Raw genomic sequence first — 141,249 nt, 5'->3', positions numbered from 1 at the left:
TCGTAAGAACGGACTTTGCAAAGCACGATCCCGCGCCCCCCCCCCGAGTCAGCAGATCCACGCGCAAAATGTGTGCACGCACTCGCGCTCACTCCTACAGGTGGCGTTGCACACGAAAGAGGCGACCTTTGCAAAAGGCTGGATTTTGCAGCCGCTTTTGCACGGATTTGCAGGGAGGAAGCTGCAAAGTACGTAGAAGCGCCAGAGATCAGAGGAAGGAAGGCGCTTTAAAGTCAAAGGTGCGCGCGCGCTTTGCACCCCGCCCCGCTTGTTCTGCTGGAAAGACCAAGAGAGAAAGATAAACACGTTACCTTTTAAGTCCTGGTGCAAAAGGCTGCTGTTAAGATTTACGAAAGTGGCGCGAAGACAATGTCATGTGACCACCACCCGAGGCGTCCCCTTTTGCCAGACAGCCAAATGAAGAAGAGGGGGAGGAGCACATCCGCTCCCCACGCAATTAGCATAATTAATTGTGTCCTGCAGTTGAGCCCACTTGACCAATAGGAGCCCAAGGAAATCAAGCACGTCCGCGCATCTTGGAGGAAGAACAACTTTTTTTTATTTGGCGGCACATCGTTCTGTGCAAAGAATGACACCAGCATCCTGCAAAGTTTTCAGCAGTTTTATTCACAACCTTGTGGTCGAAGAGATTTGAAACCACGTCTCCCTCGTGTACTATTGTTGTTGTTGTTGTTGTTGTTGTTGTTGTTGTTGTTGTTATTACATTTTAAAAACTTAGTTTTTGATGCTACTTCCCACGGTAAAAATGTAAAGCCATCTTCATTTAGAATTCTCTAACTGGATATTTTAATAAGGCTGTACAGTACTCTAATCATAAGCTTATTACAGGTAGGTAGCCGTGTTGGTCTGACTTAGTCGAAACAAAGGATAAAAAATTCCTTCCAGTAGCACCTTAGAGACCAACTAAGTTTGCCAGGGTCTGGTGACTTCTATTTCAGTGTATCTGAAGAAGTGTGCATGCACTCGAAAGCTCATACCTATGACAAATTTAGTTGGTCTCTTAAGGTGGTACTGGAAGGAATTTTGTATTTTTTGTTTCGATCATAAGCTTACTAAGCTGTGCTGAACATGTCGTCATCGATATTTAAATACTGCTTAATATGTAAATGAAAAAAAATGAATATAAAGCATTTAAATATTAGTTCTGTCGTGTGGTATATCACTACTTAGAATGTGTGGTATATCACTACTTAGCTTTTTTAGAGAAAGATGTTTTTATTAACTTTTGAATTTCAGTATGTATCATGTCCCAGTATTTTTGCACCTCTGGGCATGTCCACCACATATGGAACAGGGAACCGACCACACTTTGACACCTCCAACATTTGTTGTTCATGTTTTTATTCATTTTTGCTAACCTATCCGGTCCTAGGTACCATCTATGATGGAGTTTCATAAAGTTCTCTCTTAGGGAGTAACAAGCTGTAAACTTTATACTATTCATCCAAAATTTCTTCCAGTCAGCTAGTTCTATTTCGTATCCTATATCCTGTTCCCATTTACACATAGTTTTATTTTTCTCTTCATATTTTATTTCTGATTCTTCTAAGAGCTGATACATTTTGGAAAGTAATTTTTCATTACTATTCAAAATTTCTTTTTCAAATTGTGACGTTTTATTTTCAAATCCCCTTGTTTTTTTATCTTTCTCAAATGTTGCCTTAATTTGGAAATATTCCAACCAGGATACACATTTATCTTTCAATTCCTCATAATTTTTCAATACAGTATAATATTTTCATTTTCATTTTCGGTTATCTCTCTATATGTCGGCCAAATTTCTTTTTTATAACAATTTAGGGTCGCATTCGCTTCCAGCGGCGACAGCCACCAGGGTGTTCTCCCTATTATTTTTTCTCTTGTTGTCTCCCAAACTTCTAGTAGTGCTCTCCTAATCGTGTGGTTTTTAAATCCTTTATGGATTTTGCTCTTATCATACATCATATAACCATGCCAACTGTAAATTTTATTATACCCTTCAAACTCCAGAACGTCAGATGTTTTTAGAATACACCACTCTCTCAGCCAAGTCCAACAAGCCGCTTCAAAATACCTTTTCGGGTCCGGTAGTGCAAAACCTCCATTTTCTTCCGGGCTAGTTAGTGTCTCCATTTTCATCCTCGCCTTCTTGCCCTGCCATATAAAGTCCGCCAAGTCTTTCTGCCAATCCTTTAAATATTTAACTCCAATTACTATAGGTATATTTTGGAACAAAAATAAGATCTTTGGTAGAGCTATTATTTTTATCATGGTAGCTATATATTTTATCATATTCCTATATGCGACGACAGCCACCAGAATGCTAATTGCCAAATATTGGAAAGGAACCCTTATACCAACAAAAGGAGAATGGGTAAACAAATTATGTGAATACCTGGAGCTGGCGAAACTTATAGACATAATACGACAAAAACCAAAAGACAGGATTAAAAAACAATGGGAATGTTTAAATGATTATCTAAAGAAAACAGACAAGGGGACAAAAACATGGCTATGTTTGGAAGAACCTTGTAAGGATGAGAAGTTTATATAGATTACAATTGTCAGATAGGTTTAAAGGTTGGATACATATTAAAATATACCTGACAGGAGGATGAAAATGTAATATGACTACTGTGCTGAAAGCGGTGGAAGCTTTATGTTCTTGAGATAACTCTTTTTTGAGTGGATCTTTATATAATTTTTCTTTCTTTTCTTTCTTTTTTCTTCTTCTTTTACTCCTTTTCTCCTACATTTTCTTTTCTTTTATATGCTTTACTCTTTTTTCTTTCTCCTTTTTTTCCCTTTTCCGTTCTCTTTTTCTTTTTGATGTTTCATAATTTTGATTTTTGATTTTCCAAAGTCAAGCAATGAAATATGTAAAAAATGTATACGAATGTACCTGGACTGACTTGAAGATGCTTTGTATTGTTTTAACGAATTTTCAAATAAAAACTTTAAAAAAATAAAAATAAAACCAAGAATACAAAGAAATACGTCAGAAAGAACAGAACCCATCAACGGAACATTCAGTTTAATATCAATAGACAATAAAACAGATGCGTATAGTGAACCTTGTAACCCCAGGAATGCCTGTTTAAATAGATGGGTCTGAAGAAGTTCTTTAAAGCTTTTCAGTTTCTGCCTGTGAACAGAGTGTAGGAAGGAGGGTGTCCCAGACTGGATGAGACCCCAGCAAAAGCTAGTGCTTTTCGTTCCTTAGGCTCCCCCCCCCTCCAATTTTATGCCAATATAATTTTAAAGTAGGGATGATGATTATTATTATTATTATTATTATTATTATTTTACAAACACCTCTCCTTGTCAGAAGGAATTGATACATATAGTGGTCTGATCCACTCTGCAGCCCCGTCAGTCTGCATTTATTTTCTATTTCTATGTATTTATTTGGGAATCTTTGCATACCAGATAATCTAACAGCTCTCGTAAGTGGTGCACATGATAAAACTGTAGATAAGGCACAGCTAAAATCCACAGAATCAATTGGTAAAAAACAAATATACATTAAATATACAAATATACATTAAATATACAAATATACATTAAAGAATGGTCATTTAAATAGAGATAAAATCAGTAAAACTTCTAAAGTTAATAATAATAATAATAATAATAATAATAATAATAATAATAATAATAATAATAAATACTGGGGGTCACTGGTACGTGATCTCCTGGGTGGGGGTGGGTCCCTGGGGAGCGGCCTGGTCTCTGAGCGGTTTGCTCTCTGTTGGAGGCGTGGTCTCCGGGGAGTGAGGGATTGTGGGAGTGTGTTTGTCCATTGTTCATTGAGTGTCCACTGGAGGGCGCAATTTTTTGGACCACAAATCCATGTGTGTCAGCTGGTCAGTGTAAGCGCATGATGACCTGCTCACATGTGAGTTTGAGGTTGTGGCCAAATTTCAGGACGATCGGGTAAGTGTTTGTGGGAGAAAAGTGGGGAATAACACACGTGCACCTTCACCATTTTTATATATGTGTCATTTTTCCCAACAGGAGAGGAGCCTCAAACACCCGCTCTCCTTCCTAGTGCCCAGTCCTCCCTACCAGGCTGGGACCCCCTTTTGGGGAGCAATTAATTCCTATTTCACTAGCAAGGAGCAGCTCCCATTTTATTCTGAAATAAAATTAAGTGCCTCGTCTAACCCCAACCAATAGCAACTTACATTCAAACAACAGCAGGGGGGGTCAGTCCCCATGGAAACCAGCAAGCGGAAGAAATCTCCTTCTCAATGGCATTGCGTTCAACCGGAAGTCCTCAAATATGTTATGATTAGGAAACTGCTCTAAAGATGATGTATAATGAAAATCAGAAAGGATGGACTCGAGGAAGTCACCCTAAAATGTTTAGGAAAATAGATTTGAAAATGAGAATTTATATGTTTTTATGTTTATGTGGTTTTGTTGGATTTGTTTTTGTATTGTATTATAGTGTTTGTATGTGTTTGTTTTGTGAAGCCCTCTTTCCAGGGCTTCATTAGCTGAGGCTAATGATAGGTCTGGGAACTTGATATGTTTGTTTTTTAAATGTTTTTATTCATTTTATAAAATGAATAAAAACATTTAAAAAACAAACATATCAAGTTCCCAGACCTATCATTAGCCTCAGCTAATGAAGCCCTGGAAAGAGGAACGTTTCACAAATCTGCCATTTAAAAAATGTGGCTTAGAATCATAGAATCATAGAGTTGGAAGAGACCACAAGGGCCATCCAGTCCAACCCCCTGCCAAGCAGGAAACACCATCAAAGCATTCTTGACATATGCCTCTGCTTAAAGACCTCCAAAGAAGGAGACTCCACCACACGCCTTGGTAGCAAATTCCACTGCCGAACAGCTCTTACTGTCAGGAAGTTCTTCCTAATGTTTAGGTGGAATCTTCTTTCTTGAAGTTTGAATCCATTGCTCCGTGTCTGCTTCTCTGGAGCAGCAGAAAACAATCTTTCTCCCTCCTCCATATGACATCCTTTCATATATTTGAACATGGCTATCATATCACCCCTTAACCTTCTCTTCTCCAGGCTAAACATACCCAGCTCCCTAAGCCGTTCCTCATAAGGCATCGTTTCCAGGCCTTGGACCATTTTGGTTGCCCTCTTCTGGACACGTTCCAGCTTGTCAGTATCCTTCTTGAACTGTGGTGCCCAGAACTGGACACAGTACTCCAGGTGAGGTCTGACCAGAGCAGAATACAGTGGTACTATTACTTCCCTAGATCTAGACGCTATACTCCTCTTGATGCAGCCCAGAATTGCATTGGCTTTTTTAGCTGCTGCATCACACTGCTGACTCATGTTAAGTTTGTGGTCTACCAAGACTCCTAGATCCTTTTCACATGTACTGCTCTCAAGCCAGGTGTCACCCATCCTGTATTTGTGCCTTTCATTTTTTTTGCCCAAGTGTAGTACTTTACATTTCTCCCTGTTAAAATTCATCTTGTTTGCTTTGGCCCAGTTGTCTAATCTGTTAAGGTCATTTTGAAGTGTGATCCTGTCCTCTGGGGTATTAGCCACCGCTCCCAATTTGGTGTCGTCTGCAAACTTGCTCAGGATGCCCTCAAGCCCATCATCCTTCAAATCTGCAAGTTTGCATAGAGGCCTAGGAGGCCTGAAGGACCAATTTGCGGGTGAGAGGACCTCTGTAACGTGCTGCAGGATGCAACATAGCATAAACAGTTGTGAACTGCTTAAACCAGCAATTTCCCACTCCAAATGTGGTTCCATATGATGCAGAAAGTGTTCACAAAGTGCTGGTACCACTTCTGCCTCCTCAAAGACGTCCTCCTGATATTCTACTGAAAATTGTGAACTGCTCACTAAAAGAAGGAATTATGAAGGCAGCAAGAGAATGTGCATGTCCTGGCCATCCCAATAAAAAGGAGAAGGGTATGGAAACCCATTTTAAAAAGCAAAGGGACCTAGCACTCGGCTGCTGGTTTAGCAAGCTGCTCTGTCAAACCTCTGAAAGGCAGTGGGGCTGGGACGGGGAGGAAGGAGGGGTGAGGGTATAGAGGGGGCTGAGATGTAAAGGCAGGGGATGTGAAGGCTTGGTCAGGTCTGAGAGAAGGGCAGTTGGCAATGGGGTTGGGCAGGTAGAGGGGCTGGGGGGGGGCAAGCAGTGTGTTTGTTTTTATTCTTGCAGTAGACTCTGCAGCCACCACATTTTGAGCATGTTGCGCCCCTTGCTAAGCCACAATGACAGCAAACTACTTTGCAAATGGGACTCTTTAAATCCTGTGTAGAACCACAGGATCGCTCCTGAACAGCCTCGTTTAATCTCACTGTAAATAAGTGGTAAGGTAAAGGTAAAGGGACCCCTGACCATTAGGTCCAGTCGTGACCGACTCTGGGGTTGTGCGCTCATCTCGCATTATTGGCTGAGGGAGCCGGCGTATAGCTTCCAGGTCATGTGGCCAGCATGACAAAGCCGCTTCTGGCGAACCAGAGCAGTACATGGAAACGCCGTTTACCTTCCCGCTGTAGCGGTTCCTATTTATCTACTTGCATTTTGAGGTGCTTTCGAACTGCTAGGTTGGCAGGAGCTGGGACCAAGCAACGGGAGCTCACCCCGTCACGGGGATTCGAACCGCCGACCTTCTGATCAGCAAGCCCTAGACTCAGTGGTTTAACCACAGCGCCACCTGGGTGGTACAGTGACAATAAAGTATTTATTCTATTTCTTCTTCTCTTCTCACTAGATGTTCATGTACAGTACATGAAATGTTCTGCAGATTACATATGGGAAAACTGCCATATGCAAAAGGTTATTATATTTCCCTCTCTCCAGAAAAAAAAAACACCCCGAATTCCTTTCAAATCCTATTGCTGGATAGGAAAGTATGTGGAGGAGGCATGGTTCCACTATGATGTTCCTGGGGAAGCGTAGTCATCAAATCTCTCCCTGAAGTGAGCACAGGAGACCAAAGTTCCACAGAGGCTCGATCTGCCACGCATTTGTGTTTAGTTTCTGAAGATGCAATGGCGCCTGCAAACACTATACCTTCTTTACGTCTTTAACTTTTGTCATAGGAGGGTGCAGCAGCAGAATCCTGATGACACAAGTCACAGGCACAAACAGCTACACAAAGACCGCTGGGTTTCATTGTGAGCTTCTGGTGCTCTTTGAGGACACTTATTGGCCTGGAGGCTTCCTCCATGCCCCCACCCCTTGGGCCCCCCAATGGCCACAGAGTTCCAAGGTCAGGGAGAGTGCAACCTTTTGTTGCTTTCCCTTAAAGTAAAGGCAAGCTTGGAGGGACACCAAAGGTGGGTAAGAAACAGATGCCATTTTGCTCTGCAAAAGTTTACAAGGAGAAGGACTTTAAAAGCAGTTACAAGCCATTGAATAATCAGTCAATATTTGCCACAAATGCAAATTTTGGCAGAAGAGTCAGTAAATGTTTGGTGCCTTCTTTTGCTGATAAAACAAGCATTTAATATAAAACAAGTCTGAACTGCATTGAACAGTATGCTTTTGTCTTAAAAAGACCAACACTATGTTTGCTACACAGGAGAAAAACTTACAGCTAAAAACTGCCATCAGGTTTTTGCTCATTTCAGATGTAACAGCAGCAGGCAGCTAGTAGAGGGACTTCACGAGATGCAGAGTAAACACGATCATTTACATGTCCTGGCCTCCAAGTGACCACCTAACAAAAAACCAACTAACAAAAAATCAACACTAAAAAGGGACAAAAATAAGGGGCAGTGATGATGGGGTCAGGAAAGAGTACATTTAAAGCTTTCCACTTTCAAAAGTCATGGCTTCCCCTAAAGCAGGGGTCAGCAAACTTTTTCACCAGGGGGCCAGTCCACTGTCCCTCGGACCTTGTGGGGGGCTGGACTAGATTTTGAAAAATAATAATGAACGGATTCCTGTGCTCCACAAATAACCCAGAGATGCATTTTAAATTAAAAGCAAGCTGATTCCCGGACCGTCTGCGGACCAGACTTAGAAAGCAATTGGGCTGGATCTGGCCCTGGGCCTTAGGTTGCCTACCCATGCCCTAAAGAGTCATGAGAGCTTAAATTTGTTAAGGGTGCTAAGAATTGTTGGGAGACACCATTCTCCCCACCCACCCACCCTGAGCTTCCTGGGATTAGAGATTGACAGTTGGACGAGAGACTACTCTGAGAATTGCCATTCTGCGAGGGAAACAGGTCTCCTAACAATTCCTGGCACCCTGAACAGACTACAGTTCCCAGGATCCATTGAGGGGAAACCCTGACTGGTACAATAATGCTTTAAAACCATCCCTCTGGACCAGACTTTGCAAAACCCAGGGGGAGGGGCAGACTGTTTTGCAAAGGCAGGCAGGAAGAGGTGCTTCTCTTCACAGCAAGGGAAGCTCACTCCCTGAGAGATGGAGGGCCTTCATCTCTCAGCAGAGGCCTCAGTGCTGTTGCTACAGGAGCCCTAGCAACTATTTGCAGCCTCTGGGGCAAAGTGAGAATGGAAGCCATCTCCAGGGGCGGCAGGTGAGTCCTTTGAGGGGGGGCAGGGTGGCGTTGGGCATCTTTTTAAATTTACACCTTTTATTTGCCATTGCATCATGTGAACCGGGATCCTACCAAGAGGATCTGCAGTCTTGGAATCATAGAGTTGGAAGAGACCACAAGGGCCATCCAGGTGAGGTCTAACCAGAGCAGAATACAGTGGTACTATTACTTCCCTTGATCTAGATGATATACTCCTATTGTTTTATTGTCTTTTTTGCGTTCTTCTTTTGTTGAGTTCTTTGCTGTTTTTTACAGAGGTTTTATTTTGTTTTTAAGGGGAGGGGTCAGGGCTGCCCGGGAGGGGGTCCCAGCAAGCAAAATGGCTGGGGCAGATTCCACAGGGGGGTGTGCACTGGAACAACCGATCTCAGTGGTCACGGGTAGGAGGAGGAGTTACGCTAAGACCAGACCATGTCATTACCGAGGAGGCAGACTTAGTCGTTGTCTGAGGACTATCCCTGCCTCCAGGTCTGGTCCTGACCGGACGGATATTGGAATCAGCAAGGGATACCCACATGACCTGAAGGTGCTGCTGTGCAATGCCAGGTCGATGATGAATAAGACCACCGCCATTCACGACCTGATTGTGGATGGAGGATTTGACCTGGCATGTGTGACAGAGACCTGGTTGGAGGAAGCCGATGGGCCCGTTCTTGGCGCTGCTTGCCCACCAGGTTTCTCTTATGCACAGCAACCCAGGCCATCTGGGCGGGGAGGGGGGGTTGCAGTGATTTTTAGGAAGTCATTAGTTTGCACCAGGCGTCCTATTGGGAAGACCCAGTTCTCTGAGTGCATGTTCTGGAAGTTGGGCAATAGAGGCAGTACAGGATTCCTTTTGGTGTACCGACCTCCCCGCTGCACCAAGGATTCCCTGCCCGAGCTGCTTCAGGTCGTGTCGGATGTGCTCCTGGAGACACCTAGCTTGGTTGTCTTAGGGGATTTTAACATCCATGCCGACACGACCTTACAAGGAGCCGCTCGGGACTTCGTGGAAAGCATGGCCACCATGGGGCTGTCCCTGAATAAGTCTGGCCCAACTCATAGCCGCGGACATGCCTTGGACTTGGTGTTTACCTCTATGGATGTTGGTGATCTGACATTAAGTAAAAGCGAAACAAAAGAAGTGCCATGGTCAGATCACTTTCTGGTGCAACTGGACTTCTCCGCAACCCTTTCCCTCTGCAGGGAGGTGGGACCGATTCGGATGGTCCGCCCCCGCTACTTAATGGATCCAATTGGCTTCCAAAGAGTGGTAGGGGATGTTTTATCCCATGTCGATGGCCTTTCAGCTGATTCCCTGGTGGCCCGCTGGAATGCGGAGTTAACCAGCGCTATTGACTGTCTGGCTCCGAAGCGCCCTCTCAGATTGCATGGAGCCCGGACAGCCCCGTGGTTTTCCCCGGCGCTGAGGGCAATGAAACAGTCGTTGAGACGGCTAGAGCGCCGGTGGCGGAAAACTCATTTTGAATCAGACCGGACACGGGCTAGAGCTCAACTTCGAGCCTACCAAGTGGCAATGGCGACGGCGAAGAGGACCTTCTTCACCGTCTCCATCGCATCTGCAGAAAACAGCAGCAGGAGACTCTTCCAGGTGGTTCGCAATTTAGCGGAACCACCTGCTCCATCCGGGCCCAGTACGGGCCACATGATCTCCTGCAATGATTTTGCAAAGTTTTTTGCAGATAAAGTCGCTCAGATTCGGGAAGAGGTAGACTCCAACGTGGGAGCAGGGCCGGGGCGGGGGAGTGCTAGAGTCCTGTCTAGTCAAGTTTTGTGGGATCAATTTCAATCTGTTACCTCCGAGGATGTGGACAGGCTGCTTAGACGAATGAAACCAACCACCTGTCTCCTTGATCCTTGCCCATCCTGGCTTATAAAAGCTAGCCAGGAAGGGCTGGGCGATGGGCTTCGCGGGTTGGTAAATGCTTCTCTCCATGAGGGAGCCTTCCCAGACCCGCTGAAAGAGGCGGTTATTAAACCGCTTCTTAAAAAACCATCTTTAGATCCGGCCAATATGGCCAACTATCGCCCAGTCTCAAATCTTCCATTCTTGGGCAAGGTGATTGAGCGAGTGGTTGCGGAACAACTCCAGGCACGCCTGGAAGAAGCGGACCATTTGGATCCCTTCCAGTCAGGATTCAGGCCTCATCATGGGACTGAAACTGCCTTGGTCGCACTGGTCGATGATCTCCGGCGGGCTAGGGACAAAGGTAAGAGCTGTTTCCTTGTTCTGCTGGATCTCTCAGCGGCTTTTGACACCATCGACCATAACATCCTTCTGGACCGTCTAGAGGGCTTGGGAGCTGGGGGCACTGTCATGCAGTGGTTCCGCTCCTTCCTCCTGGGCCGTGTTCAGAAAGTGGTGGTGGGGGATGAGTGTTCAGACCCCTGGGCGCTCACTTGTGGGGTGCCTCAGGGTTCTGTCCTCTCCCCCATGCTTTTTAACATCTATATGCAGCCACTGGGAGAGATCATCAGGGGGTTTGGGCTGGGTGTCCATCAGTATGCTGATGATACCCAGCTCTACCTCTCTTTTAAATCAGAACCAGTGAAGGCGGTGAAGGTCCTGTGTGAGTGCTTGGAGGCGGTTGGAGGATGGATGGCGGCTAACTGATTGAGATTGAATCCTGACAAGACAGAAGTACTGTTTGTGGGGGACAGGAGGCGGGCGGGTGTGGAGGACTCCCTGGTCCTGAATGGGGTAACTGTGCCCCTGAAAGACCAGGTGCGCAGCCTGGGAGTCATTTTAGACTCACAGCTGTCCATGGAGGCACAGGTCAACTCCGTGTCCAGGGCAGCTGTTTATCAGCTCCATCTGGTACGCAGGCTGAGTCCCTACCTGCCCACTGACTGTCTCTCCAGAGTGGTGCATGCTCTAGTTATCTCTCGCTTGGACTACTGCAATGCGCTCTACGTGGGGCTACCTTTGAAGGTGACCCGGAAACTACAACTAATCCAGAATGCGGCAGCTAGACTGGTGACTGGGAGCGGCCGCCGAGATCACATAACACCGGTCCTAAAAGACCTACATTGGCTCCCAGTACGTTTCCGAGCACAATTCAAAGTGTTGGTGTTGACCTTTAAAGCCCTAAACGGCCTCGGTCCGGTATACCTGAAGGAGCGTCTCCACCCCCATCGTTCTGCCCGGACACTGAGGTCCAGCTCCGAGGGCCTTCTGGCGGTTCCCTCATTACGAGAAGCCAAGTTACAGGGAACCAGGCAGAGGGCCTTCTCGGTAGTGGCACCCACCCTGTGGAATGCCCTCCCACTAGAGGTCAAAGAGAACAATTACCAGACCTTTAGAAGGCATCTCAAGGCAGCCCTGTTTAGGGAAGCTTTTAATGTTTGATGGATTTCTGTATTTTAGAATCTCTGTTTTTTTTTGGAAGCCGCCCAGAGTGGCTGGCGGAACCCGGCCAGATGGGCGGGGTATAAATAATAAATTATTATTATTATTATTATTATTATTATTATTATTATTATTATTGATGCAGCCCAGAATTGCATTGGCTTTTTTAGCTGCTGCATCACACTGCTGACTCATGTCAAGTCTGTGGTCTACCAAGACTCCTAGGTCCTTTTCACATGTACTGCTCTCAAGCCAGGTGTCTCCCATCCTGTATTTCTGCCTTTCATTTTTTCTGCCCAAGTGTAGTACTTTACATTTCTCCCTGTTAAAATTCATATTGTTTGCTTTGGCCCAGTTGTCTAATCTGTTAAGGTCATTTTGAAGTGTGATCCTGTCCTCTGGGGTATTAGCCACCCCTCCCAATTTGGTGTCATCTGCAAACTTGATCAGGATGCCCTCAAGCCCATCATCCAAGTCATTGATAAAGATGTTGAATAAGACTGGGCCCAAGACAGAACCCTGTGGCACCCCACTAGTCACTACTCTCCAGGATGAAGAGGAGCCATTGATGAGCACCCTTTGGGTTTGGTCAGTCAGCCATTTACAAATCCATTGAATGGTAGCATTCTCTAGCCCACATTTTACCAGCTTCTTTACAAGAATATCATGGGGCACCTTGTCAAAGGCCTTGCTAAAATCAAGATAGGCTACATCCACAGTGTTCCCTTCATCTACCAGGCTTGTAATTCTGTCAAAAAATGAGATCAGATTAGTCTGACATGACCTATTTTTCAGAAACCCATGCTGACTTTTAATGATCACAGCGTTCCTTTCTAGGTGCTCACAGACCGTTTGCTTGACGATCTTTTCTAGAATCTTTCCCATTATTTATGTCAGGCTGACTGGGCGGTAATTGTTTGGGTCCTCTCTTTTCCCCTTTTTGAAAATAGGGACAACATTTGCCCTCCTCCAGTCTGCTGGGACTTTGCCTGTTCTCCAGGAATTCTGAAAGATTACTGCCAGTGGTTCTGAAAACACCTCTGCCAGTTCTTTTAATACTCTTGGGTGTAGTTCATCTGGCCCTGGAGACTTGAATACATCTAAACTAGCCAAGTATTCTTGTACTACCTCCTTACTTATTCTGGGCTGTGTTTCCCCTGCTGAATCATCTGCTCCATATTCTTCAGGTCGGGCATTGTTTCCTTTTTGGGAGAAGACTGAGGCAAAGAAGGCATTGAGGAGTTCTGCCCTTTCTCTGTCCCCTGTTTGCATTTCACCATCTCTTCTAAGTGACCCCAGTGTTTCCTTGTTCTTCCTTTTGCTATGGACATACCCATAAAAGCCCTTTTTGTTGTTTTTAACTTCTCTAGCAAGCCTGAGTTCATTTTGTGCTTTAGCTTTTCTGACTTTGTCTCTACACGTGCTGGCTATTTGTTTGAATTCTTCTCTGGTGGTTTCCCCCTTTTTCCATTTTTTGTACATATCCCTTTTAAATATTAACTCAGTTAAAAGTTCTTTAGATAGCCACCCTGGCTTCTTTAGGCACCTTCCGTGTTTCCGTCTCATTGGTATTGCCTGAAGTTGAGCTTTTAATATCTCCCTTTTAACAAACTCCCAGCCATCATGAACTCCCTTCCCTTTTAGTATTTCTGTCCATGGGATTTCACCCAGCGTTTCCCTAAGTTTTCTGAAGTCGGCTTTCTTAAAGTCTAGAATTTGAGTCTTAGTATGCTTGGTTGCTCCTTTCCGCTGTATAATAAACTCCAGAAGAGCATGGTCACTCCCACCTAATGATCCTGTCACTTCTACCCCGCTAACCAGGTCATCACTATTGGTTAGGATCAGATCTAAAATGGCTGATCCTCTTTTGCTTCTCCCACTTTCTGGGCAATGAAGTTGTCTGCAAGGCCAGTGAGGAATTTGTTCGACCTTATGCTCTTGGCTGAGTTTGACATCCAATAAATATCAGGTTCGTTGAAATTCCCCATTACTACTATCTCACTTCCTTTTGAATGCTTGTTCATCTGTTCCAGGAAGGCTTCATCTGTGTCCTCAGTTTGGCTTGGGGATCTATAGTAAACTCCCACAATGAGATCACTGCTATTTTTCTCTCCCTTAATTTTGAGCCAGATACTCTCAATATGGCTTTGAAGTTTTAAATCCTGGATCTCTTCACAGGTATACACATCCCTGACGTATAACACCACTCCTCCTCCTCCTTTCCTGTTTGGTCTATTTATCTGAAATAGATTGTATCCCTCTATTACTACCTTCCAATCATGAGACTCATCCCACCAGGTTTCAGTGATGCCTATTATGTCATATTTAGTTTGCTGTACCAAGAGCTCAAGTTCATCTTGTTTATTTCCCATGCTCTGTGCATTAGTACACAGACATTGAAGACCACTGATCGTTCCCCCATGTCTCTTATTTAAGGATTTTTTTCCTCCCACCACTAAGCCTGCATGCTGTTTGCTCCATTTGGTCCTTGACATTTGGATGATCATCTTCAGCACTTGGTAGACTCATACTTTCAGGACCACTGTCTCCCTCCCCCACATTAGTCAGTTTAAAGCCCTCCTGATGAGGTTTTTGAGTTTCATGGCAAAAACATTCCTCCCAACCCTTGTGAGGTGCAGGCTGTGAGGGATTCCCAGTTTCCCACCCCTCACTGCTTTAACAACAGAGGCTCTCCCTGTGCTTCCCTACAAACTTGCCTCTCCCTTAGGCAACTATGTGGCTCTTTTGGCTTCACTAACCAGCCCTTTGTATGACAGGAGAAAAAGCAAACAGTTTCCTCTTCCACAGGAAAGCTTTGTTCTTGCCTCTTAGTCACACCTCTGAAGGTACTGAGACACTGCCTGAGTCTACGAACGTTTAGGCACATTTAACTTTATTATTTAACTTGAAAACATGGATTTCTCTGGTTCTTAAAAGTGCATATCTTCTTTTCATGTAATACAGACTTGTTAATACATCTCCTGCATCTTGATAATAACGGTTTTAACCTTTCTTCTTCCCATCCACCCAAGCCTAACCCCCTGCTCCCTCTCTAACCCTCCACTCCCCACTGCCAACCCCCAACTGCCTTTCAAGGGTTGTTCCCCCTCCGTTTAGAATGCCTTCTAGCTCCGCCTCCCAGGGAACACCTGCCTATCATGGGAGTGATGAACCGGAATCATCATCAGGCACTATTCTGCCACATTGGCCATCACTTGCCAGAAGTCCATCTTCAAGAAACTGCAGACCGTGATCTAAGAATCCAAACCGTTCCTTCTTGCACCATTTGCAAAGCCAGTTGTTCACTTCCCCTATTTTTCCCTCTCTCCCTGGGCCACGTTGTTCAGCTGAGATAATTTCAATTCTCTTTAATTATCTGTAGCGTAGATACACGGGCCTGAAGTTGCTGGACCTTGTCTTCTAGTAGGCAATTGCTGCAGGTCTAGCTGCCTACACTGTTGCTCTGTTGCTCTTCTTCTCATTTCACCTTTTTACTACTCCTTAGCAGCTACAGCATTTTGGCTTGACACAATATCACAATATTGTCCCCTTCAGGACTCTGAACCAGCATTGTTAGCATGCCCTTTTGTTGAATATATACATATACATAAAAATTTAGGCGGGCAGTGGCGATGGCGCCCCTGGGATCACGTCATTCGGGCCGTACCACCCCCACTGCCCCTATCTTCCTACGCCCCTGGACACAGCCTTTCTCCGTAACCACTGAACCAAATTGCATCAAATTAGGACAAAGCGTACCTTGCCCATCAGTGAGGGGTCTAGGATAAAAAAAATCCAAGAAAGCACAGCTTTCATACCTTAAATAGTGATTAAATGCAAAAAAGTGGCACACAAATTAGACATCACCAGCAAAACTCTGAAGACTCCAGCAGCATCCAATAGAAAGGCAGATTGCACACTGTCACCAGCAAAAGCTCTGAAGGGCGGAGCCAAATAATGACATCATCAACCAAGCAACTGAAACCACCAAGGCGGCCATTACCAGACTCCTAGGCTCCTGCCAGGCTGCTAGGCCCAGAGGGGGAGAGGGAGAGCGCCCGGATAGCAGGCTGCAGCATGGCCTTTGTTTTATGTAGGCCCCTGCCAGGCCACCAGGCGCCACTAGGCCCGGGGGGGGGATAACCCACAGCAACGCACTTGGAGGCATGGTGTCAGAGGTTGTTGTGGCTACTCTTGAGTAATGACCCTCCACATCTGCTTGTCTTTCAGATGTTTTTATTGGTGCATATTATTTACAGTGCAAAGTGTCCATAAAACATGTCTGCCTCAGTTTGAGTCAGAATCTCACAATGTTTGCTTTCTGTTTCGCTCCCAACATAACAGCCTGGGAACTCCGAAGCGCCTCCCCCTGCTCCGACGGGGAGCCGTTCGCCTCAATTTCGGCATGGGAGGGAATGGCCTTCCTGCTGACTGTCTGCCGGTCCCTTCTTCCACTGCTCTCTCTCCCTCCCCTGGAGCAAGGGCTCTCTGATGCTGTCAGAGCCTCGGTTCTCCCTTTCTGTTTCCTGGCTCTTGTAATCTGATCCTGTGCTTGACTTACTGCTTGGCAAGGAACTTGACCTGATTTTTTTTTGGGGGGGGGTTGTTCCCTATAAGCTTTCCCTCTTACATCCACCCCCAGGCTCCCCCCTCCCTGAGGTAGCTGAGGAGCTCCCTGAGGTAGCTGAGGAGCTCCCTGAGGTAGCTGAGGAGAGGATTGGAAACCCAAAAACTCCGTGGCATCTGAGCTGGTGGGGGTGAAAACTTGCTCCCATTCAGAACCCTGGGATTGCACTTGGGGCGACGACTGAAAGCCTAGGAAATCTGTCTCGTCTGAACCTGTGGGAGTGAACACCTGTTCCCAGCCCGATATCGGGGTCTCCTCGCTGGAATGGGCTTCAAACGGGTCCTCCCCTCCCTGTTCATGAAACACTGCCTCCCAGTCCCACAGAGATCCCCTCCCTTCCCCTGGTTGTTCTTCTTCCCATGAGGTGTCTCCTCCCCCCAATGCAGGTGCCCCTGCCTCTTCCCTCCAGAAGCGCCTTGGTTTGGGCCTGTGCGGGAGCAGTGCATGGAATTCCTCTACTAGATATTCCTCCTGCACCGTGTGAGCTGGCACCCAGGCGTTATTGGCAGCTGGAGTGTCCTCCCATGCCATGAGGTACTCCAAACCCTCCCCCCCCCATCATGAGTCTATGATTTCAGTGGCTACGTTCAGTTCCTGCGCCTCCCTGTCCCTCGGGATGTCCGGTGGGGGTGCTGGACTGTCTCTGAATCTGGCGCTTTGCCTCTGTGGTTCTGTAACTGAGTCTGTGTTTCTGAAACTATATTTTATGAAGAACGATGATTTAATAAAGTCTTCATTATTTAAATGAATAACTCTGCTGAATTAATTACCGCTGTGCGTCAGGTTATGTGCCGCAGAGTTTTATGGATGGCGAATTGCTAAAGCTCGAGGATCAGGGTGCTGTCGGTGAGGACCGCGAAGGGACTGAAAGTCTAGTGGTGAGGCTGCATACCGAGGAAACAGGTGCGGTGCAGCAAAGAGCAGAAACCATGTCAGCTCAGCAAACTGCGCAGTTTATTAATCTTGGCAACACTGCCCAGATGGAACGCCTAAATGATAAAAAACTATTTGATTTGGGCTCTCAAGCTTGAATTAGTTTTAAAACTTGATAAACTTTGGCACTGTGTGGAAACCGGTTTGGGGGCACAACCCTCTGATGAAGATCGTGAAGTAGATGATAGAGCCAGAGTGCAAATTTTTTTGGCTCTAGAGGAACCACAGGTTCTACACATTGCAGATTTAGACTCAGCCAAGCAATATTGGGATCATCTGCGCCAGATACACCTGTCTGACAGTGCTGGTTCAATAATTGGACTAACTAGGAGACTGTACAGAACTGTGCTACCTGAAGGTGGATGTTTAACCACACACCTCCAGACTTTGCGCATGTTATTCCTTCAGTTGTAAAGGAGAGATAAAAGATTTTCAGACCTGGATCAAGTCTATATCCTGCTATCCAGTCTTCCACCAAATTTTAATACAGTATTGTGATAGCCTCTATTGAAAGCATGAGGCAAGAAGATTTATCGATGGCGTATGTAACAACCCATCTACAGGAGGAATCTGAAAAGCGCATGGAAAAGCTGGGTGAGAAGGCTGACCGGGGGAATTCCAGTCGTTCTGTCTACCAGAGACCTAGATCCTCAGGAGGAGATGGGTCCAAGAACGCTCCACGGATCATGCCATGTTGGCAAAGAAATGCTTCCCGTGTAACAAATTTGAACACGTGAATAAATATTGTAGTGTGAAAATCCCAGCAAGAGCGAGTGTTTCACATGAGACAGAAAAGCAGACGCATTTCGTCTCAGCCGCCGCAAGAAAAGAAAAGAATTTTTTTCCAGACAGCTACATTTTGGCCTCTGGTTCTGCCAGAAACATAATGAACAGCCCTGACTATTTTACAACACTCAGAAAATTACCAAAAGGCAAGGACAGCATTTGTCTTGCTGGTGGATGACATTACTCAATCTCAGGTATAGAGACGGTTTATCTACCATGTCTAGATGTTGAATTGAGCGATGTATTGTTTGTTGAAAAATTAGAATATTCTTTATTGTCAGTTTCATGTCTTACAAAGGTTGGTTTTGCATTTATTTTTGTGGTTGATGAGTGTTTATTAAGAAACAGGGCAAGGTTATTAATTCTACAAAAATGGTGGATGGTTAACTGATGCTATTTACAGCATTTTTCACCTAGTGACTCCGTCACGGAGAGACCTAAAACTGTAAGAAAAGAAGTGTTAGTAACTGATCTATGTCAGCAAAATTCTAATTGTCCGCATAAAACCTGCATTCATGTTCTACACATAAAAATGGGGCATGCAAGTTTTAAATATCTGGTGAACATGCAAAAAATATGTAAAGGTTTAAAATTTAACCAGTGCAGCACCTATCTTGATTGTGCTATTTGCAAACAAGCAAAATCAAAGTTACAGCCAATATCAGGTAGGAGTGATAGAATTTCTACATGTTTTGCAACTTGTTCATTCTGTTTTAATTGGTCCTTTTCCAGAGAGTGAGGGAGGATCTCGATATGCTCTAATTATTGTGGATGATAAAACAATATATTCATGACTATATTTAATGAGAAACAAATCAGAATGTGCTGATGTTTTTAAGTCCTGGAAGGTATGGGCAGAAAAATGTTTTCAAAGACCAGTCATTCAATTCCAAAGTGACCGAGGAGGTGAATATTTAAGTAATAATTTCCAGGCATGGCTTAAACGCCATGGAATAACGCGTCGCCTCACATGTGAAAATAGTCCCTGGCAAAATGGAGTTTCAGAAAGAAGAGTGGGTATTATTCAAATCGTAAAAGACAGCTTGTTAACCGATGCTGGATTGTAAAATAATGCCAAGCTTTGGGGAGAAGCTCTTCTGACTGCAAATTTTTTAGTGAACCGTACTTTCACTACTGCCACGGGTGATATTCCCTACACAGAATGCTTTTTGGGAAGGAACCAGACTATGCAGGTTTACATATTTGGGGGAGTTGGGCTTTTGTTTATATCCCCAAGTCTCTGAGACGCAAAGGTGAGCCTAAAACCAGAAAACTACATTTCACCAGCTATCAAGGCTATTCTAGCAGATGCTATCGTTTTGCTTTGGGACATGGCCGAGTAATCATTTCACAAAATGCTGAATTTGCTGAACAGGATAGGTGGGAACATGTTCATGCCAATCCTAGTATTTTAGTTGCACAGAGAATACAATCTGGGCCACCTCCCCCCCCAAAAAAAAAATTCTGAGGGCTGTGAAACTCCGAAGCGCTTCCCCTCTGCTGATCTCAACACCTGCGAGGTTCTGCACCTGTGAGGTCTTTCAGCTACGTGAGCCCTAAGTTATATTTAGGGATTAAAACACTAAAGTGAGTACTATAACGTGAGTACTATAAAATGCAGCTCTTAGAACATACCGTATATGAGGGCCTGGGGGGGGGGGTAGAGAACCGGAAAAAAATGGGAGGAAAAACAGTTTTTCCCCCATTTTCCTCCAAAGCAGTTTTTTTAGAAGTCCATGAGAAAAATGACAAAAAGGAAGAGGAAGAGAAAATGGAAAATGATAGCAGTAGTTCAGAAAATGAGATAGAATAAACTACATGTATATGTTGTGTCTTCTGTTTTTTTTTTCGTTTTTAAATCACTACCTTCTATGTAGCTCAAATATTGAGGTTTTCTTTTCCCAAGCAGAGATAATGTGTAAGCGTGGTGTCAGCTCCCTAAAAAAAAGGTCAACAACTCTGGGGAACCTTTCCTTTAAAAGTCAACAACTTTGGGGTTCCCCCCCTTAAAAAAGATGACAAGTGGTTGTTTTATCTGGCTTTCATTCCTGGTTACACAGGTAAACTTAGTGATATGTGTTGTGACGTGGGGTTTGTGATTTCAGCTCTCTTGACATAACATGCTGGAGACAGTTCTCTAGTAACAGCTCTTTATTAAAGTGAACAAGACTGACTCTGAGGGCAGGAAGGCTACATTTATAGGGACAGGGAACTAGCTAGAAAGGGATACATTTTGGAGGGAACAATATCAGGCAATCACAGTGCTGCCTTTTGGAGGAAACCAATAAGACAGAAATCAGATTGATTATATTCTCTGCAGCCAAAGATGGAGAAGCTCTATACAGTCAGCAAAAACAAGACCTGGAGCTGACTGTAACTCAGATCATCAGCTTCTTATAGCAAAATTCCAGCTTAAACTGAAGAAAGTAGGAAAAACCACTGGGCCAGTAAGATACAATCTGAATCAAATCCCTTATGAATACACAGTGGAAGTGAGGAACAGGTTTAAGGATTTAGATTTGGTGGACAGAGTGCCTGAAGAACTATGGATGGAGGCTCGTAACATTATACAGGAGGCAGCAACGAAAACCATCCCAAGGAAAAGGAAATGCAAGAAAGCAAAATGGCTGTCCAACGAGGCCTTACAAATAGCGGAGGAGAGGAGGCAAGCAAAATGCAAGGGAGAAAGGGAAAGATACAGGAAACTGAATGCAGATTTCCAAAAAACAGCAAGGAGAGACAAGAGGGTCTTCTTAAATGAGCAATGCAAAGAAATAGAGGAAAACAATAGAATGGGGAAAACCAGAGATCTGTTCAAGAAAATTGGAGACATGAAAGGAACATTTCGTACAAAGATTACCATAATCAAGGACAAAAGTGGTAAGGACCTAACAGAAGCAGAAGACATCAAGAAGAGGTGGCAAGAATACACAGAGGAATTATACCAGAAAGATATGGAGGTCTCGTACACCCCAGGTAGTGTGGTTGCTGACCTTGAGCCAGACATCTTGGAGAGTGAAGTCAAATGGGCCTTAGAAAGCACTGCTAATAACAAGGCCCGTGGAAGTGATGATATTCCAGCTGAACTATTTAAAATTTTAAAAGATGATGCTGTTAAGGTGCTACACCCAATATGCCAGCAAGTTTGGAAAACTCAGCAATGGCCAGAGGAATGGAGAAGATCAGTCTACATCCCAATTCCAAAGAAGGGCAGTGCCAAAGAATGCTCCAACTACCGCACAATTGCGCTCATTTCACACGCTAGCAAGGTTATGCTTAAAATTCTACAAGGCAGGCTTAAGCAGTATGTGGACCGAGAACTCCCAGAAGTGCAAGCTGGATTTCGAAAGGGCAGAGGAACCAGAGACCAAATAGCAAACATGCGCTGGATTATGGAGAAAGCTAGAGAGTTCCAGAAAAACGTCTACTTCTGCTTCATTGACTATGCAAAAGCCTTTGACTGTGTCGACCACAGCAAACTATGGCAAGTTCTTAAAGAAATGGGAGTGCCTGATCACCTCATCTGTCTCCTGATAAATCTCTATGTGGGACAAGAAGCTACAGTTAGAACTGGATATGGAACAACTGAGTGGTTCAAAATTGGGAAAGGAGTACGACAAGGTTGTATATTGTCTCCCTGCTTATTTAACTTATATGCAGAATTCATCATGCGAAAGGCTGGACTAGATGAATCCCTAGCCGGAATTAAGATTGCCAGAAGAAATATCAACAACCTCAGATACGCAGATGACACAACCTTGATGGCAGAAAGCGAGGAGGAATTAAAGAACCTTTTAATGAGGGTGAAAGAGGAGAGCGCAAAATATGGTCTGAAGCTCAACATCAAAAAAACCAAGATCATGGCCACTGGTCCCATCACCTCCTGGCAAATAGAAGGGGAAGAAATGGAGGCAGTGAGAGATTTCACCTTCTTGGGCTCCTTGATCACTGCAGATGGTGACAGCAGTCACGAAATTAAAAGATGCCTGCTTCTTGGGAGAAAAGCAATGACAAACCTAGACAGCATCTTAAAAAGCAGAGACATCACCTTGCCGACAAAGGTCCGTATAGTTAAAGCTATGGTTGTCCCAGTAGTGATGTATGGAAGTGAGAGCTGGACCATAAAGAAGGCTGATCGCCGAAGAATTGATGCTTTTGAATTATGGTGCTGGAGGAGACTCTTGAGAGTCCCATGGACTGCAAGAAGATCAAACCTATCCATTCTTAAGGAAATCAGCCCTGAGTGCTCCCTGGAAGGACAGATCGCGAAGCTGAGGCTCCAATACTTTGGCCACCTCATGAGAAGAGAAGACTCCCTGGAAAAGACCCTGATACTGGGAAAGATTGAGGGCACAAGGAGAAGGGGACGACAGAGGACAAGATGGTTGGACAGTGTTCTCGAAGCTACGAACATGAGTTTGACCAAACTGCGGGAGGCAGTGCAAGACAGGAGTGCCTGGCGTGCTATGGTCCATGGGGTCACGAAGAGTCAGACACGACTAAACGACTAAACAACAACAAATAAGACAGAGGATCCAAATACAGCAGCTTAAATGAACCAATAGTAGCTGTACCTTCTGGAACCAAAAGGCAGTTACTTTGCCCTAAAGCAAATACAGACAATAATAATACAGATATAAAATCCTCTGACTCAATACACAACACCATGAACCTTGAGCTACAAGGTAAAGGTAAATGCATTGGCGACATGATTAAAATAGTTTCATCCTACAAAACAAAATTTAAGCTAATGATGGCTGACCTTACAGTCAAACTTTTTTATCACTTTCTTAATAGGCAGGACCATCTGGGGGGAAAAAATCCTGCTTTTGTTTTTCAAACAGAAGTATGTGGCTGAAATTGGTTCTGTTATTCTGGAGTTAGAAAAAAGATTTGGCGACTTCCAAAAAACTGAATTGTAGAGTACATGTCATTTCCATTCAAATCTGATTTGGACATTTTAAAAATTGCTGTCACTATCAGTACAAATTACTCACTGTGGAAAATATCTTTGAAAATGAGATATTAACTCTGAAAAATGACATTTTTCTGTGGGCCCGTGCAGAAGAAGAATCGTTTTGGAAGTTTGTGCCCAGACAGAAATTTCCAAATTTGAGAAGATGCAGTGAAATTTGACACTCATGTTTTGGTTCTACTTATTTGTGTGAATCTGCATTTTCATATTTAAAAATGACAAAGAGTATGCAATGTTCAAACATGACAGATGAGCACCTTAAAGATTCCCTGAAGCTGGCCCTGACACAGTACTCGCCTGATATCAACCAGTTGGTTACCAAAATGGTGATGCAGGTGTCACACTAACAATGGATGAAGGCATGTGTTTTTTAAGAAATCTTGATAGGTAGGTTAATGGAGGGGGTAAAGTAGTTTGTGCGGCGTAGTTTTGTGAGTGCTTTTATGCAACTCTCTCCCAAGAAAGCTCTAAAAGTTTCTGTTTCCCCCCCTAAGAAAAGTATTTTAAATTGAACAAATCAAAAACTAAAGTATTAGATAAAAATTTGAATAAGGAAGAGAGAGAGAAATTGCAAGAAATAACTGGTTTATCTTTTGTTAAAAAAGTAAGATACCTTGGTGTTGATATGACAGCAAAAAACCTAAACTTGTTTAAAGATAATTATGTGAAATTATGGAATGAAGTTGAGAAGGATTTAGAAACGTGGACCAACCTGAAACTGTCCTTGTTGGGCCGTATAGCAACGATTAAGATGAATGTATTGCCAAAGATGTTGTTTTTATTTCAATCATTGCCAATAATTGAAAAGTTGAGTTGTTTTAAGGAATGGCAAAAGGTGCTTTCAAAGTTTATATGGCAAGGGAAGAAGCCAAGAATTAAATATAAGATATTGACTGATGACAAACAAAGAGGAGGCTTCTCTCTACCTGATTTAAAAATCTATTATGAAGCAGCTGCCTTTTGCTGGTTGAAAGAGTGGTTCACATTGGAAAATGCTAATATTTTGGATTTAGAAGGTTATGATAATGTTCATGGTTGGCATGCATATGTGTGGTATGATAAGGTTAAGGCCCATGGAAGCTTTAAAAGACACATTGTCAGAAATTCATTGTTCAAGGTTTGGTCCAGATATAAAGATTTATTAGAAAGAAAAACGCCAAATTGGCTTTCGCCTCTGGAGGCCAAGGTTCGAAAAAGGTTAAATATGGAGACCGGTTGGCTGAAATATAGAGATTTATTGATTCAAGATGGAGACCAATTTAAATTAAAAACATATGAGGAGTTGAAAGGTAAATTGGATGATTGGCTCCAATACCATCAGATAAATGAAGCGTTTAAAATGGATAGAGAAATTGGTTTTCAAACTGAGAGGTCAAAGGTGGAAACAGAATTGTTAGAACCTAAGATGAAAATACTTTCGAGAATGTATAAATTGCTGCTAGAATGGCATACAAAAGATGAACAAACTAAAAATGCTATGATTTTGTGGGCAAAGGATGTGGGACATAATATTATGATGGAGGATTGGGAGAAGTTGTGGAAGGAAAATATTAAGTTTACTGCGTGTAGCTTATTAAAGGAGAATATAATGAAAATGATGTATAGATGGTACCTTACACCAGAAAAGTTAGCAAAGATTTACCACAACAACGATAACAAATGTTGGAAATGTAAGAAAGAAATAGGTTCATTTTACCACATGTGGTGGACATGTCCACTAGTGAATGACTTCTGGAATAAGATTTATAATGAACTTAAGAAAGTGCTAAAAGGCACATTTGTGAAGAAACCAGAGGCATTCCTAGTGGGCATTGTAGGGAGGGAGATTCCCAAGAGAAAGGTATCTTTTTTCATGTATGCCACTGCAGCAGCGAGACTTTTGATTGCTAAATATTGGAAGCAGCAAACGTTACCAACGATTGATGAATGGCAGATGAAGATGATGGAATTTATGGAATTGGCAGAGATGACCGGACGAATCCGCAACCAGGGAGAACAAGCAATTGAAGAAGAGTGGAAAGATTTTAAATTGTATTTAAAAAATCATGTTAAAGTAATATTTTAAGAATAGAAATTAGGTGGTAAATAAACCTGTGGATTAAGTGAAGAGGTTATTTTAAATTAGAAAATAAGAAATTTAGTATTAAAAGTGAATAATTAGAGGTAGAATTTGCTAAATTAGAAATGTGTTTGGGATACACAGGGACGGGAACCCGAGGAGGTCCCAATATACACTGTGATAAAGATAAGTTATACAGTTTCTTTTTATTCTCTTATTTTGTGTTTTTTCTTCTATGTTTTTTCTGATTTTTGTATTTTTGCTTTTTGAATTTGTATTTTCCCCACCCTTTCCAATTTTCTGTAACCCTTTTTCTACTGTGAAAATTAATAAATATCTATATAAAAAAAAAGAAAAAAAAGAAAAGTATTTGGGCAATGCTCCCCCCAAAAAGGTTACCAAATCTGGTCACCCCCCTTTCCTTCTCCCTAAAATAGCTCAACAACATAGAGCCGAACCCCCCAAAATGGGGGTAGATCACCGACAGATTTTAATTCTGAAAGTAGATCACAGTCTCTTGGGAGTTGGCCACCCCTGCTATATATATAAAAGGATGTCATATAGAGGAGGGTGAAAGGTTGTTTTCTGCTGCTCCAGAGAAGCGGACACGGAGCAATGGATTCAAACGACAAGAAAGAAGATTCCACCTCAACATTAGGAAGAACTTCCTGACAGTCAGAGCTATTCGATAGTGGATTTGCTGCCAAGGAGTGTGGCAGAGTCTCCTTCTTTGGAGGTCTTTAAGCAGAGGCTTGACAGGAATATGTCAAGAATGCTTTGATGGTGTTTCCTGCTTGGCAGGGGGGGTTGGACTGGATGGCCCTTGTGGTCTCTTCCAACTCTATGATTCTATGATTCTATGTCTTATTTTCAGGGTATGGCTTATATTCCTTGAAAGATTAAAAATCCTGCTATGGCTTATTTTATGGCTACGTCTTATTTTCGGAGAAACAGGGTAAAACCCTAGCAAAGATTTAAAGTTGCAAAATATGCAAAAAATAAGTGTGGAATGACAAGTTGTTACAAGGAACACAAAGAGACACAAAATCCCCCCAAAAAACCAATTTTATTTTATTTTTAAGGCCCATGATTCTTTTTTCTTTTCACAGTGCAGGGAACCACCAAAGATTTAGTCGTCGTAAACCAAAAAAAGGTGCAATTCTGCTTCCGGATATAATTACAAGAACACCACAACTATAGCAGTTAATAGTACCATGAAATTCCAACAGACAATTTTTTCAACGGTAAGTAGAATAAACCTTGAACGTGACCTACAGTGTCATTTGATGCAGAGAAATGGGTCCATTCTGCTCAGGGAAAAGACAGGGTTTCTTAATCCTGTGTCACTAGACACTGCCTATCAGGGTCCGTACCTGGACTTGGGGAGGTCCTAAGTTCCCACAGCTGTATTTGAGGTCAATAAAGATGGGGGAAGAATCCAAAGACCCCCCTGGAGATATTAAGCGCAAATAATGTTCTACATTAACATCAAATAAATTAGCCGATACAAAATATGAGGAGTTATTTCTGGGAAACCGTGGGCGAACCTTGGGCAATTTAAGTATATGTCATTAATCCATAGCTGCCAAGTCTCCCGTTTTCCCCGGGAAATCCCCGTTTTTCCAGCTGTTCCTAGCTGAAAAAAACGGATCCCCCCCCGGTTTATTCTGGCGCGGCAGCCATTTTGGAACTGGGCGGAGCATGCTCAGAAGCGACTTTTGATGCTGCTCTGCCCAGTTCCAAAATGGCTGCAGTGCGACTTCTGGCGCGACGGCCATTTTGGAACTGGGCAAAGCAGCATCAAAAGTCGCTTCTGAGCATGCTCCGCCCAGTTCCAAAATGGCAGCAGCGCTACTTCCGGTCTGCTATTTCTGGCCCGTTCCCTTATTTCTCTGACAGCAACTTGGCATTAATCAGTTCTGTTAAAAAGTTCTCACGCGATAAAATCTGGGACCCAAACCATTGCCGTGACGAAAACGGAATATTCATCTAATCAGCATCAGAAATCTGGAACTGACAGCAGTCTGTTGACATCAACATGCCAACATACCTGGACGGAAAAATCTGGGATTGGAAGCCCACGACACAGGAAGTTGCGTCGACGCAACTTCTGGTGGCGCTTTGCCCTTCTATGGGCACCAGAAATGGCAGCGTCAGCGCCGGGAGTTGCTTCTACGCATGGCCGGAAACGCGTAAAAGCGACTTCCAGCACCAGCGCTGCCATTTTCTGGTGCCCCTAGAGGGCAAAGCGCTACCGGAAGTCGCGCCTACGCGTTTCCGGACACACGTAGAAGCAACTTCCGGCGCTGCTGCCGCCAGTTTCTAGTGCCCATAGAAGGGCAAAGCAGCACCGGAAAAATGGCCGCTGGCAGAAGCGTATTTAAGGGAGAATAACGGGATAAAAACCTATACGGGAGACCATTGAGAAACGGTAGGAAAATGTAGCTAAATGTATGAAACAAAGATGGGGAGCTATATAAAGAGAGAGATTGTTTTTTGTTTTGTTTTTAAGGAATTTCAGTTTAGCAGAGATGCTCAGTGCTATTCCAGAAATGTTAGAAATAAGTATGCTGTGTGACACCGGAAGTTGCGTTGACGTAACTTCCGGTGTCGCTTTGCCCTTCTATGGGCACCCAAAATGGTCGCCGCCGGCTTTGAAAGTCGCTTGTACGCATGTTGGGAAGTGCGTCGACGCAACTTCCGGTGTCGCTCCGCCCATCTATGGGCACCAAAATTGGCCGACGACACCGGAAGTCGCGTCTATGCACTTCCAGACATGCGTAGATGCGGCTTTTGAAGCCGGCGGCGGCCATTTTGGTGCCCATAGAAAGGCAAATCGGAAAGGAAAAAAATGGCCGCTGGCAGGAGAAAATAACGGAGAAAAATGGGAGATGAAGTGATACGGGGGACCACTGGGGAAAGGTAAGGAAAAACGGGGGTTTCCCGGGGGAAACGGGGTACTTGGCAGCTAGGGCCTGACTCCCCACACCTTTGCCAACATCCTGTTGCAACCGAGTCAGGGAATCTACTGCCTTTAGGGGCTGGCTTTGCTTCTCTCCAGCTTCTTTCTCTCTCTCTTCTTTGTCCTCTTGTTAAATGGAATGATGTTCCAACAAATCAAAACCGGATTCTGTTCTTTTTTTCCAGGGTGATCGCACTTTTGTGTTAACAGAGCACATGTTAAGTTTGTACAGCCTAATAATAATAATAATAATAATTTATTTATACCCCGCCCATCTGGCCAGGTTCCCCCAGCCACTCTGGGCGGCTTCCAACAAAACATTAAAATACAGAAATCAAACATTAAAAGCTTCCCTATAGCGCTCTGAGAAAAGGGGCAGGAATAAGAGCTGTACATTGAAAGGTTTTATACGGCAACTTTTTCTCTGATTTCTCAGAAATCTCGGCTTCCCAAAAACACCCACTGCACCAAGTAATAATAATAATAATAATAATAATAATAATAATAATCAAAAGGCTTAATAAAAAATATCATGGCAGGATGAGGCTGAATACACCAAGTGCAATATCAGCGAGTCGTTCAGTGCTCTTCCTCAGGCAACAAACAAACAAACAAACACATCAAGAATCTATGGCACCTTACAAATATATTTCTCCTTTAAAACGAATGAGGCACAAGAACAAAAACCAAAGGGGGTGGGTTTTTTTAATAGTCACATAACCATGTGAAGACGGGACCAAACCAAAGTGAAACTCTACAGGGTGGATGGACTTTCAGAACTACCTAATACAGTGGTGCCTCGCTAGACAAATTTAATTCGTTCCACGGGTCTTTTCTTATAACGAAAAATTCGTCTGGCGAATCCCATAGGAATGCACGGAATTATTATTTTTGCCCATAGGAATGCATTAATTGAATTTCAATGCATTCCTATGGGAAACCGCGATTCGCCAGACGAATTTTTCGTAAAACGGATTCGTCTGGCGAGGCAACCTCCGCTCGAAAAAAACCTTTCGTTAAGCGGGGCATTCGTTAAGCGAGGCACCACTGTAACCGAAACTGCCTCTTTGGAAAACCCACACCTAAGAGTCTTAAACCCCTGCATGTCCTGTTCACACAGCTGAACTCCACGATATGGCGCGGAGCTGGACCAGACTATTTCACATCAACTGGTCTTCTTGGCAGCTATGCACCAAGGAGGAAATTTGGACATAGCTGAAAGGCACGGCCGCTCCATGAAAAACGTTCGGTCCAAGCGCAAATCCTAAACAACTTGCTTTTATGAATCACCTGGAGCCTTACAACTGGAAGAGAGATTTAATGGCTCCGGTCAACAAGCCACTATTTGCGACTTGTGCTCTATTCCCATCGCAGCTTCTTATCAGTTGGTGGCAGGTTTCGCACGCAGCGCCCTCCTTATATCGAGGTCTGTTCTAACAAATCCTATGCTGAGAAAAGGAGGCAACACGTCAACCAGTTTTTGGGCAAAATAGAACTGTTTTACTCTGTAGTTAACCACGAACCAGACAGTGATCCAGGGTCATCATCTGTTTCGGTTCATGCTGCTTCAGTTTAATAACTAAAATAAATCAAATAAATACAAGTCAATTGTCGTGTCGTAAAGGTAAAGGTAAAGGGACCCCTGACCATTTGGTCCAGTCGTGACCGACTCTGGGGTTGCGCGCTCATCTCACATTATTGGCCGAGGGAGCCGGCGTACAGCTTTTAGGTCATGTGACCAGCATGACAAAGCCGCTTCTGGCGAACCAGAGCAGCACATGGAAACACCGTTTACCTTCCCGCCGGAGCGGTCCCTATTTATCTACTTGCATTTTGACGTGCTTTCGAACTGCTAGGTTGGCAGGAGCTGGGACCGAGCAACGGGAACTCACCCCGTCATGGGGATTCGAACCGCCGACCTTCTGGTCAGCAAGCCCTAGGCCAGGCATCCCCAAACTTTGGCCCTCCAGATGTTTTGAACTACAGTTCCCATCATCCCTGACCACTGGTCCTGTTAGCTAGGGATCATGGGAGTTGTAGGCCAAAACATCTGGAGGGCCACAGTTTGGGGATGCCTGCCCTAGGCTCAGTGGTTTAACCACAGTGCCACCTGGGTCCCGTTTTAATCTGTAGTTAACCATAAACCAGACAGTGATCCAGGGTAATCACCTGTTTCGGTTCATGCTTCCGTTTTATAAGTAAAATAAATCAAATAAATACAAGTCAATAATCATGAAATGCATGCTATTAAATCATACATTATACTCAGGTCAATAGCCGACATGGACACGAATGGATACAGTCCATATTATTTCCACAATGCAAAAATACAGGAATATGCAACAATAGAACAAAAACGCAACATGCCTAGGACTTGCGTGTACTCTGCGGAACAGGGGTAATAATAATAATAATAATAATAATAATAATAATAATAATAATAATTTTAAAATAATAATAATTCATACTCATACGCAAGGCGCAAGGAATAAAGAGCTTAATATACAATAACACCACCTAGTCAACCAAGGCTAATGAAACTTTAAAGTAACTACAGATGGTTAATTAAAAGAGTTCTATTTTGCCCAAGAACGGGTTGACGTGTTGCCTCCTTTTCTCGGCATTTTGACTTTAATTTGCGACACGGGGGTTGTTTTAATCAGTGCTAACAGATCCTAGAGCAGTGCTACAGAGAGGAAATGTCAAGTCTCCAGAGCTGCCAAAACCACCTCCTCGCCACGCGAAACGGACACAGCAAAACGCGACTCGAGATGCCGCCGCCGCCGCCGCTACCCCTCCTTCCTACTCTCGGGTAAGCGATGGGGAATTGCAAAAGACACAAAGTTGGGAGGGAAGATCTCGGCTGCAGTCCCCACCCCCAAGACGGAAATTTGTTCTAAAACAGCTCCACTGCGACACAGTGTTTAACTTGTGAAACTTAAGACGTTGCTCTTCGCAACTTGTCTCCTATGAGTAGTTATATTTTCCTAACACCATATAAATAAGTAATATTTATACAGCTTCGACATTCTGAGACATGCAGTAGTTTTTTGTTGTCGTAGGTACATTTTTCTTCCTGATCGTACGTGGATTTTTAAATTATTATTATTGATCGCCTTGTTACCAGCCGATCTCATGCCGGGCCATGTCGGGCATTGTCGACTACATTGGAGGGGGGCTCCGAATCATCCATGGGGAGGACGAGACGTGTGCCCCTGATGCCAAGTTCGTGGTCCCCAAAGCCGAGCTCCTGGTCCAGCGGGTCCTCGGAGCCGTTTCCCGCCCCCCGTCGAGATGTGCCGGATGTCAAAGAATCGGTGTTCATGGTCGAATCCCCGTAAGTCAAACTGATGTCTCCGTCGTTCAGAATCAGGTCCGAATCGTCGTCTTTCAGCTGCTCTTGATTCTGAGTAAAAGACAAAGAGCTCTTTGACCAAGCGGCTAATATGCTGAATTGATACCTATCCCCAGGGCAAAAACAGCTTCTGGCGCCCCCCGGGCGCATGCGTCATGATGCACGCACACACACCGCTGATGCCCCTGCGTACCCTCCATTGGCAGGAGGAGCACGGGCCAAGGGGGGAGCTCGGCACCCTCCCGCCTGTGGAGGGGACGCTTTGAGCTCCTCAGCGGCGGTGGCGGCGAGCGAGCGAGTGGCGGCGGCAGCAGCAGCGCCCATAGCTGAAGGCTTCAGCTGCGGGCGTTGCCGCCACTTGCTCGTTGCAGCCTCTCGGGAGCTCACAGCGCCCCCTCCGTGGGCGGGAGGGCGCTGAGCTCTCCTTTTGGCATCACACTTTTGTGATGCTGTTTGGAGCTGCTCTGAGCAGGATTTTGAGTAAGAAAGTGGGGATACGATAAACAGATAAAGACAGAAGCCAGTACAGTGGTGCCTCGCTAGATGAATGCCCTGTAAGACTAATTTTCCGCTATACGAATAGGTTTTGCGATCGGAGGTTGCCTCGCAAGACGATGAGGTTTTCTATGGCTGCCGCTTCGTCTTGCGAAGCGCGGCCATAAGAACCCCCGATCGCAAAACCTAGTGAAAGGGGCATTTGTCTAGCAAAAGGGGAACCAGCTGTAGCAAGGGAAGAAGGCAAAGGAAGATCAGCTGAGAGGCGCTGACAGCGGGGACAGGAAAGATCCCGCGCTTCCCCCCCATCCTGCCCGATGCAGCGGGGGATCGTAGGGGGCTTCTCAAGTTCTCATGGGGAAGTTCCGGGGCTGTTGCCACCTCCCTGCCTGCCTTCCCCGCCGCCAGTCCCCCGGAGCCCATAGGAACGCATTGATTAAGTTTCAACGCATTCCTAGGGGAAACCTGGGACTCGCTAGACGAAAGATTCGAATTGGAATGAATTAATTTCGTCTAGCGAGGCACCACTGTAGTCTGATTTGGAAACTGGAAAGCAATCGCAGCCCTTGGCGGGAAAAAAGCTGCTCCAAGAATACGGTAACTGTTTTGCACAGCCCAACCTCAGCAGCTGCGGAAACACAACGCACACAGAAAGGATTCCTTGGTCATTACGGGAGGTTCGGCACGTACCTCATAAGCCTGGGGGCTGGTCAGGCACCTGGCAATGGGTCCGCAGCAGCCTGGGAGCGTCGCTGTTAGAGGAGGACCACTGTGTGTCAGGAGGGGCTTCAGGTAACTGAAGGGGGGCGTTATTAAGGCACAAAACACTTCAAGGAGAGCACTTCATGGGTTTTTTATATAATAATAATAACGATAATGGGGACCCAGGTGGCGCTGTGGGTTAAACTACAGAGCCTAGGGCTTGCCGATCAGAAGGTCGGCGGTTCGAATCCCTGCGACGGGGTCAGCTCCCGTCACTCGGTCTCAGCTCCTGCCCACCTAGCAGTTCGAAAGCACGTCAAAAGTGCAAGTAGATAAATAGGGGAAGGTAAACAGCGTTTGTGTGCACTGCTCTGGTTCGTCATGCTGGCCACATGACCCAGAAGCTGTCTGCAGACAAACGCTGGCTCCCTCGGCCTATAGAGCGAGATGAGCGCCGCAACCCCAGAGTCGGACACGACTGGACCTGATGGTCAGGGGCCCCTTTACCTTTAATAACGATAATAATGATAATGATGATGATGGTAATAATAATAATAATAATAATAATAATAATAATAATGAATACCCCGTCCATCTGGCTGGGTTTCCCCAGCCACTCTGGATGGCTTCCAACAAAAGATTAAAAATGCATTAAAGGTCAAGGGACCCCTGACCATTAGGTCCAGTCGTGAACGACTCTGGGGTTGCGGCGCTCATTCACTTTACTGGCCGAGGGATCCGGCGTACGACTTCTGTTGTGCCTTATTCTTCCGTGTATAAGATGCCCCCATGTATTGGGGGGGGGGGGACAAAAAATTAAGAAACTGGGGGGGGGTTGCCCAGAGTTCTTGAGCTTTTTTGGGGGGTGGCCCAGATTTTTTGGGGAATGACAAAAATCACTCACCTGCCAGACTGACATTGCCGCTCGCACGCATCAACTAAGCGTCAAAAGCAGCAAATGGCAGTGACAGCAAATCGCATGTGGCAGTTTAATGTGTGTCCTTTTCAAATTGTGGTGGGGCCTCCGGAACAGATTCCAGCCGCAAAACGAGGTTCCGCTGTATCACTGTACATTTCCCCCCGTTGTATCCCTGTGACTTCCCTCTCATTAGCATTATTCAGCTAATTTAATATTATTTTAATATTGTGTTAAAGCGATAGACTTTATCTAAAGGTCAAGGTCAAGGGGCCCCTCACCATCAGGTCCAGTCGTGTCCGACTCTGGGGTTGCGGCGCTCATTCACTTTACTGGCCGAGGGATCCGGCGTACAACTTCTGGGTCATGTGGCCAGCATGACTGGCGAACCAGAGCAGCGCACGGAAATGCCGTTTGCCTTCCCCTATTTATCTACTTGCACTTTGAGGTGATTCCGAACTGCTAGGTGGGCAGGAGCTGGGACCGAGCGACAGGAGCTCACCCCGTCGCGGGGATTCGAACCACCGACCTTCTGATCGGCAAGCCCTAGTGCCACCCACGCCGCATAAAAATACATTAAAACATCAGTTATGAAAAACTTCCCTAAACGGGGCTGCCTTCAGGTGTCTTCTCAAAATACTGTAGTTCTTTATTTATTTCTTGGACATCTGACGGGAGGGTGTTCCACAGGGCGAGCGCCACCACCGAGAAGGCCCTCTGCCTGGTTCCCTGTAACTTTGCTTCTCACAGGGAGGGAACCGCCAGAAGGGACACCGGCTTCCGGGGTAGAGGCCCTCCTTAAGGTCTACTGGGCCGGGGCCATTCAGGGCTTTCATTTCCCCCCCACGAACAATATTTATTGATTTTCAAACATTTCAAAATACAAAAATTCGCAAAAAACAAAAAGCAAAATAAAACTAAAACATAGACAAAAGAGAAAAAGGAAGAAAAAAACGTATCAATTCTTACATTAACTTGACATTGTGGACTTTCTTGATTCCCCCCCCCCACTGGGTCCGTTTTTAAATCTAAATGAAGCAATTTTCATTTATCATCTCAAATCGTTCTAACGCAATTTCCCCATTATCTCACAACCAATTCTAATCTACAAAACAAAAACAAAAAAATCAACTAGCGGACACGGAGTAATGGATTCAAACTTCAATAAAGAAGATTCCACCTCAACATTAGGAAGAACTTCCTGACAGTAAGAGCTGTTCGACAGTGGAATTTGCTGCCAAGGAGTGTGGTGGAGTCTCCTTCTTTTGAGGTCTTTAAGCAGAGGCTTGACAGGCATATGTCAAGAATGCTTTGATGGTGTTTCCTGCTTGGCAGGGGGTTGGACTGGATGGCCCTTGTGGTCTCTTCCAACTCTAGGATTCTATGATTCTATGAACTATCCTCAACCTAAAATTCATTAATTAATCCAAATCTCAATTTATTTCGCCACCCACTGTTCTAGGGGGCAGCCTGTGGAAAACATAGACACCTCCAGAGGCTAAAATAGCTGGCTGATTCTTTTAAGTAACAGAAAATCTGACAGATTTATCACTCTGGCTCTTGACTGCCAGGCTTTATGGAAGACGAGGATCCACAGCTGAGCAGAAGCTCTCTTCCCCCATCATGGACAGAGGCGTAAGAGGAGGAGGAGAACCCATAGCTGCCAAGTACCCCGTTTTTCCCGGGAAACCCCCCGTTCTTACTTACCTTTTCCCGGTGGTCCCCCGTATCACTTCGTCTCCCGTTTTTCTCCGTTATTTTCTCCTGCCGGCAGCCATTTTTTTCCTTTCCGATTTGCCCTTCTATGGGCACCAAAAATGGCCGCTGCCGGCTTCAAAAGTCGCATCTATGCATGACCGGAAGTGCGTGGACACGACTTCCATTGTCGGCGGCGGTCATTTTTTGTGCCCATAGATGGGCGGGGCGACACGGGATGTTGCGTCGATGCACTTCCGGTCATGCGCAGAAGCTACTTTTGAAGCCGGCGGCGGCCATTTTGGGTGCCCATAGAAGGGCAAAGCGACACCAGAAGTTACGTCGACGCAACTTCCGGTGTCACACGGCTGCTGGTCCTGGATTCTGCAGTTCGGGACTTGGAAGGTAAGTGACAGCAGGATTCCTTAGCTACTTCCGGTGTCGACCCGCCAATCTATGGGCACCAAAATGGCTGCTGCCGACACCAGAAGTCGCGTTGACGCACTTCCGGTCATGCGTAAGGGAGAACCGGTTTTTGTTTCTCTTAAGGATACTTATGGTCAAAGTTGTACCACAGCCGGAATAGCCAAGCACTCTCTGCTTTCGTATTTCTCCTTTCATTTTCCGGCACTCCCTGGAACAAATCAACGAGGCACAATTTCAGTCTTTTGGTTCCCAATAATCACACTCCAAAACAAGGCATCTGGCAAGGAAAAGAGAGCCTGGCAAAGCATTAGCGTCAACGGCTTGCAAGCTTTTTTTTTTTAAAAAAATAATTTTTATTGAATTTTACATAACGGGGGGAAAGGAGAAAAAGAAAAATTTAAAAAAAGAAATACAAGAATACAAAAAAACAAGAATGACAATATTATCCCATCTAATCTCTTCCAACTACTTCACTTCCCCTTCTTACAATCCTTGTTAGTAATTAAATCTTACCATTTCAGGATCTTAGCTGAACGTCATAAAATTACATCTTATCTCCCAATTCGTAACCTTGTTCTCAAATATTTCTTATTCGTTTTATATAGCAAAGTGTAGGAAAAGTGTAGTTTTCCTTTAGTACCGTGCATGCAGTGAACTTAATATATTGATTCCATCATTTCAACCATAAATCTTATTTCAATGTTATATCCAAAATCCATGGCCCATTGAATCATGACCTCTTTTGTTTCTTCGTCTTTTGCATTCCACTCCAAAATGGACTCATACCTTTTAGATAACAATTTGGTATTTCCTTCTACTATTGGCTCGATGTGCAAAGTAGTTCCTATGTTATCACGCTCTATTCGCATAAGGCTGTTGAATTGTAAATAATAATAATAATAATAAAAGGTGCCAATTTCTCTGTAAAAAAGGGGGGGGAGGAAAAGAGCAGTGTCACCTACCATGTTCTCTTGATCAGCGTCCACACCAACCCTGCGGAGAAGAGGAAAGAATTACTTAAGTTCTCCCGTGCTTAAAAGCTATAAAAACAAGCCCACAGCCCGTGCCCTTGGCAGTAATGGTGTGTGGTAGAAGACAGAAAGAAAGAAAGGGAGGGAGGGAGGGAGGGAGGGAGGGAAGGAGGAGGGAGGGAGGGAAGGAAGGTAGGAAGGTAGGAGGGAAGGAAGGAAGGAAGGAAGGAAGGAAGGAAGGAAGTCGGTCTTTAAGCAGAGGCTTGACAGGCATATGTCAAGAATGCTTTGATGGTGTTTCCTGCTTGGCAGGGGGTTGGACTGGATGGCCCTTGGGGTCTCTTCCAACTCCATGATTCTATGATTCTAGGGAGGGAGGGAGGGAGGGAAGGAAGGAAGGAAGGAAGGAAGGAGGGAAGGAGGGAGAGAGGGAGGGAGGGAGGGCGGAAGGAAGGAAGGAAGGAAGGAAGGAGGGTGGGAGGGAGGGAAGGAAGGAAGGAAGGAAGGAAGGAAGGAAGGAAGGAGGGAGGGAAGGAGGAAAGGAGGGAGGGAGGGAGGGAGGGAGAGGGAAACCACCTTTTTTGTCTCACACAAAAACCAAACTCCTGTTTTAGAAACTTCAATTCAATGATGAAATGTCCATAACAAATTACAGCTGCCCTGCAGTCGTACCAGAGTCTGTTTAAAGGTTTTCCTGCTGCTGTGGACCAGCCTAATGTATTACAGGAGGGAGGCGTAGAATAGCTTAGTCAATGAAGCCCCACTAAGTTCCACAGGACTTCCTCCCCGCTAGGCTACGTACATCAAGCACCGCAGCCTTGGATTTTGATGTGAATCCAACTGTATCTGGCCACTGATTTTATCCTTCGCATTAAGTCCTGTGACACCCAGTGGCCAAGAGGAGACATTCATAGAATCGTAGAGTTGGAAGAGACCCCAAGGGCCATCCAGTCCAACCCCCTGCCAAGCAGGAAACACCATCCAAGCATTATTGACATATGCCTGTCAAGCCTCTGCTTAAAGACTTCCAAAGAAGGAGACTCCACCACACTCCTTGGCAGCAAGTCCCACAGTCGAACAGCTCTTACTGTCAGGAAGTTATTAATCTCTCTCTCTTTTTTTAAAGAACAATTTATTAAATTTTCCAATTAAAACACATTTAAAGACATTAAACAAAAACAAACAAACATTCAAAACAGCACAATACATACATCCCTCTTTTAACCCTTATCACAATCTTCTATTGACAATGCTCCGCCGAGCTTGACTTCCCTCTCTCCCCTCAATAGGTTTTCTAATCAGTTCTTATCTCGCAGTTCCTTTATATCTTCCCTTTAAAGTCAATTCGTAGGATTTATTTCAGTCCTGCAAGTGTTTTTAAACTTCTACAGTTCTTTTCCATATAATCCACAAATTTACTCCAGTCTCTTAGAAACCTTGTCTCCCCTTGGTTCCGGATCCTGCTAGTCAGTCTCGCTAATTCTGCATAGTCCATCATTTTTGTCTGCCACTCTCCAATTGTCGGTAAGTCCTGGGTCTTCCATTTTTGGGCTAATAATGTCCTAGCCGCGGTTGTCGCATACAGAAATAATATATTATCCTCTTTAGTAATCTCTTGACCTATCATTCCTAACAAGAATGCTTCGAGTTTTTTGGGGAAAGTATATTTAAAAATCTTCTTCAATTCATTATATATCATTTCCCAAAATTCTTTAACCTTTTCACATTTCCACCACATATGATAAAAATCTCCTTCCTTCTCCTTACATTTCCAACACATTCTATTATTCATTCTATACATTCTAGATAGTTTTACTGGGGTTAAGTACCATCTATATATCATCTTCCAAACATTCTCTTTCAAGGCGGTACATGCAGTAAATTTTAATGTTTGGTTCCATAATTTCAACCACGCGTCATATTCAATATTATGCCCAAAATCTTTTGTCCATTTTATCATCACCTCTTTTGTCAATTCATCTTTTGTATACCATTCTAACAGCAAATTATACATTTTAGATAATAATTTTACTCTGCCTTCTAGCAGCTCTGTTTGAAATTTGGACCTTTTGTCCTCAAACCCTATCTTTTTGTCTTTTGAGAATATATCATTTATTTGGTGGTATTGCAACCAACTAGTCAAGGAATCTTTAATTTCTTCATAAGGTTTCAATTTCCATCCTTGTTCAGATTTCCTTAAAATTTCCTCATATGTCGGCCTCTCCCCTTCCATGTTGACCTTTTTTACTGTAAATACCTCCACTGGTGAGATCCACCATGGGGTCTTAGTCTCTAACAGCAATTTGTTTCTTTCCCATACTTCAAACAAAGATCTTATCACGTGGTTCGTAAAGCCTTTATGTGTTTTTTTCTTATCATACCATAGATATGAATGCCAACCGGCTCTATTGACGTATCCTTCCAAATCTAATAAGTCTGTATTTCCCAGTGTTATCCAATCTTTTATCCAGCAGAGACAGAACGCCTCGAAGTATATTCTCAGGTCCGGCATGGAGAATCCGGCTCTTTCTTTCCTATCAACCAAAATTTTGTATTTTATTCTTGGTTTCTTCCCCTGCCAGACAAATCTTTGCAGCTCTTTTTGCCATTCTTTGAATTGTCCTGTCCCTTTTATTATTGGTATTGTTTGAAACAAGAATAACATTTTGGGTAATACGTTCATCTTTATTGCTGCTATCCTCCCAAGGAACGACAACTTCAATCTATTCCATACTTCTAGATCTTTTTTATCTCCTTCCACACCGGTTCATAATTGTCATTGAATAAATTTATGTTTTTTGCTGTCATCCATATTCCTAAATATTGTACCTTTTTTGCAATTGCAATACCATGTCTTTGTTGCAACTCTTCTTTCTCCTCTTTTTCTAGATTTTTTGTCATCATCTTCGTTTTTTGTTTATTTAATTTAAATCCAGCCAAGTGTCTGAATTCTTCTATTACCTCTATCGCTTCTGCAACACTTTCTTTGGGATTTTCCAAGGTTAATAATAAATCATCCGCAAATGCTTTTAATTTGAATTCTTTTGCACCTACTTTGATTCCTTTGATTGTTTGAATTTCTCCGATTCTGTTCAATAATACTTCCAGGACCGTGATGAACAGTAACGATGATAACGGACACCCTTGTCTTGTTCCTTTCGTTATTTCGAAGTAATCTGTTAATACATTATTTATTATCAACTTCCAAATTCCTTGGAACGCTGGAACCAAGCCTAGCAATCTTAGCAGAAGAGACCGCAGAAGAAGAAGAAACTAAGTCAAAGAGGAGAAAAGGAAAAAAGAAGGATGAGGAAGAGGAAGAAGAAAAGGAAGAGGAAGAATCAGGAGAAGAAGGGAGATGAAAAGGAAGAGGAAGAGGATAAAGATAGTATTATAACACCTATCCAAGACTAAATTAAATTTTCGAAGTAGATTTAAACATGGCACTTAAGGTGCTGTCATGGAACGTGAATGGTTTGAATGACAAAAAGAAAAGAAATGAAATTGAACATATATTAAAGAAAAAGAAATTGGATGTAATTTGTTTGCAAGAAACTCACGTTGCAAAGAAACACAACATATTTTGATCAATAAAGGATTGGGAAAAGAATTTATAAATTCAATTGCTAACAAAAAGAGAGGAGTGGTTTTGTATATAAAAGAGAAATTGGACCCGAAACTGATCTCAAGGGACGAAGAAGGAAGAGTGATCGCTGTACAGATAACATTGCACGGAGAAAAATTGATTTTGGTTGGAATCTATGCACCAAATGAAAACAAGGCAGAATTTTTTAAGATGTTGGAATAAAGACTAACAGAGTATATGGATCAGAAGATTATCTTAATGGGAGACTTCAATGGAGTGGCGATACCTGAAATTAGAACAAGAAAGAGAAAACAGGATGGAAAATTACCTAAATCCTTTTTCGATCTTGTAGATAATCTGGGACTGGTGGATATTTGGAGAATAAAACACCCGACGGTGAAACAATTTACATTTTTTTCAGAACCAAATCAGAGTTCGGGAAGAATTGATCATATGTGGATATCTAAAGAACTAGTACCCAGGACACTACGGAGCGAGATAACGCCACGAACATTGTCGGATCACAATTCAATATTCATGGAGTTGAAAGGAAAAGAACAGAATTCTTTCAGATGGAGAATGAACGAATAACTGCTGGAGAACAAAGAAATTGTTGAAAAGGCTAAAGAAATCTTGAAAGATTATTTCCAATGGAATTTACATAAAGAAACTGGACTAGATATGGTATGGGATGCAAGTAAAGCAGTAATGAGAGGCTTTCTGATACAAAAGAACAGTTACCTGACGAAAAAAAAGGAAAAGGAAAAAGAAGAAATTCTGAGACACCTCATGGAGAATGAGAAGAATTTGATCGATAAACCATATGATCAGCAAATTAAGAATAATATAAAGATGTTGCAGACACAATTCTCCATGTTGGTGAACCAGGAGATAGAATGGAAGATAAAGCAGATGAGACAAAAGAATTTTGAATCGGCGAATAAAACAGGGAAATTGTTGGCTTGGCAACTGAGAAAACGTCAAAATCAAAATACAATAAATAAAATTAAAGTCCAAGAAGAATTGACGGAAGATCCAAAGGAAATCAGAAGAGCCTTTCAAAGATATTACAAAAATTTATATAGCAAAGGGAAAGAAGATGTTAGAAAGATAAAAGAATATCTAGAGAAATATAAATTGAAGCAAATTCCTGAAAAAGAGAGAATTAAATTAAATGCCTCAATAACTGTACAAGAAGTTCAGAATGCGATAAAGAAAATGAAGCAAGGAAAAGCACCAGGCCCGGATGGACTGTCAGCAAAATATTATAAAGTATTGAATGGACAACTAATACCTATTTTAGTAGAAGTAATGAACAATATATTTAGAGGAGGAAAGATCCCAAATACTTGGAAAGAGGCATACATAACATTGATACCGAAGCCAGGTTCAGATGGTTTAGATGTGAAAAATTACAGACCAATTTCATTATTGAATAATGATTACAAGCGCTTTGGTCGACAATTAAAAGACAATGTAAGACATATTATAGATGTGATAGAATATTTGGAGACCAGAATAGATAAACCTGCAGCATTAATGTTTATTGATGCAGAGAAAGCTTTTGATAATATATCTTGGCAGTTTATGAAGATGAACCTGGAACGGATGAAAATCGAAGGATCTTTCCTGAAGGGAATAGAAGCGATATACTCTGAACAAAGGAAGTTCTTAATCTCTAGTGGCAGCCTTCGCATATAGGAATATACCAGTACAGTCGTACCTCGGGTTACGACCACCTCGGTTTGCGAACAGTTCGGGTTACGAACTGCGCAAACCCGGAAGTGTTTTCGCCCCGCGCGCGCGCGATTTGCGCATGCGCAAAATGGTGCCGCACATCGCGTTCGGTTTGCGAACTATTCGGGTTACGAACTGCGATCCGGAACGGATCGCGTTCGTAACCCGAGGTATTACTGTACGCTTTCTTATCGTTTGGGATGTCTTTTGTCACTATACCTAGAAGGAACGCGTCTGGCCTTTTCTCGAAAGTTATTTTAAACATATTTTTTTAATTCTTCGTAAATATCACTCCAACACTTTTCGATTTTATCACATCCCCGCCATACATGATACCAGGGGCGTACCCAGGATCAAAACTAGGGGGGGTGGGGGCAAGCCACGATCGTTCAGCTCGTGGCATTTCGGCACGGAAAAGGCAAAGGAAACCAAAATTTTATCATTATAGGGGAGGCAACTCTGGCAAACTTTCCTTTTGGGAAAAGAGGTTCAGAGATAAAATAAACCAGCGGTCGGAAATAAAGCAACTGGGGAGAATTGGACACGTAGAGGCGAAGTGGGCGTCTCGCATGGCGGGGAAGGGGTGTGCCGCCTCGACCGTTCGCTCTGCCCCGCTTCTTTCCCTCCCTATCCAGCGCTGACATAGATTCCTCTACCAGTCGCTAGTTCTCGGTTTTTACACCATTTCAGTGTGGTAAACAAATGATTCTTCGCCATCGCCCTACCTAATTTTGTTTCGTTTCATCCCTTTATAGCCCTGATTGTGTGTGTGTGTGTGTGTGTGTGTTTTAAATAGCTTTGAGACTTCAGGGTTGACACAAGAGTAAGCCAAAACGCTGACGACGGCCCGGAGCCCATTTCCCCGAAAGTAACCTCTGCCGACTGGCCTTCCAGCTAGGGTTCTGGGCAGCTCGATCGGGTTAAGGTTTTTTAACAAAATAATAATAATAAAACCATTAAAAACGACTGTTGCAAGAAATCGCCTTCCCTTCCATTGCGAGGAGCTGAAAACGCGCAGGCGCCCCAAACTGCAAACTCTTCCCCGGGGAAGTCTCGCCCGGATCCCCAGGTTGCGGCACCTTGCGGCTGCCCAGGCCAGCGGCAATTGCGGCGCCCGCTGCTGCCTCGGGAAAAAGTGGTCCCGAAGTCGGCGGCGCTTCGTGCCGAGGAGGTTCGGGCCCCGGCAGCAGCAGGAGGAGGAGGGCTAGAGTGGGGGGCGGGCCGGTCCCATGGCGCCTCGGCTGGGCCAAGGCGCGCCGGAGGAGGTGGAGGCTGCTGCTGCTGCGGAGAGGGCCGGTTGGGACTGCTGGCGACGAGGCGGGCGCTGCCCTAGGAGCGCACAGGAGGCACACGGTGTGCCCCAAGAGCGCAGCTGCCACCCGCCTGCCGCCAAATGCTGTGCTTGGTATTTATTTATTTATTTATGCTTCTAGGGGGGCAGCTGCCCCGCCTGCCCCTCATCGTACAGATGACAGCATAGCTGCCAAGTACCCTGTTTTCCCCGGGAAACCCCCCGTTTTTACTTACCTTTTCCCGGTGGTCCCCCGTATCACTGCGTCTCCCGTTTTTCTCCGTTATTTTCTCCTGCCATTTTTTCCCCTTTCTGATTTGCCCTTCTATGGGCACCAGAAATGGCCGTCGCCGGCTTCAAAAGTCGCATCTACACATGACCGGAAGTGCGTGGACGCGACTTCCAGTGTTGGCAGTGGCCATTTTTTGTGCCCATAGATGGGCGGGGCGACACGGGATGTTGCGCCGATGCACTTCCGGTCATGCATAGAAGCGACTTTCAAAGCTGGCGGCAGCCATTTTGGGTGCCCATAGAAGGACTAAGCGGGCACAGGATTGCGGTTATCCAATTACATGTTTTGAATGGGAGAATCTTTGGAAAACCAATATGAAATTTACGTTGAGCGGCAATATAAAGGAGAACATGTTAAAGATGAATAACAGATGGTACCTGACACCTTCCAGATTATCAAAGATGTATAAAAATATAGCAAACGTTTGCTGGAGGTGTGGTGGTAACGATGGAAACTTATTTCATATGTGGTGGACTTGTGAAATTATTAAGAAATTTTGGAATAAAATCCATGATGAGATATAAAAAATTCTGGGGAAAAACATCCCAAAAAGACCAGAGATTTTCCTATTAAGTATAACATTTCAAAAAGATATACCATCACAATCAAAAGAAATATTATATGCCCTAGCAGCGGCTCGTTTGGTTATTGCCAAAAACTGGAAAGATAGAGAGGTCCCAAAAATTATAGACTGGCAAAAAAATTGCAGGAAATGGCCGAAATGGCACAGTTAACAAATAGTTTGAGAGGGAAAGCCAAGGAAGAATTTGTTAAAGGATGGGATAGATACAAGAAATATGTTAGGAAATACACTGAAGATAAAATTACTATGATAGCGTTTGAGTGAACGGGCAAGGATATAGGTTGATTTATTAGATTTGTGGAAACTTAAAGAAATAGAATGTGAAAACATATTGGAAGTAGAAACAGTATTGATTGTATATACATTCGATAATGGACGAACAAAAACTAAGCTGCTGGCGGTAACAGGAAGTCCAGAATTGTTTCTTTTTTCCTTTTTTTTTCTTTTTTCTTTTCCTTTCCGGGTTTTTTTTATTTCTCCCCTCCCCCCCTTTTTTTTCTTCACACTTTTCAGTTAATTGCTTATAAACGTTTTGTGATGAACAACTATTATTATGAGCTTAAATTTTGTATGTTAAGCTCCCAGATATTGGGATTTGTCTCTTTTTTATTCTTTATTCTTATTAGTCAAACGGAAAATGTATATAATATTGTTATTTGAGTGGAAAATAAATAGATATTAATAATTAAAAAAAGGGGGGCAAAGCGACACCGGAAGTTACGTCGACGCAACGTCCGGTGTCACACGGCCGCTGGTCCCGGATTTTGCAGTCCGGGACTTGGAAGGTAAGTGACAGCAGGATTCCTTAGCTAAGGCAACAGCACAAGACTCACGCCGACACTCACCTGATATGAAGGCACGACAGCATAGGAGTTGTGCCACCGCCGAAGACCCAGACGGTGAAGAAGACGATGAGAAGCGTTGTGCTAAACATCATCTGCCGTGCGTAGGTGGCTGTGTCCCGAATGGCCAGCGCAAAAGCCATGGCTCCACGGAGGCCTGGGAAGAAAAGGCTCGTCAAACCTCCTAAGAGCCTATTCCATTTACATCCCAGAGTCTGAATGCAGTGTGTACATGCGAGAACGTGTGTGTGTGTGTGTGTGTGTGTGTGTGTGTGTGTGTGTGTGCATGAATGTGCACACATGAGCTGTTCTACTATTCACCTTTCAGGTGCAAACCCCACCCCACTATCCCCAGGAAACTCTCTTCCATTTCTCACATGGTGTTGCAGGAGAGGAGTGCAACTTCCAGCAAAAAGAGGGGTCGGCAAACTTTTTCAGCAGGGGGCCGGGCCACTGTCCCTCAGACCTTTGTGGGGGGGCCGGACTATATTTTGAAAAAAATATATGAAAGAATTCCTATGCCCCACAAATAACCCAGAGATGCATTTTCAATCAAAGGACACATTCTATTCATGCAAAAACACGCTGATTCCCGGACTGTCTGCGCACCAGATTTAGAATCATGGAATCCTAGAGTTGGAAGAGACCACAAGGGCCATCCAGTCCAACCCCCTGCCAAGCAGGAAACACCATCAAAGCATTCTTGACAGATGGCTGTCAAGCTTCTGCTTAAATACCTCCAAAGAAGGAGACTCCGCCACACTCCTTGGCAGCAAATTCCACTGCCGAACAGCTCTTACTGTCAGGAAGTTCTTCCTAATGTTGAGGTGGAAGCTTCTTTCTTGAAGTTTGAATCCATTGCTCCGTGTCCGCTTCTCTGGAGCAGCAGAAAACAACCTTTCTCCCTCCTCTATATGACATCCTTTGATATATTTGAACATGGCTATCATATCACCCCTTAACCTTCTCTTCTCCAGGCTAAACATACCCAGCTCCCTAAGCCGTTCCTCATAAGGCATCGTTTACAGGCCTTTTACCATTTTGGTTGCCCTCCTCTGGACACGTTCCAGCTTGTCAGTATCCTTCTTGAACTGTGGTGCCCAGAACTGGACACAGTACTCCAGGTGGCGTCTGACCAGAGCACAATACAATGGTACTATTACTTCCCTTGATCTAGACGCTATACTCCTATTGATGCAGCCCAGTATTGCATTGGCTTTTTGAGCTGCTGCATCACACTGTTGACTCGTGTCAAATTTGTGGTCTACCAAGACTCCTAGATCCTTTTCACATGTACTGCTCTCAAGCCAGGTGTCTCCCATCCTGTATTTGTGCCTTTCATTTTTTTTGCCCAAGTGTAGTACTTTACATTTCTCCTTGTTAAAATTCATCTTGTTTACTTTGGCCCAGTTGTCTAATCTGTTAAGGTCATTCTGAAGTGTGATCCTGTCCTCTGGGGTATTAGCCACCGCTCCCAATTTGGTGTCATCTGCAAACTTGCTCAGGATGCCCTCAAGCCCATCATCCAAGTCATTGATAAAGATGTTGGATAAGACTGGGCCCAAGACAGAGCCCTGTGGCACCCCACTAGTCACTTCTCTCCAGGATGAGGAGGAGCCATTGATGAGCACCCTTTGGGTTCTGTCAGCCAGCCAGTTACAAATCCGCTGAATGGTAGCATTGCCTAGCCCGCATTTTACCAGCTTCTGGATCCACATGAGGATCAAAACTAGGGGGGGGGGGCAGGCAAGCGATGACATGGTCCACCTCAACATTAGGAAGAACTTCCTGACAGCAAGAGCTGTTCAGCAGTGGGATTTGCTGCCAAGGAGTGTGGTGGAGTCTCCTTCTTTGGAGATCAGACAGCCAGTTCCAAATCCACTGAATGGGAGCATTGTCTAGCCCGCATTTTACCCAAGACAGAACCCTGTGGCACCCCACTAGTCACGACATCCTTTGTCTCTTTCTACAAGCAGACTTTGTACAAGTCCTCAAGGCGGTAAAGCGATTCCTTATGAAAATAATCTCTGAAGGGATGGAGATGAAAACCCCCCCCAACAGGTGATTTACTTACCAGCAAACATCATCATGTGTTGGAAGTTTGTCCCGATCTTGTTTCTTCTCCCCAAATTCAGCAGGAAAGAGAGAGGGTAGATGTTTGCAGCTCTCCCTAGGAATACAGCCAGCTAGATGTGGGAAATTAAGGATTTTAAGGATTTTTAGGGACATTAAGGATTTTTTCCTCCCCCCTTGCTGACAGGCTTGCGAAAATCAGCATGTATCATGCAATAGCCGACACTGAAGTTGACGTCGAACCCTAAAAATGGTGGGTTACCGTTCCCACCGCACAAGAAAGACGTTTTTATCCCAACAATGACAAATGACAAATAGCCATGCTCAGAAGGAGAATCAGTGGCCTTCGGAGAACATGAGTATCTCCTGCAAATCCCCAACTAGCAATTTTAGAACTGCAAAAACAAAAAACCCGACTACCGAGAAGCAATCTGTTCAGAGATCCCATCCCTAACACTGATTGGACCACTTCTGAGTATGGGAACCATGTCGTCAGACCATTAGCTTATCTAACCTAGCAATGCTGTTGCCTGGATTTCTCCCAGCCCTGGATTTCTTCCGGCCCTCCCTGGGGACGCAAGGAAATGAACCAGGGACCTTACCTTCCAAGTCCCGGACTGCAGAATCCGGGACAGGCAGCCGTGTGATACCGAACGTTGCGTCGACGTAACTTCCGGTGTCGCTTTGCCCTTCTATGGGCACCCAAAATGGCCGCCGCCGGCTTCGAAAATCGCTTCTACGCAAGACTGGAAGTGCGTTGACGCAACTTCCGGTGTCGCCCCGCCCATCTATGGGCACCCAAAATGGCCGCTGCCGACACCGGAAGTCGAGTCTACGCAAAGGGAAAGGGGGGGGAAAGGCCGCCGGCAGGAGAAAATAACGGAGAAAAACGGGAGACGAAGTGATACGGGGGACCACCGGGAAAAGGTAAGTAAAAACGGGGGTTTCCCGGGAAAAAGGGGAGACTTGGCAGCTATGGTTTGTGACATATGCCTATGGAATGACCTCTAAGAACTGCTGCAAAAATTTGCAGCGCTCAACAGCTGTAAACAGCGATCATTTCTTGCTTACGGTGGAATGATAGGGTCCCAGGCTGCTATGATATGGTTCCCTTTTCCATTCTGTTATCCTATGCAATGTACGCTATTGTGTACGTTGCATATATCTGAGGTTATATAGATCTGAGGTCATATCTGAGGTTTCTCCCCATTCCACATCTGCTTATTGGGGAGATGGCAAAAGGCAACTTCCCCTCTTCTGGAAGAAAAGGATACGAAAGCTCCCACGACAAACGTCGGATTGAACACATGATTCTGGAAGGTGAACAGCGTAAGGCCCATGTAGGAGAAGATGAAGTTTTCAGCCAAGAAATTGAGGAGCTCAAACAACTAAAGTACACACACAAAAAAAAAGGGAGAGAGAAGGAATATCAATTATAGCTGTGACACATGTCAACATAGTATAGACAACAAGTATGTCCCTAAGTGAAATGTCTGGGCAGGGAATTTATTTGGGCACACATTGCCAAAAAGAGAGAGATGATTTTATAATTACTGGCAGAATTTGGTCCAGTATACCTGAAGGAGCCTTGGTCCAGTATACCTGAAGGAGCGTCTCCTCCCCCATCGTTCTGCCCGGACACTGAGGTCCAGCGCTGAGGGCCTTCTGGCTGTTCCCTCGCTATGAGAAGCCAAGTTACAGGGAACCAGGCAGAGGGCCTTCTCGGTGGTGGCGCCCGCCCTGTGGAACGCCCTCCCACCAGAGGTCAAAGAGAATAACAATGACCAGACCTTTAGAAGGCATCTCAAGGCAGCCCTGTTTAGGGAAGCTTTTAATGTTTGATGGATTTCTGTATTTTAATATTCTGTTGGAAGCCGCCCAGAGTGGCTGGGGGAAGCCGGCCAGATGGGCGGGGTATTATTATTATTATTATTATTATTATTATTATTATTATTATTATTACAACGCCCATCATCATTAGCTCACAGGACCAGGGGTCAGGGATGATGGGAATTGTAGTCCCAAAAAAGCTGGAGGGCCGAGTTTGCCTATGCCTCTTCTAGTGGTTGCTAGAACAGTACAACGGAGACAAAAAAAGTTGGGTTGTTTTTTTAACCCTTTAATGCAGGCACAGGCAAACTTGGCTCTCCAGGGGTTTTGGGACTACAACACCCATCATCCCTGACCAATGGTCCTGTTAGGGATGATGGGAGTTGTAGTAGCAAAACGTCTGGAGCGCCGAGTTTGCCTATCTATGCCTGCTTTAATGCTACTGTTTTGTTTTGTTTTCAAATCATTTTTATTCTTTTTATACTTAAAACACAATAAAACAACCGTGATATAACATATACATAACAATAAACACAGAAAACCAAAATAATAGATCTTTCTCAATTCTTAATCTTTTCTCCACATTTTGGGGCGACTTCCTCGAGTTCAGCAATCATCTTTAGCAGTTTCTTTTCGTTGTTTAGTTGCTTAGTCGTGTCCGACTCTTCGGGACCCCATGGACCAGAGCACGCCAGGCACTCCTGTCTTCCACTGCCTCCCGCAGTTTGGTCAGACTCATGTTCATAGCTTCGAGAACACTGTCCAACCATCTCGTCCTCTGTCGTCCCCTTCTCCTTGTGCCCTCCATCTTTCCCAGCATCAGGGTCTTTTCCAGGGAGTCGCCTTCTCCTTCTGCCCTCCATCTTCCTCAACATCAGGCTCTTTTCCAGGGAGTCCCCTTTCCTCGTGCCCCCCATCTTTCCCAACATCAGGGTCTTTTCCAGGGAGTCTTCTCTTCTCATGAGGTGGCCAAAGTAATGGAGCCTCAGCTTCAGGATCTGTCCTTCCAGTGAGCGCTCAGGGCTGATTTCCTTCAGAATGGAGAGGTTTGATCTTCTTGCAGTCCATGGGACTCTCAAGAGTCTCCTCCAGCACCAGAATTCAAAAGCATCAATTCTTCGGCGATCAGCCTTCTTTCTGGTCCAGCTCTCACTTCCATACATCACTACTGGGAAAACCATAGCTTTAACTATATGGACCTTTGTCGGCAAGGTGATGTCTCTGCTTTTTAAGATGCTGTCTAGGTTTGTCATTGCTTTTCTCCCGAGAAGCAAGCGTCTTTTAATTTTGTGACTGCTGTCACCATCTGCAGTGATCAAGGAGCCCAAGAAAGTAAAATCTCTCACTGCCTCCATTTCTTCCCCTTCTATTTGCCAGGAGGTGATGGGACCAGTGGCCATGATCTTGGTTTTTTTGATGTTGAGCTTCAGACCATATTTTGTGCTCTCCTCTTTCACCCTCATTAAAGGGTTCTTTAATTCCTCCTCACTTTCTGCCATCAAGGTTGTGTCATCTGCATACCTGAGGTTGTTGATATTTCTTCCGGCAATCTTAATTCCGGCTTGGGATCCATCTAGTCCATCTTTTCGCATGATGAATTCTGCATATAAGTTAAATAAGCAGGGAGACAATATACAACCTTGTCGTACTCCTTTCCCAATTTTGAACCACTCAGTTGTTCCATATCCAGTTCTAACTGTAGCTTCTTGTCCCACATAGAGATTTCTCAGGAGACAGATGAGGTGATCAGGCACTCCCATTTCTTTAAGAACTTGCCATAGTTTGCTGTGGTCGACACAGTCAAAGGCTTTTGCGTAGTCAATGAAGCAGAAGTAGATGTTTTTCTGGAACTCTCTAGCTTTCTCCATAATCCAGCGCATGTTTGCAATTTGGTCTCTGGCTCCTCTGCCCCTTCGAAATCCAGCTTGCACTTCTGGGAGTTCTCCGAGTTATTCCAGCCCCTTCGCCACGACATTGATCCACGAAGGGGTAAAACATCTGAAGGAGAATGAAAGGGGCACCACCTGGACAGAGGACTCACCTGTTTAGTTCTGTCCTGGGACTCAGCGGACAAGTTGTTATAAGTATAATGCGCCTGAGTGATGCCGCAAAACAGCACAGCTACAACACCTGGAGGCAGAGAATTCAATTAAAACTGGCACAAAGTACATGGGACTGGGAAATGTAGAAAGGTGGAAGGAACATTCTATCACATGTGGTGGAGTTGCCCATTAGTTAATGACTTCTGGGGAAAGATTTAGAATGAATTGAAAAAAGTGCTGAAAAACACTTTTATTAAGAATCATAGAATCATAGAGACCCCAAGGGCCATCCAGTCCAACCCCCTGCCGAGCAGGAAACACCATCAAAGCATTCTTGACATATGGCTGTCAAGCCTCTGCTTAAAGACCTCCAAAGAAGGAGACTCCACCACACTCCTTGGCAGCAAACCCCACTGCCGAACAGCACTTACTGCCAGGAAGTTCTTCCTCATGTTGAAGTGGAATCTTATGTCTGTGTTTCAAAATAGGACTGGAATAGTGTATGTAATGAGTGGATTAGAATGAAGAATGAAGAAATGAATTAGAGAGTGCTATATTTGTTATGAAGAGAAACGTGGAAGGGGGGGAAGGAGGAAGTCAATTGTGTAAAGGAATTATAGGGAAGCAAAATTTGGTTAAGGGGTATTACATTGTTAAAGTAAAAGAATATGGTTCCCTAAATCAATAAAAATATTTTAAAAAAATAAAATAAAACTGGCACAAAGTACATGGGACTGAGATGTGTTTCATTCAGTGCTGCAGACATGGGCTTTTCTGTCGGGCGGAGCTGATTTCCCCATACAGAATGGCATAGAAACAGTCGACTAGGCAGGAACCACAGGAACTCGAGAGGCCGTCTTACTTCAAGTCAGATTGCTGGTTCAAGGGGATGGGGGAGGATATACCTGTTTCACTGCAGGCTCCTTTGCCACACCAAATACGTTCGAAAAACGTATTCAGAGGATGGATGGCGGCTAACAGATTGAGATTGAATCCCGACAAGACAGAAGTACTGTTTGTGGGGGACAGGAGGTGGGCAGGTGCGGGGGACTCCCTGGTTCTGAATGGGGTAACTGTGCCCCTGAAGGACCAGGTGCACAGCCTGGGAGTCATTTTGGACTCACAGCTGTCCATGGAGGCGCAGGTCAATTCTGTATCCAGGGCAGCTGTCTATCAGCTCCATCTGGTACGCAGGCTGAGACCCTACCTGCCCGCGGACTGTCTCTCCAGAGTGGTGAATGCTCTAGTTATCTCTCACTTGGACTACTGCAATGTGCTCTACGTGGGGCTACCTTTCAAGGTGACCCAGAAACTACAACTAATTCAGAATGCGGCAGCTAGACTGGTGTTTGGGAGCGGCCGCCGAGACCACATAACACCGGTCCTGAGAGATCTACACTGGTTCCCAGTACGTTTCCGAGCACAATTCAAAGTGTTGGTGCTGACCTTGAAAGCCCTAAACGGCCTCGGCCCAGTATACCTGAAGGAGCGTCTCCACCCCCATCGTTCTGCCCGGAGACTGTGGTCCAGTGCCAAGGGCCTTCTGGCGGTTCCCTCGTTGCGAGAAGCCAAGTTGCAGGGAACTAGGCAGAGGGTCTTCTCGGTGGTGGCGCCCGCCCTGTGGAACGCCCTCCCAACAGATGTCAAAGAGGAAAACAACTACCAGACTTTTAGAAGACATCTGAAGGCAGCCCTGTTTAGAGAGGCTTTTAATGTTTAATCCATTATTGTATTTAATTTTTCTCTAGGAAGCCGCCCAGAGTGGCTGTGGAAACCCAGCCAGATGGGCGTGGTATAAATAATAATTTATTATTATTATATTATATTATATTATATTATATTATATTATATTATATTATATTATATTATACAGTGGTAGCTCGGTTTATGAACACAATTTGTTCCGGAAGTCTGTTCATCAACTGAAGCGAACTTTCCCATTGAAAGTACAGTGGTACCTCTACTTACGAATTGAATGTGTTCCGAACGCACACTTGTAAGTTGAAAAAAATTGTAAGTCGATTCCCATAGGAATGCACTAGGAGAAAAAATTCATAAGTCGAAGCAACCCTATCTAAAAATTCGTAAGTAGAATAAATCCTATCTAAACCGCATCCAAGATGGCGGACGGAGCTCCATTCGTAAGTTGGAATATTCGTAAGTAGAGTTATTCATAAGTAGAGGTACTACTGTAATGGAAAGTGGATTAATCCATTCCAGGCGGGTCCGCGTACCTGAAGCGTACTTAACCCAAAGCATGGTGTAATTGGTTCGGGAAGTCTGTTCATAAACTGAAGTGTTCATAAACTGAAGCGAACTTTCCCATTGAAAGTAATGGAAAGTGGATTAATCCGTTCCAGATGGGTCCGCGGAGTACTGAACCGGAAGCGTACTTAACCCGAAGCATGGGTGTAATTGGTTCCGGAAGTTTGTTCATAAACTGAAGCGAACTTTCCCATTGAAAGTAATGGAAAGTGAATTAATCCGTTTCAGACGGGTCCGCGGCGTTCGTAAACCGAAAATTCATAAACCGAGGTGTTCGTAAACCGAGGTTTCACTGTAGTAATGGGAGACTTCGACTCCCCCAATATCTGATAGAACTCAAACTCTGCCAGGAATATAAGGCCCAACAAATTCCTCCGTTGCCTGACTATTTGAGAAGAATATTGAGAAGCTGGAAGGTTGGCAGAGAAGGGGAAGGGTCTGGGAACCAAGCCGGATGAGGAACGGTTGAGGGAGCTAGGCGTGTTTCGCCTGGAGGAGACTCGGAAGAGATATGAAGGCCACCTTCAAATATATTGAGGGCTGTCCTATGGAAGATGGAGCAAGCTTGCTTTCTCCTGTTCCAGAAGGTAGGACTCAAATAAATGTTGGTGTAGCGCTGAATGGAGGTTGTCGTTTGGTTCCTTTAGGTCAGGGGCCAGCAAACCACAGGCCATGGGCCGGATCCAGCCCAATTGCCCTCTGGATCCGGCCCGCGAACGGTTCTGCAATTGCCACTTGGATCGGCGCAATTGCATTTCCCCCCCCCAAGTGCCTGGTGGGTTTTTTTGCGACCCCCCCCCCGAACTACATATCCCAGCATACTCCAAGGTTTCTTTCCTCCATAACCCAATTATCAGATCTCTTTGAAATTGGACAAAGAGCTCAATAAGAGGATGAGGACAGTAAGAGCTGTTCGGCAGTGGGATTTGCTGCCAAGAAGTGTGGTGGAGTCTCCTTAGGGAGCTGGGTATGTTTAGCCTGGAGAAGAGAAGGTTAAGGGGTGATATGATAGCCATGTTCAAATATATGAAAGGATGTCATATGGAGGAGGGAGAAAGATTGTTTTCTGCTGCTCCAGAGAAGCGGACACGGAGCAATGGATTCCAAGGACAAGAAAGAAGCTTCCACCTCAACATTAGGAAGAACTTCCTGACAGTAAGAGCTGTTTGAGAGTGGAATTTGCTACCAAGGCGTGTGGAGGAGTCTCCTTCTTTGGAGGTCTTTAAGCAGAGGCTTGACAGCCATATGTCAAGAATGCTTTGATGGTGTTTCCTGCTTGGCAGGGGGTTGGACTGGATGGCCCTTGGGGTCTCTTCCAACTCTGGGATTGTAGGATTTCAAAAGATTTTATGGTTACAGGTAGGTAGCCGTGTTGGTCTGGGTCGAAGTAAAATAAAAAAATTCCTTCAGTAGCACCTTAAAGACCAACTAAGTTTTTATTTTGGTATTTGGTATGAAAGCTCATACCAAAATAAAAACTTAGTTGGTCTTTAAGGAATTTTTTAAAAAGGAATTTTTTAAAAAGATTTTATAAATGCCTTTTTATGCAGAAAATAAAATAAAACGTACACGTGCCGAGGGTCTCGAGAGACAGACGCCGCCGATGTTTTGAAATGTTGAAGTGCTATAAAATCAAAATCATTTGAGATAGAGGGGGGGAAATGTAGGAGGGTGAAAGGTTGTTTTCTGCTGCTCGAGAGAAGCAGACATGGAGCCATGGATTCAAACTACAAGAAAGAAGATTCCACCTCAACATTAGGAAGAACTTCCTGACAGTAAGAGCTGTTCGCCAGTGGGATTTGCTGCCAAGGAGTGTGGTGGAGTCTCCTTCTTTGGAGGCCTTTAAGCAGAGGCTTGACAGCCATCTGTCAAGAATGCTTTGATGGTGTTTCCTGTTTGGCAGGGGGTTGGTCTGGATGGCCCTTGTGGTCTCTTCCAACTCTAGGATTCTAGGATTTCAATGGCTTAAAATGACGAGAAAAGAGATTCCGACTCAACCTCAGGAAGACCTTTCTGATAGTACGATCCGATCTGTTAAACAGCGGAAGGTGGCAAATTCTCCTTCCTTGGGTGTTTTAAAGCAGAAGGATGGCGATGATCTAGCTGAGATTCCTGCATTGCAGGGGGTTGGACTGGATGACCCTTGGGGGTACCTTCCAACTCTACACAGCTCCGATTCTAAGACTCTGTATAATAACCGTTATCGTCCACATCGCATCAAGCAATCCGACACACACAGGCAGACAACAGGCCATGGCTTACCTGTAAACCCACAAGCTTCGGCCAAGAGAAAGGTACTCCAAGACATCAGGAAAAACAGGCCTGTTTCGAGCAGCTGGAACTCGCGGAGTTTGGTGAATTTGGTGACGTGACAGAGGGTTAAGGAAAAGACACAGATGAAAATATTCAGCAGGGAAAAATAGAGCAAGAAGCAAGGAATCTCCCAATTTGATTATTCAGGCCCTGAAAGACAGTCATAATTATTATTTACCCATAAAATCATAGAATCCTAGAGTTGGAGGAGACCCCAAGGGCCATCCAGTCCAACCCCCTGCCGAGCAGGAAACACCATCAAAGCATTTCTGACAGATGGCTGTCAAGCCTCTGCTTAAAGACCTCCAAAGAAGGAGACTCCGCCACACTCCTTGGCAGCAAATCCCACTGCCGAACAGCTCTTACTGTCAGGACGTTCTTCCTAATGTTGAGGTGGAATCTTCTTTCTTGAAGTTTGAATCCATTGCTCCGTGTCCGCTTCTCTGGAGCAGCAGAAAACAACCTTTCTCCCTCCTCTATATGGCATCCTTTAATATATTTGAACATGGCTATCATATCATAGAATCACAGAGTTGGAAGAGACCCCAAGGGCCATCCAGTCCAACCCCCTGCCAAGCAGGAAACACCATCAAAGCATTCCTGACAGATGGCTGCCAAGCCTCTGCTTAAAGACCTCCAAAGAAGGAGACTCCGCCACACTCCTTGGCAGCAAATCCCACTGCCGAACAGCTCTTACTGTCAGGACATTTTCCTCATGTTGAGGTGGAATCTTCTTTCTTGTCCTTGGAATCCATTGCTCCGTGTCCGCTTCTCTGGAGCAGCAGAAAACAATCTTTCTCCCTCCTCCATATGACATCCTTTTATATATTTGAACATGGCTATCATATAACCCCTGAACCTTCTCTTCCCCAGGCTAAACATACCCAGTTCCCTAAGCCGTTCCTCATAAGGCATTGTTTCCAGGCCTTTGACCCTCCTCTGGACACGTTCCAGCTTGTCAGTATCATTCTTGAACTGTGGTGCCCAGAACTGGACACAGTACTCCAGGTGAGGTCTGACCAGAGCAGAATACAGTGGTACTATTACTTCCCTTGATCTAGACGCTATACTCCTATTGATGCAGCCCAGAATTGCATTGGCTTTTTGAGCTGCTGCATCACACTGTTGACTCATGTCAAGTTTGTGGTCTACCAGGACTCCTACGGTAGATCCTTTTCGCATATACTGCTCTCAAGCCAGGTGTCTCCCATCCTGTATTTGTGCCTAGAATCACAATCGCTTCTAATTCTGCTCAAACATCAATTCTACCATATTTTTTAGAGTAAGTTCTATATTTCTTCCATTCCTCTTCCACCTTCTCCTCTCCCCGGTTGCGTAGTCCTTTTTACATCTTTCAGCCAAACTGTTAACAAGCGTTTAAAACTACACCTTGGCCGCCTCCCAAAGTTACACCCCTGTGTATTATGCTGAAGAAAAATGGTTCGAATTTGCAGAGACATGAAGCAGTTAGAAGCTTAGCTGCCAAGTACCCCGTTGTCCCCGGGAAACCCCCGTTTTTACTTACCTTTTCCCGGTGGCCCCCCGTATCACTTCGTCTCCCGTTTTCCCTCCGTTATTTTCTTCTACCGGCGGCCATTTTTTTCCTTTCCGATTTGCCCTGCTATGGGCACCAAAAATGGCCGCCGGCGGCTTCAAAAGTCGCACCTACACATGACCGGAAGTGCGTGGACGCGACTTCCAGTGTCGGCGGCGGCCATTTTTTTGTGCCCATAGATGGGCGGGGCGACACCGGAAGTTGCGCCGACGCACTCCCTGACATGCGTACAAGCGACTCTCGAAGCCGGCGGCGGCCATTTTTGGTGCCGATAGAAGGACAAAGCGACACCGGAAGTTACGTCGACGTAACTTCCGGTGTCACACGGCTGCCAGTCGCGGATTCTGCAGTCCAGGACTTGGAAGGCAAGGTTAGAAAGCAAGTCTGACGCCTTAAACTGAAAGGATATCAACGCCGTCACCACTCCGGTAGCCGCTCCCATGGCGAACGATCCGCTGAAGATCCCCAGGAAAATCCCAATGGACTTGAACATCGCTGTCAAATCAAAAGTGTGGCTGTTGTCTCCTGCTGGTTGGTAGGCGACGATCGAGCTGGATGCAAACAGACACAAATGTTTCTTATTAGCGTACCTTCCGGTACATTGCAGGGCAACTGGGTGCGACAGGAAAGCCCTGCTCAACATCAGGGCAACTGAGGCAGCCCCGCAACAGAGAGCAGCATCTTCAATATTGACAAGCGAGGAAAGTCTTTATCCTAAGCACAGGTGCACGGGAATGCTTGCTTGCCTTGCCGATCAAAGGGGTGCAGGTGAGAATGGGGAATTTGGGTGTCTAGTTTGGACAGGAATATGGAACCCTGAGGTCATAAGAAGACAAGAAGCACCTGCTAGACCAGACCAATTGCCCATCTAGTCCATACCTGCCAAGCTGCTGTCAGAGAAATAAGGGACCAGGCCGGAAATAGCAGGCCGGAAGTAGCACTGCAGCCATTTTGGAACTGGGCAGAGCAGCGTCGAAAGCCGCTTCCGAGCATGCTCTGCCCAGTTCCAAAATGGCCGCCGCGCCAGAATAAACCGGGGGGGGGGAGAACAAAAAAATCTGTTTTTTTCAGCTAGGAACAGCTGGAAAAAACGGGGATTTCCCGGGGAAAACGGGAGACTTGACAGCTATGGCATGGAGGCTTCCCAGATGACATCTTTAATGGCTCCTGCGAAATGTCGCTTACTTGAACTTTGAAAAAGATGACAGAGGACTTACGAAGACAGGACGATGGCAACTGCATCATTGAGGACACTTTCGCCAAACAGAAGGGCGTACAGTTCGACATCCACCTGAAGCTCGTGGAAAATGGCAAGTACCGTCACTGTCCAAGAAAAAAGGGAAAGGAACGTTTGAAAATGAAATTCAGACCAACAGGCTCTTGCTAGAATTTTGTATTGTTACCAGCGATACAGCGGGGGGCGCTGTGGGTTAAACCACAGAGCCTAGGGCTTGCCGGTCGGAAGGTCGGCGGTTCGAATCCCTGCGACGGGGTGAGTGTCGCGAATTCCTTCACGGCGCTTTAGCAGAGATGTTAAGAGTTCCAGTTTCTTTTGTGCAGTATATTTATTGTGAGCTATATACAAATATCTACAGGCAGTTCATACACAAGCAGTTCATACACTCTCTAAACCTCTCACTGACCACACCCTTCTACAACACCACCACCATCATTGCAGGAAAGGTTTTCCTTTTAAACCACTGACAGCACATTACTGCTGAGTCATTCTGACCCAGCACTTCTACAGAAAGTATTGCATCAGCCAGTTTCACTTTACTAGTACACTCAGGCCTACAGACTTACTATTTCACACAGCATTCTGTGGATCCCAACAGTGAGCTCCCTTTGCTCTGCCTGCCAACCTAGCAGTTTGAAAGCACACCAGTGCAAGTAGATAAATAGGTACCGCTGCGGCGGGAAGGTAAACGGCGTTTCGGTGCGCTGCGCTGCTTCGCCAGAAGCGGCTTTGTCATGCTGGCCACATGAACTGGAAGCTGTACGCTGGCTTCCTCGGCCAAGAACGTGAGATGAGCACCGCAACCCCAGAGTCGGTCACGACTGGACCTAACGGTCAGGGGTCCCTTGACCATTACCAGCACCTTGAGGCAATCATTCTAAGTTTCATAAGGGTTTCTTAGAATCATAGAATCCTAGAGTTGGAAGAGACCACAAGGGCCATCCAGTCCAACCCCCTGCCAAGCAGGAAACACCATCAAAGCATTCTTGACATATGCCTATCAAGCCTCTGCTTAAAGACCTCCAAAGAAGGAGACTCCACCACACTCATTGGCAGCAAATTCCACAGTCAAACAGCTATCATCACCTGGCTAAGTACTCATAGCTCTTTGTAAGAATTCTCTCAGACACATTGACAGCAACCCTTCAGTGTAGAGATGCCAGGATTGTTTTGACCGTGTTGTAGATGTGGAGGTTTATGTCAGCAGTGTGATGCAGCAGCTCAAAAAGCCAATGCAATTCTGGGCTGCATCAATAGGAGTATAGCATCTAGATCAAGGGAAGTAATAGTACCACTGTATTCTGCTCTGGTCAGACCTCACCTGGAGTACTGTGTCCAGTTCTGGGCACCACAGTTCAAGAAGGATACTGACAAACTGGAACGTGTCCAGAGGAGGGCAACCAAAATGGTAAAAGGCCTGGAAACGATGCCTTATGAGGAACGGCTTAGGGAGCTGGGTATGTTTAGCCTGGAGAAGAGAAGGTTAAGGGGTGATATGATAGCCATGTTCAAATATATCAAAGGATGTTATATAGAGGAGGATGAAAGGTTGTTTTCTGCTGCTCCAGAGAAGCAGACACGGAGCAATGGATTCTACATTCTACATTCACTTACAGGGTTTGATTAAACACGCAAGTGTAATTGTAAAATTAGCAAAGCAAAAAGCAAAAATATAAAAATGAGGTTAAAACGTTAAGAACAAAATAAATAATAATAATATTATTATTATCAAAAATGTATGATTTATTGTTAGAATGGTACATGAAGGATGAATTGACAAAAGATGTGATGATAAAGTGGGCAAAAGATTTTGAGATTTTGAATATGATGCGTGGTTGAAATTGTGGAATCAAACATTGAAACTTACTGCATGTACTGCCCTGAAAGAGAATGTGTTGAAGATGATGTATAGATGGTACTTAACACCAGTAAAATTAGCTAAGATGTATAGGATGTAAAACATGCTGGAAATGTAAAGAGAAGGAGGGCGAGTTTTATCTCATGTTGCGGACATGCGAAAAAGTTAAAAGATTTTGGAAAATGATATACAATGAACTGAAAAAGATGTTTAAATACATATTTCCCAAAAAACCTGAAGCTTTTTTAGTAGGACTTATAGGTCAGGAGATTGTGAAAGAAGATCAAGTACTATTTATGTACGTGAAAACCGCGGCTAGGACTTTGCTAGCCCCAAAATGGAAAAACTCAGGAGTTACCGACGATTGAAGAGTGGCAGACAAAAATGATGGACTATGCGGAATTAGCGAGACTGACTAGCAGGATCCGAAACCAGGATCCAAAAGGACTGGAATAAATTTGTGGACTATATTGAGAAGAACTGTAGAAGTTTAAAGTCACTAGCGGGACTGAAATAAATCCTACGAATTGACTTTAAATTGAAGGAATACAGGAACTGCGAGACAGGAATGGACAGTAAAAAACCGTCTGGGGGGAGGGAGGGAAGTAAAAGCTCGGCAGAGCAAAGAAAATTGAAATAATTTTCAAGAAAGAAGATTCCCTTCAAGAAAGAAGATTCCACCTCAACATTAGGAAGAACTTCCTGACAGTAAGAGCTGTTTGGCAGTGGGATTTGCTGCCAAGGAGTGTGGTGGAGTCTCCTTCTTTGGAGGTATTTAAGCAGAGGCTTGACAGGCATATGTCAAGAATGCTTTGATGGTGTTTCCTGTTTGGCAGGGTGTTGGTCTGGATGGCCCTTGTGGTCTCTTCCAACTATGATTCTATCATTCTAATAGTATAACCACCTAAACATTAGGAAGAACTTCCTGACAGTAAGAGCTCTACGACAGTGGGATTTGCTGCCAAGGAGTGTGGTGGAGTCTCCTTCTTTGGAGGTCTTTTAAACAGAGGCTTGACAGGCATATGTCAAGAATGCTTTGATGGTGTTTCCTGCTCGGCAGGGGGTTGGACTGGATGGCCCTTGGGGTCTCTTCCAACTCTAGGATTCTATGATTCTATAATTGATAAGATGGTTAGAAGAGAAATTCTGTGTTTGTTATGTTTATGTGATGTTTGTTGTTGTTTGTTCTGTTATTGTTTGAATGTGTTTAATTGGGAAATTTAATAAAATGTCTCTTTTTAAAAAAAAACAGAACAAAATAAATTATGTTTGTTGTTGTTTGTTTTGTTATTGTTTGAATGTGTTTAATTGGGAAATTTAATAAAATGTCTGTTTTTTAAAAAAACAAAAAAACAAAAAATATATAATAAGCAGGAGAAATGAATGTGTAAGAAACCAGGAAGGGAAGTTGGGGGGAAGTCGTGGGGAGGGGGTTAATCGATCGTTTATTTGGTGTTTATCTAGTTAGTTGTAATTATGTTTTTTAAAAAAGATCGATCTTTCAATAGAAATCATTAAACAAAACAAAACAAAAAGTGATCTCCACTCTTGTAGTGAAGGCAGAGGTTTGCCAATTGTGTTATTGAGCTAAATCTGATCCTGTAGTATAATTCTGATTGTATGGCTTAGCCCCCCATATCCCTAATATAGGGGGGGCTACAGTAGCAAGACAGAAAAACCCAAGAACAGCCGGGATGCAAGGAAGATCTTCCGTGGAACATCTGGCCCAACTCTGCAACACACCTGGATCCGTAGCGGAGGCAATGGCGCCGAACAAGAGGCAGTCGGTAAAGTAGAAATCTCCTCCGAGTTGTCCCATCGCCTTCATCAGAGCAACACAGCCATACATGATTGACCTGTTGATTCAACAGGAACGTGGACAGGTAATCACATTTTCTCATTTCTCATTTAATTTGTCTACTGCCTTACAATATCGCTAGGCAGCCTAAAGGCCACACATCCTACTAAATCAATACGGTCCATGACAATTAAGTTTCAACAAAAAAAAGATGGCTATTAAAATAAACTTAAATAAAGTAAGGTAATAGTCAACATTTTGCTTCTGATATTACAGGATAAAAACAACTCTCAACATTGTAATTGCACAGAAAATCCTTCCCAACCATTGCAACTCATTACTAGACTATGATTAATGATTAGAACAGCAAAAGTCACAATAAAAAAAATACCACAGCCCTTTAAAAAAACTACCCTGTTTCTCCAAAAATAAAGACATACCCATAAAATAGAATCCTAGAATCCTAGAGTTGGAAGAGACCACAAGGGCCATCCAGTCCAACCCCCTGCCAAGCAGGAAAGACCATCAAAGCATTCTTGACATATGCCTGTCAAGCCTCTGCTTAAAGACCTCCAAAGAAGGAGAACTCCGCCACACTCCTTGGCAGCAAATTCCACTGTCGAACAGCTCTTACTGTCAGGAAGTTCTTCCTAACGTTGAGGTAGAATCTTCTTTCTTGTAGTTTGAATCCATTGCTCCGTGTCCGCTTCTCTGGAGCAGCAGAAAGCAACCTTTCTCCCTCCTCTATATGACATACTTTCATATATTTGAACATGGCTATCATGGAATCATAGAATCCTAGAGTTGGAAGAGACCCCAAGGGCCATCCAGTCCAACCCCCTGCCAAGCAGGAAACACCATCAAAGCATTCTTGACATATGCCTGTCAAGCCTCTGCTTAAAGACCTCCAAAGAAGGAGACTCCACCCCACTCCTTGGCAGCAAATCCCACTGCCGAACACCTCTTACTGTCCGGAAGTTCTCCCTAATGTTGAGGTGGAATCTGAAGCCATAGCAGGATTTCTAAGCATTTGCGCAATATAAGCCATACCCCGAAAATAAGACATAGTGATAGGCACAGTTCTGGAGGGCGCCAAGGAAGAGGCGAGGCTGGACACGTAATTGAAAAATAAGACATCCCCTGGAAATAAGCCACCGTTGTTGTTGTTTTGAGGAAAAATGAATATAAGACGGTGTCTTATTTTCGGAGAAACAGGGTAGCAGCAAAGTCACATAGCTTGTAACATTGCAAAATGCACTAACTCAGCGTTTTGTTCAGTGCTGGTCCAGGGCACTGAATATTAATGTGATAATCTCAAGTACAGTGCTGCCTCGCGTAACGAATGCCCTGCTTAACGAAATTCCCGCTTAACGAAAGGATTTTTCTAGCAGAGGTTGCCTCGCTAGACGAATTCGTTTTATGAAAAATCCGTCTAACGTATCGCGGTTTCCCGTAGGGATGCGTTGAAATTCAATTAACGCGTTCCTATGGGCAAAAATAAATAAATTCAAAGCACTCCTATGGGATTCGCTAGATTAATTTTTCGTTATAAGAAAAGACCCGTGGAACGAATTAAATTCGTCTAGCGAGGCAACACTGTACGAGAACACTGGTTTTAAACAACATTTAGCACCTTCCGATTCCGAAGCTTAAAAACAAAAAGAATCACAGAGAAAGAAGAAGGCTTTCTACATCTGGTGGATACTAAACAGCTGCTCACCCCCTTCAGGATTCCTGCACTCATCCTGATCCACTCCCCTTCCATTTTCAAGACGTCCAGAGGGACAAACACTCACCCTATCACCAAGCAGGAAATGGCCGTTCCGAGGAAAGCATAAGCCAGGATCGATCCCAGGTTTCGAAAGAAATGCCGCTACGAGGCAAGAGAGAGAGTCTTCTATTAAATTCAATGGCTTCAGAGCCCATGGTCAGATACTGCTCCAGGTGGATTCCTGATTACTTGCTCCAAAATGCGCAATTTCTCCCTCAGCTCAGGCTTACCTTCCAAGTCCCGGACTGCAGGATCCGGGACCGGCAGCCGTGTGACACCGGAAGTTGCGTCGACGTAACTTCCGGTCTTGCTTTGCCCTTCTATGGGCACCCAAAATGGCCGCCGGCGGCTTTGAGTCGCTTCTACGCATGTCAGGAAGTGTGTCAACGCAACTTCCGGTGTCGCTCCGCCCATCTATGGGCACCAAAAATGGCCGCTGCTGACACCGGAAGTCGCGTCTATGCACTTCCGGACATGCGTGGATGCGACTTTTGAAGCCGGCGGCGGCCATTTTTGGTGCCCATAGAAGGGCAAATCGGAAAGGAAAAAAACGGCCGCCGGCAGGAGAAAATAACGGAGAAAAATGGGAGACGAAGTGATACGGGGGACCCCCAGGAAAAGGTAAGGGAAAACGGGGGTTTCCCGGGGAAAACGGGGTACTTGGCAGCTATGGGCTTGGGAAGTGATTTCGGGTGCCCAGACATGCAGACACGGACGGCTACTGTCTGAAGCGACTTCCGGTGCCGCACCACCGCTGATCCATTATTTTCCCTTCTTTTCCGGAATCCAGAAGTTGACGCCTATGCATCTGTCAAGGCAGTAGAATTTATTTCAACATCTTAAAGCATCGGTTTCAACGAGGAAGGACATACCCTTTTCAGGCTGTATCCTGCATAAAATATAATTGGAGGGAGCAAAATGTTGAAGAATACTTCTGGATCGAATGTCACCTGTAGAGGTTTTAAAAGAAGAAGAAGAAGAAGAAGGAATAAAAATCGAGGTAAGGAAAGTTTTACATAAGGCTGTATATAAAGCTTAATTAAGTGCACTTTAAATCAAGATTAAGAACATTACCAAACACAACCGCTTCAGGGAGTCAAATGTTTTGCTTTTACAACCTGGGAACAAGGTCTAATTTCACAAGAAAAAGCTCCCATTCATCGAAACAGGAACACCCTTCTTCGCCATACCTGGAAGTGGAAATTTTTAGGTAATGCAGAAATGTGATTTCATAGAATCATAGAATCCTAGAGTTGGAAGAGACCACAAGGGCCATCCAGTCCAACCCCCTGCCAAGCAGGAAACACCATCAAAGCATTCTTGACATATGCCTGTCAAGCCTCTGCTTAAAGACCTCCAAAGAAGGAGACTCTGCCACACTCCTTGGCAGCAAATCCCACTGCCGAACAGCTCTTACTGTCAGGAAGTTCTTCCTCATGTTGAGGTGGAATCTTCTTTCTTGTAGTTTGAATCCATTGCTCCATGTCCGCTTCTCTGGAGCAACAGAAAACAATCTTTCTCCCTCCTCTATATGACATCCTTTTATATATTTGAACATGGCTATCATATCATAGAATCTATGATTCTATGAAAAATAAGACAGCAAGATAACGAAACGTATGCAAGAGAATGGGGAAAATTTGTGAAATATATGGATAGGGTGTTAGCGCTGTAAACAGAACCAGCAAAATGATCGTAATCTCATAACTATGGCTTAAACTTCTTTATTGGCAATTCAGATAGAAATAACAAATACAATGTCTTACAAGACCATTGGACAAGTATACGAAGCATATCAGTTGGAATGACATAAGCATGATAAGGAAATTCTGTACAATTATGAAGAAATTGACAACCGTGGATCTATGACCTTAAACATAAAGAATGACAATCTGCGCCAATTTAAAGACAGTCTTTAAAAAGGCAATTGAAGGTAGAGGGGAAGTCATATTTCAATATTTGTATTAATATTAGTTCAACGTTTACTGTAGTCTCTTTTGCTTTTTTGTTTTACCTTTTTCTTCTTTATTCTTTTTATTACCTTTTCTTTTGGAGCTCCTGCTCGTATGAAAAAAGTGGAAGTAAATTTGAGGTAAGTGAAATGACGTAGAATCATAGAGTTGGAAGAGACCCCAAGGGCCATCCAGTCCAACCCCCTGCCAAGCAGGAAATACCATCAAAGCATTCCTGACATATGGCTGTCAAGCCTCTGCTTCAAGACCTCCAAAGAAGGAGACTCCACCATACTCCTTGGCAGCAAATTCCACTGCCGAAAAGCTGTTACTGTCAGGAAGTTCTTCCTCATGTTGAGGTGGAATCTTCTTTCTTGTAGTTTGAATATTTGGTAGTAAATTTGTAAATATTTGGTAGTAAATTTGTAAACTAAATAAAGATTATTGCTCCAGGATGTCATGATATCTCTCACAATCATGGAATCATGATATCACAAATCATAAAATCATGATATCTTGTTTTCACGCTGATTTCCTGAAAGCAGCGTGAGAACAAGATATCATGATTTTGTGATTTGTGATATCGTGATTCCATATATCCATGAAATCATGCTGATTTCATGAAATCTTAGTACATAATCATGGAATCATGAGATCCCAGAGTTGGAACTGGCAAACCCTTTCTAGAGCGGAGGGTCAAAGAAGAGAAGGGATAAAACAGGAAGCCGGCTTACCTTTCTGAGCATCTCGTTGTCCTGGACATTATTAGGCTCGTGCGAACTGATTTCCCCTTTCAGGGTATATTCGTAGAACTTCCCGCTGAGGTTGACCAACAGAGTCGCCGGACTGGTTTGCACTGGGCAGCTTAAGGTCACGTTGTTGATATCGCTGGGGATGTGGATGCCGTAGCGAAGGACGGCACCGGCCAGGACACCTGCGGAGAGGAAATTCGGGGCTCTTTCAGGTTGCCTTCTATGCATGGTTTTGCTCTGCTGTTGTGCGGTTGCGCTTGGTTTGAGATGAAGGGAACGCTGAAGAACTTCCTTACAGTAAGAGCTGTTCGGCAGTGGGATTTGCTGCCAAGGAGTGTGGTGGAGTCTCCTTCTTTGGAGGTCTTTAAGCATCAAGAGGCTTGACAGGCATATGTCAAGAATGTTTTGATGGTGTTTCCTGCTTGGCAGGGGGTTGGACTGGATGGCCCTTGGAGTCTCTTCCAACTCTAGGATTCTATGATGATTCTATGATGATTCTATGATGATTCTATGAGATCAAACCGTTTCGAGATCAAACCCGCCCGATATTTTGGATGGCCACCGCCATCCGCCCTAGAATCGGAGCAAAAACCCCAAACAAAACTCTTGCCATGATAAATCCCTTGTGGCCTTTGGTCTGATCCAGCAGGCTCTTCTTATGTTTCTGGGCTGTAATCCTGCGCATGAATACTAGGGAAGCGGCACTTTGTGATCCCAGCGGGACTCCCCCCCCCAATGTCAGCTCTTAACAGGAGCAGATTATAAAAAACGTTGTGACTATGAATCCGTCTATAAGATGCGGTCAGAGTGAGGCAACCAAATCGCCATCTCACAGCTATAGTGGGGTCCTCAGGAGTCCCAAACTCATAGAATCATAGAATCATAGAGTTGGAAGAGACCCCAAGGGCCATCCAGTCCAACCCCCTGCCAAGCAGGAAACACCATCAAAGCATTCTTGACATATGCCTCTGCTTAAAGACCTCCAAAGAAGGAGACTCCACCACACGCCTTGGTAGCAAATTCCACTGCCGAACAGCTCTTACTGTCAGGAAGTTCTTCCTAATGTTTAGGTGGAATCTTCTTTCTTGAAGTTTGAATCCATTGCTCCGTGTCTGCTTCTCTGGAGCAGCAGAAAACAATCTTTCTCCCTCCTCCATATGACATCCTTTCATATATTTGAACATGGCTATCATATCACCCCTTAACCTTCTCTTCTCCAGGCTAAACATACCCAGCTCCCTAAGCCGTTCCTCATAAGGCATCGTTTCCAGGCCTTTGACCATTTTGGTTGCCCTCTTCTGGACACGTTCCAGCTTGTCAGTATCCTTCTTGAACTGTGGTGCCCAGAACTGGACACAGTACTCCAGGTGAGGTCTGACCAGAGCAGAATACAGTGGTACTATTACTTCCCTAGATCTAGACGCTATACTCCTATTGATGCAGCCCAGGATTGCATTGGCTTTTTGAGCTGCTGCATCACACTGTTGACTCAAGTCAGTAAGACTTGATTTAAATCTTTTTTTAAAAAAAACAGAAAGACTCATTCTTGCTGGTAAAATCTTAATATTTACAACCAGATGAAGGTTTCATTTTTAGAATATTAAATTTTCAGAGTCATTTTGACAGTTCTGTAGAAATTACTGATTTGGAAATGCATAGACAGATAATTATGAAATTATGCTGGGGTGTAAAAAGTTAACTGTTTATATTTGGACAACTTTTCTGCTGTACTTGATTGGAAGGAGAAAAATAATCATTTCCTTAATAACTATTTAAACAATTTATTTAACAAAAACAATAACATTATAGCATATGTATCCATGTTTGTTAACTGATGTAGTTAAACATTTTTTTAAAAAAACAAAACCCTTAGACTGAGTTTTAGCACACATGAAAAACTTAAAACGAACCCTTATTTCCTAATGAATAGCCTTTGGACTAGAATGTAACTTAAATAAAAGATTTTTCCTCCCAAAATTTTAAAAATCCAATTTAAATCAAAAGAATCCTATTTAAATTAAAAAAAAACCTATTTTTTCATTTTTTAAAAAAATCATTGATTTTTATCCAGCCTGTTTACACGTGAGGGTGAGAGATTTGGACCTTCCGAAGGCTATCTAGTCAGTTTGCGGCCAAACAGGCATTTGAACTGAGAGTTCCCCAAATCTAGTATTTGATCCGGACTGCTAACAAGTTTTCTGTTTCAAACATAGGAATCCCTTAACTTTGGCAGGGCCGGTAATGCTTGTACACATATAACTTCCAGAGCTGATGGGAAATTCCCTCGATCTAGACGCTATACTCCTATTGATGCAGCCCAGAATTGCATTGGCTTTTTGAGCTGCTGCATCACACTGTTGACTCATGTCAAGTCTGTGGTCTACCAGGACTCCTAGGTCCTTTTCACATGTACTGCTCTCAAGCCAGGTGTCTCCCATCCTGAATTTGTGCCTTTCCCTTTTTTTGCCCAAGTGTAGTACTTTACATTTCTCCTTGTTAAAATTCATCTTGTTTGCTTTGGCCCAGTTGTCTAATCTGTTAAGGTCATTTTGAAGTGTGATCCTGTCCTCTGGGGTATTAGCCACCCCTCCCAATTTGGTGGTATCTGCAAACTTGCTCAGGATGCCCTCAAGCATGGATTTGTTTATTAACCTTGCTGCCCAAAGGCCAGCCCAAACTTGCTGCCCAAACTGCCCACAGGGGGGCAGGTCCAGAGCGAGAGCGTGGCAGGTGGATGGATTCTGCACTGTGAGCAGAACGGCAGCTACGTACAAAGACAGGCGTGCGTTTTTGTGTCTGCGAAAGGGTGTGCAAGGCAGAAAAAGGTGCAAGGCGCATGCACACGAAAGCTCATACCAAAATAAAAACTTCGTTGGTCTTTAAGGTGCTACAGAAAGAATTTTTTTCATTTTGTTTCGACTCAGACCAACACCTGTAATCTTACCTGTTGTTTATGCTCACGGAGCACATCTGCACATGGAAAAACAAATGGTCTCATGATACCCAGAGGGCTAAGAAACACAACCTTTCACAACTCACTCCACCATACTCCTTGGCAGCAAATCCCACTGCCGAACAGCTCTTACTGTCAGGAAGTTGAGGTGGATCACGTCATCGTTTGTTTGCCTACCCTCCCCCCTAGTTTTGATCCCCATGCGGATCCAGGATTGCCCCCCCCTTTCCGTTTGGTGGGGGGGCTCTAAGCGATGGCTTCTCCTAGACACCCAGCTCCTAAGAGTTAGACACCGACCGTAGATCATGGCCAAGCCGGTCTCGTGGAGGAATCGCGCCCGGCGGTGCTTAAAGAGCCAAATGGTGAGGATGGTGAGGGTGAGGAGGAGGATGAAGATCAGCAGGTTAGCGCTGTCCTGCCGGTGGCTGGCTTCAGCCGCCGCCTCCGACACGATCTCTTCCTCCAGCGCTCCGGAGGCCGGCCGAGCCAGGATCAGGCCCAGCAGCAGCAGCAGCCGGCCAGGGTCGTCTCCCAGCCTGCGCGGCAGCTGGGCCAGGGCGGCCATGGCTCCTCCTCCTCCTCCTCCGCTTCCCGATCCGCTTCTTCCCTGCCGGGAGCAGGAAGCAACGCTGCAAGCAGGCCGGCAGGGGCGCGAGAGGAGCAACCGATCCCAGCGTGGAAGAATCCGAGAATCACAGAGTTGGGAGGGACCCCCAAAGGCCATCCAGTCCAACCCCCCTGCAAAGCAGGAAACGCCATCCAAGCATTCTTGACATATGGCTGTCAAGCCTCTGCTTCAAGACCTCCAAAGAAGGAGACTCCACCACATTCCTTGGTAGCAAATTCCACTGCCGAACAGCTCTTACTGTCAGGAAGTTCTTCCTAATGTTGAGGTGGAAGCTTCTTTCTTGTAGCTTGAATCTATTGCTCCGTGTCCGCTTCTCTGGAGCAGCAGAAAACAATCTTTCTCCCTCCTCCATATGACATCCTTTCATATATATCGAATCCTAGAGTTGGAAGAGACCCCAAGGGCCATCCAGTCCAACCCCCTGCCAAGCAGGAAACACCATCAAAGCATTCTTGACATATGGCTGTCAAGCCTCTGCTTAAAGACCTCCAAAGAAGGAGAACTCCACCACACTTAACTTCAACCCTAAAAGAAGCTCAACTTTAAAAAAAGTTTGGGCACCCAAATCTATGGCCTTTGAATTGTGAGCGTGGGGAGGGGGGGTATTGATTTTGGGGTAAAATCCTCAAGAAAGCCGAACAACTTCAAAAGGTCAACAAGTTTGGATGGCCCTTTGGTCACCCCCAAGGGCCCTTCGCTTCATCAAATCCGGCCCTCCTTGAAAAAAGCTTGCACACCACTGCCTAAAATAATGTTTAAAAACGGGGGTTGTCTTATACATGCGGTCATCTCCCCCCCCATTTTCATAAATGTGTGCCCCCCAAAATAGGGGTCGTGTGTACATGGAAGAATATGGTAAACACACACTTAAAACCATTTCATTTTCAACAGTTCCACAACAATACTGTAGTTCAAAGTGTGTGCTTCCCCTTTGTAAGGGGAATATAGGGAATGTGTTGGCATCTAAAAGGAGGAGAATCTTAAGTTGTTTATGACTTAAGAGGTCTTCCGACTGAGCCCTTCTGGGTCCCTTCATTCAAAGCTGCGATTGTTACTCGGCTAAGATCCAGCTTCACTTTTGGCTTTGTGGATTCTTTCCGCTGCCTGTGTCACAACTGGATATATAAGGAGGAGAGAGGCTAAAGAATCATAGAATCATAGAGTTGGAAGAGACCACAAGGGCCATCCAGTCCAACCCCCCCTGCCAAGCAGGAAAAACCATCCAAGCATTCCTGACTCTGCTTAAAGACCTTCTAAGAAGGAGACTCACTCCCCCACACTCCTTGGCAGCAAGTCCCACTGCCGAACAGCTCGTACTGTCAGGAAGTTCTTCCTAATGTTGAGGTGGAAGCTTCTTTCTTGTCCTTGGAATCCATTGCTCCGTGTCCGCTTCTCTGGAGCAGCAGAAAACAAGCCTTCACCCTCCTCTATATGACATCCTTTGATATATTTGAACATGGCTATCATATCATAGAATCATAGAATCACAGAGTTGGAAGAGTCCCCAAGGGTCATCCAGTCAACCCCCCCTGCCAAGCAGGAAACGCCATCAAAGCATTCCTGACATATGCCTGTCTAGCCTCTGCTTAAAGACCCCCAAAGAAGGAGACTCCACCACGCTCCTTGGCAGCAAATTCCACTGTCAAACAGCTCTTATTGTCAGGAAGTTCTTCCTAATGTTGAGGTGGAAGCTTCTTTATTGTAGTTTGAATCCATTGCTCCGTGTCCGCTCCGGGGTCTCATCCAACTCTATGATTCTATGATGATGTATAGATGGTATTTAACACCAGTAAAATTGCCTAAGATGTTTAGGATGAGTAGCAAAACATGCTGGAAATGGAAAGAAAAGGAGGGTGAATTTTATCATATGTGGTGGACATGCGACAAAATTAAAAGATTTGGGGAAACGATATATAATGGAACGAAAAAGATTTTTAAATATACCTTTCCCAAAAAAACGGAAGCTTTTTTATTAGGAATTATTGGACAAGAGATAATGAAGGGAGATCAAGTATTATTTATGTAACCGACAACCGCGGCTAGGACTTTGCTACCCCAAAAATGGAAAAACTCAGGAGTTACCGACGATTGAAGAGTGGCAGACAAAAATGATGGACTATGCGGAATTAGCAGGATCCGAAACCAGGGATAGGCAAGGTACCAAAAGGACTGGAGTAAATTTGTGGATTATATGGAGAAGAACTGTGGATTATATGGAGAAGAACTGTAGAAGTTTAAAGACACTTGCAGGACTGAAATAAATCCTACGAATTCACTTTAAGTAGATGAAATAAAGGAACTGCGTGATAGGAGTGAATAAGAAAACCGAATGGGGGGAAGGGGGGAAGTCGAAGCTCGGCAGAGCAAAGAAAATGGTAAGGATTGATAAGATGTTAAGAAGAGAAATTTTTGTGTTTATGATATTTATTACGTGTTGTTTTGTTTGTGGTTGTATGTGTGGTTTGTTTTTGTTTCAATGGGAAACAATCGGTTGAAAGTGGAAAACATCTATGTGACTGTAAGGGAAAGATCTGGATTATTATGAACTTGGAGAGACGATTTGAACTTTAGAAAAAAGACGGCAGTGGACGGTTGCGAGGAATCCCCAATTTCTTGAAGCATGGGAACCCAAAAAAATTTTCTAGATGATTTGGCGTAACATTCGGTTTGATTGATATATATGTGTATAATTTGAAATAATGAATGTGGTATAATTGGTTTTAATTGGAAAATTAATAAAAATATATTAAAAAAAAAGAATTAGAAAATCGAATAAATGGCTTTAAAAAACAACAACAAAATGACAAAACTGCTTCCTCGTCCTTAGCATGGAAAATTCATTCACTAAGAAGTCCCACAGTTCTGTGGTAAGGGCATCTTGTTGTTAATCATAGAATCCTAGAGGTGGAAGAGACCACAAGGGCCATCCAGTCCAACCCCCTGCCAAGCAGGAAACACCATCAAAGCATTCTTGACATGTGGCTGTCAAGCCTCTGCTTAAAGACCTCCAAAGAAGGAGATTCCACCACACTCCTTGGCAGCAAATTCCACTGTCGAACAGCTCTTACTGTCAGGAAGTTATTCCTACAGTTTAGGTGGAATCTTCTTTCTTGAAGTTTGAATCCATTGCTCCATATCCGCTCCATTGTTGTTGTTGTTGTTGTTGTTGTTGTTCTGCCTTTCCCACAAGGGAGCGCCCAGGGCAGTGTACAACATCATTTATGAATCCAAACATCTCAAAATATTAAAAGCTGTATACCTTGATGGAAGCCTAAATCAAATGCAAACATTGATCAGTATTGGGGACACCTGTGATCTGAAAATGATTACATGAAGATTGTCTAACACCCCATCCCTAGCTTTTTTTTAAAAAAAGTTTATTAATCATATATTAATAAAGCAAACAAGAAATAAAGCAAGTTAATAAAGCAAGTTGATGCAGCAGCTCAAAAAGCCCATGCAATTCTGAGCTGTATCAAGAAGAGTATAGCGTCTAGATCAAGGGAATTAATAGGGCAACTGTATTCTGCTCTGGTCAGAGCTCACCTGGAGTACTGTGTCCAGTTCTGGGCACCACAGTTCAAGAAGGATACTGACAAGCTGGAACGTGTCCAGAAGAGGCCAACCAAAATGGTCAAAGGCCTGGAAACGATGCCTTATGAGGAACGGCTTAGGGAGCTGGGTATGTTTAGCCTGGAGAAGAGAAGGTTAAGGGGTTGTTGTAAAAATTTTGCAGAGCTACACGGCCCTAGAATTAAGTGGATCCTTGACCCAGGAAGAGTCCAGGTATCCTGGCAAGCAGACAAAGTTTAAGCGTCTCCTGCCCACCAAATAACAGAGACCAAACCAGGACGTGCGAAGCAAGGCACTTTTATTTTTGCTGTTGCAACAGGGTCCTTCCTCTCACACAGGAGAACAAGGAAGGAACCCCAAACAAAGATGTCTTGCCCTTAAAAAGAGATTTGAAATTGGTTTCAGCCCACCCCCCAGAAGCATCATCCATATGTCACAGAAGGGGTGTAGCCCAAGACCCCCCCTCCCTAGATTCATCATAGGTACATCATGAACGGGGAGGTCTGGTGGCAGTAATCTGAGCACCCTGGACCCTGCCCCCTGCCCCCAGAACCTAATCAACAAAATTGAGAGATATTTACATTTCCCTGTTTCCCAGCCAAGTTAATCACACCCTTTTGTCTGGCAGTCAGGTATCAGGATGCCAGGGATTATCACTTTAATTCCTGAGACAATGAGAAGGTTCCCCCCACCCCCCTTCTTCCTTGCAGAGGAACACCTGGTCAGAGAGAGTCAAAATGGTGTCAGTCAGGCCTGTTTTCCTGTGCTGCTTCAGACATGTTTCTGTACATTCATGTACATGTTTTATGAACAATTATTATATATATATATATGACCTCAAAATTCTTATAACAGGGTGATATGATAGCCATGTTCAAATATATAAAAGGATGTCATATAGAGGAGCCATATATCAAAGGATGTCATATAGAGGAGGGAGAAAGGTTGTTTTCTGCTGCTCCAGAGAATCGGACATGGAGCAATGGATTCAAACTACAAGAAAGAAGATTCCACCTCAACATTAGGAAGAACTTCCTGAAAGTAAGAGCTGTTCAACAGTTTTCTATGAAAACGTGTCGAAACGAAATATTGCCACCCCAGGCTGCAATGCAAGAGAGGTTGTTCTTTTAGCAACCCGCAAAGAAGTGACCTGGCTGCAAAACTGTTCCAGGAGACACCCACTGGCTTGCCCCGCATCGGATGTGCTCAGAACTGGTCAGTGGCTTTGCAGACTTTAGCATAAAGCGGGACTGCCAGCCAGGTGTTTTGCAAGCCAATAGCAGGAAGAACAATTTATCTATAGGGGTTAGAGATCTGGGGTACAGAAGGTACAGGGCTTTTCCAAGAAAACAACGACCACTACAAGAAAGAAGCTTCCATCTAAACATTAGGAAGAACCTCCTGACAGTAAGAGCTGTTCGGCAGTGGAATTTGCTGCCAAGGAGTGGGGCGGAGTCTCCTTCTTTTGAGGTCTTTAAGCAGAAGCTTGACAGCTCGGCAGGGGGTTGGACTGGATGGCCCTTGGAGTCTCTTCCAACTCTGTGATTCTATGATTCTATGATATGATAGCCATGTTCAAATATATCAAAGGATGTCATATAGAGGAGGGTGAAAGGTTGTTTTCTGCTGCTCCAGAGAAGCGGACACAGAGCAATGGATTCAAACGACAAGAAGCTTCTACCTCAACATTAGGAAGAACTTCTTGACAGTAAGAGCTGTTCGGCAGTGGGATTTGCTGCCAAGGTGTGTGGCGGAGTCTCCTTCTTTGGAGGTTTTTAAGCAGAGGCTTGACAGGCATATGTCAAGAATGCTTTGATGGTGTTTTCTGCTTGGCAGGGGGTTGGACTGGATGGCCCTTGGGGTATCTTCCAACTCTAGGATTCGATGATTCTAATAAAGCAAGAAGGAAAGAAAGAATATGAGAGTGTTGCAATGCAATCCTACGCATGTCTACTCAGATATAAGGACCCATTGAGTTCAATGGGGATTTCAACCTTGATCATGACAAGTTAAATCATAACGATCCCAGACCATCCATAATATTAAATGACTAATGATAAATACATTAGACCTTGGCTTGGTAAAATTTCTGGACGTCATTAATACTGTGTCGGCTTTGCAGGAAAGAGCAGCTGCCATTTTTCAATTCTTCCATTCTAGTGGGTCCCAGGAAGACCCAAGGTTCCCTTTTTACAAAGACAGCCTCTCCCCTCACCCTGAACCACCGCTTGAAGTTGGTTGAAAGGTTTGCTCTTGCTGTGTCTGCCATCTTGGGCTCCTCGTCAGGCCTCTGTTTTCAGAGCAATGGGTCCAAGCTACGAGAAAGAAGATTCCACGTCAACATGGGGAATAATTTCCTGACAGTCAGAGCTGTTCGGCAGTGGGGTTGGCTGCCAAGGAATGGGGCTGAGTGAGTCTCCTCCTTTGGAGGTCTTTAAGCAGAGGCTTGACAGGCATATGTCAGGAATGCTTTGATGGTGCTTCCTGCTTGGCAGGGGGTTGGACTGGATGGCCCTTGTGGTATCTTCCAACTCTAGGATTCTATGAAAGAAGATTCCACCTCAAGATGAGGAAGACCTTCCTGACAGTCAGAGCTGTTCGACAGTGGGGTTTGCTGCCAAGGAGTGTGGCGGAGTCTCCTCCTTCTTTGGAGGTCTTTAAGCAGAGGCTTGACAGCCATGTGTCAGGAATGCTTTGATGGCGTTTCCTGCTTGGCAGGGGGTTGGACTGGATGGCCCTTGTGGTCTCTTCCAACTCTATGATTCTATGAAAGAAGATTCCACCTCAAGATGAGGAAGAACTTCCTGACAGTAAGAGCTGTTCGACAGTGGGGTTTGCTGCCAAGGAGTGCGGCGGAGTCTCCTCCTTTGGAGGTCTTTAAGCAGAGGCTTGAATGCTTTGATGGTGCTTCCTGCTTGGCAGGGGGTTGGACTGGATGGCCCTTGGGGTCCCTTCCTCTCTATGATTCTATGCAGGGGGTTGGACTAGATGACCCTTGGGATCCCTTCCAACTCTAGGATTCTTGTGTTTCTTCACGGCCTGTTCGCTGCTGTTGCCTTTTTTCGATACAAAAGTCCCCCTTCGCTTGGTCTATTTCAGGCATAGGCAACCTCGGCTCTCCGGGTGTTTTGGAACTACAACTCCCATGATCCCTAGCTAACAGGGCCAGGGGTCAGGGATCATGGGAGTTGTAGTTTCAAAACATCTGGGGATGTTTTGGTCTATTTACTGTATATATATTTGTCTTTCTTGGCTATGGGAAAAGTGCTTGGTGACGAGAGGAGAACAGGAAGAGGCGCTGAGGGCGGGGGGAAGGGAAAAAAAGGCGCCAAAAACATCCCCTCAGAAACTCGCCAATAGAGAGCCAGGCGGCGAAGAAGGGCGTGTGGCGCAGCCATTGGAAGGCCTCAGCCCCGCCCACTTCCGCCTATTGGTTCCGCCTCTGCCGCTACCACCACCAGCAGCGGCCCCGCCTTCCTCCTTTCTCTTTTGCTTGCCTGCTTGCTTCAGAGGCTCCCAACGGCCTCCGCTGCGCCTTACGTCATCCCCGCGCGCCGACCGGCTAAGGAGCGTCGCGTCGGCGTCTCGGCTCTCGCCGGAAGCTTCCGGCTGGCCTTACGTGCGCGCGCGCGCGGCCCCGCGACAGTGCCTGTGAGGGAGCGAGGCAGACGATGGCGGGCGCCTCTCTGTGGAAAGGCCTGGTCGGCGTCGGACTCTTCGCCCTGGCGCACGCGGCCTTCTCCGCCGCGCAGCGTGAGTTGGCCCCCCTCTCGCCCTATGAGCATGCGCGTTCTGCAGGAGGGGGCTCTCCTGGGGGGGGGGGCTCCGCCGGGGAAGGGCCGGGAGGGGGGTCCCAAGGGCCGCTCGGGTTCCTCTCTGGCCCGGGGCCGCCGGCGCTTCCCCACCTCACCTACCTAGATTTGATGGTGTTTCCTGCTTGGCAGGGGGTTGAACTGGATGGCCCTTGGGGTCTCTTCCAGCTCTATGATTCTATGATCAGAAAGAACTTCCTGACAGTAAGAGCTGTTCGGCAGTGGGATTTGCTGCCCAGGTGTGTGGTGGAGTCTCCCCTTAAAGACCTCCAAAGAAGGAGACTCCACCACAGTCCTTGGCAGCAAATTCTACTGTTGAACAGCTCTGACTATCAGGAAGTTCTTTCTAATGTTGAGGTGGAATCTTCTTTCATATAATAATAATAATAGAGGGAGGGAGGGAATCAGGGAGGAGGCCCGCGTTGTAAATGGCTAGAATAATAATAATAATAATAGAGGGAGGGAGGGAATCAGGGAGGAGGCCCGCGTTGTAAATGGCTAGAATAATAATAATAATAATAGAGGGAGGGAGGGAATCAGGGTGGAGGCCCGCGTTGTAAATGGCGATAATAATAATAATAGTAATAATATTTTTTTATTTGTACCCCGCCCATCTGGCTGAGCCTCCCCAGCCGCTCTGGGCGGCTCCCAATCAAATATTAAAACAAAACAGCATTGGCCCAATAGGTAGAATATTAAAACAAAACAGCATTGGCCCAATAGGTGGAATATTAAAACAAAACAGCATTGGCTAGGGTAGAATTAACCGGTGGCGGATTGACGTAGAAGCTCAGCAAGCTCCAGCTTGAGGGTCCCACTCTTTTGAGGGCCCCCCCCAAAAAAATTAAGGGGAAAAAACTGGCTGCACACTCCCAAAATAGTTGAATTCCTTGAACTTAGAATCATAGAGTTGGAAGAGACCCCAAGGGCCATCCAGTCCAACCCCCTGCCGAGCAGGAAAAACCATCATAGCATTCTTGACATATGCCTGTCAAGCCTCTGCTTAAAGACCTCCAAAGAAGGAGACTCCGCCCCACTCCTTGGCAGCAAATTCCATTGTCGAACAGGTCTTACTGTCAGGAAGTTCTTCCTAATGTTGAGGTGGAATCTTCTTTCTTGTAGTTTGAATCCATTGCTCCGTGTCCGCTTCTCTGAAGCAGTGTGATGCAGCAGCTCAAATACAGGATGGGAGACACCTGGCTTGAGAGCAGTACGTGTGAAAAGGATCTAGGAGTCTTGGTAGACCACAAACTTGACATGAGTCAACAGTGTGATGCAGCAGCTCAAAAAGCCAATGCAATTCTGGGCTGCATCAATAGGAGTATAGCGTCTAGATCCAGGGAAGTAATAGTACCACTGTATTCTGCTCTAGTTAGACCTCCCTTGGAATACTGTGTCCAGTTCTGGGCACCACAGTTCAAGAAGGATACTGACAAGCTGGAACGTGTCCAGAAGAGGGCAACCAAAATGGTCAAAGGCCTGGAAACGATGCCTTATGAGGAACGGCTTAGGTAGCTGGGTATGTTTAGCCTGGAGAAGGGAAGGTTAAGGGGTGATATGATAGCCATGTTCAAATATATTAAAGGATGTCCTATAGAAGAGGGTGAAAGGTTGTTTTCTGCTGCTCCAGAAAAGCGGACACGGAGCAATGGATTCAAACTCCAAAAAAGAAGATTCCATCTAAAGTTCCTGACAGTAAGAGCTGTTCGCCAGTGGGATTTGCTGCCAAGGAGTGTGGTGGAGTCTCCTTCTTTGGAGGTATTTAAGCAGAGGCTTGACAAGCATATGTCAAGAATGCTTTGATGGTGTTTCCTGCTCGGCAGGGGGTTGGACTGGATGGCCCTTGGGGTCTCTTCCAACTCTACGATTCTATGATTCTAATCCACGAAGGCCAGATTTGAAGACCCGATTGCCGTATTTTTCGCTCCATAAGACACCCTTCCCCCACTCCTAAAAAGGAAGGGCAATTGACTGTGCGTCTTACGGAGCAACGGGATCCCTCGGCTGCTGCTACAGTCGCAAGCGGAGGGATGCATCTGCGGCCGGAGCCATGGCCCCCGGCTCTCGCTCCGTCGGCTCTCGCTTCAAGCAAAGCGGGAGCTGTGCATAGCCTATAAACGGCTCCCGCTTTCTTGCTTTTCAGCGCACCAGCAGGAGGGGTGGACTGAAGCCCCGGGAAGATTTGGGAGCAGTGAGCAGGCTGTTCACTGTTGCCCCACACTCAGAATATTCCCCCCCCCTGTTTTCCTGGTCTAGAAACTAGGCGCATCTTCTGGCCGCTGCGTCTTATGGAGCGAAAAATGTGATAATAATCCCGAAAGAGAAACTGAGATGGTGGTGGCTTTCACCTGTGGTAGAGTTGATAGAAAACCCAGCCGTGTGGCCTCTTTTTTTGCTCTGTGAATATAGAAAAGAAATCAGATTAATTTACCAGCCTTCCTTCCTTTTGCAGATCGCTCCTACATGAGATTAACCGAAAAAGAAGATGAAACTTTGCCAATAGATGTAAGTTAAATGTTCATTTTCATTCTTTTCTTGACTGTGATCTGTAAGATGACGCATTTCCATGTACCTCTACCTACGAATTTATGTAATTTTATTACGAAGTAATAGTACCACTGTATTCTGCTCTGGTCAGATCTCACCTGGAGAATGCTTTGATGGTGTTTCCTGCTTGGCAGGGGGTTGTAATGGATGGCCCTTGGGGTCTCTTCCAACTCTATGATTCTATGATTCTACTCCAGACATGGTCTAAGGCAGAATACAGCCATGGTGGCCCAACATAGGAAGAACTTCCTGACAGTAAGAGCTGTTCGACAGTGGGATTTGCTGCCAAGAAGTGTGATGGAGTCTCCTTCTTTTGAGGCCTTTAAGCAGAGGATTGACAGCCATATGTCAAGAATGCTTGGATGGTGTTTCCTGCTTGGCAGGGGGTTGGACTGAATGGCCCTTGAGGTCTCTTCCAGCTCTATGATTCTATGTGGAGGGTGAAAGGTTGTTTTCTGCTGCTCCAGAGAAGCGGACACGGAGCAATGGATTCAAACTACAAGAAAGAAGATTCCACCTCAACATTAGGCAGAACTTCCTGACAGTAAGAGCTGTTCGTCAGTGGAATTTGCTGCCAAGGAGTGTGGTGGAGTCTCCTTCTTTGGAGGTCTTTAAGCAGAGGCTTGACAGACATATGTCAAGAATGCTTTGATGGTGTTTCCTGCTTGGCAGGGGGTTGGACTGGATGGCCCTTGAGGTCTCTTCCAGCTCTATGATTCTATGAGGAGGGTGAAAGGTTGTTTTCTGCTGCTCCAGAGAAGCGGACATGGAGCAATGGATTCAAACTACAAGAAAGAAGATTCCACCTCAACATTAGGCAGAACCTCCTGACAGTAAGAGCTGTTCGACAGTGGAATTTGCTGCCACGGAGTGGGGCGGAGTCTCCTTCTTTGGAGGTCTTTAAGCAGAGGCTTGACAGACATATGTCAAGAATGCTTTGATGGTGTTTCCTGCTTGGCAGGGGGTTGGACTGGATGGCCCTTGCCGTCTCTTCCAACTCTAGGATTCTATGATGACCTTTCAGTGCAGGCGGCAGCGGCGAGGGCCCGATCCGGCCATAGGCTGAACAGCGGGGTGATGGGAGCCCTGTTGGCGGTGGCAAGAGCGGGATCCAGCGGCGAGGACCCGATTCGGCCCAGCGGGGGGGGGGGGCGGGAGCGCTGGCGGCAGCGAGGGCCCGATCCGCCGGGAGCCGGCTGAGCGCGGCTGCGGCGAGGGCCCGTTTTGGCCCAGCAGGGTGGCAGGAGTGCTGGCGGCGAGGGCCCTTCAGGTGTCGAAGACATTCGTGGGCAGGCCCCACTTTTTTCTCCTTGTGAGTAGAATATTTCGTAAGTAGGGTCATTCGTAAGTAGAGCTACCGCTGTAAACTAGTATGGTTGCAATGGAATAAGGTGGGGGGGGATGAAAAACCCAGGAAGAAATTGAACGTTTTCACTGGCTTGTGGACTTGTATGGTAAGTGCACTTGATTTCTGGCTTTTGTTTTTTAATCTGCCCTATTTCTACAAACTGAACCTGAGCTTTTGTTTCGCCCTGCTCCTTCCCCTAATCAGCAGCCTACATTGCAGTGTGACGGAGAGCCATCTGAAATTTGGCACCTCCCTCTTCTCCCTTAGCAGCATCCCTTGAGGAATTGCCACTCTCTCCAGTCAGTTCTTTGACAGTAAGAGCTGTTCGACAGTGGGATTTGCTGCCTAGGAGTGTGGTGGAGTCTCCTTCTTTGGAGGTCTTTAAGCAGAGGCTTGACAGGCATATGTCAAGAATGCTTTGATGGTGTTTCCTGATTGGCAGGGGGTTGGACTGGATGGCCCTTGGGGTCTCTTCCAACTCTATGATTCTATGATTCTAATAGTATAACCACCTAAACATTAGGAAGAACTTCCTGACAGTAAGAGCTGTTCGACTGGATGGCCCTTGGGGTCTTTTCCAACTCTAGGATTCTATGTTTCTATGAACAATCCTGTCGATCAAAAAAATCTCTGGAGTTAGGCAGTGGGAACGGTTAGTGCGTTACTCTCTGGAAAATTATGATGATGAGTGCATATATAATAATGCACGACAAATATAAACAGAAAATACAATTATGAGAAGAGACAAATGTTCCAACCTTAATCTTAATAGGTAAGGAATACAAAATATTAAGCAGAAGAAACATAGAATCATAGAGTTGGAAGAGACCACAAGGGCCATCCAGTCCAACCCCCTGCCAAGCCTGGAGTACTGTGTCCAGTTCTGGGCACCACAGTTCAAGGAGGATACTGACAAGGTTGTTTTCTCCTGCTCCAGAGAAGCGGACACGGAGCAATGGATTCAAACTACAAGAAAGAAGATTCCACCTAAACGTTAAGAAGAACTTCCTGACAGTAAGAGCTGTTCGACAGTGGGATTTACTGCCAAGAAGTGTGGTGGAGTCTCCTTCTTTGGAGGTCTTTAAGCGGAGGCTTGACAGACATATGTCAAGAATCCTTTGATGGTGTTTCCTGCTTGGCACAGGGTTGGACTGGATGGCCCTTGTGGTCTCTTCCAACTCTAGGATTCCATGATTCTATGATATGATAGCCATGTTCAAATATATAAAGGGATGTCATATAGAGGAGGGAGAAAGGTTGTTTTCTGCTGCTCCAGAGAAGCGGACACGGAGCAATGGATTCAAACTACAAGAAAGAAGATTCCACCTCAACATTTGGAAGAACTTCCTGACAGTAAGAGCTGTTCAGCAGTGGGATTTGCTGCCAAGGAGTGTGGTGGAGCGAGTCTCCTTCTTGGGAGGTCTTTAAGCAGAGTCAGGAATGCTTTGATGGTGTTTCCTGCTTGGCAGGGGGTTGGACTGGATGGCCCTTGGGGTCTCTTCCAACTCTATGATTCTAGGATTCTATGATATGATAGCCATGTTCAAATATATCAAAGGATTCTATGATTCTAAATCACTCAAGTGCTGCTTCCTTTTTCATCTGTTACAGATAGTTCTCCAAACATTGCTGGCCTTTGCAGTCACCTGTTACGGCATAGTACATATTGCCGGGGAATTTAAAGACATGGATGCTACTTCCGAGCTGAAGAATAAGTATGTTTTCACCCATTTCTTTCTGCTGGCATTGTCCCTTTGCTCCGTGCTCTGCTTTTTAGTCTTTCCCCCAGGCAGCCTTCCAGGTCCATTTAAAGAGGGGTTTTTTTTTCTCTCTCCCGATCAATTAGAAGATGTTTAGCAGTCGTAGCTGCCAAGTTCTCCCTTTTTTTAAGGGAAATTCCCTTATGCTGAATAGGCTTCCTCGTGAGAAAAGGGAGAACTTGGCAGCTATGTTAGCAGTTGTTATTTCATCATTTGCACAATGCTGTAATAAAAATTGCTGCACATCCATCTCGCACATGGCAAAGTGAAAAGGAACCTGTTCCGTGCCGCTTGTCTGTCAATGACTATTCTTATTATTAGTAATTATTATGATGATTGGATTCGTTCGTTACTTTTTCTTTGCTGCTGCGACTCAAAGCTACTTACACACCTTAAAACCGGGGCGGGTGGGGTGGAGATCCCCACCCACTCTAAAAGGCCAGATAGTTAAGACAGCTGCCAAGTCTCCCGTTTTCCCCGGGAAATCCCCATTTTTCCAGCTGTTCCTAGCTGAAAAAACTGATTCCCCCCCCCCGGTTTATTCTGGCGCGGCGGCCATTTTGGAACTGGGCGGCGCATGCTCAGAAGCGACTTTTGAGGCTGCTCTGCCCAGTTCCAAAATGGCTGCAGTGCGACTTATTATTATTATTTATTTTTCTCTTAATTTTTACAAATGCTTCCTTTTGGCAATTCTGGCGTGGCGGAAGCTTCCCTCGCCAAGGGTTCGATCAAATGTGAGCCAAACTACGGCTGTGGCAGCTGCTTAGATTAAAAACCGAAGCTCTGTTGCTTCAAAGCAGGGGAGAATGTGCCTAACGGAAGCATAGCTGTCAAGTCTCCCATTTTCCCCGGGAAATCCCCGTTTCCCCAGCTGTTCCTAACTGAAAAAAACGGATTTTTTTTTTGTTTTCTCCCGGTTTATTCTGGCACGACGGCCATTTTGGAACTGGGCAAAGCAGCATCAAGTGTCACTTATGAGCATGCTCCGCCCAGGTCCAAAATGGTGCCAGCGCTACTTCCGGTCTGCTCTTTCCGGCCCGGCCCCTTATTTCCCCAACAGCAACTTGGCAGGTATGGTTAAGAGCCAGATAGGTGCCTGGTTGAAAAGGAAGGTTTTTTTGCCATGCTGACGATGAAACCTCCATGTTTAGCAGGTGTCCACCCTCTGGACATCAGCAGAAAAATAGCAAGGCTGTAATTTTCATGCCCCATTCCTGATTGATGCAGGAGGAAGGAAGCAGGAGGAAGGCTTGACCCAGCAAGACTGTTCTTGGGGTGACGGGAGCCAAAGGGAGATTTGCTCAGGAAGCGGGGGAGATCTTTGAGGAAATGGCAGAACAGGCTCTTTGCTTTAGCGCCTCCTGGACGCCCGCTGCTTTTTCTGCCTCCCATTATCCCATCTTATTGCCACATTTTTGGTAGCCATCCTGGCCCCGGCATCTTTCTCTGTCTTGATCTCCCAGTGTGCATAGCTGCCAAGTCTCCCGTTTTCCGCGGGAAACCCCCGTTTTTACTTACCTTTTCCCGGTGGTCCCAGAAGCTGCGTCTCCAAGGGCGGAACAGTGTACATCCTGGGAAATACAAGGCCGAACCTGCGTCATAGTTGCCAAGTACCCCGTTTTCCCCGAGAAACCCCCGTTTTTACTTACCTTTTCCCGGTGGTCCCCCGTATCACTTCGTCTCCTGTTTTTCTCCTGCCAGCGGTCTTTTTTTTTTCTTTCCGGTATGCCCTTCTATGGGCACCCAAAATGGCCGCTGCTGGCTTCAAAAGTCGCATCTACGCATGACCGGAAGTGCATAGGCGCGACTTCCGGTGTCAGCGACAGCCATTTTGGTGCCCATAGATGAGCGGGGCGACACCGGAAGTTGCGTCGACGCACTTCCGGTCATGCATAGAAGCGACTTTTGAAGCCTGCGGCGGCCATTTTTGGTGCCCATAGAAGGGCAAAGCAAGACCGGAAGTTACGTCGGCGCAACTTCCGGTGTCACACGGCTGCCGGTCCCGGATTCTGCAGTCTGGGACGTGGAAGGTAAGCCCAGTGTGGTTCCTGTGTTTCGTTGCTGCTGCTGCTGCTGCTTCTACTTCTAAGAACAGATCATATTTTTATCTTGAAGATCGATTTTTTATCTCTCTGCTTGCCACCATTGCCCCATGCTGGTTTCCTCGTGATTTTTAATTTTTATAACAGGCATCCCCAAACTGCGGCCCTCCAGATGTTTTGGACTACAATTCCCATCTTCCCCGACCACTGGTCCTGTTAGCTAGGGATCATGGGAGTTGTAGGCCAAAACATCTGGAGGGCCGCAGTTTGGGGATGCCTGTTTTATAAGATACGCTGAGCAATGCATATTCATTTGAAGGGTGGACTAGAAATTCTGACTAGTATTGGGGCAGGAGGCCAAGCTGAAACTTTTTCATATGTCCCAGGGAGATCTGAAGGTCACCTTGGCTGTGGCGTTTTAAACAGAATGGGACTGTGATTTAAGAGCTATGATAAAATAAGTAAGTCTAAGGGCATGGAGTGCCATAAGTATGGTCTAAGGGCATGGAGACTATTATTACATGCTACTCCCTCCCAGAATTCGACACGCTCTCATCCTGGGACCAACATAAAATCCGGTCCTAAAGTGAAAGTGGTAAGATCACTTGCCAACTACTTGATAGACCTGACGGAGCCCAATTTGAGAAGAGCGTTGACTATGGCCCGTTTCCATTCTATACCCACAGCCTTCCTGCAGGGGACTTACTCAAAGACCCCTATTACTCAGCGCCTACGCCCATGCACAATGAATGAAATAGAGGATTTTCTACATTTCTTTTTCTACTGCCCCATTTATGAGCCAATAAGATCTAAGGTCCTCTTCTTGATCCCGTCCACCATTACATCTAAGGAAGACTGTTTGAAATCGCTTCTTGTGGACGCAAATCCCCAAATTTCACGTGGGGTGGCAATCTTCATAGTGCAGGCTCTGAAACTCAGGGCTACCCTGACGGGGTAGTGTGTCCTAGACCGGGACCTGTTTTAATTTTAATTTTCTCTTATTTCATTTTTAACTGAATGTGCCGAGCCTCTTTTGGGCTATTTTATGCTTTACATATATCTGCATATTAGATTTTTGGGGCTGGCACCTAAATCTTTGCGTTATTGTCTTAGGGTAATTTAAATGTTATTACACCAGCAATATCGCCTTGAATTGTGCTTTGTTGCTTGTCTCTGGCATTTTGTATTGTTTTTATTTTGCTATGGCTGTATGCTAACGCGATAAAGGTTTGAATTGAATTGTGAAGTGTGCATGCACACGAAAGCTCATACCAAAATAAAAACTTAGTTGGTCTTTAAGGTGCTACTGAAGGAATTTTTTTATTTTGTTTCAACTCAGACCACCTACCTGTAACTAAGAGTTATGAGTTGTTGCCAATTGCACTCCTCTCTCCTGCTTTTTGTTTCAGGACATTTGACACCTTAAGGAACCATCCCTCCTTCTACGTATTTAATCACCGGGGCCGAGTTTTATTCCAGTCCCCCGACGCGCTCCATTCTTCCTCCTCCAGCAGGGATACTTTGTCATCTAGCGCATCGCTGAAGTTGCGGAAATTTGAACCTCTTCGCCGTTAAAAGATTTTTTTACACATTCTTCTAAAAATAGAACAGGACACTGAGCTGTAACATTGGAGTTGGGGATGTAAACACGTTTATTTCGTTTCTGGAGCAGTATTTATATTGATCATCCAGACTATATATATATGTGCATATATATATGTGCATATATATGTGTGTGTGTGTGTGTGTGTGCATGTATGTGTGTATATATATATATATATATATATATATATATATATATATATATGTATGTATATATATATATATATATGGACCTTCTTCTAACACTGTTAATGACAATGGCTGAATTTTAAATTGGCAAAACACGTGTCAGTTTGTCGCTAGAATTACGCTGTGAAACATCACTTTGCTTTCCGTTTTCCATTAGCCCACCATCACAATTGATTTAGTGAAAGCAACATGTTTATTTCCTTTCTGGAGCAGTATTTATATTGATCATCCAGACTGCATATATATATATATATATATATATATATATATATATATATATATATATGTGTGTGTGTGTGTGTGTGTATATATATGTATATATATATGTGCATATATATATATATATAGACCTTCTTCGAACACTGTTAATGACAACGACTGAATTTTGAATTGGCAAAACACGTGTCCATTGTCGCTAGAATTATGCTGTGAAACGTCACTTTGCTTTTTGTTGTCCATTAGCCCACCATCCCAATTGATTGAGTGAAAGCAAATTATTTAATTTCCAAAAAAGTAGGCGATTGCTTTAATGCCACAGAAGAAAGGGGTCTCGGCTTACGCCGCTGTTCTGTTGCTGAGTAAGGTTGCATCCATCCCTCCCCTCCCGTCCTTAACACAAAAGACAAGGGCGATTGTGTTTCTTTCCTGCCTTCAGAAGTAATGTGGCCGCTGTTCTAGGATGCGACCTGCCTGGCAAGGGGCACAGTCATTCAGGCAGGCGGTTCTGAAACGGGCGCTTTACCCAAACTGTTGCCAGGGACACAGAAGCTCCCTTTGTTTTATCGCTCCATGTCCTTGAGCTACCTTGAAACGTGCACAGGTTTGGAAGGAAAAGGGATCGTTTTGGAGATCCATTGGAGATCTCACTGGGGGGGGGGTTAGGCAGGAAGGGCGCCGAATCACACCAACTGTAGCCTCATCCACTTTGCGCCAAGTTTGCAGGATTCCTGCTGCGAAGCAGGAGGGCTTGACCTAAGGAATGGCTGTGAGTTCCTGCCGAAGCTGGGAGCAAGGTGGGTCGCAACAGGGTTACTGCTGCAAAGTCTGGGCGAGGATGGGACCGCTCCGCGAGTGAGCGACTTGTAACGGCTCAAGGGCCTCGGGGACCCCTTGGGACGCCTGCCTCGAGACGCCACGAGGCTTCTCGGTTTGTTCTCGTAATGGGGACAAGTTGCTTCCGGGCTTTCTGCTCGGAAGAGTGCATTTGAACCCAGCTCCCCTCCATTTAGAAGCGTGCGCCCTCGCCAAAAAACGTAGGGCGGAGTTTTGTCCAGAGGTGCTTTGGTTTCAACAATTTGCCCCGTTTGCCTCGTTTCCCCACTTTCCTGCCATCTCCGGATCACTCTCCTTGGGGAGCATTTTGGAGAGAATATAGATCCCGGACAGTTCGCTCAATTTGGTTTGCCCCCCATGTTTGTTTGTTTGCCGCAGATTTAAACTGGTTTGGAGCGGGCTGCAGGAAAGCTGTCCGTCCCTCCTTGGCTATGATGGCGCATTTACGTTTGACACTTTCTGCCATGAAAGAAAGGTTTGTGGCATCCACTTGTGGCAGCACAGCATAGACACACGGGCATTGTGATAGATTCATTCTACCCAGTACGGTTTGCTTTTTCCTGGCGCCACAAAAGGCACCCGAACCACAGGGGCCGGGATGGTTGAGCTAGGACTGCAAAGAAGACATGGCCTCGTTTAAACTTGGGATTGCTGCTTGTTTGTGGAAGTTATTTCAGTGTTACAGTCCCGTCCCGTCCCCTAGTACGCAGTGGCAAACAGAACATGAAGCCTGTTGCTATGTAAATGGCCTTACTGTTGTTCCCTTCCCATCCCTTGTCCTGGAGCAGAGATTCCAGCTCCGAGCGCTTCAGAACGAAGCACGGAGATCTCCTTTTCTTGACGAAAGAGGCTCACTTTCTTATTTCCTTTCAAGCCAGCGCCTTTTCAGAATCCAGCTGCTACTCTCGGGAGTTAAGAGGCAAAGTTTTCCTGGGCCCTGCGCGGGCGATCTGCGCTGCGTCAAAGGATCTCGTGGTCCCTCGCGGCAACCCAGCTCTCCCTGGGGATCTTGCGGCATAAAATCTGGGCTGCGTCAAAGGATCTCGTGGTCCCTCGCGGCAACCCAGCTCTCCCTGGGGAATCTCGCAGCATAAAACCGAGGCGGGGCAAGAAAAGGCGCCCAGTCCAGTCTTGAATGTTTGCTAGCTAGATTAGGACTGGCGCCATTTGGCCACCTCTCTATACAAGTCATCAAAGAAGCTAAGCAGGCAAAATTTAGCAACTTAGAGAGGGAAGGCATTTACTCGGCTCAAAGAGTTTAAAGGGAATCTCCCTCGCGCCGCCTTTCCTAGGAATGGTTTGCAAAAGGCTTATTTGGAGAGTGCCGATTGTGGCATTGCACAATGCTCTCTGGATGGGGCCACGGGTGTCCTTCAGTTTGAACTCCCCCCATCCTTAGTACCATGTCTGAAAATAATTTCCAGCTCATTTCCTACAAACCTGGCAAGAACCTGCTTTGGGTTGCCCAAAAGTCTCCGTCGCAGCGGGCATCACCGCATGAACTGGGCCCTCCCCACGTTTGTGTTTTTAAGTTTGGGTTGCCCAAAAGTCTCCATCACGGCAGGAACAGGGCCCTCCCCACGTTCGTGTTTTACGTTTGCAACCTATTAAATTCCCTTATTTGCAAGGAGTAGCGGCTTGAACCTCCAGCGTTAACTATCAGGTGTGCAAAACTTGTTCGTTCCTTTTTGATCTTGCCTTGCCTAATAAAGAACTAACGTCCTTAAAAAGCACATGGGGCGTGAATTCTTTTTTCGAGAAAAATGCCACTTTTATCAAGCTGAAGGGTGGTTTTCAATGCACCCATCATTTTCCCTTTCATTCAGAAAAGGGTTGCGTTTTACTGTACTAGATTGAATCCCTCCTCTATATGACATCCTTTCAAATATATAAAGAGGCAGAATGGAGGTGGGGACCATAGCTGCCAAGTCTCCCGTTTCCCCCGGGAAATCCCTGTTTTTCCAGCTGTTCCTAGCTGAAAAGGTTTTTTCCCGGTTTATTCTGGTGCAGCGGCCATTTTGGAGCTGGGCGGAGCATGCTCAGAAGCGACTTTTGGTGCTCCTCTGCCCAGTTCCAAAATGGCTGCAGTGCGACTTCTGGCGCGGTGGCCATTTTGGAACTGGGCAAAGCAGCACCAAAAGTCGCTTCTGAGCAGGCTCCGCCCAGTTCCAAAATGGCGGCAGCGCTACTTCTGGTCTGCTCTTTCCAGCCCGGTCCCTTATGTCTCTGACAGCAACTTGGCAGGTATGGTGGGGACTCGCTTGAGTGTGGGTTGCGGCAGGAGGGGACAGGATAGGTCATGGATCGGGACAGGGTGGGGGGAATCGCAGGGATGAGCCACAGCAATGCGTGGCCTGGCCAGCTAGTCTTTAAATATTTCGCCGTCAATTTACTTAAGCAAAGGTGTGCCCTGCAGATCCCAAATTTGTGTTTTGCTGCATCCCTCCATAGAATCCTAGAGTTGGAAGAGACCCCTAAGGCCATCCAGTCCAACCCCCGTCTAGCCTGCATTTTACCAGCTTCTTTACAAGAATGTCATGGGGCACCTTGTCAAAGGCCTTGCTTGAAATCAATATAGGCTACATCCACAGCGTTCCCTTCGACCAGGCTTGGGGTTCTTTTATTTTGCAGGGGTTCTTTTATTTTCAAGTAGACCGTCTAATGCATTTTGAAATGATAGCCTATTCACCATGCTGGTGTATGTGAAAGCCGACAGCCTCCGTGGTAAAGGCCTCAGACCAGAAGAAATGGGGACCTCACTTCTACTCCGATGGGAGCAAGGAGGTCCGATGGGAGCAAGAGGATGAGGACAGTAAGAGCTGTTCAACAGTGGAATGTGCTGCCAAGAAGTGTGGCGGAGTCTCCTTCTTTGGAGGCCTTTAAGCGGAGGCTTGACAGCCATATGTCAAGAATGCTTTGATGGTGTTTCCTGCTTGGCAGGGGGTTGGACTGGATGGCCCTTGGGGTCTCTTCCAATTCTATCATGACCTACTTCCGGTCTGCTATTTCCGGCCCAGTCCCTTATTTCTCTGACAGCAACTTGGCAGGTATGGTGGGGACTCGCCTGGGTGTGGGTTGTGGTAGGAGGGGACAGGATAGGTCATGGATCGGGACAGGGTGGGGAGGGAATCACAGGGATGAGCCACAGCAACGCGTGGCCTGGCCAGCTAGTCTTTAAATATTTCGCCACCAATTTACTTAAGGAAAGGTGTGCCCTGCAAATCCAAAATTTGTGTTTTGCTGCATCCCTCCATAGAATCCTAGAGTTGGAAGAGACCCCTATTTCCAGGCTGCCCTCCTCTGGACACGTTCCAGCTTGTCAGTATCCTTCTTAAACTGTGGTGCCCAGGTGTGGTCTGACCAGAGCAGAATACAGTGGTACTATTAATTCCCCTGATCTAGATGCTATACTCCTATTGATGCAGCCCAGAATTGCATTGGCTTTTTGAGCTGCTGCATCACACTGCTGACTAATGTCAAGTTTGTGGTCTACCGAGACTCCTAGATCCTTTTCACATGTACAGGTGTCTCCCATCCTGTATTTGTGCCTTTCTCTTATTTTGCCCAAGTGTAGTACTTTACATTTCTCCTTGTTAAAATTCATCTTGTTTGCTTTGGCCCAGTTGTCTAATCTATTAAGGTCATGTGGAAATGTAATCCTGTCCTCTAGGGTATTAGCCACCCCTCCCAACTTGGTGTCATCTGCAAACTGGCTCAGGATGCCCTCAAGCCCATTGATGAGCACCCTTTGGGCTCGGTCAGCCAGCCAGTTACAAATCCACTGAATGGGAGCATTGTCTAGCCCACATTTTACCAGCTTCTTATCCAATAGAAATGGATAAGTGGGAAAGACTATGGAGTGTAACTTGGAAATTTACGGCATCAGAGGCAATGAGAGAAACATTTAATCAAAATGTTTTAGAGGTGGTATTTGACACCAGTTAAAATTTGTCAAATGTATAAAAATAAAAAATAACCAGTGCTAGAGGTGTCAGGAAGAATCATAGAATCATAGAGTTGGAAGAGACCACGAGGGCCATCCAGTCCAACCCCCTGCCAAGGAGGAAACACCATCAAAGCATTCTTGACATATGCCTGTCAAGCCTCTGCTTAAAGACCTCCAAAGAAGGAGACTCCACCACACTCCTTGGTAGCAAATTCCACTGCCGAACAGCTTACTGTCAGGAATAGGCTCATTCACACATATATGGTGGCACTGTGCCAATATTAAGCCTTTTTGGAGTGGGGTATTAGAAGAGCTTAAGAAAATATTTAAATATAATATTAAAAAACAACTCCTGAGTCTTTCCTACTAGGAATGGTTGATAAAGAAGTGGACAAAAAGGATGAAAAGGTATTTTTATGCTCAGCGGCGGCAGTAAGAATTCTAATTGCTAAATTATGGAGGAGCCAGGAGGTCCCAACTATAAGAGATTGGCAAGAGAAAGCAATTAGTTACATCGATTTGGCCAAATTGACAAGTTCGATAAGGGGTGGTTCGAATAACAAGGAAAATTGGGGAAAATTTGGAATATATATGAAGGAACTTGGGTTGAAGACAAATATCTTGTAAAGCTCCCAAGAGGAAAATAAATAGAAGCAGTGAGAACAGTAATAAATTTGAAGCCAGGGAGGAAGAGAAGGGGAAGTTGAAATGTACAAGATATGAATATAGGTGAACGTGAAAAGGCGCAAGTTAAGGCGTCCCCAAACTGCGGCCCTCCAGATGTTTTGGTCTACAACTCCCATGATCCCTAGCTAACAGGACCAGTGGTCGGGGAAGATGGGAATTGTAGTCCAAAACATCTGGAGGGCCGAAGTTTGGGGATGCCTGTTGTAGAAGATAGGTTAAATTATGTTGGATTTATATGATGGATTATTTGTGTACTTGCTTTGTTCTATTTTAGTTGGATGTTTTGTTTTATTTCTATTTTTAAAATCAATAAAAATTATTTTTAAAAAAATTTAAAAAGGAAATAAGATGATCTTCAGATCTGGGACGCTTCCACCTGGAAGGTGCAAGTCGTCTTGATGGGGCGTACGGCGGAAGCTTCCCTCGCAAAGGGTTCGATCAAATGTGAGCCAAACTAGTGCCGTGGCAGCTGCTCAGATTAAGAACCGAAGCTCTGTTGCGCAAATAATGTTCTACATTAACATCAAATAAATTAGCCCATACAAAATATGAGGAGTTATTTCTGGGAAACCGTGGGCGAACCTTGGGCAATTTCAGCATATGTCATTAATCCATAGCTGCCAAGTCTCCCGTTTTCCCCAGGAAATCCCCGTTTCCCCAGCTGTTCCTAGCTGAAAAAACCGGATTTTTTTTTTGTTTTACCCGGTTTATTCTGGCGCGGTGGCCGCATGCTCAGAAGCAACGTTTGACGCTGCTCTGCCCAGTTCCAAAACGGCTGCAGTGCGACTTCCGGTGCTGCGGCCATTTTGGAACGGGGCAGAGCAGTCTCAAAAGCTGCTTCTGAGCCTGCTCCGCCCAGTTCCAAAATGGCGGCAGCGCTACTTCCGGTTTGCTGTTTCCGGCCCGGTCGCTTATTTCTCCGGCAGCAACTTGGCAGGTGTGAACGGAAGGAGTGTCGTGTCCCATTGTAGGGGCCCAAACATAAAGTCCTTGGCATGCTAAACACCACCATGGAACGCAAAAGGACAACCCGCCAGTGACTGGAGAACATACCGTATATTCCGGCGTATAAGTCGAGTGGGCGTATAAGAGCCCCCCCCCCCCACTTTTCAAGTTAAAATATAGAGTTTGGGACATACTCTATTTTATGGACTTGCAGCCATGGACAAGCCCTGGCTGACCCTCTGGCATAGCGGCGCGTTATTGGCTGCCTGGCGTGACGCTGACGCCCCTCCCTCCTAACTGGCCCGCCATGCTTCAGCCCTGGAAAACTTTAGCATGTGCGCCGTGCCATCCCACCGCCACCCGGCCACCACCAGCCCCGACCACCACCAGCCCCAGGGGCGCTCGTCGGCTCTCGGTGGCAAGTCGGATGGCAACTCTAGAGTCAAAGCAAACCATGTGAACCGGCTCCTCCTGCAATGAAGAAATGTGTGTTCCAAGTGGTCTTTTGGAGGAAGGAAACAGAAGGGGGGGTCTTCTGTGTTTGGGGGACCGCCTTCTGCTCTCTTTGTTTCCGGCGCTCGCAGGCAACTGGGATTCCTCGCCAGCACCTCATTCCGATTAGGTGCTTCGTAGGAAACCATAAAACGATTTTTATTCTGTAAGGTGCTAAAAAAAAATAATCCATCTCGTACACACACACACACACACACACACACAGAGTTTGATCTATCAAATTAAGGACACCGTCCAAAATAATCTCTTTTCGTGTGAACGTTTAAAAAGTAGAACACACACACACACACACACATAATATTTGGGGGGTATTTCGTTTCGTTTTTTTAAAAAAAAAACAAAGATCCCTTCTAAGCGTTTCTGAGGTCAAAGTCCACGTGAAGAGACTCCGTCCTCTTCACAAGATGAAAGAGAAGATGAATGCCACGCGCTTTTCATAAAGTCTGCAGACAAAAGAGAAGAGAGGCTGAGGCAGGTTGCTTTTCCTCAACCCAGTTTCAACAGTTTCTTTATTCTCAAATGCAACGTCACCCTGAAAACTCGCGCCCGGGTCGGCTACCGGTTCCCCGGAGGTTCTGCCTCCGTGTCTGTAGCAGCAGCAATGCGCGCTGCCGTCACGAAGGGATTGATTTCTCTCTCTCTCTCTTTTACCCCCTTTCTGAACCAAGACTCTCTCCGAACAAATGCAGATCAAACGTCTATGCCTTTCTCTTTGGCCAGATCCGACCTGTCGCCTAAAGCAGCTCTTTAAAAAGCGTAAAGGAGTAAATTCTTATCACCTGCGGCCGAGGGCAGCACGGAGTGTTTTTCCCTTTAGCCCCTTGAGCAGAATCAGGCCCTTCAATGCGGGGACGCCAGGCCCCCCTTGCAGCAAGTCCTTCGAGGTCACAGCCCGGTTTCCATCGAGAGAGGCTTGCAAAGGTCAAAACGCCACCCTTCTTCTCGGACTCCAGCAGAAAAGCAGCCCCCGCTGCCGCGTCCTCTTCCACGTAGCAAACTTGCTCTCGTCTCGCTGGGGCGCTATTATCTACTGTTAACATGATTAACTCTGTGGTGCAGGCTGGCAAAGTCTATTTCCTCGAGTATTCTCTCCAAGTGCTGGATTAACACCCGCTTTTTAAACCTAAGAGAAAGAAGGGGGGAAGGGGGAGCAGTTTAAGGTGGGTCTGGCACTTCCGTTCCACGTTTCCCCTCGGAAACCAACAACAACCAACCAACCAACCATAGCTGCCAGGTACCCCGTTTTTCCCCGGGAAACCCCCCGTTTTTACTTATCTTTTCCAGGTGGTCCCCCGTGTCACTTCGTCTCCCGTTTTTCTCCGTGATTTTCCTTTCCGATTTGCCCTTCTATGGGCACCAAAAATGGCCGTCACCGGCTTCAAAAGTCACTTGTACGCATGTCAGGAGGTGAGTCGAAGCAACTTGCAAAAATGGCCGACACCGGTAGTTGTGTCAATGCACTTCCTGACGTGTACAAGCGACTTGCGAAGCTGGCGGCGGCCATTTTTGGTGCCCATAGAAGGGCAAAGCGACACTGGAAGTTACGTCGACGCAACTTCCGGTGTCCCACGGCTGCCGGTCCCTAATTCTGCAATCCGGGACTTGGAAGGTAAGCAAACAACATATGCACATAGCTGCTCGAGCTTTGAACATGTCACCCGGATACAAACCTTGCTGCTTCCTTGATGGCAAACTCAATGAAATATTTCTGAATTTCAACAGGGCCTTGAACTTCTTCGAGGAGAGAGAAAATCTTCTCGAAATCTGCCATTAAAAAAGAAAACAAAGCGTGAGGTCATGGTAGCGTTGCTAAGACCACCAGAATCCTGCCCTCAACCCTGCCCTTTGCTTTCAAGCAGTGGCTGCTATCTCAAACTCTCCCACAGTGCTGGAAGCTAAGCATGGTGGGATTTTTTCCCTTTTCAGACCCTCCGCGTCCTCCTAAAGCCACTCCTCTTCTCTCCGGGGCATAGCTGTTTGTGCATGGGAGAAGCCTGGTGAGAAATGAGCCAGTCTGCTGCCTTAGAATAATAGAATCCTAGAGTTGGCAGAGACCACAAGGGTCATCTAGTCCAACCCCCTTCATAGAATCATAAGAGTTGGAAGAGACCCCAAGGGCCATCCAGTCCAACCCCCTGCCAAGCAGGAAACACCACCAAAGCATTCTTGACATATGGCTGTCAAGCCTCTGCTTAAAGACCTCCAAAGAAGGAGACTTCACCACACTCTTTGGCAGCAAATTCAACTGCCGAACAGCTCTTACTGTCAGGAAGGTATTCCTAATGTTTAGGTGGAATTTTCTTTCTTGAGGTTTGAATCCATTGCTCCGTGTCCGCTTCTCTGGAGCAGCAGAAAACAATATTTCTCCCTCCTCCATATGACATCCTTTTATTTATTTGAACATGGCTATCATATCACCCCCTTAACCTTCTCTTCTCCAGGCTAAACATGCCCAAATCCCTCCCTAAGCCGTTCCTCATAAGGCATTGTTTCCAGGCCTTTGACCATTTTGGTTGCCCTCTTCTGGACACGTTCCAGCTTGTCAGTATCCTTCTTGAACTGTGGTGCCCAGAACTGGACACAGTACTCCAGGTGAGGTCTGACCAGAGCAGAATACAGTGGTACTATTGAAGAGAGTGATTTGCAAATTGTATTATTGAGCTAGATCGGATCCTATAAGTTTGCATTGCCTGCATTGTATAATTGTGAGTGTATGGCTTAGCCCCCCCATATCCCTGGCTTAGCCTCTATGCCAAAGGGTAAGCCTGAGAAGGAGGCATTGCATAAGAACTGACTGGAAGACAGAACAGCCTTGTAAAATGAAAACATTCCTCTTATCAAAGGGAATGATGTGTTAGCTGCCGAAGACATGGAACTTACCCAAGGGCACCAGGGCGAGCCAGAGATATGAATTCGACAATAATTGACAATACGCATAGATGATGTGAAGGGGGGGAAGATGTCGCCTATAGTCCTGTTTATGTTACCCCTGCCTTTGCCCCGATGTTTCTGACCTTTTGCCTTTGCGTCTATGCACTCAAGGCGGCTGGAAGTGCTAGCTTGACGCGTAAACTGAAGGCTAAAGGCTTTGTTAAGCCAGCATGTGTTTACGCACAGGACGTGTACTAGTGACCCCCTTGCGTGCGTGAACCCCTTGCGTGCGCACATTTACAGGGAGGAGGAAAGAGCCCAAAAGAAGGGTATAAGAGAGCTTTGCAATTTGTGTTTCTTTACTCATGTCGTGGAACTAGCCACCTTGAGTCTCTTATTAATAAGGAATAAAATTCCTTCTCTGGAAGAACTCAACCCCGGTGTCGTTTTGACTATCTTTTGTCCTTGCCTGGGTGCAACTTAAATGGACCCTTACTAGCTGATAAGGCTACACTATTACTTCCCTTGATCTAGACGCTATACTCCTATTGATGCAGCCCAGAATTGCATTGGCTTTTTGAGCTGCTACATCACACTGTTGACTCATGTCAAGTTTGTGGTCTACCAAGACTCCTGGGTCCTTTTCACATGTACTGCTCTCAAGCCAGATGTCACTCATCCTGTATTTGTGTCTTTCTCCCCCCCCCCTCCAGGTGTAGTACTTTACATTTCTCCCTGTTAAAATTCATCTTGTTTGCTTTGACCCAGTTGTCTAATCTGTTCAGGTCATTTTGAAGTGTGATCCTGTCCTCTGGGGTATTAGCCACCCCTCCCAACTTGGTGTCATCTGCAAACTGGCTCAGGATGCCCTCAAGCCCATCATCCAAGTCATTGATAAAGATGTTGAATAAGACTGGGCCCAAGACAGAACCCTGTGGTTCTTCCCACTAGTCACTACTCTCCAGGGTGAAGAGGAGCCATTGATGAGCACCCTTTGGGTTCGGTCAGCCAGCCAGTTACAAATCCACTGGATGGTAGCATTGTCTAGCCCACATTTTACCAGCTTCTTTAGAAGAATCTCATGGGGCACCTTATCAAAGGCCTTGCTGAAACCAAGATACGCCTCGACTTGACCCTCCTCATTGGAGAAAGGACGTTTTCTCCTGCTAGCACCGATTTCCTCCTCTCCCCTTTTGTAACAGCACCCCACGCCAAAGGGACAAATCACTTTCCCTCGTGGTTTCTAAATGTGAATTCCACTATGACGGGCGGCTCCTGCCATTTACAGACAAACTCTACAATTGCATTTCTGCCAACTCAAAAAAAAAATTCCAAAAGGTGCCAAGCAAGACCGGGGCCGTAGCAATTGCCCCGCACCTTTCTTCCGCCCGGGAACTGAAGTGTCCCTGCCATAAATGCTAGCAACGGAGACCGAAGTGCCACAAGCTTCTTCGGAGCCGCTTGTTCCATTTCACCCCTGTGGGGAAAAAGAGGCGGCTTTCGGCTGCCCTGGTGCTCTATCTGGGCTGGTGGGACTTCCCTTCAGACAAGGGTTGGAGGATAGATGGCGGCTAACAGATTGAGGTTGAATCCTGACAAGACAGAGATACTGTTTGCGGGGGACAGGATGCGGGCAGGTGTGGAGGACTCCCTGGTTCTGAATGGGGTCACTGTGGCCCTGAAGGACCAGGTGCGCAGTCTGGGAGTCACTTTGGACTCACAGCTGTCCGTGGAGGCGCAGGTCCATTCTGTGTCTATCAGCTCCATCTGGTACGCAGGATGAGACCCTACCTGCCCACAGACTGCCTCGCCAGAGTGGTGCATGCTCTGGTTATCTCCCGCTTGGACTACTGCAATGCACTCTACGTGGTGACTCGGAAACTACAAGTAATCCAGAATGCGGCAGCTAGACTGGTGACTGGGAGCGGCCACCGAGACCACATAACACCGGTCTTGAAAGATCTACATTGGCTCCCGGGACATTTCTGAGCACAATTCAAAGTGTTGGTGTCGACCTTGAAAGCCCTAAACGGCCTCGGTCCAGGATACCTGAAGGAGCGTCTCCCCCCCCATTGTTCTGCCCGGACCCTGAGGTCCAGCTCCGAGGGCCTTCTGGCGGTTCCCTCGCTACGAGAAGCCAAGTCGCAGGGAACCAGGGAGAGGGCCTTCTCGGTGGTGGCGCCCGCCCTGTCGAACGCCCTCCCACTAGAGGTCAAAGAGAACAACAACTACCAGACCTTTAGAAGGCATCTCAAGGCAGCCCTGTTTGGGGAAGCTTTTAATGTTTGATGGATTTCTGTATTTTAATGTTTTGTTGGAAGCCGCCCAGAGTGGCTGGGTATAAATAATATATTATTATTATTATTATTATTATTATTATTATTATTATTATTATTATTATTACCAAGCCCCCCCTCCTACACTCACTTCTCCCGGGCTTGCGGACCTCCTTCATCACTTTGATTTTGATCACTTCGTTGCTCCCTTCAAACATGCTGGGCGTGAGCTTCACCGCGTGGGGCGCGGCCCCGGGTGCGGATCCGGGCAGGAGTTTGGCGTCCCCTGAAGACACGCTGTAGCTGACAGGCCGGCGAAGCAGGGAGCCGGCAACAGGCCGGAGATCTAACCCGTCTTCCCCGAGGCAATTCAGCTCGCAGGGCAGGGAGTCCACCTCCTCGCCGGGCAGGTCATCGTCCGCCAGGGCGGCCGGGGGCGGGGGGATCAAGGCCATTGCCGGCACAGGCAGCCCATCTCCCTGCCTGTCCGGGGACTGGAAGTGCTCTGCTTTCTTCTCGGCGTTGCTATCCGGGACCACGTTGCTGTTTGGATCTGCCAGAAGAAAGATCTCTCTTAGGAAAGTTTCTGAATGTTCAATGCAATACCACAGGACACCTGTGGTAGATCACTAAAGGTAAAGGGACCCCTGACCATTAGGTCCAGTCGTAACCGACTCTGGGGTTGCGTGCTCATCTAGCATTATTGGCCAAGGGAGCCAGCATACAGCTTCCAGGTCATGTGGCCAGCATGACAAAGCCGCTTCTGGCAAACCAGAGCAGCACATGGAAACGCCGTTTACCTTCCCGCTGCAGCGATACCTATTTATCTACTTGCATTTTGACGTGCTTTCAAACTGCTAGGTTGGCAGGAGCTGGGACCGAACGACGGGAGCTCACCCCATCACAGGGATTCGAACCGCCGACCTTCTGATCAGCAAGCCCTAGGCTCAGTGGTTTAACCCACAGTGCCACCTGGTGGTAGATCACTGGCTCCCCCAAAAAAGGTCAACAGCTTTGACCTGACCCCGCCAAAAGCAGGCATTCCCTTCCCAAAAAAGCTCAGCATCTTAAGACATGAACCCCCCCCCAAAAGCAGCTTTCCTCCTCCCGAAAAGCCCAACAACGTAGACCTGAACTCCCAAAAGAGGGCCTCCCGGAACCCATAAAAAAGAGGGGGTCTCCTGCCTAAAAAAAATGTCCAGCAACTTTGACTTGAAACCCCCCCCCCCAAAAAAGGTGGTACTGTATTTTCCTGCGTATAAGCAAGGTGGATAAAAATCAATGATTTAAAATAAATAAATAAATAAAAATCGGATTTTTTAAAATAAAATGCTTTTTGAGGAACATATATTACCATCCAAAGGTTATTCCATCTTGAAATAAAGATTAGATTTTTAATTATGTAGAATAAGGTTGCATATGTTTAATTTTTTGGGTAAATAAATTCCATTAATCCATTCACAATGCAACGCACTTCCAGAGGTTTTTGGGCAGTTTCTCTGCCTGCTAGATATTATCACAGATGCTTGGTTTACTTTTGCAGTTCTCAAAACTGAATTTGACTCAACAGAGATGCCTCTTCTTCACAGCAAAAATGTTATAACATGAACAAAGTTGAGAAAAAGACCTTAATCCTATTGTTCTACAAACCTATGAATACAGAAACAACCCCTTCAGTGCCAAGTTTCAAGAAGTTCCGTGAATAGAATAGAAACAATATTTTTCTGATTGTTTGGAGTGGACAGTATTTAAGTTTTTCATGTGTAGTCTGGGCTGACAGTCTAAGTTTCTTAAAATATATATATTTTGTTTTTGTTTAGCCAAATTACTTAACAAACATGGATGTTTGTTTAAGCGAATAACATATGCTGTAATGTTATTGTTTCAGTTGAATAAATCTATTTAAATTGTTATTATTAAGGTAATGATTATTTTTCTCCTTCCTAAGTACAACAGAAAAGTTGCCCAAATATGAATGATTACTCTATTAAACTGGGGGTAAAAAAACTAATATGAAAACCCTAAAAATCTTCATCTACCAGCATATTAAAGTTATACCAGCAAGGATTAGTCTTTATGTAGAAAACTATGATTTAAATCAAGCCTTACTGACTAGTGATTTAAATCGTGATTTAAATCAGTTTGATTTAAATCAAATCCACCCTGCGTATAAGACTACTTTTTAACCTAGGAAAATCTTCTCAGAAGCCAGGGGATGTCTTATAGGCAGTGGCAGAAGCGATTTCTGGCACTGCGAACATTTTGGAAATAGGCAGCGCGGCGCCGGAAATCGCTTCTGCGCATGTCCAGGCGCGATTTCCGGCTTCCGGACATGCACAAGGGCGGTTTTTTGGTGCTGCGGAGATTTTTTGATATGGGCAGCGCGGGCATGTCTGGCCCACGGATGATCATAGGAAGAGGGGTAGTCTTATATACAGCAAGAATATCCCAAACTCTATATTTTAATTGGAAAAGTTGGGGGTGGTCTTAATACGACAGAAAATACAGTATCACTGGTATCGCTGCCGGTCTTCAACTCTGTGAGAGTGGCCCCCGGAGAATGGCCCCCAGCAACCCGGGAAGTGCATCGGAAATGACAATGGCACATGGGCGGAAGCTCTTTCTGGTCCTCCGGGACCCTGGAGGTGCACCAAAAAGGATCATAGAATCATAGAGTTGGAAGAGACCACAAGGGCCATCCAGTCCAACCCCCTTGCCAAGCAGGAAACACCACCCAAGCATTCTTGACATATGCCTGTCAAGCCTCTGCTTAAAGACCTCCAAAGAAGGAGACTCCACCACACTCCTTGGCAGCAACTCCCACTGCCGAACAGCTCTTGCTGTCAGGAAGTTCTTCCTAATGTTGAGGTGGAATCTTCTTTCTTGTGGTTTGAATCCATTGCTCCGTGTCCGCTTCTCTGGAGCAGCAGAAAACAACCTTTCTCCCTCCTCTATATGACATCCTTCTGGCATCGTTTATTACAATAGCCTCAAACAGTTCAGGTACTGTGCTTAGAAAAAGGATTCCGGAAGACAAAAGCTCCGTGCACACAAGGCCAAAATAAAAAATAAAAAATGCATGCGGCAATTGCTCAGGGAGCCTTTAGGAGGCCAAGCACAAATTACCATTGAGAGCTGGCATGGCTTTGAGGGTGGGGTTCGCTGGGGCTCCTGAAGCAGAAGGGGGGCCCTTCCCACTGACGTGGTTGGCTATCGCCGGGGGGGACTGGGGCCGTCTCAGCAGCGGAGACAAGCTGCGCCTCCTTTTCAGAGAAGCCGGCGTGTTGGGCTCTCCTGGGCGCTTGACTTTGTTCTGGGGACCAGCGACAAACTCGTCCGCTTCGTCGATCATCATGCCCTGGAAGACAAGTCGCCAGCCGTTAAGAACAACCCACATAGAATCCTAGAGTTGGAAGAGACCCCAAGGGCCATCCAGTCCAACCCCCGGCCAAGCAGGAAACACCATCCAAGCATTCTTGACATATGGCTGTCAAGCCTCTGCTTATCATTCTTTAAAACACTTTAAATTGTCAATTATTGGTAAGACCTGGAATAAAAATAACATTCTCGGCAATACGTTCTCTTGATAACTGATAATTCTACCCATCAAGGACAATTTCAAATTAGACCATATATCCAGATCTCTCTTGATCTCATAGAAACATAGAGTTGGAAGAGACCCCAAGGGCCATCCAGTCCAACCTCCTGCCGAGCAGGAAACACCATCAAAGCATTCTTGACATATGCCTGTCAAGCCTCTGCTTAAAGACCTCCAAAGAAGGAGACTCCACCACACTCCTTGGCAGCAAATCCCACTGCCGAACAGCTCTCACTGTCAGGAAGTTCTTCCTAATGTTGAGGTAGAAGCTTCTTTCTTGTAGTTTAAATCCATTGCTCTGTGTCCGCTTCTCTGGGGCAGCAGAAAACAACCTTTCTCCCTCCTCTATATGACATCCTTTGATATATATTTGAACATGGCTATCATATCACCCCTTAACCTTCTCTTCCCCAGGCTAAACATACCCAGCTACCTAAGCCGTTCATCATAAGGCATCGTTTCCAGGCCTTTGACCATTTTGGTTGCCCTCCTCTGGACACGTTCCAGCTTGTCAGTATCCTTCTTGAACTGTGGTGCCCAGAACTGGACACAGTACTCCGGTACATTCTCGGCAATACATTCATCTTGATAACTGATAATTCTACCCATCAAGGACAATTTCAAATTAGACCATATACCCAAATCTCTCTTGATCTCGTTCCACATTTTTCCATCGTTACCTTTGTACAAATTCAAGTTTTTTGCTATCGTATTTACACCCAAGTACTTCTTCTTTACAAACATCAAGCCACTAGTCTCCTGTAACCTATTTTCCCCCTCTAATGTGAGGTTTTTTCCCTAAGACTTTCGTTTTAGTCTTGTTCAATTGAAATCCTGCAACTTGTCCGAACTCCTGTGTTATATCCAGCGCTTTAATAAGGCTGGTTTCTGGGTCCTGCGTTGTCAAAACTAGATCGTCCGTCTGCAAAGGCTGTTTAATTTATATTGCTTAGCCCCCACCACAATTCCATTGGCCTTTTCTTCATCCCTAATCATAGACAGCAAGACTTCCAGAACTGTTATAAACCATGCCTGAAGTTGCTGTCCGAGAAATAAGGGACAGGGCCGGAAGTAGCAGACAGGAAGTAGCACTGCCACCATTTTGGAACTGGGCGGGGCATGCTCAGAAGCGACTTTGGATGCTGCTCTGCCCAGTTCCAAAATGGCCGCCGCGCCAGAATAAACCGCGGGGAAACAAAAAAAAATCTGTTTTTTCAGCTAAGAACAGCAGGAAAAAACAGGAATTTCCCGGGGAAGACAGGAGACTTGGCAGCTATGCTTCTCACTCCTGCTGACCCCTGCCCTTGTCCAATCATCAGAGCCTGTCTAGGAGAAAGCAACTTGGCAGCAACTTTGGTTTGAAGTCGCTGGGTGTCAATCCTCCACAAATCTGGGTGGATTGGATTCAAGTCAAATAGATTTAAATCGCCAGTAAGGCTTTAAATCATTGATTTATTCCTTTTACAGAAAGGTTGAACCTTGCTTGCATCCTCTTCATATCGACAACCAGGGGAAGCTTTCATTTTTGGAATCATCAATTGTCAGAGTACTTTTTACTGTTAGGTAAAGGGACCCCTGACCATTAGATCCATCTGGGAAAACGGGGATTTCCCGGGGAAAACGGGACACTTGGCAGCTATGGTTACAAACAACAAAGGGGAAAGTGGGCACCCTTGCCTGGTTCCTTTTTCAATTCTTATTTCATCAGCCACCACATTAATAACTATAACTTTTGCATTTCGCTCAAAATAAATTGCATTCAACCCATTCGTGAAATTTTCCCCAACTCCCAAATTTTCCACATTTTTCTTCATAAAACTCCCAAGAGAGCTTATCAAAGGCCTTCTCAGCATCTATAAACGTCAATATCGCCTTCGTATACCTCTTGGCCTCTAGAAATTCCAGAACGTCTACTAAATTCCCGATATTATCCTTTATATGCCTGGCAGGCAAAAAACCTGCTTGGACGTGGTGTATAAAATCATCCAGTACCTTCTTCAACCCTGTAGCCAGAACGCTTGCAAAAATTTTATAATCCACATTTAATAATGAGATTGGACGATATAATGGGATTGGCAACTCCGCTCACTCGCGGGTCGCGAGGAGTGGCGAGGGGAAGGGGACCCCATAAAATAGGCCTACCTTCTTATCCTGCTTAAAAGGGTTCCCAAAAGTATGGAGTCTTTTGGGCTGGTCTGGGTCAATTTCTCGTAGTGGAGCGGGCATCATCTTCAGGTATTCCTGGTAGTTCCCCATTTGAGCCACAGGAACACTATGAAGGCAGTCTACAGCAGAAACAAAAAGGATAGCACCCTTCATTTCCAGAAGGCAAAACTTCCCGAAAGGGTCATTCCACATCACGTCAAAACGTGGTCATGTCATCCACCATCTTGGGATTCGGATGAAACTTTCAACTTATGGTTGAAAGAAACCCCCCTAATTTCCCCCCCTCTATCTCAAATGGTTTTTAAGAAGGAGACTCCACCACACTCCTTGGCAGCAAATCCCACTGCCGAACAGCTCTTACTGTCAGGAAGTTCTTCCTAATGTTTAGGTGGAATCTTCTTTCTTGTAGTTTGAATCCACTGCTCCATGTCCGCTTCTCTGGAGCAGCAGAAAACAACCTTTCACCCTCCTACATTTCCCCCCTCTCTCTCAAATGGTTTTCATTTTATAGCACTTCTACATTTCAAAAAAATCGGCGGCATCTGTCTCTCAAGACCCTCGGCACACGTACATTTTATTTTATTTTCTCCATAAAAAGGCATTTATAAAGTCTATTGAATGGTCTGAAGCTCAACATCAAAAAAGCCAAGATCATGGCCACTGGTCCCGTCACCTCCTGGCAAATAGAAGGGGAAGAAATGGAGGCAGTGAGAGATTTGACTTTCTTGGGCTCCTTGATCACTGCAGATGGTGACAGCAGTCACGAAATTAAAAGGCGCCTGCTTCTTGGGAGAAAAGCAATGACAAACCTAGACAGCATCTTAAAAAGCAGAGACATCACCTTGCCGACAAAAGTCTGTATAGTTACAGCTATGGTTGTATGGAAGTGAGAGCTGGACCAGAAAAAAGGCTGATCGCCGAAGAATTGATGCTTTTGAATTCTGGTGCTGGAGGAGACTCTTGAGAGTCCCATGGACTGCAAGAAGATCAAACCTATCCATTCTGAAGGAAATCAGCCCTGAGTGCTCACTGGAAGAACAGATCCTGAAGCTGAGGCTCCAAGACTTTGGCCACATCATGGGAAGAGAAAAATCCTTGGAAAAGACCCTGCTGTTGGGAAGGATGGAGGGCAGAAGGAGAAGGGGACTCCCTGGAAAAGAGCCTGATGTTGGGAAAGATGGAGGGCACTAGGAGAAGGGGACGACAGAGGACGAGATGGTTGGACAGTGTTCTCGAACATGAGTCTGACCAAACTGCGGGAGGCAGTACAAGACAGGAGTGCCTGGCGTGCTCTGGTCCATGGGGTCACGAAGAGTCTGACACGACTAAACGACAACAAAGTCTTTTGAAATCCTCATCCTCTTATTGAGATCTGTGTAAAATTTCAAAGAGATCTGATAACTGGGTTATGGAGGAAAGAAACCTTGGAGTATGCTGGGAGATGTAGTTGGGGGGGGGATCGGAAAAAAAAGCTGGGGGGGGGAAATGTGATTGTGCCAATCCAAGTGGCAATTGCAGAACCGTTCGCGGGCCGGATCCAGAGGGCAATTGGGCTGGATCCGGCCCACGGCCTGTGGTTTGCTGGCCCCTGACCTAAAGGAACCAAACAACAACCTCCATTCAGCGCTACGCCAACATGGCACCCACCTTCGTCTTGGCCCAGAATGAGCTTATGTGTTTTCAGCAGGTTCGTCCTCATGCGAGTCAGCTGGTCTAAAAGGCTGCGGCGAGGAATATCGTAAGCGTTCCTGTAAGCCTGCGGCTTCAGATCCTGTTTTCCGTCAAAACAAAAAAGATCATTTAGAATCATAGAATGACTTTATGTTTGGCCCCCTGCAATGGGATACGAAGCTCCTTCCGTTAGGCACAGTCATAGAATCATAGAATTGGAAGAGACCACAAGGGCCATCCAGTCCTACCCCCTTGCCAAGCAGGAAACACCATCAAAGCATTCTTGACATATGGTTGTCAAGCCTCTGCTTAAAGACCTCCAAAGAAGGAGACTCCACCACACTCCTTGGCAGCAAATCCCACTGCCGAACAGCTCTTACTGTCAGGAAGTTCTTCCTAATGTTGAGGTGGAAGCTTCTTTCTTGTAGTTTGAATCCATTGCTCCGTGTCCGCTTCTCCGGAGCAGCAGAAAACAACCTTTCTCCCTCCTCCATATGACATCCTTTGATATATTTGAACATGGCTATCATATCACCCCTTAACCTTCTCTTCTCCAGGCTAAACATACCCAGCTCCCTAAGCCGTTCCTCATAAGGCATCGTTTCCAGGCCTTTGACCATTTTGGTTGCCCTCCTCTGGACACGTTCCAGCTTGTCAGTATCCTTCTTGAACTATGCTGCCCAGAACTGGACACAGTACTCCAGGTGAGGTCTGACCAGAGCAGAATACAGTGGTACTATTACTTCCCTTGATCTAGATGCTATTCTCCTATTGATGCAGCCCAGAATTACATTTGCTTTTTGAGCTGCTGCATCACACTGTTGACTCATGTCAAGTTTGTGGTCTACCAAGACTCCTAGATCCTTTTCACATGTACTGCTCTCAAGCCAGGTGTCTCCCATCCTGTATTTGTGCCTTTCGTTGTTGTTTTTTGCCCAAGTGTAGTACTTTACATTTCTCCTTGTTAAAATTCATCTTGTTTGCTTTGACCCAGTTGTCTAATCTATTAAGGTCATTTGTGAAGATCATAGAATCCTAGAGTTGGAGTCTGTATTATATAGCTGTTGAATGTTAGTTTAAAATATTTGCAAAAAAACTAATAAAAATGATTAAAAATATGAAAAAATAAACAAGGGGAACAAACTGCTTGCTTTGCAGCTTCCATCTAAACATTAGGAAGAACTTCCTGACAGTAAGAGCTGTTCGGCAGTGGAATTTGCTGCCAAGGACTGTGGTGGAGTCTCCTTCTTTGGAGGTCTTTAAGCAGAGGCTTGAAAGCCATATGTCAAGAATGCTTTGATGGTGTTTCCTGCTTGGCAGGGGGTTGGACTGGATGGCCCTTGGGGTCTCTTCCAACTCTATGATTCTAAAAAAACCTTAACTGCTTCAATCCTAAATAAAGCACAGGAATTTTCAGGGGAAATCCCCAAAAAAGGTCTCAACAACTTCAATCCTGAATAAAGCTCAACAACTTTGGTCGGCCCCCACGGCCCTTCACTCCATCCAATCTGGCCCTCTTTGGAAAAAGCTTGGACACCGGTACTTAAAAATCCCCTCCCTTTCCCGTTTCCCCCCCTTTTTTCTTTTCTTTCCATTCCCAATGACTCCCCGTTTCGGTGGACGTCGCCGTACACCCACCTTGTTGAAGAGCCCTATGTGGAAGCCGGCAAATTCCTTGGCGCTCGTTTCTGACAGCCTGAGCGGCGATTCCCCCGAGATCCCTCGCAGCAGCTGTTTGAAATCCCGGTTCTGGATTGGCGAGAGGCCGCTGGCGTGGTTCTTGACTTTAATGCCCGTCTCCTGGGGCGCTTTCTTGCCCACGGACCCAATGATCCTCTCCGACTCAATTTTCGTCTGCGACAAAAGCATGCAGCGCGTTAAGCGAATGGCAGGGGAGACAACTCTGGCGCAAAGCAAATTCTGGCCGCGTCAGTAGGCAAGCCGAGCCTCCTGTCTACGTGCTGAAAGAGTCGCAAGCTTTTTCGGCAGGGGGCCGGTCCCCTGTCCCTCGGACCTTGCGGGGGGCCGGACTATATTTTTTGGGGAAAAATATGAACGCATTCCTATGCCCCACAAATAACCCAGAGATGCATTTTAAATTAAAGCACACATTCTACTCATGTAAAAACATCAGGCAGGCCCCACAAATAACCCAGACATACATTTTAAATAATAGGGCGCATTCTCAGGGGCGTAGCCAAGATCAAAATTAGGGGGGCAAGGGGCGGGGCCAAGGCACGGGAGGAGAGGGGCCACAGTGGGGCAAGGAAAGCCATGGTCGTTCAGGGGCGAGGGGGCGCCAGGATCAGCCCGAAATCTGACCCCCCCTCCTCCACGATCGGCAGGGGCGAGGGGGCGCCGGAATCAGCCCGAAATCGGGCTGTTCCGATCCCCTCCTCCCCGTCCACCCGCCCCACAGCCAGGCCAGGGAGAAGGGAGACGTCCCTTCTAGCCGGCTGGCTGTGGGGTGGGTGGAGGGAAAGCCCCAGAGCTGCGCAAAGCGCTCAGACAAAAATGCATTCTGGGAAAAGAACCAGGTTGCAAACCAGCGCCCTCTAGCAGCGGCTACACTGGTACTGCCCCTATAAAACCTTCCCTCTCAACAGCACCTCTGCTCCCGTTTACATACTAGGCTGAAGCCTTTACAGACTAGGCCGAATGGAGGTACTAACTCGCCTGGGTGGGGGTTTGGGGGAGGAGGGGACGGGATAGGTCAGGACACAGTGAAATCAGTCACAGGGATGAACCAGGGGTAGGGGGAAGTGGGGGCGTGATACATCATGGGATGGGACAGGGTGGGTGGAATCACAGGGATAAGCTGGGGGAGGGGGGGGAGGGGGCGGGATACATCATGGATCAGCACAGCACAGGACTCGCATGGATGTGCCTGCATAAACAGAACACGCGTAGGATACTGACAAGCTGGAACGTGTCCAGAGGAGGGCAACCAAAATGGTCAAAGGCCTGGAAACGATGCCTTATGATGAATGGCTTAGGGAGGGAGCTGGGTATGCTTAGCCTGGAGAAGAGAAGGTTAAGGGGTGATATGATAGCCATGTTCAAATATATATCAAAGGATGTCATATAGAGGAGGGAGAAAGGTTGTTTTCTGCTGCTCCAGAGAAGGGGACACGGAGTAATGGATTCAAACTACAAGAAAGAAGATTCGACCTCAACATGAGGAAGAACTTCCTGACAGTAAGAGCTGTTCGGCAGTGGGATTTGCTGCCAAGGAGTGTGGTGGAGTCTCCTTCTTTGGAGGTCTTTAAGCAGAGGCTTGACAACCATATGTCAAGAATGCTTTGATGGTGTTTCCTGCTTGGCAGGAGGTTGGACTGGATGGCCCTTGGGGTCTCTTCCAACTCTATGTTTCTATGAGATCAAGAGAGATTTGGATATATGGTCTAATTTTAAATTGTCCTTGATGGGTAGAATTATCAGTTATCAAGATGAACGTATTGCCGAGAATGTTATTTTTATTCTAGGTCTTACCAATAATTGACAATTTAAAGTGTTTTAAAGAATGATAAGCAGAGGCTTGACAGCCATATGTCAAGAATGCTTGGATGGTGTTTCCTGCTTGGCCGGGGGTTGGACTGGATGGCCCTTGGGGTCTCTTCTTTGGAGGTCTTTAAGCAGAGGCTTGTGGTGGAGTCTCCTTCTTTGGAGGTCTTTAAGCAGAGGCTTGACAGCCATATGTCAAGAATGCTTTGATGGTGTTTCCTGCTTGGCAGGGGGTTGGACTGGTTGGCTTATAAACATATAACTTAAAAAAATTAACTTCCTACCACTCCTAAATCACTTCCCTTTTCTTACTTTCTTCTAATCTTGCTTTACATTAATTACCAAATTAAAAAATTCTTTCTCTAATACTATTTTCCTATTTATATTAATTCTTATTCCTATTTCTATTTTCTTATCTCAATTTCTTTAATTCCCTACTCTTCCCTGGACACTGCTTTTTGACATATGTTAAATCAGATCTGGAGGTGTAACAAAGTGGGAGGGGACATACATATGTGATGGTCTTGCCAAAAAATCAAAAAATTCCGGGACATGGTGTATGAAGAACTAAAGAAAATGTTTAAACAAAATGAAACAAAAGCATCCTTTATGCTGCAGGGACTGCGAGAACACTCATTGCCAAAAATTGGAAAAAAAGAAAAATTGGGGAAAAAGATATAACACCGCCCCAAAAAAATAAATTAATCAATCATTTGATTATATTGAACTGGCCAGACTTAACAGAGGCAATTGGGGGTCAACCCGAGCAAAGAATGGGGAAAATGTGGAGTAATTATATATACCTTGCGGACATATAGAGGAGGGTGAAAGGTTGTTTTCTGCTGCTCCAGAGAAGCGGACACGGAGCAATGGATTCAAACTACAAGAAAGAAGATTCCACCTAATCTTCCTGACAGTAAGAGCTGTTCGACAGTGGAATTTGCTGCCAAGGAGTGTGGTGGAGTCTCCTTCTTTGGAGGTCTTTAAGCAGAGGCTTGACAGGCACATGTCAAGAATGCTTTGATGGTGTTTCCTGCTTGGCAGGGGGTTGGACTGGATGGCCCTAGGGGTCTCTTCCAACTATGATTCTATTATTCTACTAGATGACCCGGCCACGCGTTGCTGTCAGCCATATGTCAAGAATGCTTGGGTGGTGTTTCCTGCTTGGCAGGGGGTTGGACTAGATGGCCCTTGGGGTCTCTTCCAACTCTAGGACTATGTTTTGAGACGACAATTCCCATCACCCCTGACCACTGGTCCTGCTCGCTCGGGATCATGGGAGTCGGAGGCCAAAAAAAATCTGGAGGGCCTGTCTTGCATGAAAATGGAAACACAGGCCAGTCTTTATCCATCTCAAAAAACAGGGGGGGGGGAGGAATCCATTAAGCAAGGCATTTATCCAACCAGAGCAACACACGCTAAAAATAAAAAACAAATCATCATCATCTATGTACAGTGGTACCTCTACTTACGAATTTAATGCGTTCCGAACGCACATCCGTAAGTCGAAATAAATTGTAAGTCGAATCCCATAGGAATGCATTGGGAGAAAAAATTCGTAAGCAGAAAAAATCTTATCTAAACTGCATCCAAGACGGTGGACGGAGCTCCGTTCGTAAGTAGAAACATTCGTAAGTCGAGTTATTCGTAAGTAGAGGTACCACTGTGCTTCTCATTGCAAAGGTTTGGTCAATACTACCTGCTGGCTGAGTTTCTTCAGGTACGAGATCACACTGTAGCTAAGTCCGTAATCTAAATTATCCGAGATCAGATTCGGAACTCCCATCATCCTTAGGGCTTTCTTTAACGGCTAGGAGGGAAACAAAAGACAAAAGAGGAAGAAGAAGAAGAGGGTCAAATCGTTTCTTTTTTTAAAAAAAGTTTTTCCTTTTTTTTTTCTTTTTCCCAAAGTTCCTCACGGGGATCAGTGTGACACCGAGCGTAGCTCGGCTCCCCAGACGTTTTGGGACTACAATTCCCATCGCCCCTGACCGCTGGTCCTGCTAGCTAGGGGTCACAGGAGTTGTAGGGACCAAAAAACGTCGGGAGGTCCGAGGACGCCTGGCGTGGAAGCACGGTGGGTTTCGGCTGGAATGTGGCAGGTAACGGGCTACTTTGCAGCTGATTCCACCAGCTGATTCCACCCAGGGCCAGAGTCCGCGCACACATCTTGCCCAAGCAATGCGGGAGGATTCTGCCGCTCCCACCGCCCCCCCCCTTCCCAGCTTCCCTAGCCCAGCCCATTCTTAAATGAGATTTATCTGGGGGCAGAGGGGGGCTTCGCTACCAGCTTTCCCACATTGCCAGTCTTGGCAAAGAAATATTCCCAAGGGGGGAGGACTGGAAAAAATAAACGCTAGGCTTGCACCGGACGGCAATCGCAACGAGGAGGGGGGGGGGCCAGTAAGTCACGCCAAGCTGCAAAGCATTGATGGCTTTTGAACCCCATTTGGTTCCCAGCCGAAGACACGCGAGAACCGTTCTGCAAAGGACCGCCAGCCACCCATCGAGTTTGCAAGAGGTACGTACCAGCAAGTAGTACGGAGGCATAGTTTTCAAGTAGTTGTCCAAAGATTGCCGCCACTTCGGATTGGGTTTCAGCTTGTGAACCTTGAAAAAGTCGTCTGCAAGGAGAAACAAGACCAGTCAACCATGCGCCCCACGTTCCAGTCCCAGTATCCTGCTCCGCGGGAACGACCCTTGAGAACGGCGAGCTGGAGAGTTTTGATGCTTCCAATAACTTCTCTCACTCTCTTTACGCCTCTCTCCTCCTTATGTATCCGGTTGTGCCACAGGCAGCAGAAATAATCCACAGAGCCAAAGGTTGGGCCCAGTCTTATTCCACATCTTGATCAATGACTTGGATGATGGGCTTGAGGGCATCCTGAGTGGTGCCTATTTAATTACTTGCACTTTGACGTGCTTTCGAACTGCTAGGTTGGCAGGAGCTGGGACCGAAGAACGGGAGCACACCCTGTCATGGGCGCTTACTGGCGCGGCAGCGCGCTTCCAGGGTGGGAAAAGCGCCGAAAATCGGTTGTGTGCATGCGCGTGGGCCTCCCCCGACCCGGAAGTGCACCAGAAATGACTTCTTCCGGGTCGGGAGAAGCCCATACGCATGCGCACAAAGGATTTTCGGCGCGGCGGGCGGCGGGGGTCGTCGCGGGCAGGATTGGCAGGCTAATTGGGCCGCATCTGGCCCCCGGGCTGTAGTCTGGGGACCCCTGAATTAGACAACTGGGCCAAAGCAAACCAGATGAATTTGAATAAGGAAAAATGTAAAGTACTACACTTGGGCAAAAAACAACAACGAAAGGCACAAATACAGGATGGGAGACACCTGGCTTGAGAGCAGTACATGTGAAAAGGATCTAGGAGTCCTGGTAGACCACAAACTTGACATGAGTCAACAGTGTGATGCAGCAGCTCAAAAAGCAAATGTAATTCTGGGCTGCATCAATAGGAGAATAGCATCTAGATCAAGGGAAGTAATAGTACCACTGTATTCTGCTCTGGTCAGACCTCACCTGGAGTACTGTGTCCAGTTCTGGGCACCATAGTTCAAGAAGGATACTGACAAGCTGGAACGTGTCCAGAGGAGGGCAACCAAAATGGTCAAAGGCCTGGAAACGATGCCTTATGAGGAACGGCTTAGGGAGCTGGGTATGTTTAGCCTGGAGAAGAGACGGTTAAGGGGTGATATGATAGCCATGTTCAAATATATCAAAGGATGTCATATGGAGGAGGGAGAAAGGTTGTTTTCTGCTGCTCCGGAGAAGCGGACACGGAGCAATGGATTCAAACTACAAGAAATAAGCTTCCACCTCAACATTAGGAAGAACTTCCTGACAGTAAGAGCTGTTCGGCAGTGGAATTTGCTGCCAAGGAGTGTGGTGGAGTCTCCTTCTTTGGAGGTCTTTAAGCAGAGGCTTGACAGGCATATGTCAAGAATGCTTTGATGGTGTTTCCTGCTTGGCAGGGGGTGGGACTGGATGGCCCTTGTGGTCTCTTCCAACTCTAGGATACTATGATTCTTTAGCCTCTCTCCTCCTTATATATCCAGTTGTGACACAGGCAGCGGAAAGAATCCACAGAGCCAAAAGTGAAGCTGGATCTTAGCCGAGTAACAATCGCAGCTTTGAATGAAGGGACCCAGAAGGGCTCAGTCGGAAGACCTCTTAAGTCATAAACAACTTAAGATTCTCCCCTCCTTTTAGATGCCAACACATTCCCTATATTCCCCTTACAAAGGGGAAGCGCACACTTTGAACTATTGTTGTGGAACTGTTGAAAATGAAATGGTTTTAAGTGTTTACCATATTTTTCCATGTACACACGACCCCTATTTTGGGGGGGCACACATTTATGAAAAGGGGGGGGAGATGACCGCCATGTTTAAGACAACCATCGTTTTTTAACATTATTTTAGGCAGTGGTGTGCAAACGTTTTTCAAGGAGGGCCGGATTTGATGAAGCGAAGGGCCGTTGGGGGTGACCAAAGGGCCATCCAAACTTGTTGACCTTTTGAAGTTGTTCGGCTTTCTTGATGATTTTACCCCAAAATCAATAACCCCCCCTCCCCACACTCACAAATGAAAGGCCATATTGGGGTGCCCAAACTTTTTTTAAAGTTTCTCTCTTCCCCATGTGCCCCCTTTGGAAATGTGCACCCCAGTTCCCAAAGCCCAACAAAAAAACAAACGGGCGATGCAACGCTGCTGCAAAAGACCGCTGCTCCAGAGAAGCGGACACAGAGCAATGGATTCAAACCACAAGAAAGAAGATTCCACCTAAACATTAGGAAGAACTTCCTGACAGTAAGAGCTGTTCGAAAGTGGAATTTGCTGCCAAGGAGCATGGTGGAGTCTCCTTCTTTGGAGGTCTTTAAGCAGAGGCTGGACAGGCATATGTCAAGAATGCTTTGATGATGTTTCCTGCTTGGCAGGGGGTTGGACTGGATGGCCCTCGTGGTCTCTTCCAACTCTAGGATTCTATGATTCTATGATATGATAGCCATGTTCAAGTATATAAAAGGATGTCATATAGAGGGAGAAAGGTTGTTTTCTGCTGCTCCAGAGAAGTGGACATGGAGCAATGGATTCCAACTACAAGAAAGAAGCTTCCACCTCAACATTAGGAAGAACTTCCTGACAATAAGAGCTGTTTGACAGTGGAATTTGCTGCCAAGGAGCGTGGTGGAGTCTCCTTCTTTGGGGGTCTTTAAGCAGAGGCTAGACAGGCATATGTCAAGAATGCTTTGATGGCGTTTCTTGCTTGGCAGGGGGTTGGACTGGGTGGCCCTTGTGGTCTCTTCCAATTCTAGGATTCTATGATTCTATGATATGATAGCCATGTTCAAGTATATAAAAGGATGTCATATAGAGGAGGGAGAAAGATTGTTTTCTGCTGCTCCAGAGAAGTGGACATGGAGCAATGGAATCAAACTACAAGAAAGAAGATTCCACCTAAATATTAGGAAGAACTTCCTGGCAGTAAGAGCTGTTCGCCAGTGGGATTTGCTGCCAAGGAGTGTGGTGGAGTCTCCTTCTTTGGAGGTCTTGAAGCAGAGGCTTGACAACCATCTGTCAGGAATGCTTTGATGGTGTTTCCTGCTTGGCAGGGGGTTGGACTGGATGGCCCTTGGGGTCTCTTCCAACTCTAGGATTCTATGATTCTAAGACTACGCAGGCACCGACGTCCTGAAAGAGGGGGGAAAGAACGGAGGTTGAAGCTTACTCCGAATAAGGAAGGAGCTACGACTCGAGGAGGTGAGCAGCGTCAGACACGCCCAGGCGGCAGGCGGCTCTCCTGCTCTGCTGCAGAGAGAAAAAGGGGAGAGGGTGGGTGTAAAAATCCCTCTCCTTCCCGCCTACGAAAACGGCTGGCAAGTCGACGCCGCGGGCGAACAGGCTCCCTTTCCCTGCTCGCTCTTCGCCACACTCACCTAGCAGGGGGAGGAGGACGGGGTAGTTGTAGGGCATGACAAAGAGATTGACGCACGTCAGGGTGGTGCTGGCTTTCAGGTATCCGAAGGGGTGGCCCAGCTCGCTGTACTTGCCGCTGGTGCTCACAAACACCTGGAGGACGACAAAGGGAAGAGGCAAAGGTTTAGCACACGCTGCTGGCCTTCGGAGGCACCAGTCTGATTCAACATCTTTATCAACGACTTGGATGATGGGCTTGAGGGCATCCTGATCAAGTTTGCAGATGCCACCAAATTGGGAGGGGTGGCTAATACCCCAGAGGACAGGATCCCACTTCAAAATGACCTTAACAGATTAGACAACTGGGCCAAAGCAAAGAAGATGAATTTTAACAAGGAGAAATGTAAAATACTACACTTGGGCAAAAAAAATGAAAGGCACAAATACAGGATGGGAGACACCTGGCTTGAGAGCAGTACATGTGAAAAGGATCTAGGAGTCCTGGTAGACCACAAACTTGACATGAGTCAGCAGTGTGATGCAGCAGCTAAAAAAGCCAATGCAATTCTGGGCTGCATCAATAGGAGTATAGCGTCTAGATCAAGGGAAGTAATAGTACCACTGTATTCTGCTCTGGTCAGACCTCACCTGGAGTACTGTGTCCAGTTCTGGGCACCACAGTTCAAGAAGGATACTGACAAGCTGGAACGTGTCCAGAGGAGGGCAACCAAAATGGTCAAAGGCCTGGAAATGATGCCTTATGAGGAACGGCTTAGGGAGGGAGCTATGCTCCATGGGGTCACGAAGAGTCGGACACGACTAAACGACTAAACAACAACAACAATTACTTCCCTTGATCTAGATGCTATGCTCCTATTGATGCAGCCCAGAATTGAATTGGCATTTTTGCACGTCAAAGTGCAAGTAATTAAATAGGCACCGCTCCGGTGGGAAGGTAAACAGCGTTTCCGTGCGCTGCTCTGGTTTTGCGGCAGTCATCTTACTCTATAGGCCAAGGGAGCCGGCGTACAGCTTCCAGGTCATGTGGCCAGCATGACAAAGCTGCTTCTGGCGAACCAAAGCAGCGCACGGAAACGCCGTTTACCTTTCCGCCAGAAGGTAAGCCCTTTACCATCCCTATTTATCTACTTGCACTTTTGACGTGTTTTCGAACTGCTAGGTTGGCAGGAGCTGGGACCAAGCAATGGGACCTCACCCCGTGGCAGGGATTCGAACCGCCGACCTTCTGATCAGCAAGCCCTAGACCAGGCATCCCCAAACTTCGGCCCTCCAGATGTTTTGGACTACAATTCCCATCATCCCTGACCATCCCTACAATGGGAGTTGTAGGAAAAACATCTGGAGGGCCGCAGTTTGGGGGTGCCTGCCCTAGACTCTGTAGTTTAACCCACAGCGCCACCTGCGTCCCATAAAGGGCTGTAAGGGATTAGCAACTCTGCAAATTTCGTGATGGCACGTGGGTAGATGTCTAATCAGCCACGAAAACCTACGTTTCAACAGTCCTCAGGGAGAGAAAGTTCTTCTCCAGCTCTACTAAGCTGGACAGCAAGTGCTGAGGTCCCAGCCTGGGGTCTTCAGCATGCCGGGGGGGGGGGGGGTGCAGACTAATACAAGGCATTCTCTCTACTGTCCTGGACTGGCTCGGGAACCCTGCAATGGGTATATCACAAATACCTGCCAGCACACCCCGGGCGACTTCCGCTCCAAGATGTACTGCGTGAGAGGCGACGGTTCGAGCTCGTACTTGTCAAAGGGGAGCTTGTCGATCACCATGGGCTCGCAATCCATGCAGGAGAACCTCACAACAGGGTGGGCAGTCCGGGGAGGCTAGGAGGGGGGGGGGGAGGAAGAAAGGGAATTAAGAACCGTTTGGAGGAAAAGGGAAATTGATAAGAAGAAGAATAAATTACAGTGGTGCCTCGCTAGACGAATTTAATTCGTTCCATGGGTCTTTTATTACAACGAAAAATTCGTCTGGCGAATCCCATAGGAATGCATTGAATTTTTTTTTTACCCACAGGAACGCATTAATTGAATTTCAATGCATTCCCATGGGAAACCGCGATTCGCTAGACGAATTTTCCGTAAAACGAATTCGTCTAGCGAGGCAACCTCCGCTCGAAAAGTCCTTTCGTTAAGCGGAAGTTTCCTTAAGCGGAAATTTTGTTAAGCGAGGCACCACTGTTTATACCCCGCCCATTTGGCCACTCTGGGCGGCTTCCAACAGAACACTAAAACACAAGTCCGTCAAACATTCAAAGCTCCCCTAAACAGGGTTGTCTTCAGGTGTCTTCTAAAAGTCTTGTAGTTGTTTTTCTATTTTGACATCTGGTGAGAGGCCGTTCCACAGGGTGGGTGCCATCACCGAGAAGGCCCTCTTTGGCCTGGTTCCCTCCTTCGCTTCTCGCAGGAAGGGAACCACCAGAAGGCCCTCGCCGCCAACACCGGAAGTTGCGTCTATGCACTTCCGGACATGCGTAGGTGCGACTTTCGAAGCCGCCGGCAGCCATTTTTGGCTCCCATAGAAGGGCAAATCGGAAAGGGGAAAAAACGGCCGCCGGCAGGAGAAAGTAACAGAGAAAAACGGGAGGTGAAGTGATACGGGGGACCACCAGAAAAGGTAAGTAAAAACGGGGGTTTCCCGGGGAAAACGGGGTACTTGGCAGCTATGGATTATGAACAATTTTTTTGGGGAGCCCCCATTGGCGAAAGCAAACCACCTGTTTTGATTTACAAATGGACCTCCATAACGGATTATGGTTGTAAACCAAGGTACCACTGTAGTTGATAAAGTCCACCTTACAAAACTAACAAAAGTAACAATGGGGGTTTCCCGGGGGAAACGGGGTACTTGGCAGCTATGGGGGGGGAAGGCGCCTGAAAAAAATCCAAAAATATGGTGCAGCCCCAAAAATCACGCCAAGCGGCGATTCCAGGACTATCCGCGGGCAATTGGGCTTGATCCGACCCGTGTATCAGGTCAACCCGTGTATCAGGTCTACCCAGTGAACCTTGAGATTGTATGGGATTTGAAAACAGAGAATCAGAGCTGCAAGGGAACGCAAGGGTCATTTGGTCCAACCTTTTTTGCCCAAGGTGGGGCTCAAATCCAGCGACCCTGAGATTAAGAGTCTCATGCTCTACCGATTAAACCAGGCACCCCCAAACTGCGGCCCTCCAGATTTTTGGCCTACAACTCCCATGATCCCTAGCTAACAGGACTAGTGGTCGGGGACGATGGGAATTGTAGTCCGAAACATCTGGAGGGCCGAAGTTTGGGGATGCATCGGCTAAACTGTCCAGCTACCTTCCACCAACGCTCACCAAGAGACATTTGCATTGATCGTATCTGCAATATGTGACATACCAATGTTGGCGAATTCTGATCGGGCCAAAAGGATTCTGGAATTGGCCAGTGCCCGACAGGAACACCCGTTTTCGGATTAGGCCTCACGTAGATGAGCTTGTGGCAGCTGTGCCATGGCTGAGAACCAAAAGAATTGATAGGCCTGGTGACATCGACAAGTCCATCTGAAATCCAAAAGGAGAACAACAAGAAGTTAGAATCGTAGAATCCTAGAGTTGGAAGAGACCCCAAGGGCCATCCAGTCCAACCCCCTGCCAAGCAGGAAACACCATCAAAGCATTCTTGACATTCTGCTTAAAGACCTCCAAAGAAGGAGGAGACTCCACCACACTTCTTGGCAGCAAATCCCACTGTCGAACAGCTCTTAATGTCAGGAAGTTCTTCCCAATGTTTAGGTGGAATCTTCTTTCTTGTAGTTTGAATCTGTTGCTCTGTGTCCGCTTCTCTGGAGCAGCAGAAAACAACCTTTCACCCTCCTCTATATGGCATCCTTTGATATATTTGAACGTGGCTATCATATCACCCCTATATAAGGGAGACAATTCCCTACGCTCTTGGTGGTGTTTTCTTAGCCAGGTCAACTTCTGACTGCATATACCAGGCACCTCCAAACTGCGGCCCTCCAGATGTTTTGGCCTACAACTCCCATGATCCCTGGCTAACAGGACCAGTGGTCAGGGAAGATGGGAATTGTAGTCCAAAACATTTGGAGGGCCGAAGTTTGGGGATGCCTGGCGTATACTCTGCGTGAAGCGTACTTTACAGGGCCGCTATAAACTGGGATATATGATTGAGATTAAGCAAGTTTCAATACCCAGTTTTCTCCAATATATATATATATATATATATATATATATATATATATATATATATATATATATTCTTTTTCCAATAAACTTAGGCGGTTTTGCACCTATGATGATTCGGGGGCAGGGGTCATACCTGCCAAGTTGCTGTCAGAGAAATAAGGGACCAGGCCGGAAGTAGCAGACCGGAAGTAGCGCTGCTGACATTTTGGAACTGGGCGGAGCATGCTCAGAACTGGACACAGTACTCCAGGTGAGGTCTGACCAGAGCAGAATACAGTGGTACTATTACTTCCCTTGATCTAGACGCTATACTCCTATTGATGCAGCCCAGAATTGCATTGGCTTTTTGAGCTGCTGCATCACACTGCTGACTCATGTCAAGTTTGTGGTCTACCGAGACTCCAAGATCCTTTTCACATGTACTGCTCTTACCGACTAGTGGTTTAAATCGTGATTTAAACTGTGATTTCAATCAAATCCACCCTCAAGAACGCTAATATTTCCCCAGCTGTAACCTCCTCGGGACTATGGATTGTGATAGATATGCATTCTACCCGTATTAATGTCGGAAAAATATACTACCACTCAGCCTCTACTCCAAGGCAGGTGGCCCTGAAAACTCCTTATTTTTCTAGCATGGAAAGAATATTCATTCTTATTAAAAGGAAAGAGGAATGACGGTTTCTCCCATGCAGACGCAGTCAAGCTCCGTCGTATAAACCTGTTGCAAAGGAAGGTCATATTACTCTGGATATTTTAACGGCAACAAAACCTGAAAACATCTTCGGTGGCGGCTAAAAAGAGTCAAAGCACTATTTATACAGTATTGTATTCAGTAATAACAACACTTGGCTGTTGTGCGCAGGCAGACTTCTTCAGATACACTGAAGCGGAAGTCCCCAGACCCTGATATATAGAGGGAAGAGAAGTCCCCAGGCCCTGATATATAGAGGGAGGGTGGGGAGGGGTTTTTCTCCGAAGGGTAGTAGGGCTCAATGGGTATGGTCAACCTGCTGGCAACTGTGAACGACTGAAAAAACACAGGGTGGTCTGCAGATGACCCAAAATAGCTTTAGCATGTGTAATTAAACAGGAATCCAATACAGTGGTCCCTCTACTTACGAATAACTCTACTTGCAAATGTTTCTACTTACGAACAGAGCTCCGTCCGCCATCTTCGATGCCGTTTAAATAGGATTTTTTTCTACTAACGAATTTTTAGATAGGGTTGCTTCGACTTACGCTTTTTTTCTCCCAATGCATTCCTGTGGGATTAGACTTACACATTTTTTCGACTTACGGCTGTAATACAATATTGTGCATAGAATGCACTCTGGTTTTGCAACATCGTCCTTTTAAAAAAAAAACTGAAGACGTTTGCACATTTGCGAACCTTAAGGGTTGACAACGGTCATAAAGGGCTCGCCGTACCTTCCCCAATGTAGGGTGGATCGGGACCCGATTTCTCAAAGTTGATGACGACCCCGCTCTGGACTTTCTGAGCGAGAGATTCTAAACACTGGTTCAGCATCCGCTGCGTCCGAACGCAATAGGAACGTCCTGTAATGGAAAGCGAAGAGATCAGGAGACAATAGGAACGTCCTATAACGGAATAGACAAATAGCAATGGATTCAAACTACAAGAAAGAAGATTCCTGCTTGGCAGGGGGTTGGACTGGATGGCCCTTGGGGTCTCTTCCAACTCTTGGATTCTATGATTCTATGACAGGCATATGTCAAGAATGCTTTGATGGTGTTTCCTGCTTGGCAGGGGGTTGGACTGGATGGCCCTTGTGGTCTCTTCCAACTCTATGATTCTAAGGCCCGCGGGCCAGAACTGGGGCGCTTGGCCCCATCCAATCCGTTTCTTGCAGTCTGCTGCAACTATGGGACCGACATAGGAAATTCCCCATTTCCCAGAGAGAAACAATCGAAAGAGGCACTGAATGACCATCAAAAAATCTATCACTTGAGGAATGAATGGAGCAATGGATTCAAGCTACAAGAAATAAGATTCCACCTCAACATTAGGAAGAACTTCCTGACAGTATGAGCTGTTCGGCAGTGGGATTTGCTGCCAAGGAGTGTGGTGGAGTCTCCTTCTTTGGAGGTCTTTAAACAGAGGCTTGACAGCCATATGTCAAGAATGCTTTGATGGCGTTTCCTGCTCGGCAGGGGGTTGGACTGGATGGCCCTTGGGGTCTCTTCCAACTCTATGATTCTAGGATTAAAGCGGAGGATATTTAACTTCGCACACAGGCTTATGAATCTTGTTCACCTCCTTTGTGAGGTAAAGAAGTGCCACTGAACAGAATACAATCCTACACGGGCTTCCGTTTTCTCATGCCTCAGAACAGGCATCCCCAACCTGTAGCCCTCCAGATGTTTTGAACTACAATTCCCATCATCCCTGACCACTGGTCCTGTTAGCTAGGGATCATGGGAGTTGTAGGACAAAACATCTGGAGGGCCACAGGTCGGGGGTGCCTGTCCCAGAACAAAACTATGGCAAGGTTTAGCACAGGGCACATGCGGCAGGGGCCCATGGCATAGCTGCCAAGTCTCCCGTATTCCCTGGGAAATCCCCGTTTTTCCAGCTGTTCCTAGCTGAAATGCAATTTATTTTGAGCGAAAAGCAAAAGTTATAGTTAATAATGTGGTGACTGATGAAATAAGAATTGAAAAAGGAACCAGGCAAGGGTGCCCACTTTCCCCTTTGTTGTTTATAACCATAGCTGCCAAGTCTCCCGTATTCTCCGGGAAATCCCCGCTTTTCCAGCTGTTCCTAGCTGAAAAAACAGGTGTTTCCCCCCGGTTCTGGCACGGCGGCCATTTTGGAAGTGGGCAGAGCATGCTCAGAAGCGACGTTTGGCGCTGCTCTGCCCAGTTCCAAAACGGCTGCGGCGCGGCGGCCATTTTTGAACTGGGCAAAGCAGCATCCAAAGTCGCTTCTGAGCATGCTCCGCCCAGTTCCAAAATGGCGGCAGCGCTACTTCCGGTCTGCAATGTCCGGCCCGGTCCCTTATTTCTCCAACAGCAACTTGGCAGGTATGGCCCATGGGAACGCGGACACGCGGATCTCAAACTTGGGAAGATTGAATTGAATTGAGAAAAACCATGCGGAGCGTTCAGCGCCTCGGTAACAGGAGAAGAGGGAAGCTTGGAATTTCCCACACTCGGGAGGAGAGGCCGAGGTTGCGCACTGCAGAAATACAATTCTCAGAACTTCCTGACAATAAGAGCTGTTCGGCAGTGGGATTTGCTGCCAAGGAGTGTGGTGGAGTTCTACTTCTTTGGAGGTCTTTTAAGCAGAGGCTTGACAGGCAGATGTCAAGAATGCTTTGATGGCGTTTCCTGCTTGGCAGGGGGTTGGACTGGAAGGCCCCATGGGGTCTCTTCCAACTCTAGGATTCTATGATTCTATGTTCCCTAGCTAACAGGACCAGTGGTCGGGGAAGATGGGAATTGTAGTCCCAAACATCTGGAGGGCCCACTTTCCCATCTGGCAGTCTCTACCACCCCACTTCCAATTCTCAAGCAAGTCAGTACTGAAAGAGGACGGTTGTACATATAATAATAATAACTAGCTGACCCAGCCACGCGTTGCTGTGGTTTTTTCCTGTGATCCTCCCCCCCCATCCTGTCCCGATCCATGACGTATCCTGCCCCTCCTCCCCGGCTCATTCCTGTGTTTTGGTAGGATAGCCTTTCCTCTGTTGTCCCTGGGGAGTGTTGGCCCCTCCCCCATGTATCTCCATACCTTGGCCCCCACCATTGGAGAAGGAACTGTTAGTTTATGGGTTGGGTTTGTTTAATATTTTTTTAATGTGATAGTACTTGTGGGTAGACAACATTTTTAGTTGTTCCATTTGTTGTGAAGATGTAGAGATTATCTGGTTTGCCGACTCTTGAGCATGCAACATATAGTTGTCCATGTGAGAAGCAATCTGATTCTAGGTATAATCCACAGAATTGTAATGATTGGCCTTGTGATTTGTTGATGGTGATAGCGAATGCTAAGCGAATAGGGAATTGTAGTCTTTTAAATTGAAAGGGAACATCTATTGGAATGATCGGAATGCAAGGAATGAGGGTATCTTCACCTTTGTTAGGTCCTGTTAAGATTGTGGCTATTACGTTGGGTAATAAGTTTTTTACTAATAGTCATGTGTCATTGCAAAGTTTAGGCTGGTTTATATTTCTTAACATGATGATTGGTACACCAATTTTTAAATGTAGTAAGTGTGGTGGTATTCCTGGTAGTTCGAGGGAGTTTAAGAATTCTGTAGGATAGTTAACTGCTTCATCCATTTCGACAACAGTGTCGATTGATTTGTATGTAATTATTTCGTTGTCAAGGTAAGATTGTATGGTATAGTTTAGTTCATAGACGTCTTTGTTTTGGGGTGGAAGAATAGCTCGTTCACTGAGCCAATCGTGATTTTTATAATTGTGTTTAAGATTAGGGAAAACTTTCTCAATCATTTCTTCTTTTGATGTTACTAAATGGCAGAAGTTAGTTTGGAATGTAATTCTTCCTGAGTTTGGATCAATGGGAAGGTCACCGTTTCCAATTTGGTTTGCTGTGGGTTCCCCCCCCCCGGCCTGTCAGGGGCATACATAAAAGAAAACCCTAGTGGAAGCCTTGGTTTACTGCGGGTCCCCCCCCCCGGCCTGTCAGGGGCCTACATAAAAGAAAAGCCTAGTGGTGTGATAATGGCCGCTTTGGAGGTTTGATTTGCTTGGTTGATGATAGTGTCATTTGGTTTGTGGGTGTGGCTTAGATTTCACAGGAAGGGAGGGGGTGGAGGAGGGTACTACGCCACTTGAGGGCGCTGTTTGACTTGGTGGTAAAGCAGGTCTGCACCTGGGCAGGTGTGAGATCTGAGGGATTTTTGCCCCCAACAACGCTCTAGGAGTGGCCTGGATCGTTGTTTCAAAATTTCAGGACGATAGGTCAAGCAGTTACGGAGAAAAGTGTTGAACGGAATTTCACAATTTTTACATTTTTATATATATAGATAAGTATTTTGGTGTTTTGTTGGAAGCCGCCCAGAGTGGCTGGGGAGGCCCAGCCAGATGGGCGCGGTAGAATCATAGAATCCTAGAGTTGGAAGAGACCCCAAGGGCCATCCAGTCCAACCCCCTGCCAAGCAGGAAACACCATCAAAGCATTCTTGACATATGCCTGTCAAGCCTCTGCTTAAAGACCTCTAAAGAAGGAGACTCCACTACACTCTTTGGCAGCAAATCCTACTGTTGAACAGCTCTTACTGTCTGGAAGTTCTTTCTAATGTTGAGGTGGAATCTTCTTTCTTGTAGTTTGAATCCATTGCTCCGTTTCCGCTTCTCTGGAGAAGCTATTTATTCCTTTTATGTACAAGCTTGACAGAAGACTTCACATCCAAGACAAGACAGTACATAAAAAAACCTTGAGTCTCATATTTTCGTTTGGACTGATTCTTCTCAAGATTCCCTTATTTTAAAAAAGGTAAAGGTAGAATCATAGAATCCTAGAGTTGGAAGAGACCACAAGGGCCATCCAGTCCAACCCCCTGCCGAGCAGGAAACACCATCAAAGCATTCTTGACAGATAGCTGTCAAGCCTCTGCTTAAAGACCTCCAAAGGAGAAGACCTCCAAAGGAGGAGACTCCACAACGCTCCTTGGCAGCAAATCCCACTGTCGAACAGCTCTTACTGTCAGAAGTTCTCCCTAATGTTGAGGTGGAACGGATTAAACCACTTTCCATTACTTTCAATGGGAAAGTTCGCTTCAGTTTATAATAATAGAATCCTAGAGTTGGAAGAGACCCCAAGGGCCATCCAGTCCAATCCCCTGCCAAGCAGGAAACACTATCCAAGCATTCTTGACATATGGCTTTCAAGCCTCTGCTTAAAGACCTCCAAAGAAGAAGGAGACTCCACCACACTCCTTGGCAGCAAATCCCACTGTCGAACAGCTCTTACTGTCAGGAATTCCATTTCATGTCACTTGTCTAAGGAAGACACCAGGCAAAAAAAACACGAGAAGATGGCGAAATTGGAAAATAACATACTACAGCGCTGACAAAATAGGACTTCTACTTTGTACACACTGGACCTGGGTGAACTGAAAAGCTACTTTTGAATGGTTGGCAACCAAGGAAAAGGTGCAAAAAAGGCCTACCTCCTGTGACTTCACACATCTGTGTAATGGCAGACTCGTCTGTCGGGACGCTTCCTAGCTGTTCGGGCTCCACCGAAGAGGCTCCGGGTAAGCGCAGCACGAGGGCAAACAGCCTCTGGTCCCAGCGAAACGGCTCTTTGGTTAACTCACTTCCAGGCAGGGGAGAATTCAGAGGAAGGTGGAGCTGAAAAGGAAGGCAAGACATCTAGAGACTTCGCTAGAGCAGTAAGCATCTGAAAAGGAACCGCAGGCGCACAAATAAGAGAGCTGGAAGGGACTGCGACGTACATCTAGTCCAGGGAATATACAGTAACTAATAATTCCACACGCAAAGGTTATCAAGCGGCTCTAACTGCAGGGAATAGCAGACAGGTTTGCTTTTTAAACTCCGGGCAGAAAACACATTCAGGGCAGCCATATTCCAGCCAAAAGCTCACCTCCTCCTGCACGCCGGCCGTATTTGTCAACTTGTTTCCATCCGTGATGGTGATTAAAATCGAGGGCTCTAAAAAGAACGGGTTCCTTCCCTACAGAGAGGAGGGGAAAATATATCCGTGTTAATGTTTGAAACACAAAAGGATCCCTTAAAGACAGGGATGCCGACAGCGTTCTACTGGAAGATCCCTGTGAGGTGTGTGGTGGAGTCTCCTTCTTTGGAGGTCTTTAAGCAGAGGCTTGACAGGCATATGTCAAGAATGCTTTGATGGTGTTTCCTGCTTGGCAGGGGGTTGGACTGGAAGGCCCTTGTGGTCTCTTCCAACTCTAGGATTCTATGATTCTAAGTAGCAGTGAGTTCCCCAAGCTTTATTTTAAGTTTGCTTTATTTTAAGCGTGCCAGCAAAGATTCACATCCTAAAGAGATGCTGAGGTTTTTCAGGCGAGGAAGGGAGGAAATTAAATCAAATTAAATCCATTACCTGTCCATAGTTGTCTATTCCAGACACCAATCGGTTGAGGTTGAGCAAATCAAACGAAGATCGGAGGGCCTGCCCGAGCGTGGTCAGTCCCGACGCTTGCAGATTTTTCAGTTCATTCATAAAAGTGGCATGGTTCTCCTTCCAGCCAGCCTGCAAAATAGCATTATTCCACACTTGCTTTGTGACAGCCCTACTTTTTTAAAAAACAGAATCGTAGAATTGGAAGAGACACCAAGGGCCATCCAGTCCAACCCCCGGCCAAATGTCTGCAATGTATATATAAGTACTCCACATTTTCCCCATTCTTTGACATTTTTTGCTTGGATTGACCCCCAATTGCCTCTGCTAAGTCTGGCCAGTTCAATATAATCAAATGATTTATTTATTTGGGGGGGGGGGTATTTCTTTTTTTCCCAATTTTTGGCAATGAGTGTTCTCGCAGTCCCTGCAGCATAAAGGAAGATTTTCTTGTTTCCTTTGGCTATATCTATATCTGTTATCCCTATGTAGTCCCCACATAGGCCAACTGGGCCCTCCAGCCATTTGGGGACTACAACTCACATCCCCCCGGACCGCTGGCCCTGCGAGCTAGGGATGCTGGGAGTTGTAGTCCCCACATAGGCCAACTGGGCCCTCCAGCCGTTTGGGGACTAGAACTCCCACCTCTGGCCCTGCGAGCAAGGGATGCTGAGTTGTAGTCCCCACATAGGCCAACTGGGCGCTCCGGCTGTTTGGGGACTACAACTCCCCTCCCCCCGGCCCGCTGGCTCTGCGAGCAAGGGATGCTGGGAGTTGTAGTCCCCACATGGCCCAGCCTGCCTTTTGGCCTCTCAGGCAGGCCTAGGCCCACTGGGCCCTCCAGCTGTTTGGGGACTACAACTCCCAGCAGCTCGGACCGCTGGACCTGCCAGCTAGGGATGCTGGGGGTTGTAGTCCCCACATGGCCGAGAGGCCAGGCCTAGGCCAAGTGGGCCTCCAGCTGTTTGGGGACTACAACTCCCATCCGCCCGAACCGCTAGCCCTCCGAGCGAGGGATGCTGGGAGTTGTAGTCCCCACATGGCCCTGCCCTCTTCCTCCATCTCCCCAGCGCCCTCCGCCTCCCTCCAAAAGCAAAATGTCCGCCATGTTCGCCCGCGCCCGGCTTACCTTGATGCAATAGGGCGCCTCGTCGAAAGTGACCAGCATGTACCTGTCGCCGCGGCTGGCCGGGTCGCGGGCGCGCAGCTGGGGGGGGGGAGAAAAGGAGGCGCGTTAAAACGGAGGGGGGGGCTCGGGCGCGCGCACGTGCGCGCGGAATCGGAAGAACACGTCAAGCGGCGGGGGGGAGGGGGAGGGAACGCGCGCGCGCATGCGCACCTTCATGAACAGCTCGACGGCGCCCTTGGCCACGTCCAGGTAGCTGGTGCCCAGGTAGGCCCGCTGGTTCATGGAGGCGGACGTGTCGATGAGGAAGAGCAGGATCGGCATGGTCCTCCCAGGGAGGCCCGGGCAAGGCGGCGACGAAGAGCGGCTGTTGCGCGTGCGACTGCCTCGCTCGAGCCGCACAGAGCAACTGAGAGGCTCTCGCCTCCGCCCGGCCGAGCCGGCGCTCGGGGGCGGCGCGTGACCAGAACTCCGGAGCGCTATTGGCCGCCGCCGAGGAGGGGAGGGCGCAAGCGCAAGAGAGCCCTCGGCCGCCTAGGGTGCCGCGATATGCATATGCATGAAGGGCGGGGACTGCTGCTGCTAGCGCTGCCGAGCTCGAGCTCGGGGGCGGCGCGTGACCAGAACGCCGGCGTGCTATTGGCCGCCGTCTGCATATGCAGGAGGGGAGGGCGCAAGCGCAAGAGAGCCCTCGGCCGCCTAGGATGCCGCGATCTGCATACGCAGGAGGGGCGGGGGCTGCTGCTGATTGGCAGATCTGCGTCGCGGGCGGGCAGGAGGGAGCGGGGCTGTGAGGGGTGATTGGCGGGCGAAGGCATTAGTGCACACTCGGCCCTCCAGCTGTTTGGGGACTACAATTCCCATCGTCCCTAGCTCACAGGACCAGCAGTCGGGGACGATGGGCATTGTAGTCCCAAAACAGCTGGAGGTTCGAGTTTGGCCACCACTGTTCTAGATCAGGCGTGGCCACACTTGGCCCTCCACCCCTTTTGGGATTAAAACTCCCATCACCCCTAGCTCACAGGACCAGTGGTCAGGGACGATGGGCACTGTAGTCCCAAAACAGCTGGAGGTTCGAGTTTGGCCACCACTGTTCTAGATCAGGCGTGGCCACACTCGGCCCTCCAGCTGTTTTGGGACTACAACTCCCATCGTCCCTAGCTCACAGGAGGAGTGGTCAGGGACGATGGACATTGTAGTCCCAAAACAGCTGGAGGGCCGAGGGTTGCCTAGGCCTGGAAGAAGGGGAGGGAAGTTTGGGGACGGGTAGGTGGGCTTCTCTCCCACGAGCCCCTCTCAGGTCTCCCAACACTCGCAGGCTTCCTCAAACTCGGCCTACAACTCCCATGATCCTTAGCTAGTGGAACCAGCGGTCAGGGACAATGGGAATTGGAGTCCTCAAACAGGTGGGCCAGGTTTGGCCACCACTGCACTAGATGAGGCATGGCCCAACTTGGCCCTCCAGCTCTTTTGGGATTACAACTCCCATCGTCCCTAGCTCACAGGACCAGTGGTTAGGGACGATGGGCATTGTAGTCCCGAAACAGCTGGGGGGCCGAGTTTGGCCACCACTGTTCTAGATCAGGTGTGGCCACACTTGGCCCTCCAGCCCTTTTGGGACTACAACTTCCATCACCCCTAGCTCACAGGACCAGTGGTCAGGGACAATGGGCATTGTAGTCCCAAAAGAGCTGGGGGGGCCGAGTTTGGCCACCACTGTGCTAGATCAGGCGTGGCCACACTTGGCCCTCCAGCTCTTTTGGGACCACAACTCCCATCGTCCCTAGCTCACAGGACCAGTGGTCAGGGATGACGGGCATTGTAGTCCCAAAACAGCTGGAGGTTCAAGTTTGGCCACCACTGTTCTAGATCAGGCGTGGCCACACTTGGCCCTCCACCCCTTTTGGGATTACAACTCCCATCGTCCCTAGCTCACAGGACTAGTGGTCAGGGACGATGGGCATTGTAGTCCCCAAACAGCTGGAGGGCCGAGTTTGCCTAGGCCTGGAAGAAGGGGCAGGGGAGTTTGGGGACGAGTCCCCCTCAGGTCTCCCAACACTCGCAGACGTCCTCAAACTCGGCCTACAACTCCCATGATCCTTAGCTAGCAGGACCAACGGTAAGGGACGATGGGAATTGGAGTCTTCAAACAGGTGGAGGGCCAGGTTTGGCCACCACTGCACTAGATGAGGCATGGCCCAACTTGGCCCTCCAGCTCTTTTGGGACTACAACTCCCATCGTCGCTAGCTCACAGGACCAGCGGTCAGGGACGATGGGCATTGTAGTCCCCAAACAGCTGGAGGTCTGAGTTGGGCCACCACTGCAGTAGTCCAGGCGGGAGATAACCAGAGCATGCGCCACTCTGGGCAGTGAAGGGTCTCATCCTGCGTCCCAGATGGACCCAGAAGGAACCTGCGCCTCCATGGGTCCAAAATGGGCCGGGCAGCTGGTCCTTCAGCGGCACAGGTGCCCCGTTCAGTACCAGGACAGGTCCTACTGCCTTGCCAGGATCCAACCTCAACCCGCTAGCTGCCATAAAATCATAGAATCATAGAATCGTAGAGTTGGAAGAGACCACAAAGGGGGCCATCCAGTCCAACCCCCTGCCAAGCAGGAAACACCATCAAAGCATTCTTGACAGATGGCTGTCAAGCCTCTGCTTAAAGAGCTCCAAAGAAGGAGACTCACTCCACCACACTCCTTGGCAGCAAATCCCACTTTCGAACAGCTCTTACTGTCAGGAAGTTCTTCCTAATGTTTAGGTGGAAGCGTCTTTCTTGTAGTTTGAATCCATTGCTCCATGTCCACTTCTCTGGAGCAGCAGAAAGCAACCTTTCGCCCTCCTCTATATGGGTTTGGCCATACCTAGGCTGGCCCAGCCTGGCAGAATTAGCGCAACTGCCCCCTTTTCGGCCTACTTGGCGCACTTGCAAGTGCCAGAAGGGAGGGAAGGTTGGGTTGCAGCCACCGGGGGCGGGGCAATCCGGCCTTGCTGCTGCTGCCGTGCCCCGTTTTACACGGGTGCAAATGCCGCTCCGAATTCAGAGGGAGCCCAAGCCCAGTTCAGCGTCAGGCTTCACATCCCTGCTGAGCCCATTTGCTTTCAACAGGCCTCCTTTCATGTGCGTAGGCAGGGGGGCAGGGGGCAGTTGCCCCCCCCTAGAAGCAGGGCCGCTGGCCAGCCTGCCCTACCGCCCGCCGCCGCTCCTTTTACGCGCCCCACAGCCAGCCGGGGAGAAGGGAGACGTCCCTTCTAGCCGGCTGGCTGTGGGGCGGGTGGAGGGAAAGCCAGCCAAACGCTTTGCTTTGGGGCTTTCCCTCCACCCGCCCCGGCGATCGACTTCGGGCTACTACTGGCGCCCCCTCGCCCCTGCTGGTCGCGGAGGGGGAGGAGGGGGTCAGAGCAGCCCAATTCTGGGCTGATCCTGGTGCCCCCTTGCCCCTGCCGGTCGAGGAGGGGGAGGAGTAGCCCAATTTCGGGCTGATCCCGGCACCAACCTCGCCCCTTAACGACCATGGCTTGCCTTGCCCCCCCCATAGCTGCCAAATACCCCGTTTTCTCCGGGAAAATCCCGATTTTACTTACCTTTTCCCGGTGGTCCCCCGTATCACTTCGTCTCCCGTTTTTCTCCGTTATTTTCTCCGGCCGGCGGCCAATTTTTTTCTTTCCGATTTGCCCTTCTATGGGCACCAAAAATGGCATCTATGCATGTCCGGAAGTGCATAGACGCGACTTCCGGTGTTGTCGGCGGCCATTTTTGGTGGAGCGACACCAGAAGTTGTGTCGACGCACTTCCTGACATGCGTACAAGCGACTTTTGAAGCCAGCAGCAGCCATTTTTGGTGCCCATAGAAGGGCAAAGCGACACTGGAAGTTACGTTGACACAACTTCCGGTGTCACACGGCTGCCGGTCCCGGATTCTGCAGTCCGGGACTGGGAAGGTAAGCCCTCCCCCAGATTTCATCCTGGGTACGCCCCTGCCTCCTTTCCTTTCCGAAGAAAGGCGCCTTGCTAATGAGGGTCAAAGCGTGCATCGTGGTGTAATTTGGTAATGCTGTACAAATGCCCAGGATGGCCAAACTTGGCCCTCCAGCTGTTCGGGGACTACAACTTCCATCACCCCTAGTGAACAGGACCAGTGATCAGGGATGAGGGGAATTGCGGTCCCAGAGCAGCTGGAGGGCCAAGTTTGGCTCGCAACTCGGGTAGGGCGTTGCAGGCAGCCCTTGGATGCTTGCCAAACCCAGTGGGGTTTCCAGGTAAGTGTCCATGTCGAGTAAACGTGCATTGGACAGTGACAGATTGACGTTTAATCTCAACAAGCTCTAGCTTAGGGCCCCAATCCCTTGGGGGCTCCAAAAAAACTTAAAGGAAAAGGAACACCTCAACATACCTGCCAAGTTGCTGTCAGAGAAATAAGGGACTGGGCCGGAAATAGCAGGCCAGAAGTCGCGTTGCAGCCATTTTGGAACTGGGCAGAGCAGCATCAAAAGTCGCTTCCGAGCATGCTCCGCCCAGTTCCAAAATGGCTACCGTGCCAGAATAAACTGGGGGGAAAAAAATCTGTTTTTTCAGCTAGGGACAGATGGAAAAATGGGGATTTCCCGCGGAAAACAGGAGACTTGGCAGCTATGCACCTGGATATACATTTCCAAAATATCAGATAAAAAACAAATAAAACAAACCCGACGTGCAGCAACAGCTTGAGATACCTATTAGGTCCATCAATTACCATATAGCATATATTCAACACATAAAAACAGCAACAATTGGTTGCTGAGAGCCTCATCAAACCTAAATCCAGCCCTCTATCTATCTAATCTATCTATCTATCTATCTATCTATCTATCTATCTATCTATCTATCATCTCTCTCTATCTAGCATCTATCTAATCCAGGCATCCCCAAACTGCGGCCCTCCACATGTTTTGGCCTACAACTCCCATGATCATACCGTGTTTCCCCTTTTTTAATACGTAGTCAGAAAGTAAGCCATGGCAGGGTTTTTAACCATTTGAGAGCTATAAGACATACCCCGAAAATAAGCCATACTTCCGCACCAGCTAGCAGGACCCAGCATGCCGGCCGCGACAGGAGGAGGAAGCCTGCCGGGTCGGGTCAGTGCCCGGAAGCGGCGGTGGCTGCTTTAGTGCCAATAAAGCGTGCAGCAGTGCCGCACGGAGCACCAGCCAGCAGGACCCAGCTCCTGCAATGCCGGCCGCGGCAGGAGGAGGAAGCCTGCGGGGTCGGGTGGGTGCCCAGAAGCGGTGGCGGCTGCAGCGCTGACAAAGCGTGAAGCAGCGCCGCACGAAGCACCAAGGGCACGAGCGGCAGGAGGAAAGAGAGAGAGGCTCGTTACTTGCGGCACTTTAAGAGAAGCAGCCAGAACCGATCTCCACATTCCGAGCCTCCCTTTTGCGCGTGCGGGCATGTTAAAGCCCCGATCACTTCACTCCCCACTTCTTCCTCGCCATCCCTCCCTTTCACGCGTTGCCTTGACCCCGCAGCCCCCCTCCCTGGCCATCTTCCCCTAAGTGCAGCGCTGCTTCGTGAGCGCTGCAGCCGCACGCTCTCTGTGTGTGCTGCAGCCGCACGCTCTCTGTGTGTGCGCGCGTCTCTTTCTTTCTCTCCCTGTGCGTCCGTCTCTCTCTGTGTGTGCGTGTGCGCGCGCGTCTCTCTCTCTCTCCCCCGTGCGTCTCTCTCTCTGTGTGTGTGTTTGTGCGCGTCTCTTTCTTTCTCTCCCCGTGCATCCGTCTCTGTGTGTGTGTGTGTGCGCGCGCGTCTCTTTCTCTCTCTCCCCCGTGCGTCTCTGTGTGTGTGTGCGCGCGCGTCTCTTTCTTTCTCTCCCTGTGTGTCCGTCTCTCTCTGTGTGTGTGTGCTCGTGTCTCTTTCTCTCTCTCCCCCGTGCGTCTCTGTGTGTGTGTGTGTGCGCGCGCGCGTCTCTTTCTTTCTCTCCCTGTGCGTCCGTCTCTCTCTCTCTGTGTGTGTGTGCGCGTCTCTTTCTCTCTCTCCCCCGTGCGTCTCTCTGTGTGTGTGTGTGCGCGCGCGTCTCTTTCTTTCTCTCCCTGTGCGTCCGTCTCTCTCTCTGTGTGTGTGTGTGCGCGTCTCTTTCTCTCTCTCCCCTGTGCGTCTCTCTCTGTGTGTGTGTGCGCGCGCGTCTCTTTCTTTCTCTCCCTGTGCGTCCGTCTCTCTCTCTGTGTGTGTGTGCGTGCGTCTCTTTCTCTCTCTCCCCCGTGCGTCTCTCTGTGTGCGCGCGTCTCTTTCTTTCTCTTCCTGTGCGTCCGTCTCTGTGTGTGTGTGTGTGTGCGCGCGCGCGCGCGTCTCTCTCTCTCCCCCCCGTGCGTCTCTCTCTGTGTGTGTTTGTGCGCGTCTCTTTCTTTCTCTCCCCGTGCGTCCGTCTCTCTCTGTGTGTGTGTGTGCGCGTCTCTTTCTCTCTCTCCCCCGTGCGTCTCTCTGTGTGTGTGTGTGTGTGCGCGCGTCTCTTTCTTTCTCTCCCTGTGCGTGTCTCTCTCTCAGTGTGTGTGTGTGTGTGTGTGTGTGTTTGCGCGCGCGCGTCTCCCCCCCCCCACAGAGAAAAGGTTCCGCTTCGGCTCGTCATTCAGCCGCGCGCGCGCGCGCCAGGGGCATGGGCCCAAGCCTCGTCCCCCTCGCGCTTCCCTCACAAGCATCTCAGAGCGGGACGGGTCACGGCCTCCCTCCTCATTCCTCGGCCGGCGTGAGAGAGCCCAGGGAGCAGAAGGATCCCAGGTTTAACCCCCAGGTACCCCCAAGTTTGAAATTCTGGAGAGCTGCTGCCAGCCTGGTTGACAGTAAAACCTGGATAGCACAGTAGGCTAGAGTGTGGTGTTTATAATGTGCGCGGAAGAGAGCACCGAGTGTCCTGAGCCAGTGGGACCCAGTTGTACCAGCACTTAAAAAAAAAGACACCCCCTGAAAATAAGCCACCGTGTGTTTTTTTGAGGAAAAAAAGTTATAAGACGGTGTCTTAAAAAAGGGGAAACACGGTACCTGCCAAGTTCCTGTCTGAGAAATAAGGGACCGGACCGGAAGTAGCAGACCGGAAGTAGTGCTGCCGCCATTTTGGAACTGGGCGGAGCATGCTCAGAAGTGACGTTTGATGCTGCTTTGCCCAGTTCCAAAATGGTCGCCGCGCCAGAAGTCGCACTGCAGCCATTTTGGAACTGGGCAGAGCAGCATAAAAAGTCGCTTCTGAGCATGCTCCGCCCAATTCCAAAATGGCCGCCGCGCCAGAATAAACCGGGGACAGCTGGAAAAATGGGGGTTTCCCGGGGAATACGGGAGACTTGGCAGCTATGCCCATGATCCCTAGCTAACAGGACCAGTGGTCAGGGAAGATGGGAATTGTAGTCTAAAACATCTGGAGGGCCCAAGTTTGGGGGTGCCTGATCTAATCTATTAATCATCTATCTATCATTTATTTTCTCTAATCCAGTGGTGTCCAAACATTTTTCGAAGAGGGCCAGATTTGATGAAGTGAAGGGCCATGAGGGCCCACAAAAGGGCCCACAAAAGTTGCTAACCTTTCTTAGGATGGAAGTTGTTGAGGTTTTTATTATTATTATTATTTTACCCCATGAAATAAACCGCCACAGGGGCCGGATTAAACAGACCGGCAGGCAAGATTAGCTTACCTTCCAAGTCCCGGACTGCAGAATCTGGGACCGGCAGCAGTGTGACACCAGAAGTTGCGTCGCCGTAACCTCCGGTGTCGCTTTGCCCTTCGATGGGCACCAAAAATGGCTGCCGCCGGCTTCGAAAGTCGCTTGTACTTGTACGCATGTCAGGAAGTGCGTCGACACAACTTCCGGTGTCGCTCCGCCCATCTATGGGCACCAAAAATGGCCACCGCCGACACCGGAAGTTGTGTCTATGCACTTCTGGACATGCATAGATGCGACTTTTGAAGCCGGCGGTGGCCATTTTTGGTGCCCATAGAAGGGCAAATCGGAAAGAAAAAAATGGCCACCGGCAGGAGAAAGTAACAGAGAAAAACGGGAGACCACCGGGACCATACGGGGGACCACCGGGAAAAGGTAAGTAAAAACGGGGTTTTCCCGGGAAAAACAGGGTACTTGGCAACTATGGATTAGGCCCCCGAAAATGACTTCAGACATGCCTGATCTAATCTATCAATCAATCATCTATCTAATTTATCAATCAATCATCCATCTATCTGTTTATCATCTATCTAATATTTTTAAAATTATTTTTTATGAAAGATTTCTTGAATTACAAAGGTGTGTGCAGTGTCTCATATTTTTACATGTATCGTTTTTGCAAATCAGTTTCATTTGTTAAGACACTAAGAAGAAAGAGGGAAAACAAGGTAGATAGGGGGTGGGAGGGTGGGATGGGGGTGGGATTAGGTGACAATGTTTGTGTTTTGCTTAATATATGTAGGGCTTGATGTTAGCTTTGTTTGTGTAGGTTATCCTTTATTCTTTGCTGCCAAGTATCCCGTTTTTCGCGGGAAACCCCCGGCTTTTAATCCGTTTCCCACTGTTCTCCTGAATGGAGAAAAATCCCGGCAGGATTTCCTACCTGCCAGGGAGCCTCCATTTTGGGTGCTGCTCTGCCCATGTGTGGGCACTGGAAATTGGGCAGAGTGGCACCGGAAGTCGCTTTGACACATGCGGCTACAACCAAGATGGCCGCTGGGCATGCGTAGAAGCAGCTTCTGATGCCGCTCTGCCCAATTTCCGGTGCCCACATATGGGCGCATACCCTGTTTCTCATATTTTAAGACATACCCATAAACTAAGCCATAGCAGGATTTTTAAGCATTCAAGGAATATAAGCCATACCCCGAAAATAATACATAGTGATAGGCACAGCAGCAATGCCGGCTGCGGCAGGAGGAGGAGAAAAAAAATTAGACATCCCTTGAAAATAAGCCATTGTGTGTGTTTTTTTGAGGAAAAAATAAATATAAGACATGTCTTATAATATGAGAAACACGGGTACCTGCCAAGTTGCTGTCAGATAAATAAGGGACCGGGTCGGAAGTAGCAGACTGGAAGTAGCACTGCTGCCATTTTGGAACTGGGCGGAGCATGCTCAGAAGTGACTTCTGATGCTGCTTTGCCCAGTTCCAAAATGGCCATCGCGCCAGAAGTCGCACTGCAGCCATTTTGGAACTGGGCAGAGCAGCATCAAAAGTCGCTTCAGAGCATGCTCCGCCCAGTTCCATGCTCCGCCGTGCCAGAATAAACTGGGGAAAAACAAAAAAAACACAGTTTTTTTCAGCTAGGGACAGCTGGAAAAACGGGGGTTTTCCGGGGAAAACGGGAGACTTGGCAGCTATGCGGAACAGCCGGGGAGTTACTTCCGGTGCCACGCCGCTGCCGATCCCGCATTTTTCAGCGGGAGACTTGGCAGGTATGCTTTATTTGCTTGTGTTATTTTTGGTGGCGAGAGAGATTGGAGTTGGCCATGGGTGTGGTTCTTCATTTGTGATTGGCTATGATGGTCTTTGTTTTCATGTGTGTGTGAATGGGGTGGGTGTTTTTGGTCAGGTTAGCAATACCGATTTGTATGCTGGCGGTAAAAATTTGTCATTATCTTGTTGGGCTGTGTGTGTGTGATAATGGGGAATCATACTGCGTACCTGCCAAGTTGCTGCTAGAAGTAGCAGACCGGAAGTAGCGCTGCCGCCATTTTGGAACTGGGCGGAGCATGCTCATAAGTGACTTCTGATGCTGCTTTGCCCAGTTCCAAAATGGCCACCGCGCCAGAAGTCACACTGCAGCAATTTTGGAACTGGGCGGAGCAGCATCAAAAGTCGCTTATGAGCATGCTCCGCCCAGTTCCAAAATGGTCGCCGCAACAGAATAACCTGGGGGAAAACAAAAAAAAATCCGTTTTTTCAGATAGGAACAACTGGAAAAATGGGGATTTCCCGGGGAATACGGGAGACTTGGCAGCTATGCCATACTGGGGTGAAGGCATCCTCTTCTCTTTGTCCCCGGGCCAGTTTCAGCTTGTTGGTTAGTTTTTCTAGTAAGGCTGTTTCCCATACTATTTGGTACCATTGGTCCATGCTTACTCCTGACGGGTCTCTCCAATGCCTGGCTATGATGTTTCTGGTTGCTGAAAGTAGGTGGGTTAAGAGGTCTTTGTGGTATAAATGGGCATTATTATCTTGCTTAGTAGGGCCAATTCTGGGGTAATTTATATTACTCAGAATCATAGAACCATAGAGTTGGAAGAGACCCCAAGGGCCATCCAGTCCAACCCCCTGCCAAGCAGGAAACACCATCAAAGCATTCTTGACATATGGCTGTCAAGCCTCTGCTTAAAGACCTCCAAATAAGGAGACTCCACCACACTTATTGGCAGCAAATGCCACTGTCAAACAGCTCTTACTCAGAATAATTGGATTTTGGGACATTCCCACCACATGTGGAGGTATGTACCTGTGGAGGTGCGCCCTCTCCAGGATTTTGGTGAGGTTCCTGGGCGTACCAGCGTTAGATTTTTTGGTGTTAGGTACCACCTGTAGGTGAGTTTTAGGGTGAGTTCTTTTTTTTCCATTGATATGGATTTAAAGGGGGGTTTAGACCACACTCTGGTCCAGTGTGTAGGGTTGATTTCATATCCTATGTCATCCTCCCATTGTCTTTTTATTGTGTCTAGGGGGTTGGTGGGATTTTGGAGTAGTATTTTGGATATTGTATACTAGCTGGCCCTGCCACGCGTTGCTGTGGCTTAGTCTGCGAAATGGACTTCCGGGTTGGTTGCGAGGACTTCCGGGTTGGTTGCGAGCGCCGGCGGCTGCGGGAGAGATTCCTCCCGGTCCTTTGAGGGGTTCTGGGGGGTCTGCAGAGCGCGCAGCCCCCCCAAACTTCGGATAGAGAGTTCCGAAGACTTGGGGAACCCGGCAGTTGTCTTCTTTTTGCCTCCCTTCCCCCCGAAGAGCTCTAATAAGAGCGCGAGTGCGGGAAGGTGGAAGGCACGGCACAGCGGGTACAGCGCTTTCCCTCAAAGGAGAAGCTCCGTTTACTGGCGGCGGAACAGCAACCAATTTCCTTCAAAATCTACAACATCAACTTGGAACCATCTGGCCATTGTGAGTAGCGAATTTAAAAAGCTTCTAAAATCTTTAATTTGGACGGATTTGGCTAAAGGGGAACCTAAAATTACGGAGGTCGGGTTCTTCCCCTCCCCCCTGTGGAAGATTGAAAGCAAAGACAGTCTCCGCAGCGTTCTAAACATAAGGCTTTGCAACTTTATTTCTTGGACTTTGTACTATTTAAAGGAGAGCAGGGCTCTGGAAAATACCCTGCAGTGGACAGCAATATTTATGTCTGAGACTGCTTGCTCAAACTGGAAGCGGAACTTCGCTCTGATCTCTCTAGCCGATCGCCATTGTGACGGCATAAAAGAAATTTCCATATGAACTTCTGTTTACCCCTTGACAGGCTTCGATTTGCCTGCAACCTTCCTTTGAGGATTTAAGGATGTTTTTCCTCTATAGCAGTGGTTCCCAACAGGTGGTCCGGGGACCCCCAGGGGTCCGCGAGCTATGCCAGAGGGGTCCTCAAGATGCTATTAGATGCCAAGCCTCTGGCCCGCCGGAACCGGCGGAACTGCCACCGCCGGTGCGCGGGCACCAAGCGAGCCCAGTGGATCAACCGGGGAGCCGCTGAAGGCCCCCCGGCGACCCCACCGGACCGAGGCTGAGTGCGCCCGGCTGGAGACTCGGTGGAACCCCTGGGCCTAGAGGCCCAAAACCGCCTTCCAGCCCGCGGACCCCGCGGCAACCGCGTGGGCGTCGGAAACGTCCGGCGGAGCAAGCGAGGAGCCACTGAGGCCCCCCGCAGACCTGCCGGGCTGAAGCCGAGGGTGCCCGGCCAACGGCCGAGCAGAGCTCCGTGGCCCGAGACCTCCCACCACGCAACGATCCTGGGGGGCCTGCCTCGCGACTGCAGTCGCCATCACCCCTAGCTGCCCAAGAGGGGGAAGGAGCCCCCCCCAAGCGAAGGCCCCCAATCCCGCAGCTCCTGCGCGCCACACGGGGAGCCTCGTGGGGACCCGAAGAACAAAGGCCGCACCGAACCTGCTGGCGCTGGCGCTGCTACCGCTGCAAATACAGCCACCCCCAGAGGAGGAGAAAAGAAGAGGGGACGACAGGGAAGAGAGGGCCCCACCACCACCCTCAAACCAGGTGAAAGGGTAGAAACCTCCCCCCCTCCAGAGGGAAACCCCCCGACCCCCAGACGGCCATCACACCGCCGCCACCACAGCCACCACCACACCAACGCCCCCCCCTCCCCCGAAGGATAAAGAAAAGAGGAAAACAACTGAAAAATAAATAAAACCACTTTTTAATTTTAGGATTAGGAATTAATGGGGGTCCTTGTCACAATAGCGGCTCGATGAGGGGTCCTCGAGAAAATTTTGTTGGGAACCCCTGCTCTATAGACTATGCTACGTATTGACTTTCGAGTTATAAAGTGACTGTGTGAAATATTGTTCCTTTGCCTTGAATCATTTTAATGAGCCAGTTTCAGTTTCAATATTCAGGCAAGCATACAGAGACTGTATTATAAGTTCAGCAGTTTGGAAGTCCCATGCCAGCATTGACCTTGAAAAGACTGCTAGCTTACACTTGTTTATACCTTCTCACTGATAAAAAAGACATCTG

At 46.7% G+C, this 141,249-nt stretch overlaps 3 protein-coding genes and 1 non-coding gene across 6 annotated transcripts; 1 reads left to right on the top strand and 3 right to left on the bottom strand.

The window, feature by feature from the left end:
- Positions 1-30,077: 30,077 nt before the first annotated feature.
- On the bottom strand, positions 30,078-70,100 carry LOC118078841 (sodium/hydrogen exchanger 6). Its single transcript, XM_060270617.1, has 16 exons — positions 69,797-70,100; positions 66,529-66,728; positions 64,715-64,792; positions 63,868-63,944; positions 62,017-62,129; positions 58,396-58,501; positions 57,588-57,729; positions 55,573-55,678; positions 51,045-51,133; positions 48,448-48,561; positions 47,175-47,286; positions 45,104-45,257; positions 36,761-36,791; positions 35,927-36,006; positions 32,750-32,855; positions 30,078-31,615 (listed from the first exon to the last, which is right to left on the bottom strand). Exons 1-16 carry the CDS (start codon positions 70,062-70,064, stop codon positions 31,343-31,345), a joined length of 2,049 nt encoding a protein of 682 aa, XP_060126600.1. The 5' UTR covers positions 70,065-70,100; the 3' UTR covers positions 30,078-31,342.
- A 7,136-nt stretch (positions 70,101-77,236) lies between these two features.
- On the top strand, positions 77,237-89,786 carry LOC118084223 (ER membrane protein complex subunit 5). Its single transcript, XM_060270551.1, has 4 exons — positions 77,237-77,453; positions 79,965-80,017; positions 83,019-83,122; positions 86,619-89,786. The coding sequence occupies exons 1-4, from the start codon at positions 77,372-77,374 to the stop codon at positions 86,782-86,784; spliced, it is 405 nt and encodes a 134-aa protein (XP_060126534.1). The 5' UTR covers positions 77,237-77,371; the 3' UTR covers positions 86,785-89,786.
- Positions 89,787-94,391: 4,605 nt separating this feature from the next.
- Positions 94,392-129,033, bottom strand: LOC118084108 (integrator complex subunit 6-like). Of its 3 annotated transcripts, XR_009557034.1 has the most exons (19): positions 128,793-129,033; positions 128,583-128,660; positions 127,436-127,585; positions 126,956-127,045; positions 126,519-126,702; positions 121,783-121,911; positions 119,543-119,706; positions 117,850-118,002; positions 116,175-116,307; positions 112,760-112,854; positions 111,930-112,040; positions 108,365-108,580; positions 106,703-106,826; positions 105,032-105,174; positions 102,418-102,649; positions 99,443-99,844; positions 95,815-95,908; positions 94,924-95,267; positions 94,392-94,587 (listed from the first exon to the last, which is right to left on the bottom strand). XR_009557034.1 is itself a non-coding variant. In XM_060270549.1 (18 exons), the coding sequence occupies exons 1-18, from the start codon at positions 128,901-128,903 to the stop codon at positions 95,168-95,170; spliced, it is 2,709 nt and encodes a 902-aa protein (XP_060126532.1). In that variant the 5' UTR covers positions 128,904-129,033; the 3' UTR covers positions 94,392-95,167. The 3 variants fall into 3 exon arrangements, 2 of the variants coding, with proteins under 2 accessions (XP_060126532.1, XP_060126533.1); XM_060270549.1 differs by having other exon boundaries at positions 94,392-95,267; XM_060270550.1 differs by lacking the exons at positions 94,392-94,587; positions 94,924-95,267; positions 95,815-95,908; ... (4 more) ...; positions 108,365-108,580; positions 111,930-112,040 and adding an exon at positions 115,967-116,046 and having other exon boundaries at positions 112,768-112,854.
- On the bottom strand, positions 120,912-121,046 carry LOC118084609 (small nucleolar RNA U109). The gene has a single exon (XR_004692531.1). It is a non-coding gene; the product is annotated as a small nucleolar RNA U109 (small nucleolar RNA).
- Positions 129,034-141,249: the final 12,216 nt, after the last annotated feature.

Source organism: Zootoca vivipara, chromosome Z, assembly GCF_963506605.1.
Source record: "Zootoca vivipara chromosome Z, rZooViv1.1, whole genome shotgun sequence".
Taxonomy (NCBI): domain Eukaryota; kingdom Metazoa; phylum Chordata; class Lepidosauria; order Squamata; family Lacertidae; genus Zootoca; species Zootoca vivipara.
This window is presented reverse-complemented; position numbering and strand designations above follow the sequence as displayed.

Bases quoted from the DNA above. Each gene is read 5' to 3' on its own strand.
- LOC118078841 (XM_060270617.1), bottom strand. From the start codon at position 70,064: ATGGCCGCCCTGGCCCAGCTGCCGCGCAGGCTGGGAGACGACCCTGGC. The intron at 58,502-62,016 runs GTGTGTTGCAGA...TTTCTTGGACAG, and splicing joins TGCCTCCGCTACGGATCCAG to TGACGGTACTTGCCATTTTC. The intron at 45,258-47,174 runs GTAAGTAAATCA...TTTTCTTCCCAG, and splicing joins ACACATGATGATGTTTGCTG to GCCTCCGTGGAGCCATGGCT.
- LOC118084108 (XM_060270549.1), bottom strand. From the start codon at position 128,903: ATGCCGATCCTGCTCTTCCTCATCGACACGTCCGCCTCCATGAACCAG. The intron at 127,046-127,435 runs GTAATGGATTTA...TCCTCTCTGTAG, and splicing joins GAATAGACAACTATGGACAG to GGAAGGAACCCGTTCTTTTT. The intron at 106,827-108,364 runs GTGGGTGTACGG...GACGGAAAACAG, and splicing joins ACATAGGGCTCTTCAACAAG to GATCTGAAGCCGCAGGCTTA.
- LOC118084223 (XM_060270551.1), top strand. From the start codon at position 77,372: ATGGCGGGCGCCTCTCTGTGGAAAGGCCTGGTCGGCGTCGGACTCTTC. The intron at 80,018-83,018 runs GTAAGTTAAATG...CATCTGTTACAG, and splicing joins ATGAAACTTTGCCAATAGAT to ATAGTTCTCCAAACATTGCT. The intron at 83,123-86,618 runs GTATGTTTTCAC...TTTTTGTTTCAG, and splicing joins ACTTCCGAGCTGAAGAATAA to GACATTTGACACCTTAAGGA.